Genomic DNA, 144,179 nt, shown 5'->3' on the forward strand with positions numbered 1-144,179 from the left:
GTCAGTGAGCGATGCCATCCGAGATGAAGATGCTTTCTTGCAGAAGAAGTATCCCTCTCTGGCTAATCGAAATGGAACCAAGTATCTGGCCAGGACTCTTAACAGGTGAGAATATTATTGTGCCCTCCATACTGCAGTTTAGTATAAGTATTACATAAGCACATCAGAAATGGTAGTAGCAACGACAGTAGTGACGTCTAACAACACTTGCCAGTAAAGGTTCTTCACTCTGATCAGCCAATAAATCACAAAGTGCAAACTACTTTATCTAATGGAACTTTGAGATCTCAGATATGGTGCCCATAGAATTACCACTAATAGAATGGAATTCTGTAATAGGATTTTCAAATAAAGGCAATCAAAAATCTATACGATTTTTAGTACAAGTTGCGGCAGGAAGACTCCTCCAGCACAGAAGCAGATAAAATGTCTAACTGGTCATCACTAAGGCCCTTACAGTGCATTCGGAAAATATTCAGAAACTTTGACTTTTTCCACATTTTGTTACGTTACAGCCTTATTCTAAAATGTATTAAAATGTTTTCCCCCTCATCAATCTACACACAATACCCCATAATGACGATTTTCTTTTTGCTAATTTATAAAAACAGATCACATTTACATACAGTAGGTTTTCAGACCCTTTACTCAGTACTTTGTTGAAGTACCTTTGGCAGCGATTACAGCCGCTGGTCTTCTTGGGTATGACGCTATAAGCTTGGTACACATGTATTTGGGAAGTTTCTCCCATTATTCTCTGCAGATCCTCTCAAGCTCTGTCAGGTTGAATGGGGAGCGTCGCTGCACAGCTATTTTCAGGTCTATCCAGAGATGTTCGAGCGGGTTCAAGTCCGGGCTCTGGCTGGGCCAGTGAAGGACATTCAGAGACTTGTCCCGAAGCCACTCCTGCATTTTCTTGGCTGTGTGCTTAGGGTCGTTGTCCTGTTGGATATTAACCTTCACCCCAGTCTGAGGTCCTGAGCGCTCTGGAGCAGGTTTTCATCAAAGATCTCTCTGTACTTTGCTCCGTTCATCTTTCTCTCGATCCTGACTAGTCTCCCAGTCCCTGCCGCTGAAAAACATCCCCACAGCATGATGCTGCCACCACCATGCTTCACCGTAGGGATGGTGCCAGGTTTCCTCCATACTTGACGCTTTGCATTCAGGCCAAAGAGTTCAATCTTGGTTTCATCAGACCAGAGAATCTCGTTGTCTGAGAGTCCATTAGGTGCCTTTTGGCAAACTCCAAGCATGCTGTCATGTGCCTTTTACTGAGGAGTGGCTTTCGTCTGGCCACTACCATAAAGGCCTGATTGGTGGAGTGCTGCAAAGATGATTGTCTTTCTGAAAGGTTCTCCCATCTCCACAGAGGAACTCTGGAGCTCTGTCAGAGTGATCATCAGGTTTTTGTTCACCTCCCTGACCAAGGTACTTCTCCCCCGATTGCTCAGTTTGGCCGGGGGCGGCCAGCTCTAGGAAGAGTCTTAGTGGTTCCAAACTTCTTCAATTTAAGAATGATGGAGGCCACTGCATTCTTGAGTACCTTCAATGTGGCAGAAAGTTTTTGGTACCCTTCCCCAGATCTGTGCCTCGATACAATCATGTCTCGGAGCTCTATGGACAATTCCTTCAACCTCATGGCTTGGTTTTTGCTCTGACATGCACTGTCAACTGTGGGACCTTATATAGACAAGTGTGTGCCTTTCCAAATCATGTCCAAACAATTGAATTTTCCACAGGTGGACTCATCTCAAGGATGATCAATGGAAACAGGATGCACCTGAGCTCAATTTCGAGTTACATAGCAAAGGGTCTGAATACGTAAATAAGTTGGAATTCTTTTTATTTTTTTTCAAAATTTAAAAAACGTTTTTCGCATTGTCATTACGGGGTATTGTGTGTAGATTGATGATGAGGAAAAAAACAATGTAATCCATTTTAGAACAAGGCTGTATGTAACGTAACAAAATGTGGAAAAAGTAAAGGAGTCTGAATACTTTCCGAATGCACTGTATATCCTAATCAGCTGACAACTGTTCTGTTAACAGCAGCCCAGAGACTTGTAGGAAATCAAAACAAAGGCCAGTGACTTTGTCAGCTACTACAGAATCACACAGTATACAATAATAATCACTGTGTCCTCGGTCCTTGTACCTCCAGTCTAGCGTCAATCACTATCAACAGATATGAGTTTAATCCGTAACATTCAGCATCGAATCTAGTGACCATCAACCCGAGTGTCACAAACGGAACACTGGAAATCATGTGTAATACAGAAAGGTAAATGTCACACTTAACTGAACATGAACTATATTCATCTTAAATATTCTCATTACAGTAACCTACTGTGTCTAATGAATCCTCAAGGTCTCAGATACTGTGCCCATAGAATTAGAACTATTAGATTGGAATACCCATTAAAGTGGCATTCAAATCAAATGATTCTATTTCTCCTGTCCCTGCTAGGTTACTGATGCACCACATCCGAGACTGTCTACCGGAGCTGAAGACACGTATCAACGTGCTGGCGGCCCAGTACCAGTCTCTGTTGAGCAGCTACGGCCAGCCCGTTGAGGACCAGAATGCCACCCTTCTGCAGCTCATAACCAAATTCGCTGCAGAGTACTGCCACACTATCGAGGGCACTGCCAAGTACATTGAGACGGCTGAGCTGTGAGTAGTAGTACCGTCTCTATTCCACAAGGTGGTGCCGATGTCTGGGCAAAATGCCTGTGAAAACCCAGATGCACTTTTTTATCTAGGCAAGTCAGTTAAGAACACATTCTTATTTTCAATGATGGCCTAGGAACAGTGGGTTAACAGCCTTTTTCAGGGGCAGAACGATAGATGTTTTACCTTGTCAGCTCAGGGATTCGATCTTGCAACCTTTCGGTTACTAGTCCAACGCTCTAACCACTAGGCTACCTGCCCCCCCTACACTTCATGTAGTAGTACCTGTATTACGAAATGTTTGAGATGAGTTTGAGTGTTGGCACTATTACTTTGATTCATAGTAGCACATGTTTGTCACAACATGTCAACTTTATCTATCCTCTTGTTTCGCAGATGCGGCGGTGCCAGAATCTGTTACATATTTCACGAGACTTTTGGGCGAACATTAGAGTCAGTGGATCCCCTAGGAGGACTCAACACCATAGACATCCTGACTGCAATCAGGAACGCCACTGTGAGTGGAAGTTCTGAGACCTTCTTCTTCTCTCCTTATAACAACAGTATTGGCCAAAGAGTGGGCATACCTTTGAACTGGGGAATGAATAAATAGTAATCGGTGTCTTTCGATCAATGCTACTTTGTCTGAACAACACAGGGTACATGTCTGTCTCTACTCTGATTTCTCTCTCGCTCTCTCCCTCTTTCATTCTCTCTCAAGGGCCCTCGTCCGTCTCTGTTTGTGCCCGAGGTGTCGTTTGAGCTGCTGGTGAAGAAGCAGGTGAAGAGACTGGAGGAGCCCAGCCTGCGCTGTGTGGAGCTGGTCCATGAGGAGCTGCAGAGGATCATCCAGCACTGCAGCAACTACAGCACACAGGTAGACACTGTGCGCGCACAGACACACACAGACACACACAGTCTTGTATAACTAACCTTGTGGGGACACAGAATTCAGTCCCATTCAAAATATTTTTTCCCCCTAATCTAACCATAACCTTAAACTTAGCCTAGGTTCTAACCCTAAACTTAATTCTCACCTTAACCCCCATATAAATAGCATTTAACCTTGTGGGGACCAACAAAATGTCCGCAGTTGGTCAACTTTTTGTTTGTTTACTATTCTTGTGGGGACTTCTAGTTAAACACATCCCCGCACACACACACACACACACCTGATACCTGTGTTTTCCATAGGAGTTGTTGAGATTTCCAAAGCTCCATGATGCCATAGTAGAAGTGGTCACCTCTCTGCTCAGGAAAAGGCTGCCTATCACCAATGAGATGGTAAATTTAGGTGCAAACGGTTTAATGTGCACGTGGGTTATTTGTATGCCAATTGCATCAGGTTATTGTATCACATCACATACAACTCTCTTACTCCAGGTGCATAATCTGGTGGCCATAGAGCTGGCCTACGTCAACACCAAACACCCTGACTTTGCTGATGCCTGTGGGGTCATGAACAACAACATAGAGGTGACAGCTCATGACCTTTTCTCTTGACATGAATTCTGCATAATAATAGTTGTGTGATGTAATAATAATATGATAATATACACTACTGGTCAAAAGTTTTAGAAAACCCTTGAATGAGTAGGTATTTCTTTATTTTTACTATTTTCTACACTGTAGAATAATAGTGAAGACATCAAAACTATGAAATAACACATATGGAATCATGTAGTAATCAAAAAAGTGTTAAACAAATCAAAATATATTTGAGATTCTTCAAATAGCCACCGTTTGCCTTGATGACAGCTTTGCACACTCTTGGCACACTCAACCAGCTTCATGATGTAGTCACCTGGAATGCATTTCAATTAACAGGTGTGCCTTGTTAAGTTGTGGAATTTCTTTCCTTAATGCGTTTGAGCCAATCAGTTGTGTTGTGACAAGGTGGGGGGGGGGGGGGGGGGGGGGGGTTATACAGAAGATAGCCCTATTTGGTAAAAGATCAAGTCCATATGATGGCAAGAACAGCACAAATAAGCAAACAGAAACAACAGTCCATTACTTTAAGACATGAAAGTTTCTTAAAGTGCAGTCGCAAAAACCATCAAGCGCTATGATGAAACTGGCTCTCATGAGGAACGCCACAGGAATGGAAGACGCAGAGTTACCTCTGCTGCAGAGGATAAGTTCATTTAGAGTTACCAGCCTCAGAAATTACAGCCCAAATAAATGCTTCACAGAGTTCAAGTAACAGACACATCTCAACATTAACTGTTCAGAGGAGACTATGTGAATCAGGCCATGGTCGAATTGCTGCAAAGAAACGACTACTAAAGGACACCAATAATAAGAAGAGACTTGCTTGGGCCAAGAAACACGAGCAATGGACATTAGACCGATGGAAATCTGTCCTTTGTTCAGGAATCCAACTTTGCGATTTTTGGTTCCAACCACCATGTCTTTGTGAGACGTGATGTGGTTCCCACCGTGAAGCATGGAGGAGGAGGTGTAGCCAACAAGTGCTCAGCATATGTGGGAACTCCTTCAAGACTGTTGGAAAAGCATTCCCTGTGAAGCTGGTTGAGAGAATGCCAAGACTGTGCAAAGTGTCATCAAGGCAATGGGTGGTTACTTTGAAGAATCTCAAATATAAAATATATTTTGATTTGTTTAACACTTTTTTGGTTACTACATGATTCCATATGTGCTATTTCATAGTTTTGATGTCTTCACTTTTATTCTACAATGTAAAAATAAAGAAAACCCTTGAAGGCGTAGGTGTTCTAGAACTTTTGACGGGTAGTGTATGTCATTTAGTAGACGCTTTTAGCCAAAGCGACTTACAGTCATGCGTGCATACATTTTACATATGGGTGGTACCGGGAATCAACTGACCAACAGAGGACATTGTGTGTTGTAAAAGTGATGTAACTTTCCTCCTTGCTGTCTATGTCCTGTAGGAGTCGAGGAGAAACAGAATGAGAGAACTGCCCGCTGCAGTCCCCAGGGATAAGGTAACTAACTATCCACCGTACTTTAAATCACTTCTATAATACTCTAAACAAAATGGATCCCATGCGCAATCTCTCCACCTCTCTTTAATTGCAATATAATGCCAATTGTCCCTGGTCTTTACCTCTCCTGACTTCACAAGTCCCTTCTCCATTCCTCCTCTCCTCTCTTCCTCTTAGTCAGTAGTTAATGGTCCAGTCGGCCAGCCTCCCAATCCTACCGAGCCCCCTGCCTCTGTGGACACGGAGGGTGCCAAGGTGGGGCATGGGTGTGGGCATGCTCCGTGCTTCCTGCTGTGCTCTGCTCTGCTCTGTGTACTTAGTCTGCTCCCCAGCACTCATGCCCTCTCTTAACAATGTCCTCTCTGCCTTCTCCGTCTCTGTGCGTTTGAGCTTGGCTCTGACTTAAATAGATTGGTTTGCGTTGTGGTTCTGCAACTTGTGGTACAAGTTGCTTTAAAAATGGCTTTACATCTGATTGTTTGTGTTGTGTGTAACCTCAGCCTCCCGGAGCAGGGCCCCAGGGGGACCAGGAAGGGACAGGGAACTGGAGAGGCATGCTGAAGAAAGGGGACGAGGGGGCCCCCGGCTCTGGCCCCGCCAGTCCCCATAAGGGCCTTGCCGTCAACCTGCTGGATGTGGTGAGCGAATAATAAAGTTATTCAATTTCAAAATGCTGTGTGGTGACCTTCAGTGATTGGCTGATGCTCTTCCCGCAGCCCGTTCCCGTTGCCAGGAAGTTGTCTTCTCGGGAGCAGCGTGACTGTGAGGTCATCGAGAGACTCATCAAGTCCTACTTTCTCATCGTCCGGAAAAACATCCAAGACAGGTGCATGTGTTTTCTGACACTGTCCCTCTCTTTTTGGGAAAGAGGATACCTAGTCAGTTGCACAACTGAATGCATTGAACCGAAATGTGTCTTCTGCATTTAACCCCACCCCAGAGAGGGGGCTGCCTTAATTGACATCCACAGTGCCCAGGGAGCAGTTGTTGTTTGGGGTTAACTGGCTTGCTCAAGGGCAGAGCGGCAGATTTTTTTACCTTGCCCAGCTCGGGGATTCGAACCAGCGACCTTTCGGTTACTGGCCCAATGCTCTTAACCTCTAGGCTGCCTGCCGCCGTTGTATTTCTGCGCAGTGTTGAAGTCTTGCTCTCATTAGGCCAACAGCTCAGGTTTCTCCCTCTTCTCTCTTTCTCCCTCCTCTGTCTTGTAGTGTGCCCAAGGCAGTGATGCACTTCCTGGTGAACCATGTGAAGGACAGTCTGCAGAGTGAGCTGGTGGGTCAGCTCTATAAGTCTGGTCTTCTCAACGACCTGCTCACTGAGTCTGAGGACATGGCCCAGAGACGCAAGGAGGCTGCAGACATGCTAGAGGTTGGTACCTTAACCATGAACAGAGAGGTTTGACATACACCCAAACATTGGTACAGGAAGTAGATCAAAAAAGCAACAACTTAAGGTACCACTTCAATATTATATTATTCACAACAAGCTTCATAGTCAAGTGTATCTCATTGTGTGTCTACAGGCTCTGCAGAAGGCCAGTCAGGTCATTGCTGAGATCAGAGAGACTCATCTGTGGTAAGGAGGAGAACTCCACTGAAGTCAATCTGTAATCTACTTATCATGTCCGGAAGACTTGGGATTTGCCAATGTGAAAATGCACTGTTGTGGTTCATGTAAGTGTGTTGATTGAAACATGGAACTGGTTCACAGCTATGTTAAGGCTAAATACATATCTTCGCTCACCTGTATAAGAAACTGATACCTCATTAAGGCATATCTGTACTGTGTAGTTATAACCAAGATAATATTATTATTATTATTTTTTTTATTTAAACTTTTATTTAACTAGGCAAGTCAGTTAAGAACAAATTCTTATTTACAATGGAGGCCTACCCCGGCCAGACCCGGACGACGCTGGGCCAATTGTGTGCCGCCCTATGGGACTCCCAATCACGGCCGGATGTGATGCATCCTGGATTCGAACCAGGTACTGCAGTGACGCCTCTTGCACTGTTTGAAGGCCAAACCTGTCCTATCGTCAGCTGTCTGAGTGTAACACAACAGGGAGAGATTTCTGGATTGTTCTTTCTCTAGCCTAAATCAAAGCTGAAACTCTAACCTCAGCTTCACACCCTAGCCTTCAACTGGAGAATATTTATCTGTGTAAATATTCTCCGGTTCACATACATTTGATACTGCCATCCCACATTGTTTATGAAAATGTATAACACTTCGAAATATACCGTAACCCTAAATATCTTTATTTATTAAATGTATTTAAGTTTAAGTAAGTTTTATGTTTACAATGTGCAGGCAATATGTGGTGCATCCCTTACGGACAAAAACACATGCATTTCACGTGATCTCGTGTGATTTTTATGTGAAGTTAATGTGATAACGTGACAACATATGAAGCAACGTGAAAACATGAAGCTACACGTGACAACAGTTGAGCACATGTGAAAACGTGTTAAATAAATGTGACATGGGGGATGCAAAATGTTAACTTGATACCATGAACATTTTTGCATGTGAAAGTGTCAAATGTCATTGAGAATATTTTTGCCTTAAAAAAAAGGCATAATTGACATTCAAATTAAACAGTTCCGGTTTGTTCCGGAGACGTCCGCCAAGAACGTTATTGTGTTTTCTTTGTTGAAGTTACTGTATTTTTACAGCTATGTGAAGGCGTTAACATTAAAGGACAGTATACTGCTCTATTTCTGATTTCTTGGGAATCAACCTCACCTGGGATTTGAACTCACAGCTTCTTGGTTGATAATTACCAGACGTTTGTGCTGCACCACCAGGTCTGTGGATCTAAGGGAGATTGATTATACATACACTGAGTATACTAAACATTCGGAACACCTTCCTAATATTGAGTTGGAGTTTGCCTTGTTGCCCTCAGAACAGCCTCAATTCATCGGGACATGAAATCTACAAGTTGTCAAGCGTTCCACAGTGATGCTGGCCCATGTTGACGCCAATGCTTCCCACAGTTGCGTCAAGTTGGCTGGATGTCCTTTGGGTGGTGGACCATTCTTGATACATGCAGGAAGCGGTTGAGTGTGGAAAAACCCAGCAGTGGTGCAGTTCTTGACACAAACCTGTCCGCCTGGCCCCTACTATCACACTGTTCAAAGGCACTTAAATATTTCGTCTTGCCCATTCACCCTCTGAATGGCACACATACACAATCCATGTCTCAATTGTCTTAAGGCTTAAAAATCCTTCTTTTACCTGTCTCCTCCCCTTCATCTACACCGATTGAAGTGGATTTAACAAGTGACATCAATAAGGGATCAAATCTTTCACCTGGATTCACCGGATCAGTCTATGTCATGGAAAGAGCAGGTGTTCATAATGTTTTGTATACTCAGTGTATATTGGCACCAACGATTTCTTGCACTTTGCCTAAAGTATATGGAGCAACTTGAAGGTGTTATTTCTATAAAATGACAGTATTCTGTTATTTTTTTATATATATATATACACTATCCTTCGGGGTCACTTAGAAATGATTTTGTTTTTGAAAGAAAAGCACATTTGTTGTCCATTAAAATAACATCAAATTGATCAGAAATACAGTGTAGATATTGTTAATGTTGTAAATGACTATTGTAGCTGGAAACGGCAGATTTTTTTCCTATGGAATATCTACATAGGTGTACAGAGGCCCATTATAAGCAACCATCACTCCTGTGTTCCAATGGCACGTTGTGTTAGCTAATCTAAGTTTATCATTTTAAAAGGCTAATTGATCATTAGAAAAACATTTTGAAATTATGTTAGCACAGCTGAAAACTGTTGTCCTGATTTAAAGAAGCAATAAAACTGGCCTTTAGGCTAGTTGAGTATCTGGAGCATCAGCATTTGTGGGTTCGATTACAGGCTCAAAATGGCCAGAAACAAAGACCTTTCTTCTGAAACTCGTCAGTCTATTCTTATTCTGAGAAATGAAGGCTATTCCATGTGAGAAATTGCCAAGAAGCTGAAGATCTCGTACGACGCTGTGTGCTACTCCCTTCACAGAACAGCGCAAACTGGCTCTAACCAGAATAGAAAGAGTGGGAGGCCCCGGTGCACAACTGAGCGAGAGGACAAGTACATTAGTGTCTAGTTTGAGAAACAGACGCCTCACAAGTCCTCAACTGGCAGCTTCATTAAATAGTACCCGCAAAACACCAGTCTCAACATCAACAGTGAAGAGTTGACTCCGGGATGCTGGGCTTCTAGGCAGGAATATTTACACACACTCTCGAAGAATAAGGGTATGGTTAGGGTACAGTGTTGTTACCTGGGGTACAAAAAACTCAAACGTAAACTTCACAGGTACACATATGACATTACATGGTACAATTCGGTACCTTGTAGGTATAATGGGATATTTTCCCACCCAATATTTTGAATAGAAGGTAGAATTCATTGTGGGGCTCATTTGCATATTTGGGGGCATGGTCAAATATATGTGTATTTGTGGCAACCATCAGTAGAAGTTTAAACGTTTGATGGTTTTGCCAATGGAAGTTGAGCACCTCCTTTGACATTGCAAACTTTGTAAGAGGATGTGTTGGTAATGAGCTGCACTGTAAAGAGGGTAGTGTGTATTTTCCAGTAACTTAAATGGCAGCTTGTTGCTGTGAATTTGTCATTTCTTAACTGAAAACCATTTGTCAGTAAGTTATTGTAAGGTTCACAATAACTAACTGGCAAAACATTGTCAGTAACCTACAGGCAACTTGCTGCCACTAGCAATACATGCTAGTAACCTATTGTGTCTTCACTGAATCTTCTGTTGACAACATGCACATCACTTGCTGATTGGCAGCATACTGTAACAGCAGCCTGTCAGAATATTGCAAGCATGGCTTTCAACTTGCTCTTTTTGGTCTCCCATGAGAAGCAATGTCGTCCGAGTTAATGTTTTCTGTTGTGTTCTGTTCATAAATACTAAGCTTGTACGCTGTTGGTTATCCAGTCTTATTAATGGCTAACATTAGTGCATGTGATGTCAAAGAGCCATACAATATTTCAATCTTAGCTAGTCACCATGTCATTGTAATACTCACTTTCCTACCAGACCGTCAGGTCAGTGAGTGTGACAGATTAGCTACAGTAAGTTACTGTGAATCTTACAATAACCCACTTACAGCTCATTGACAGTAAACTATTGAAAATGAAACTTTCTATGAACTAGCTGCCATTATGCTACTGGAAAGGCGCAGTAACCTCTTAACAGTAAAACTCTTGACTGTCAGCTGTTCTTACAAAGACTGCAGCACTGACCGTGTCAAAAGAGGGGCTCAACCATCATCAACATAACGAAAAACCACGATGAACCAGTTAAACTGGTACAACATTTCCACTGACGGTTGGCACAAATAGAACAACTGTCCCCAAATATGCTAATGAGCCCCTGCCAGCATATTGCATCACCTACATTTAAAACTGCAGTAATTATTGAATATATTGGGCACATTTTTTTTTTTTTTTTTTTACAAAAAAAAACATTTTACTAGATTATCCACACATGTACACTAAAAGGTACCGACCAGTACCATGTATACCTCTGAAGGTACCTTAAGTGTACCTTTGACCTTTTGTAAACCAGGGAACAACATTGTACCGTAACCGTAGTCTTATTTTTGAGTGTGTAGATATATGTTCTAGATAACAAATAAGTTACAAAGCACTGCAGACCAAAAGTTAGCAAGTACAAGCCCAAGAGCATTTATGCCCACTTAATGTTGTGTCCCTGAGCTATGCTACTTTTTTGTTGGTGTTGTCAGATAATCGCACAATTATTGACTTGATTCTGTGCAACTTTTTACAGTGCAGAAATGTATTCTTGCCAATAAATCAGTGGTTGATTTCTGTCATTGCCACAGACCAGGATATTCAGGTTGCTGGTATCCCCCTTAAGGAAATCCCACATGATTTCATATGTGAAATATCAGGTGAAAGCCTGTTTTTGGAACACTTCTCATGACATTTCAAATGTGAACACGTGTTTTTGGAACACTTCACATGACTTATCACATGTTACAACGTGTTTATGGAACATCATGTGAAATTTCACATTTGAAACAATTTGCAAACTTATTTTTGGAACATCACATGAGATCATGTTTTCAGATGTGCTTGCATGTTGTCATTTGTAGTTTCATGTTATCACATATTGTTTTACATGTTGTCACATTATCACATTAACTTCACATGTGATCTCGTGAAATTCATGTGGTTTTTCCATAAGGGTGAGGACCATATTAGGATGTTTGTAAGATGTTCTCAAGACATTTGTTTTACCAGTCGTCAGGGAATCACGTGATGGTCCCAAACCATCCCAAACTATTTATAAGTAAAGTCATGAAAAGGTATGGCGGTTTTAAAGTAAGTGGTTCGCTGTTCAGCTAAAATATGACCCGGGATTTGAGGTGTGATGATATTTCTGCTGCGCCACAAAGTCTGTAGTATTTCCCTACATATTCATTACCTATGCACTTAGCAAAAGAGTGCCATGTGCACTGCTCTTTTAGTTATCAGTTAATCAGAGTATTTTCACATCATTTATTTAATTGACACATTTCAAACATTTGAGGGTTTTCTGTATAGATATCTAATGTTGGTGTGGTATATTATTCTGCTTTAATGTTACTCCTGAATCACTATGATAAATATAATAGTTTTTCTTGTGTATTTTTTAACACAGCTGAGATTTACTTTTAAGTCCCAAAGTGTAGGAATACAGGTGAAATCAGATATTGACACAGACATGGTGGAGTAGCGGGAAGATCGGAATGGTGTTCAAATCCCAGGTAAGGACACAATAATAATTACTGTATAAATAACCATATACAATGTAATCATGTGTGTCAAATATGTAAGTTGAATACACTACGTTAAAAGCGCTGTGTGTATCATAACTCATTTTTGTTTTCACATGTGTAGTGTTCCAAAAACACGATGTCACATGTGAAACATCACATGTGAAGTGTTCCAAAAGCATGTTGTCAAGTGACATTTCTTATGCGACATCGTGATTTTCTACATGTGAAATCATGTGGTTTTTCTGTAAGGGATTGCACTGTGCAGGCAATATTATGTGTTATGTCGTACTGTAGTATTCTATGTGTGTTTAATAAATACATTTATTTTAATAATTTGTTGCTTTGTCTAATAATAATTGATTGGATTTATATAACGCTTTTTCCAGATGCTCAAAACGCTTTACGCTTTAAGTTATGAGCCAGAGATGGAGGGAGAGAAGGAAGCTAGATTTGAATTCACAACCTCAGGGAATTGAGACGAAAGCGTTAGCACTACTGGAGCCACAGTATTGTACATTATGTAATAATAATATATGCCAATTGGCAGACGCTTTTATCCAAAGCGACTTATAACAGTCGTCCGTGCATTTTCAAATGGGTAGCACCAGTCTCACCAGTTTTTTCACATACCTCAGACTTTTCATTAAAACTTTTCAGATTTTTCATTAAAATCTAACCAGACACTGAATCAAAAGCAAACATCTCTTTATTGTTTCTAGCTTCATGCAAACAGTGACCGTGATAACAGTACATTTCCATAGTAATTTGCATGTACACTGATAACAAGACCAACAACAAAACAATCCTCCGTCATCGTCTGGCGTCTCAGTCCTGAAGACTTCATCCTGCCAGGTCTCATTATCTCCTGACTGCCTTGGCCTTGCCTCTGCCTTTGGCACTGTGAAACCACACAGCGTAGACAGACCAGTCAAACACCTCTGTCACTCTTTCTATCTGACCAGTAGGTGGCGCTATTATATTGGTATACTTAGGAACAATACACGTAGTTATACTAAGAGCTGAAAGACATAAGCTCCTCAAGGACCTAAAAGGAATTCTATAAGCGATTACTATACTAATGTCAGTGAATACATAAGACCAACAAAATATTTTAAATATCGAGTACATGTATATTCAAAGGTTCTACCAGGAACATCTTCAACAAATCTATCCTAAACATTTTCTAGGATGTTTACAGCACCAAAGAGGAAGAGTAGTTTTGAAAGAATGAGTTAGAGATAGATAGATTGATGTATGAAAGAGGGGGGAGTGTGGGATGGGAATGGAAACAGAGACAGTTCTGTGAGAGTTGGCATGCATCGCAGGATGAAAGGGAACACAGAACTTTCACACACAGGACCGAGGGTTAGTGAAGGACGAGGATGAATGAATGACATGGCGATCGTGTCCTATCTTCAGCGGTCTTACCGTGATGTTCTCTTAGGGCCAAATCCTAACTCTCATTTTCTCTTAGTCATGCACTGATGTCAATGGGAAACTAAGTGGACATTTGACTGAATTGGAAGTTAGAATTTCACCCATAATGCACCATTTAAATGTATAATTTATTATAGGCTATCAATCTATCATTCCTCAAGCCTGACAGATGAGTTAGAAAGCTATAGCCAGCCAATACCTGTATGTAAAATTCAACTTACCATCAGAAACTAGTGGACAGGAGTCAACCCATTTTCCCAGAGGTCATTTTTTAGAGGCATTACAGTACGTATACTGTATGAACTGCAATACATACGACTTAACTAAGTTCCTTAACCTACAAAGACTATAATGTACTGTCAGTTTTGATGATGACACAATGTTCTGGGGCCAATAGTAGGCTGTTGATTAGGATCACGATCTTCCCAGACTATTGGGGTCTATTCTAGATGAATGGAGAGGGATGGATGGAATGGAAGGAGCCACTCTGAAGACTGGTCAACTTAGGATGCAGCACTACGATCCTAATGTTTTCTCCCAGGTTGGATCATATGCTCCGAGCTAGTTCTCTTCAAGCAGGATCATGTGACTTTAAAAGGCCTTGGGGTTAAGACCGTGAACAGTGAATGGATGAGGGACAATGGGTGTATCTCAATAGTCTAAAGTAGCTCCTTCTCCTTGTCTCCTTTCCTTCATCTGCACTGATGAAAAAAAGCAGGAAAGGTTGCTTTCACATACCCTGTGTCTTCAGATCAATACCGATTAATGAGAGGAGACGAAGAGAGGAAGCCACTTTAGACTTTTGAGACACACTCCATTGAATGTTCCCAACTGCAAATGTCTTGATAGTATTCCAAAACATGGCTTTATTTAATGTTTTCTTTTAATGAGGAGCATTAATTATCATTTGTTGGTTGTTTTAGGCCCCCCAGGCTCTTTTAAATAGAGAAGAAACTGACCAGTGTGGCTCTGGGTACTTACCTCTGGTGGTCCTGGACACGGGCCAGAAGCTGATTGATCTGTGAAGGGACACACAGTGGAGGCTGCCTAAGCACTGAGACAACACACTGACTGAAACCTGTAGGGAAACCTGGGATCCTGCAGTTTGGAGCCACGGCCTGGCTGCACCACCACCTGTCTGAGTGTGCGGAGTGCGTGGTTCACCTGTGGTCGAAAGCATTCACCTGTGGTCCACCACCTGACCTGACCCGGTCACCCGGTTGCGCTTCCCTGAGCCCCGAGTGTCAAATAAAAAACGCTCACTCTGACAACAACGACTGACAGCGGACTACACAACAGTGAGGTTGACGCCCCCACAGCCGATTACTCACAACTTCTGCTGCTCATTGATTCGGGTCTGGAGAACATTCATCTGGAAGCAAGTCAGAGTTTTAGACAGCTGCGCCCCTCGTAGGAAGTCCTCTTAGCCAGTAGGATTAACACTACCAGTTTCAGAGTAGGGGGATGTGGCTTGTTATGCATGTGTATGTTTAAACTGCTTTGTATTTCATGAGTGTAAGTTACTCTCTGTGAAATAGACTGCATTCACAGCATGTAAAAGGACACATGTAATGCTTTGGTATAGAGCACAGGCGGCCGGTGGCAGCTTAATTGGGGAGGACGGGCACATAGGAATGGCTGGAACGGAATAAATGGAATGGTATCAAACACATGGTTTCCATGTTGGATTCCATTCCTTTTACATGAACATTTTAGTCATTTAGCAGACCCTCTTATCCAGAGAGACGTAAACAGTTAGTGCATTAATTTTAAGATAGGTGAGACAACCCAATCACAGTACATTTTTCCTCAATTCACTCCCGTCATTTATTATGAGCCGTCCTCCCCTCACCAGCCCCTTGTGGTATGCAGTCATTGGATGACAGAGGAGATGATAAGGAGTTCAGAGGAGATGATATGGAGGTCAGGACACATGAAAAAGACCCATTTGAAGTAAAACATCACAATCTTGTAATCATCACCGTATTATACTGTCATGTCATTGGCACGACCAGTGATCTTGTTTTTACCCTGTGGATCACTATGCACAGTACAGCCATGGGTTTTGTCACCATAGCTTGGACCGGAGTGAGAACACTTACGTCGTATTTCTGCTTCTTCAGTCTCTCGCTGAGGTCGAACTTCTCCGCCTCCAGCTCCATCATCCACTGCCACAGCTCATTGGCCTTCTCCCTGCAGGACGACAACCAACGGGAAGCCAGCGTTCAGCCAGCGCATGAGGTTCTACTTGCGGTCTCTCCTTCACAGGAGACTTTCTAAGCAACTATGTGTATTTATCTGCATTTCATGTTTTCTTCGATGTGTAAACCTGTACAATAGATCATTTCAACAATGAAATAGAGCTTTCAGTGTGTGTCTGTGACGATACCCTATTCCCTAAAAAGTGCATAACTTTTGACCAGATGCCGGGTGCCATTTGAGACTCAGTCAAAGACCTGTGAGTATTTCGGGGTAATTAAACACGTCATACTTGAGTTTGTCCTCGTTGAGATGGTCGATGATCAGAGCCTTCCTTCTGTCAGCCAGGATCTTCTTCTTCTTTTCTCTCTCAGTCTGCTTCTTGGCTCCCTTCTTGCCCTCTTGCTGTGGAAGGACATCCCCGCAGCACAGCGAGAGGGCATGTAAGTGTCAAGATAACCACGAGGGGGCAGCAACTCTGATGCAAATGTCGTGATCATGAGAGAGAGCGAGTGCGTGCGGAGCTAGCGCTGACCTTCTGTTGGATGCCACCGTACGTGTGAGTCATGGTAGTGAGGGCCTTCTTCTTCTTGGCGTCATCATCGTGCTTCCTACGCTGTTCATCTTGCTCCCTCCTCTCTTTCTCTTCCTGCGTCGGGGAGTGAGCAACAGAAGGTTAAAGAAGAGGAGAAAACAACTTGGGCCGCAGTTGGCCTTGACATCACAATTGAAACATTACACAATGAGAGACTCACGGCTAGACGGGCCTGCCTCTCTTTCTCTTGCTCAGCACGAATCCTCTGCTGCTCTGCCCTCTCGGTACGACGCTTCTCCTGCACACACACACACACACACACACATACAGTTACAGTCCGTGACAGATAAGGTATCCAACCTGATTCCTCTGTGTACCTCAAGACTATGTTGGCACACTGAGCCTGGGCTTAAGCTATGGGAGCCAACCAGAATGTCAGGTCTGCAATGTCACTCATTACGTGTGCAGTTCACCAACACGCCCACGCAGTGTCTCAGCAGTGTGTGTGTGTGTATGAGCTCCAGCCGTGCTACAGTAGAGGACTTACGATCCTGTTGACGAGACTGATGAGCTCATCTTCATCTTTCTTCCTCTGGACAAAGTGAGACTCAATCAGAGAGGTCAGCTCAGCCATGTCCTTCTCTTGACGCTTCCTGTGCAGGTCCTATAAAAAAAATACAAAAATAAAAAAACACACACGCACACACACACACACACACACACACACACACACACACACACACACACACACACACACACACACACACACACACACACACACACACACACATAGTTTGTTGTGTACTCTTTTTGCTATATTCAGGTAATCTAGCTGGTAGGATTGCATCACTCACGTCAAAATCGACTTTACCATCTCCCTCTGGTAGCTTTGGAGGGGCAACGTTTGGCATAAAACTTCTGAAAAACACCAAAGATGATTCCATCAAATACTCTCCATTTAATTACTTTGATTCAGTGACACGGAAAACCACAAGAGAAAGTTGTTGGCCGAAATAGAATCAAACACTTACTTTGGTTTGGCTTTGGAATCTGTAAGTCACAACAGAAAAGGCTATTATATTATATTATATGATATATTATATGATATATTATATTATATTTCATTCAAAGTAGAAATAAGAAGTGATCAAATTCAATATATATTTTTTCTAAATCTGATTAGTAAAAATCTAAATGTTTTGAAATGTCTCTTAACCAAATTTAGAAAAATCCGAAGGTTTGAAGTGTTTTTTAAAACATAAATGGCTTTGAAAATGATTCAACAGACGTTTTTCAAAACTTCAAAACCTTTTAATACGAAATCTAATTGTGCCTTCAGTACGGTCTGTTGTTTTATAGCAAAAAATAATAAAACAAGAAATAACTTATTTTAGACTGAGACACATGACTCTAAAGAGTGATTTTCTGAAATTCTATCCAAAATACATACAGAGAACTTGACAACTACACCTTAAACTGGTTACAGAGAACAAGAATAGACCTAGAACTAGTTACATAGAACAAGAATAGATCTAGAACTAGTTACATAGAACAAGAATAGATCTAGAACTAGTTACATAGAACAAGAATAGACCTAGAACTAGTTACATAGAACAAGAATAGATCTAGAACTAGTTACATAGAACAAGAATAGATCTAGAACTAGTTACATAGAACAAGAATAGACCTAGAACTGGTTACAGAGAACAAGAATAGACCTAGAACTGGTTACAGAGAACAAGAATAGACCTAGAACTGGTTACAGAGAACAAGAATAGACCTAGAACTAGTTACATAGAACAAGAATAGATCTAGAACTAGTTACATAGAACAAGAATAGACCTAGAACTATAGTTACAAAGAACTAGACCACACTCACCTTGAGTCTCTCCACCGGCTGTTGGTGAAAAACATACAGAAAAAGAAGGGATGATTACACACAGAGCTTTCAACACAAGACTCATACATGTTCAGTACACTATGGTAACACATTGGATTATTACTGCAGGATATTTCAGTCATAGGCCTTATCTATTGAAACCTACTGTATGAAAGTGTGTATTACGCAACCAAAACCAATGCATTATCACATAGTGATGGCTCAATGTTCTGACAGGCAGCGGAATGGTATGAAACACAAAGTATTAGATACTAAGGAATACAAAAGAACATTCACAGCAGACCGTCACAGTCTATAGTTATAGGAGTACACTTCATGCATTCTGTACAAGACAACTACGTATAACAGGTACCTTCTTCTGCAGGCGTTTCTATGTGAGGGACATGAGAATGATTTGTTTAGTAGTCGATAGACTGAAATGTGGATCAGTGGAGTGTGAGAATATGACGTTGTGAAGCGCACGCTGTAAAGGTCTATTGATATTGAATCAGTACATATTAGTCAGTAATGGGGGTTAATCAGTACGATACGTTTGTTAGCTGGGTATGCTAAAGTGGCACAAATGATACCAGTGAAAGGTGTGCTATATAAGCAATAAGGCCCGAGGGGGTGTGGTATATGGCCAATATACCACAGCTAAGGACTGTTCTTATGCACAACGCAGCGCGGAGTGCCTGGACACAGGCCTTAGCCGTGGTATATTGGCAATATACCACAAACCCCCGAGGTGCCTTATTGCTTATATAGCACATCTTTCACTGGTACCATTTGAGACACTTTAGCATGAGAGCAGTAATAGAGCAGAGCAGTAATAAAAAAACATGTTTTGTCATACACATGGTATACATCTGATATACCACGGCTGTCAGCCAATCAGCATTCAGGGCTCGAACCACCCAGTTTATAATACAGTTTATAACATACATGCATCTGGGATATCAAATGCAGGTCAAACTAAGCGAATTCGAAGCCAAGAAAAGCTTTACTTTCTACTACTGCGGGGGGCGGCTCTGTTATAAAAGCATCATCAGACTGATTAGCAAAGATAGGAAAGCATGAAGCGAACAATAGAATATGAGATGATGCACTGTACGTATTTGTAAGATGAAGCCCAAAAAAAAGCTTTAGCTTCTACAACAGGTGGGGGGCTCTGTTGCTAGGACACATGAAGGAATCAATAAAGCAGGAAGCAAATAATTATGAAAATGAATGTGCAAAAATATTTTTGTTGCGGCTTTGACAGCACCTGTGGGCCAGATTAGCTGCAAGCTGTTGTCGTGCCTAGTTAATACATTACGTTACTATTGCAGATAGAAGGCTACAGTATAATCCATGCAGGGGAAAACTTTGTGATGTAGAGGTAAAAGATCAAAATTACCTTCTACTGCAGTGGGCTCTTTTGTAAGGATAAGCAAATGAGGAGTGGATCAGTTGAGTGTAAAAATATGAGGTAAAGAAAAAGTAATATATATTATAATTGATATAATAATAAAAATAACTCAGTCAGTGTTGTGAAAATAAGCATGCACTGTATGTTGCATTAATATAATGCCGATTGCTTATGTGTCTTAGATTACTTCACTGGCATTAAGGAACGTGTACTATTAGCACAAATGCACATCTATACTAGAAACTAAAGACCATGGTAAAGCAAAAACAGGTCTTTACCTTCTACGTCTGGCTCTGGCTCTGGTTCTGGTTCTACGGTGAAGATACAATGTTAGTATGCGAATAAAGCTTGAAGCAAAGAAGACAGAACCAAAACAAACATGTTCCACGACATAACGCCAAACTACTGTGGGGTAAAATAATAACACCGGTATACTTTTGCTCTCGACACTTAAGTCTAATAATGATACTGTAGCTAGGGTACATCTTAATATGCAGCAATGACATTTAATGTTAAACGCAAGAAAGCATTACCTGTTTCTACGTCTGGCGTGGGCTCTACGGTAACGGTAGGGAATGATTAGTAAGTGGATGAATGATTATTATTCACTAATAATAATAATGTGCAAAAACAAGAAGCATATCAAGCCATGACACGGTTTACCTACGACTGCACGGGGCAGGTTCTGTGGTAAAGTCATATCGTTGATTAGTGAATTTGCAATGAGTGAAGCAAATAACTTAAAAAGGGATAGTTCATCAATTTTACACATTTAGACCTACAGTAGATAAATCGCTTAACTATCACTTTGACAAAGATGATTACTTTTTTGGTACTAAGCCAATAATAATAATAATAATATATATGCACCTTCTACGGGTTCTGTGGCAGGTTCTGTTATAGCTAAAAGCATAGGATTGTTTAGTGTCAGCCACTGTTATGCTAAGGCTGAGTCAATTAGGCAGAGAGAAATACAGCCTTTGGTCTGATTATGAAGCAAATATTATTTTGCAGCTCTGCGAGGAGAGATATTATGTACGTTATACGTGACAGAATATCCGCGGGACAATTGCTTTCAACTTCATTGACTACAAAAACACTGCTCATACCACATGTTTGTTGTTGTTGTACAGTATATAACTTGTATGTGGGGTACAGTACATGTATATTAGCATGCAGAATCTGTACATATGAAGCGTTGAAAAGCATTACCTTCCTCTGCAGGAGCAGCATCTATTGTAAGGACATCAGACATCTGAATAAAGCTTAAAGTGCATTGTTTTGTTCATAATGAATACAGCCAAAATCATTAATGCAGCATTAACTACAGGAATACTGTATGCTATCTGAAATTAAGGTACCAGTGACTAGAGCCAAAATGTTACAGTGCATTCTAGAAACTAGTATGTATGACATAGGAATATAGAGTATTTCAACACTGAAGAAAACTGCATCTCTAGCTGTACAATATGCATATCTTGATAATACTATTATTTATGGAACTGTATACATGCAGTTCACAGCACACGGGACACTTTACCTTCCTCTGCTGGGACTTCAACCTCGACTGATGAGTGGACAGAAGATGAATTAGTGGTTCAATACAAGGCAATGAGTTGGTAGAAGCCCTAACCACTGACCTAGGGTCAGATATTGTTTAAGGACAATAATGATTATGGTTTAGAATTGGTGTATGGTGATCTGATCCTAGATCTGTAGTCAGGGCCATCAAACTGGTATGAAACACATTTTCATACCTAGTGATCAGATTGGATCAAATTGTTTGAATCTGATTCAGTATCAGTAGGATTTCCGTACAGTACATACAAACATTTCGTGCAACCTTTGTCAGAACATTGAAAACCATTCTAGAGTGAACAACACATTCTGTTTATGGAATGGAGAGTGCATGGTGTAACGTCTGTTTAGCTATTGGATGGAATATGGAGTCGGACACATGAAAAGGGTAGAAGTCTCATACACCTTGGATATCCATGTAAGCACACACCACAAAGACAGAAGGGTAGGAAACAAGTATACAAATGATATGCAAATTCCAAATGTTTACCTTGACAGACAAATGTAGACATAGCATTTGAAATGTGTAATTTAACGTATATTTTGATCAGGTACACGAAGCATGCTTTAAAAAAAATAAATCCATGAATAATTTGAGTTTAAACAGTAAAAGAATGGCCTATAACAGGCTTTGACAATGACACAAGAAGGACTTGCTACAGTATATCTAGCATGCACTCAATCAAACAACGTCTAAGTAACGCACGAAGCCATACACAGCTTTTACCTTCCTCTGTGGGGGTTTCTGCAACTGCGCAGACATGGGTTAAGTCAGCTCAGCAATATATTTGCAATACAGCTAATATAGTCAATCTTAGCAATATATGTGCATTTGAGTGTACAAAACATTAGGAACACCATCCTAATCATGAGCTGCACCTCTTTTTGCTCTCAGAACAGCCTCAATTCGTCAGGGCATGGACTCTACAAGGTGTCGAAAGCGTTCCACAGGGATGCTGGCTCATGTCGACTCCAATGCTTCCCACAGTTGTGTTAAGTTGGATGGATGTCCTTTGGGTGGTGGACCATTTTTGATACACATGGGAAACTGTTGAGCGTGAAAACCCAGCAGTATTGCGGTTCCTGACACACACAAACTGGTGCGCCTGGCTCTTAAAGGCACTTAAATCTTTTGTCTTGCCCATTCATCCTCTGAATGCCACACACACAATATATTTCTCAATTGTCCCAAGGCTTAAAAATCCGTCTTTAACCTGTCTCCTCCCCTTCATCTTCACTGATTGAAGAGGATTTAACAGGTGACATCAGTAAGGGAACGTAGGTTTCACCTAGATTCACCTGGTCAGTCTATGACATGGAAAGAGCAGGTATTCCCTAATGTTTTGTACACTCAGCTTAAAGTGGCTTGAAGCGTATTTCGTTTAGCCAAAAAAGTAATAAACAATTCTCAAAGTCTTACTGTACCTTCCTCCCTGAAAAGAAAACAAACAAAAAAACATGAGACATTTTGTTGGAAGACATTGTTTTGAAAAACATTTTCGTTACTAAATACACTGTAGTGTAGGCTACAGTTTCTGAGACGACAAAGATAAATATACCATACTTACTCATTTTCTTCATCTGCCATGTTTAGATCGGATTACCTGGACATGAGAGACAAGACTACTGATGTTTTCTGTTTCACACAAATAAGCACGAGGAGTGGGAATATAGTGGTGAAATGACTGGGGCATGGATGGATTGCAAAAACACGAGATACCGATTGAAACCTTTGAATCTTCCCTACCCACACAAAGCTGTGTCTAAAATGGCACCCTATTCCTGATATAGTGCACTACTTTTAACCAGGGCTCTAGTGCACTAGATAAGGAATAGGGACCATTTTAAACGCACTCAGGCCTACTGACGTTTTCATCTGCGGCACATAGAGATACACAGTACAGTGATATCTGACGTGTTTGAGTCGAGTGTCTGTATGTGGTGTTCTTTCACCACTGGGACTGGCTGCCCTGAGGCCCTCAGCTCTAAACAGCTCCAAGACTAATCCTCAGCCATTTCCTCTTGGCATGGAGGGCTTCTCCTCTCTGCTCTATGGGCAGGATAACCTGATGTCTGGATAACACACTAACCATTCCACTGGGACTGGGACAGCAATGGACACTTTGAGGGACACATTTGAGTATTTTTGCACCAGGCACTAAAATGCACTGTTACTTTCCAATACTTTATTTATAGATTTCCAGTTCAAGACAAACATATAACAGTAAATTAAACTGTTTTATTTTATTTTTATAACCACTGCCCTGCCATCCCAATCGTAGATCAGTGTACTATAAATGTGTTTACACTCTTCTAGAAATAGCAGGTGAACACTTTGCACAGGTGCTAAGGAATAGCACATACCTCCCAAATATGTACTGGCATTAATTAAACTCCAACGTATTATTTCAAGCCGATGGCCTTGTCATACCAGATACGGTGCATTTTAGGGACAACCTGAAGGCTATCATTACTTTACAGACAGGAACAGATTCATGAGGTTATATAGTTCTATATTTAACTAACAAATGTAAGAATGCTATCGTGTGGAGGAACTTTCCGTTGAAAGATAAATCATCAGATCATAAAACTAGAGTCACTCCGTTGATATACGGGAGGGGTTATTTTTAACAATAATAAAGCACAGTTCACCAGCAGGTGTTAGGTGCTATTCTAGACAATGAAGTTGGCTGAGCTTATTGAGCGCCTACATGCTTGTACTCACACACACACACACACACACACACACACACACACACACACACACACACACACACACACACACACACACACACACACACATTAAATCAATGAATAACATGCCAGTCAAGGCCAGCTATTTTAGACAACGGGTTGGCCAACCCTCTAGAGCTGTACATACAGCACCCATCAACTCCACAGCTTTTAGCAACACGAGTTACATGCCCAAGATGATCCCATTATGAAACCATCTATCAGAGGAGATGGGAGTCAATCTTAACATTGACCATATTTGCCATGAAGGATAAAACTGAAGCAAACCTAGAGGGCTGGATTAGAAAACCACTACTCCCCACCTCACCCATCCCTCCTTCCTTCCCTCCGCCCATCCTCTGACCTTACATGCCAGTTCATGACAAGTGAAGTGTATTTGGGACACACTCCTATACATAACATACATTTGGACGGAAGTAACTAGCCTAGAGTGCATTTCTTCTAAACAGACTTCAACTCAGTTGAGGCCATAGTGTCCCAGTCCGACCTCCGAATGGCTACAACAGAGAACTCTAGCTAAGAGAGATGTGAAGTAGAATATACACCATCTGTTTAAAGAGCTGTGTCTCAAAACGTATTAACTCAAATCCACCAAGAATTCACAGGCGATGAGACTCGTTTCCCCGTGGAATTAAATGCGTTTCGCTTTAATGTGCGCGGTCAGCATTGGGCCCTGGCTCGAGCGCTGGAATAAAATGGTTTGACAGTGGCAGGAATGTTGCGGGTGCCGCTTTCAGCATTAACCAGCATTAAGTCAAAGCCCAAAGCATGCTAACACCCAGTTCCCCCTACAGAAGACGAGCTTAGTGCCCACTGACTGTCTGTCTCTGTCCAGTCTGGGCCATGAGAAGCAAATCAAACAGACGCAAAGAAACAGAATCCATCAACTTTTCTCTCTGGCATTGCCTGAAATGTATTAGTTCAGCATTTCTTAATGCAAAAAAATATGATATGGTCCTTCTTGCCCAGAATCCATTTATTCCACATCCCCAGTGCCCAGATTGACATGGATTATAAAACAGGAGTCTAGCCCCAGAGCAGGCATTCATTCACACATGCATCCCAGTAAAGTGTCATTGTTACAGTCAAGTCAGGGGTCACAGTCAATAGCCTTACCTCCAAACCCCACGGGAAAGAGAAATGGACCGGTCTTATTCTTTCAGATCCAGAAACAGACAACTTCAATGAGACTCTAATGCTCACATAATGCAGCCCTGCCACCCATGTGACCACCTCTTATATCTGATTGGTTAGGGCAGTGAAGTCTATTGTTAGAGATAAAGGAAGCCTGATATATATCTCAACCATTAAAAGCAGGAACAAGGACTTAACCGTGGCTCATCTAATCGAGCTATAGTCATGTCATGTCATACTCACACAGGCTGTTAACATTCATTTGGTTCTGAGTTCCAAGATAGGTAGAGGTAAAGCTGTCTAAGCAGACAATGATATAGTGAGTTCCGTGTTAGAAAGAAAGAGAAAATAAATTTGACAAATTGGAACAATTTATATCTCTTTATTGCTGTTGTTGAGTCAACGGTACAAATATTTCATAACATTCATTCTGTAGGAAACTACCCACTACTATAACAAAGTTGTATCTGAAACGACAGATAGAGTGCCTTGCATAGTTAACTCTACACAATAAATGAGGGTGTTTGAAATCAAAATACAATTTCAAAATGGACAAAAAAAGCAAATGACCAAAATATGAAATAACAGCAATGTAAAATAATGTTAAGATATTTTGGTCAGACTCCATTGCTTGTCGTTCTAAGGAGTCATGGAATGTGATTGTCAAGGTTTACACAGAACAATCTTACAATGCCCCTGCTAACCTTTATTTAATACCCATATTATCAAAGCATGTCATGCAAAATGAATGAATGAAATGTGAAACATAGAACATCAATAATGAAACGGTTAAAAAAAGAAGGAAACAGCTGAAGTCAAACTGAGTTGGCAACGTGTAAGGTACAGTTTATTACACGCAAAAACAAGGCCTTGAGACTGTTGTATGTAAAGGATTTATGCTGTAAACACGATCTTACATACCATTATGGAACTTTTAGGAAAACTCAAACCCAGAACAAGCGTCAAGCGCAATTGTTGGCTGGAGTCAAAATCTGTCTTCCTTTGACTGACTCAATCCTCGTCAATATCGAAATGTGCACTTTCCGTTCTTTCAGAGTCCTATAGTTAGTACATCGGATTTGGGCTTAAATGGCAAGGCGACATACGGCTTAAACCGATGCCGTCTCAAGGTACAGGCATAGTGTATAAATGTGTATCTGGCATGCCATATTCAGACAAACTCACTGACAAAGCTGAGGTCCTTTACCTCCTAAATAGAATCCATTGGAGCATGTACGTGAATAAGCCCGGCGGCGTGCGCGTGCTTAGTGGTGTGGAATGTTGTGGATCAGAGAGTCTCTAAGATGAGGATGTAACTCTTAAGTACACCTGCTGCATTGTGGGTTGTTTGAAAGTTTAACAAAGTGAACTAGAGATTCAAACAGCAGGTACAAAAGCTACAAAGACAGCCAATGACAAAACACATAAAAAAACATAAATAAATTGAAACTAGCATAATAAACGTTATAATAGCCGTCTTGATATACAACTTTTCTTTAGTTGCTTGCACTGCCTTTCATTGCCTCTTGTCGGTTGGTAGTCACTCAATTTTAGAGTACAAAAGCGAAACAAATCTTGAGTATAAAGCTGTAATAGAAGTATTATACAGTATAATATTCATAACGACATGTACTTATGTGCTAACATATATTAACTCAGACCATTGTTGCACTATTGGTAAGACAAAAAAAGTGAAATAAGCCAAATCTACGGAGTCCGTATAATCTCTCTCCTGAACTGGTGAACATGAATAAAATAGCTATGTGTGAAGCTTTGCTTTAAATATAAATAAAAAAAGTGAGATGGACGACATGGACAGAGCATTGGTGGTAGATGTCTCTCTTTGGAACACGGATATGATTGTGGAACTGGAAACCTCATATAAAAACATTTCTCTACTATATCAAAACTACACATGTACTGAAGAGCGCATGGGAAATATATCTAATTTCAATTAAGTTTTTTTTTCTTCTGTAAGTTTTTGCTTATAACATATAAAACAAAATGACCCTATCATAAAACCTCCAAATTTCACAGCATATTCTTTTGTTTGTTTGTTGTGAAAGTAAGTCATAGTAAATCGTTGTGCAAAGGCACTACACTGTCATGGTACGAGATGGTGGCTGTTCGTTTCAGTACAGTGCTTATTAAATAGAATCTCCTGTTTCTCTCCATTCCTTGGGGTCCCTCAGTGTGGTGGTCATATTCTTTTGGTATAATACACATAGAAAAGGAAGAGTCTTGGATTGTCTTGGTCCCCACCAGCCATCAGAAGAAGCTCTTTGTATCATTCGTGTCCCATACCTGCTGAGGGACAGAGACAACTCGATAAGAGCTACAGTCAAAATCTAAGGGTTGAATACACTAACCTACAGTACCAGTCAAAAGTTTGGACACACCTACTCATTCCAGGATATTTCTTTATTTTTACTATTTTCTACATTGTAGAATAATAGTGAAGACATCAAAACTATGAAATAACACATATGGAATCATGTAGTAAGCAAAAAAGTGTTAAACAAATCAAAATATATTTTATATTTGAGATTCTTCAAAGTAGCCACCCTATGCCTTGACAGCTTTGCACACTCTTGGCATTCCCTCAACCAGGTTCATGAGGTAGTTACCTGGAATGCATTTCAATTAAAAGTACATTTGTGGAATTTATTTCCTTCTTAATGCGTTTGAGCCAATCAGTTGTGTTGTGACAAGGTAGGGGGGTATACAGAAGATAGCCCTATTTGGTAAAAGACCAAGTCCATATTATGGTAAGAACAGCTCAAATAAGCAAAGAAAAACAACAGTCCATTACTTTAAGACATGAAAGTCAGTCAATATGGAAAAGTTGCTTCAAGTGCAGTTGCAAAAACCATCAAGCGCTATGATGAAACTGGCTCTCATGAGGACCACCACAGGAAAGGAAGACCCAGAGTTACCTCTGCTGCAGAGGATAAGGTCATTCAGAGTTAACTGCACCTCAGATTGCAGCCCAAATAAATGCTTCACAGAGTTCAAGTAACAGACACATCTCAACATTAACTCTTCAGAGGAGACTGCGTGAATCCGGCCTTCACAGTCGAATTGCTGCAAAGAAACCACTACTAAAGTACACCAATAAGAAGAAGAAGAGACTTGCTTGGGCCAAGAAACACAAGCAATGGACATTAGACTGGTGGAAATCTGTCCTTTGGTCTGATGAATCCAAATTTGAGATTTTTGGTTCCAACCTACGTATCTTTGTGAGACGCAGAGTAGGTGAACAGATGATCTCCGCATGTGTGGTTCCCACCGTTAAGCACGGAGGAGGAGGTGTGATGGTGTGGGGGTGCTTTGCTGGTGACACTGTCAGTGATTTATTTAGAATTCAAGGCACACTTAACCAGCATGGCTACCACATAATTCTGCAGCGATAAGCCATCCCATCTGGTTTGCTCTTAGTGGGACTATCATTTGTTTTTCAAAAGGACAATGGCCCAACACACCTCCAGGCTGTGTAAGAGCTATTTGACCAAGAAGGAGAGTGATGGAGTGCTGCATCAGATGACCTGGCCTCCACAATCACCCGACCCCAACCCAATTGAGATGGTTTGGGATGAGTTGGACCACAGAGTGAAGGAAAAGCAGCCAACAAGTGCTCAGCATATATGGGAAATCCTTCAAGACTGTTGGAAAAGCATTCCAGGTGAAACTGGTTGAGAGAATGCCAAGCGTGTGCAAAGCTGTCATCAAGGCAAAGGGTGGCTACTTTGAAGAATCTCAAATATAAAATACTTTTTTGGTTACTACAGGATTCCATATGTGCTATTTCATAGTTGAATGAGTAGGTGTGTTCAAACTTTTAACTGGAACTATATGTATGATGGGTTAAACCCACACATCCAGATTTAGGATGTCTCACCTAAGGACAAAACCATTATGCCTTTACCCACAGTCAGTCAAATTTAGCCAGCTAAAGAGACCTCTGTCTTGGTTGCAATCTTGATCTGGTGTTAAGTCTTTGCAGTATGACTAGAGCCTTCCGTAAGAACAGTTAAGCAGGCGTATCTGCATGAGACTGGGGTTGTTGCATGCTGCTCAATGTGGTGTCAGATGCCTGTGAGGTCCCTGCCTGCCTACCTGTCTCTGCTGACATTTATATAACTGATGCATGTCATGTTGTCATTTGCCCTTCTCTCAGTGACAACAAAGAGGAGGGGGGGGGGGTGAATACAACGTGTGTGTGTGTGTGTCGAGAAACGTTGGATGTGTGCAGCTATTTCAAGTGTCTCTCTCTACTTTAACACATTTAGGATTAAAGTAGAGAGACAGATTGTCTTGGGTGGAGATTTTCAGAATGCACCAACTATGGAGCCACACCTTGCCCGAATTGTGAAGTGAGCTTGTTATATTGAGTTTGCCTCTGCTCTGCTAGCCCCTGACAAAATGAGGTGTATCGCGTGATAATCTTCCACCACATGAGCTAGTAATGTGTCAACCCAACAGCTGTTCATTTGTTCACAGCCTGGAAGGTCCGACCCCAACAATAGAATCCAGGTCGGGGTAAGGAGCGAATGGGTGAGGGGGGTTGATGCAGGGGAGTTGAGGATGGGGGGGGGGGGCGGGGGGTTGGAAAAACGACACATTACACAGACACGTCCGGCATCCCTGAAGGTCAAACAGTTCTCTCTACCGGGACAAAAGAGTTGTGGCGCGCGGGCCACTTTGGAAATAGAACACAATGCGAAAGTGGCATCTGAGAACGCCATCGCCAGAGAGCCAAACAGCAAACAGAGATGATTTACAGCTGACACCAGGTCCCAGGGGCGATGGTGTTACAGGGTGGGAGGGAAGGAGTTATGGGAGCTGGGGAAGGAAGCGAGGGAGTTATGGGTGCTGCTGGGCCACATGGCCGTCGGTGAATTACAACAGTCTCCTTTCCCTGTCTTTCTTCAGATGGAGCAGAACCCTTTAACCTCACTGACTCTGGGTGTGTGTTGTCAGTAGAGCACAGACTTATGAAGAACGTAGATACAAAGACATGCATAGGCCCAAACAAGATGGGCACAGATACACACACAGTCAGTCACCTTTGACCTCGGCCTAAGGCTTAAAACTATGTTGGTAATGGTAACAGAATGGACTCACCGTTGGCGACAGATTTATTCTCCCCTCTGCCAGTCACCTGAGAGAAGATAGGTGGAGAAATAAGTCAAGAGAGAAAGTCATCTGAGGTAGCAGTCACTTCAACAGTCCATTTAGTAAACACTGCCTGAGAGAAGCTGTGTGCACTGGAACCTTTCAATCTCAGGCCGTGGTTCGACCAAATGTACCTCTTCTACATTAATAAGGAAGGGTTGATGTTCATTTGAGTATGATTTCCATTATTTTTAGGGCCTTCGGTTGAGAGGTTTGAGACAGAGTGCAAATGCCACAGTAATGAACCAAGAAGCTTATTCCAGCCAAACGGGGGATTTGGGAAACAACATGAACAGGGTTCACATCCTGCCCAACACATCCAAACCCCTGCATCCACATCCACACTAAGCCTATCCAGTAAAGCCCGGTCGCGGTGGTTCGTGGACGTCGTCTCCCATAGTTCCCTGTGGTAACACTGTCCTGACTGTGTCCCAAATGGCATCCTATTCCCTATATGGTGCAATACTTTTGACCAGAGCCTTAAAAGGAGTGCACTATATTAGGGAATAGGTTGCCACTAATATCCCGCCCACTCCCATGAACTCATCCCAAGCCCATCAGGCTCCTACGTCCCCTATCCCCTCATACAGCTCTCCTGACATCACCACAATTTGTGGTTAGTTAATAACACAGCTCATAACCGCTAGCCCTCCACCTTCCCCTGTGCCACGCCTGGTTTACGTCAGCACTAACCAGCCGTCTAGTGCCCCTCCAGCTCTATGTGGCTCGCCACAGCATTGGACTGCACTGCTGGCAGGCTGCTGTACTCTGTCTGTGTGTTCCGCTATAGGGAGACAGCAGAGCAAGGCATGCCAGGGCCTATTTCACAAGCCTCTCTGCTCCAGGGGCCACATTTAGAGCCATTCCATAAATAAATATCATTATTGTGTCTTTTATCGGTGAAATATCATCCTAGTAAATAACGGAGGCCACTTGATGGGGTTGTGGCCAACACTGTGGTCGTTGGAGCGCCATGGGGTCCTGTATTGTGAGGGTCACAGTAGAGGTTGGAAATAGCTGTCCTTTCAACTGCCTGTTCAGGATGTGGTTAAAAGGAACCACACATACAGTAGCAAGGATTGGTTATATTATGTGTCTCTACAACAACATGAACTGAAATATACAGTAGAGTAGAAAGGACTATACAGGAAGCGTGGGTGCTGCTGTGTCAAGAGGGGCATAGAAATGAGAGGATGGAAAACAATATAGAACAGCCATTTTGTGAAAGGCACTAATTACCCATAGTATAGTATATTTAAGCAATAAGGCACGAGGGGGTGTGGTATATGGCCAATACACCATGGCTAAGGGCTGTTCTTAAGCAAGACACAACGCGGAGTGCCTGGACACAGCCCTTAGCCGTGGTATATTGTCCATATACCACCAACCCCCGAGTTGCCTTACTGCTATTATAAACTGGTTACCAACATAATTAGAGCAGTAAAAATAAACGTTTTGTCATACCCGTGTATACCCTTGATATACCACGGCTGTCATCCAATCAGCATTCAGGGCTCGAACCACCAAGTTTATATATTTCAATAGCACAATACATGGCTCTTAACATTGACTTCTATTTACAGTGCAGCTTTCCTGGTTCCAGATCTTCTTGTGCTGCCTTTCCAACGCCTATGGTCATTGCTACAAACAGATCTGGGACCAGGCCAGGGCGAATTATTACCAATAAAAGAGAAGAAGACCTGACATCATAGCAGACTGAGGTCATTCCAGTGATAATATTAGTGCAGTGAAGTTGACATCTTTAAAACATCTTTACCTCTCCAGGGTTTCCAGACTAGTTAACGGTGAAGTCAACTAGCTAAGAGAGCTCTTCTTCAGAGCTCTTCAAACAAAAACAAGACAAAGCAACAAGCCGTTGTTATCCCCCTAGCTGGAAAATGTACATCATATGATATTATTAACTAACAGACAAATACTACAGGTCCTCAAAACATTCCCCAGGTATACTTTTAAGTGTACTGCTGTTGTGTGACATGTGAATTTACTGTATATGTGTCCTAATTGAAACCCTACTCCCTACGTAACGCGCTACTTTAGACCAAGGCCCATAAGGCTGTAGTAAAAAAATAATATTAAAAAAATAAGTGCTCTGTGTAGGGAGTAGGGTACCACTTGGGACACAGATGTGTGATAAAGGATGGCGGTACAAATTCCAGTAATTTTAAGGATTTTTGCTAAGTTTTGACATTTCTGTAACTATTGAACAAAAATATAAACGCAACATGCAAGAATTTCAAATATTTTACAGAGTTACACTTCATGAGGAAATCAGTGAATTGAAATCAATTCATTAGGCTCTAATCTATGGATTTCACATGACTGGGAATACAGATATGCATCTGTTGGTCACAGATACCTCAGGATCTCGTCACGGTATTTCTGTGCATTCAAATTCCCATTCATAAAATGCAGTAGTGTTCGCCGTCCGTAGCTTTTTCCTGCCCATACCATAACCCCCCCGTCACCATGGGAACTCTGTTCACAACGTTGACATCAGCAATGCCACGATGCCATACATGTGGTCTGCGGTTGTGATGCCGGTTGGAAGTACTGCCAAATTCTCTAAAATGACATTGGTGGCGGCTTATGGTAGAGAAATTAACATTAAATTATCTAGTAACAGCTCTGGTGGGCATTCCTGCAGTCAGGATGCCAAATGCACCCTCTCTCAAAACGTAAGACATCTGTGGCATTGTGTTGTGTTACAAAACTGCACATTTTAGAGTGGCCTTTTATTGTCCCCAGCACAAGGGGCACCTGTGTAATGACAATGCTGTTTAATCAGCTTCTTGATATACCACATCTGTCAGGTGGATGGATTATCTCGGCAAAGGAGAAATGCAAACAAATTTGTGCACAAAATTTGAAAGAAATAAGCTTTTTGTTGCTATGGAAGATTTCTGGGATCTTTTATTTCAGCTCATGAAACATGGGACCAACACTTTACATGTTGTGTTTATATTTTTGTTCAGTGTACATTCTTCATGGCAGTAGCCATGGTCTAAACTCAGGTGTGTGTGTTTATGTATATGAACAAAGGGTTCCAAAAGAGTTCTTTGGCTGTCCCCATAGGAAACCCTTTGTGAAAAGGGTTTTACATGGAACCCAAAAAGGTTCTATCTGGAACCAAATAGGTTCTCCCTGGAATCAAAAAGGGTTCTTCAAAGGGTTATCCTATGGGGACCTATGGGAACCTTTTAGGTTCTAGATACACTCTTAGACAAAAAGGTACCATGTGTGTGTGTGTGTACTATGAAGAGTTCAGGTGGTTCAGGTTACCTTGGCTGGGGAGGAGCCCTTGTTTTCCCACAGACTTCTCTTGTTGGTCACATCTCCTGGCTTTAGGTCCTACAGAGAGAGAAAGGAGGGATGGAAAAAGGGAGAGAGAGAGAGGGGGGGCCTTCCATCAGTGTCTGTAGTCCTCGTCAACTCACATTCAAGACACACAATTCCAACAATGGCTGCAGTATTTTAGTTGAGGAAATAGAAGTACGTCAACAATTGGGTTGTAATACCTGAGGTGCTGAGAAAAGGGATGGGAGAAGAGGCAGAAAGAGAAGTCCAGCAGGAAAAAGAAAGGATGACAGAGAGAAGGACTACCTCAGAAAGGTGCTGAGCTATGAGAGGAAAGGAGAAACAGTCACTTCAGATTGAAGAATGGAAGAAGTTTCTAAAGGAAAGAAGACAGAAGAAAGAGCGAGTCAGTAAAGAATATTTCAGAAATGCAATTCTGTTATGATCCATTTAACCACAAGAGGGAGACACAGAGATGTTGCAGTCATTTCAAAACATCATTTGTCCGCAGGACAGAGAGGCAGACCAGACCAAACATCCCCAAAGAGCAAGTAATTCAGCCATATCAGAATCTATATCAGAGAGTGATCATGATTCATCAAGCAAGTCTTTTATGTCAATTATTTAAGTGAAAGTCACTTTTAATGTCCACGCAAAACTCACAGGGGTTCTTTGCTGGTTAAAAAGCTACACATCAAAGGTTGGCAGTAGGTATCATGTTACCGACCGTATAACCAGCCACACCAAGCCACTCACAATGCCCTGACCTTCTGCACTACTTCTTCTCAACACCACGTCACCATGGCAACAGCCCTCATGGTGTATCACTACGCCACCGTGATCTATGACTCCGACTGAGGATATGGCAGTGGCTACTGTATGTAAGTTTGCGTTCTAGTGTTGCCCTCACACTTTGCGCCTATTTGAAAACAGGTCTGGGTGCAGCATGAACGTCTTAAAATAAACCCGGTCTGAAGTTTAAAAATGGTCCAGGAGTGGACTACAGAGATTAAAGGACTGGGGTGCATCCAAAATGGCACCCCTATTCCATGCACTACTTTTGAACAGAGCCCTATGGAGTACTCTAAGTGCTTTCCATTGAGACTTAACCCAAACCAGTAGGCCGCCAGTGTTTAGATTTTTTTTAAACTTAACCTTTATTTAACTAGGCAAGTCAGTTAGGAACAATTTTTTTATTTTACAATGACGGCCTACCCCGGCCAAACCCTCCCCTAACCCGGACGGCGCTGGGACAATTGTGCGCCGCCCTACGGGACTCCCGATCACGGCCAGTTGTGATACAGCCCGGGATCAAACCAGGGTCTGTAGTGATGCTTCTAGCACTGAGATGCAGTGCCTTAGACCGCTGCGCCACTCGGGAGCCCCATAGTTTTGAAGTTTTATGGTAATGTCAGCTCTTGCATTATTGTGTTTCCATCAGTGTGACACGACATTTCAGTCATTTAGCAGACACTCTTATCCAGAGCAACTTATAGGAACAGTTAGGTTTAAGTGCCTTGTTCAAGGCAACATCAACAGATACTTTTTCGCCACACTTGTGGCGAGCAGAATCAACGACCTCTGCATCATTCAAGACTTTTGCTTTGTGAGAAGGTGTTAAAAGTTCACAGTTAACAATTGTTATATAAATGCCAGCTGAAAAGTACCGAGGGCCTTGGCTCCAAATTAGAGCAGGTCCCCCATAGCCATGGCTCAGTGAGACGCGGGGGCCGGCCCGCGTAGATGGAAACAGAAAAGTCGGAGCCTTTTGGGTAAAATACTGGGATAAATATGGCATATGGGCCCTGGTCAAAAGTAGTGCACTACATAGGGAATAGGGTGCCATTTGAGATGAAGCACTGGTATGTTGGAATGCATCCATGCAGCCCAGCATAGGAAGCAGCCTGTCTGACTAAAGCCCTAAGTCCTTCTGATAACCAGCATGTGATCCATGGTAGGAACCATGCCACATTTCATATTAAGCTAATACATACTCCGATAATATGTGATATGTACTTTTTACAACACAAATAAATGACTGCGGTTATGTGCTATGTGTTTTTCCCTTCATGACTTCATGGTTATAACTCAACAGCTCATCCACTTTGCTATTTTTCTTTTAATATGATTTATATTTCAAATTCACTCGGTGACGCTGGAATATTTCTCCCAACAGGGCACATCATCTTACTCCACTCCATTATTTGCAGGAAATTATTAATACAAGTACAAAAAATACATGGTAGCTAACAGCACTTCTCAAAACGATTAGAAAATACTGTATAAACTGAGTGTACAAAACATTAAGGGCACCTTCATCGGGGCATGGACTCTACAAGGTGTCGAAAGCGTTCCACATGGATGCTGGCCCATGTGTCAAGTTGGCTGGATGTCCTTTGAGTGTTGGACCATTCTTGAGACAGAGGAAACTGTTGAGGGTGAAAAACCCAGCATCGTTGCAGTTCTTGACACATTCAAACCAGTGCGCCTGGCACCTACCTACTACCATACCCCGTTCAAAGGCACTTAAATCTTTTGTCTTTCCCATTCACCTGAATGGCACACACACACAATCCACGTCTCAATTGTCTCAAGGCTTAAAATCTGATTGAAGTAGATTTAACAAGTGACATCAATAAGGGATTGTATCTTTCACCTGGATTCACCTGGTTAGTCTATGTCATGGAAAGAGCAGGCGTCCTTAATGTTTTTTACACTCAGGCTAGTTCACGGAAAGCCCTATCCATCATCATTAAATGAGCTTAAGTCTCTGGTCTGATGAATGTTTGCTTACACTACAGCTCAAGTGCAGGAGCAACACTGAGTTGGGGCCGCACATATAGTATGTTTCATAATGAGTGTCTGTTCGCTGTCTCCCTTGACAAAGACGTTGTTCATCTCAATAAAGGATAAATATAGGATTAGATAAAGAGGTGCAAAGAGGACAGACACACTGTACAGTAAGTGGTTGTCGTGGAGACGACCTACCGCGGGCCTTCCTCCCGGCGTTTTGCTCTCGGGGGTTTTATTCAGCCAGTCGTTGATGCGGCCCGCAACACCTATCTTCATCCCAGCTGCTTCCTGTGTGGAGAGGGGGAACAGAAAAAAAAGACATGGGCAAAGTTCAACTCCAGCAGAACGCCCTGGGCTGGTCGTCATCGAGGATGAACAGGAAGTGGCAGTGAAACGACCCCCCCCCCCCCTTTGCTCCCTACTTCCTCCCAAACCGCTCCCAAATGGAGTTCCAGATTCCCGGTCCCCACCTTGTACGTGCCCCCGCCGCCCCCGGGCGAGTTGAACACGCTGCCTTTCTCCCACATGCTCTTAATGTTGCGTATCCCATCTGTCACCATGGGCAGGTCCACGGCACCGGAGCGTGGGGACCGCATATCCTTGTTCTGTATAGGGAGAAGGGAATGAGGGACGATGTTAGTGTTGGATTCAGAGTGGGGAATGATCGGTGTTGGCAAAGGAGAGAAGAGAAATGTCTTATGTGTTTTTATATCTGGATTTCTTTTTGTGACTTGTTTAAAATGGCCGTGAGGAAGGAGCCATACAAATCAAATCAAATTGTATTTGTCACATGCGCCAAATACAACAGGTGTTGTGAAATTCTTACTTACAAGCCCTTAACCAACAATGCCGTTTTAAGAAAAATAAGTGTTAAGTAGAAAATAGGAAATAAAAAAAACAAATAATTAAAGAGCAGCAGTAAAATAACAGTAGCAAGGCTGTATACAGGGGGTACTGGTACAGAGTCAATCAATGTGAGGGGGCGAAGGTTAGTCGAGGTAATAGAGGTAAAAATAAACAGAGAGTAGCAGCAGAGTGGGGGGGGGGGGCAATGCAAATAGTCTGGGTAGCCATTTGATTAGCTGTTCAGGAGTCCTATGGCTTGGGGGTAGAAGTTGCTAAGAAGCCTTTTGGACCTAGACTTGGCACTCCGGTACCGCTTTCCGTGCGGTAGCAGAGAGAACAGTCTATGACTGGTGTGGCTGGAGTCTTTGACAATTTTTAGGGCCTTCCTCTGACACCGCCTCGTATAGAGGTCCTGGATGGCAGGAAGCTTGGCCCCAGTGACGTACTGGGCCGTGCGCACTTATCTCTGTAGTGTCTTGCTGTCGGAAGATGAGCAGCTGCCATACCAGGCAGTGATGCAACCAGTCAGGATACTCTCGATGGTGCAGCTGTATAACTTTTTGTGGATCTGATGACCCATTCCAAATCTTTTCAGTCTCCTGAGGGGGAATAGGCTTTGTGTGCCCTCTTCACAACTGTCTTGGTGTGTTTGTACCATGATAGTTTGTTGGTGATGTGGACACCAAGGAACTTGAAGCTCTCAACCTGCTCCACTACAGCCCCGTCGATGAGAATGGGGGCGTGCTCGGTCCTCCTTTTCCTGTAGTCCACAATCATCTCCTTTGTCTTGATCACGTTGAGGGACTGGTTGTTATTCTGGCACCACCCGGCCAGGTCTCTGACCTCCTCCCTATAGGCTGTCTCATCGTTGTCGGTGATCAGGCCTACCACTGTTGTGTCATCGGCAAACTTAATGATGGTGTTGGAGTCGTGCCTAGCCATGCAGTCATGAGTGAACAGGGAATACAGGAGGTTGCTGAGTATGCACCCCTGAGGGGCTCCGTGTTGAGGATCAGCGTGGCAGATGTGTTATTATCTACCCTTACCAACTCGGGGCGGCCTGTCAGGAAGTCCAGGATCCAGTTGCAGAGGGAGGTGTTTATTCCCAGGGTCCTTCGCTTAGTGATGAGCCTTGAGGGCTCTATGGTGTTGAACGCTGAGCTGTAGTCAATGAATAGCATTCTCACATAGGTGTTCCTTTTGTCTAGGTTGGAAAGGGCAGTGTGGAGTGCAATAGAGATTGCGTCATCTGTGGATCTGTTGGGGCGGTATGCAAATTGGAGTGGGTCTAGGGTTTCTGGGATAATGGTGTTGATGTGAGCCATTTACCAGCCTTTCAAAGCACTTCATGGCTACGGACGTGAGTGCTACGGGTCGGTAGTCATTTAGGCAGGTTACCTTAGTGTTCTTGGGCACAGGGACTATGGTGGTCTGCTTGAAACATGTTGGTATTACAGACTCAGACAGGGAAGACACTGTCAGTGAAGACACTTGCCAGTTGGTCAGCGCATACTCGCAGTACACGCCCTGGTAATCCTTCTGGCCCTGCGGCCTTATGAATGTTGACCTGTTTAAAGGTCTTACTCACATCGGCTATGGAGACCGTGATCACACAGATTCTCTCATGCATGTTTCAGTCTTACTTGCCTCGAAGCGAGCATAGAAGTAATTTAGCTTGTCTGGTAGGCTCGTGTCACTGGGCAGCATGCGGCTGTGCTTCCCTTTGTAGTCTGTCAATAGTTTGCAAGCCCTGCCACATCCGATGAGCGTCAGAGCCGGTGTAGTACGATTCGATCTTAGTCCCATATTGACGCTTTGCCAGTTTGATGGTTTGTCGGAGGGCATAGCGGGATTTCTTATAAGCGTGAGTCCCGTTCCTTGAAAGTGGCAGCTCTAACCTTTAGCTCAGTGCGGGTGTTGCCTGTAATCAATGGCTTCTGGTTGGGGTATGTACGTACAATCACTGTGGGGATGACGTCCTCGATGCACTTATTGATGAAGCCAATGACTGTTGTGGTGTACTCCTCAATGCCATCGGAAGAATCCCGGAACATATTCCAGTTTGTGACAGCGAAACAGTCCTGTAGCTTAGCATCTGCTTCATCTGACCACTTTCTTATTGACCGAGTCACAGGTGCTTCCTGCTTTAGTATTTGCTTGTAAGCAGGAATCGGGAGGATAGAATTATGGTCAAATTTGCCAAATGGAGGGCGAGGGAGAGCTTTGTACGCATCTCTGTGTATGGAGTAAAGGTGGTCTTGAGTTTTTTCCCCTCTGGTTGCACATTTAACATGCTGGTAGAAATGAGGTAAAATTGATTTAAGTTTCCCTGCATTAAAGTCCCTGGCCACTAGGAGCGCTGCCTCTGGATGAGCGTTTCCTGTTTGCTTATGGGCTTATACAGCTCATTGAGTGTGGTCTTAGTGCCAGCATCGGTTTGTGGTGGTAAATAGACAGCTACAAAGAATATAGATGATAACTCTCTTGGCTTATAAATCAAAATTAATGTAGTATAGTATCATTACTATTATCTAAAGCATGTGCTGTAGCTTTTAGATTCAGAGCAGTATTGATATATACTCTATGTTCTAGATATGATCATCAACAATGGTAACAGTTATACAATTCCAGTCAACACAAGATGTCTTTTCCATTTTTTTTCAACAAAAAAATATCATTTTCGTACATCTTTGCGACATTTTGTTCTCATAGGGCTCATTAGTAACAGTACTAGTCAAGTGATTTGTGTTGATGTGTAACCTCTGACCTGGGCAACAGAGGTGTACTGCTCCAGTCTGTTGTCAATCTTAGAGACGACAGGAGAGTGAGTCGTCTTCACCGTGCTGCTCAGAACATATAACAACAACAGAATTAGCCAAAGGGTCATTTTATTACTGAACTGTATGACTTCACACCGAAAGCACCAGATGTGAGTCAAACAATTAATGGAAACGACTGTTCACCTTTTCTGTGCCGACTTGCTCAGAAACTCTGCCCTTTCACCAATCTGTTGAAAGATCAGTGAACTTTGCATCAAACATTTATTAAATACACACAGCACTCCCACATCACACACACACCATTCAAACCCAACAGCACCCTCTCCCCCTTTCTCCTGTTCTACCTTTCCCTTTTTTTACCAGACCCATTGCATCCTTGTTTAGACTGGGCTTTTCCTAGCCCAGCGAGACACAATGTGACGGACTGTTCTGTTCTCCACAGCACTAGCTACAGCTACTGTCACCCGGCCAGGAAAAGCAGAGAGCAGAGCAGCACAGGGCTTTTTCAGGCCCTGCGCTGTGGGAACCTCGCTCTGACTGCTGTTTATGATATACAACAAAAGGGCTAAGGGGGGGGGGGGGATCCTGAAAAGAAAAAAAAGCCATCCATCCCCGCTCCCTCTAAAATAAAAATAAATAAAAAAGAAACCTGCTTGGTCTCTAGCTCGGCTCTGCTACCGAAATGTGGGTGTTCCTAAAATACTCCTCTCGACAGGAAATAACCCATTCTCAGGCTGCAGCAGCACCACCATTCCAACGCGGGTACACTAATCCTATTAACCTAATCGGTTTCCTGCATCCTCAGAGTTTTTGAAGGGAGCAGCTCTCTTTATCTAGCTAACTGTGTTGACTACCATCTGCAGCTTCCGGAACGTTGCATCCTAACGTAACTAATCTGGACTAGTGCAAGAGGATCCGAGTGTCTACTCATGTGTACCGCCACAGTACTGTGACTTGAACTACAGGAACAACACACTGGAGGAATCAACGGAAATAAATAGAACTACTGTTAAAACGGCTAGTGTGTAAGTCTGAAAAAAAGGTACACAACTCACTCCAATGCAAAACAATAACGTTAGCACAGACACTGGAATGAGTATAACCTCACAATAACGCAGCGCACACGCATTAGCTATGAGTAGAACAACGTTTGCCCATAGACACTGATCTAGGGTCTGGGTTTACGGTCCTCCCTCCTAATGGTTCAGGTTTAGATATGGGGAAGGGTAATCTGATCCTAGATCTGTAACCTATGGGCAACTTCTACCATCAGCTGTACCTACGGTGAACATGATGACAAAGTAAAGCTGCGGAGGGGAATGGAAGGATGTTAACATTTGCCAACAGACCAGACCACAAACAACAACAAATGGAATTAGATTATTACCTTAAAAAAAAAAAACACACTAACACACAAAGTTAGACTATTTCAGGGCAGGTTTCAGTGAGATGGATATTTGCTAAACTTGGAGTAATTAGATTTTCTCCACTGGCAGAAAAGTGAAAACCCCCATGGACACTCACTGCATGGGAGTTTATTTCAGCAACACTGGAGCGTTTATTCACATAAGTTGATAGAACACACTACTCCATAACAAATACTATCTTTAAAGTGATAAGTTGTGGCGTTTCCAGTTTCCATGCCTTTAACGCAGTAGCAAGACAACAGACAAACCCACACAGACAGAAGACAACAGAACTGAGACACTTATTGTCAACAACAATGACCCCATAACGTTCCCGGTAAAAACGGTCCTGTTACCTACAATGAGGTGAATTAGGATAAGGTAGAGATTATGCCACGAAAAAGACTAAGAAGTACAAGCTACTATATGGGAGGCAACTGTTACATCTGTCGTAGCTTTTGGACCCCTGCAGTGTACTTGCTAGATTTATGAAAGGGCTGAAAAGGTTAAAGCTATGTGATAGTTTTCGAACCTGGTCATAGACAGACATCATAGATGGAGGTGACAGAGGTCAAAGGTCGAAAGTTGTCGACTGACCTTGAGGGAGGATCCTCTGGGACTGAAGCATTTGAAGGGTTTGGCCTCTGCGTCGACGGTCTCCACCCCCATCTGCTGTCTCTTCTCGGCCGCCTCCGCCCTCCTCCTCTCTATCTCCTCCTTCATCCTCCTCTTCTCCTCCTGAGAGATGCGGAACACAGCAGAACTCTCAGTTATTAAACGGTCACACACGCATGCACGCACGACCAAGAATGTACGCACGCAAACAATAACTAAGCGCGGGTATACTCCTCTAACTTGAACGCACCACTTCTCTAGTGAAAATACTTCTTTACAGTTTATTTGACTGTATTACAGTCTGTTCTTATTGGTACTGTACAGTAGGTGCAGTAGGTAACACTATTTATATTGATGTCCAGGCTTCTATTTGATGTCCACCTATATCCAGGCTTCTATTTGATGTTCCCCTATATCCAGGCTTCTATTTGATGTTCACCTATATCCAGGCTTCTCCCACCCTGACACAAAACAGTCTCTTATGCACCACAACATGAGAGGACCCCATGTTCAAAGCCAAGCACAGCACAGAGACCTGTCGGGAAATGACAGAAGTTGTGTCTGAAACGGCATCCTATTCCCTATATAGTGCACTACTTTGGACCAGAGCCGTATCCGCAGAGCCCTGAACAAAATGAGTCCACTTCATACGGTGCCATTTCAGATGGAACCAGAGAAACCCTGTCAGCATAAGACAGAGTACAGTACAGTAGACTAGGTGATTGGACGGCGAATGGCGCGGTGTCAAGTGCAAGTATGTACACGCAAATTATGGACTGACTATCATAGCTTAGATATGTGAAGGTGAGGTCATATAGCAGGGGAAGAAGAATGATGGCCTGTAAAGGAATTATTATTGGGATTCAAATAGGAGTGCGCCGATAAGGATGCAGTATAGTAAGATCATGTCATGGTGAAGCAGGCAGGAATATGACGTATAGCTGTTATCTTCAACAGGTGTGATGACTAAATCAAGTGTACAGTCTTGAGATGAGGAGTAGAAGGAAGGGAGAGAGATAGAGGAAGGGGGAGAGAGAGTGCAGAAGAGTGAAGGAGAGAGGCAGAGAGAGAGGGGCAGAGAGAGAGAGAGAGAGAGGCAGAGAGGCAGAGAGAACCCCTACCTCCTCTCTGGCCTTTTTCTCGGCCTCCTCCTGTTTCTTCTGTCTCTCCTCCTCTTCTATGATCTTCCTCCTCTCCTCCCTCTTCTTCTTCAGCTCCTCCAGCTCCTGCTCAGCCTCCTGCTGCTTCTGTCTCATCCGCTCGAACTCCTCGCTCTCCGCATCGTCACGGCGGCGCTTCAGCTCCTCCAGCTTAAGCTCCGCCTCCAGGCGCGCCGTGTCGTCCTGCTCCTCCGCCCCCGCCTCCGGGGAACGCACGCTGCCGCGGCTACGGGACACGCACAGGAAGCCAGGTTAATGTCGTCACACAGGTAGAAAGACAGCCACACACGCAAGCCTACACAGACACTCTGGCGCTGTCTAAGGTCTAAGGTAAGTGTGTCTAAGGTTTCACTCCAGTGCTTCCCTCTGGGGAGCTAGGATTACATGACCTGTGTCAAATACAGCAGTTCTGCTCTAGAAACCAATCAGGCTACAGTGTGTTTGTGTGCGCTGGGATAAATATGCCTTTCAATTACATTACAGACACCTTGGGCAATACTCTCCCACCTCTCTCCTCTCCCTAGGTTTTGAATCAATGAATTATTATTATTTTTAAAAACTTTTATTTAACTAGGCAAGTCAGTTAAGAACAAATTCTTATTTACAATGACGGCCTACACCGGCCAAATCCGGACGAAGCTGGGACATATGTGCACCGCCCTATAGGACTCCCAATCACGGCCGGTTGTGATACAGCCTGGATTTGAACCAGGGTGTCTGTAGTGACGCCTCTAGCGCTGAGATGCAGTGCCTTAGACCGCTGAGCCACTCAGGAGCCCGAATGCCAAGACCACAGAATGCGTGTGCGTTTGTATGTGTGTGTACGCATGTGTTGCGTGTAGCATTATACCATTAGCGCACATAAGTCTCTGGCTCCTACCTCAGGGTCCTTTCAGTTTTTTTGTGTTTTTGAGGAGTCTCCTCGTGCAGACCTCCATTCTGCTTTTCATTCACCTGCAGGCACAGAACACACGCTGAGCACACTGAACTCTGGGAATGAAGGAATGCTTGTGTCTGTGCGTGGGTGCTTCTATGTGACATCACACCATTCCAACCAGACCAGTGACTCCACTCTGTGACCCTGGCTTTGTCCAAAATGACACCCGATTCCCCACTGGACTACTTTTGGCACAAGTCTCCAAAGTAGTGCACTATATAGGGTTTAGGGTGTCATTTGGGGACACACATCTGAAAGCAAAACAGGGGGTGGCGGAAAGTGAGTAGACATGACAACAGATGCAAAACACAGGTTTCAAACACAACCTCTTCCCCACAGAGACAAGCATGCAGCTGAACACACAGTGACCGTATTGTGACCACTCCGTGGATGGCATGGCATTAAACCACGTTAAAGATAACCACATGACCGTGACCTCAACCACACCTTATGAGATGTAGCTCTATTACCGTGGATGCAAGACCACACTTAGCATCTGGAGAACTTCAATGTCTGGAAAATATTAATTTAGGCTACACCGCTACTCTGATTGATTGACAAAGACACTATGCGCGGTCTTTAGAGTTACTATACGCTACGATTTCTGAGAATTATTTCGGAGACATTTGAGTTATCCAGAGATGTTCATGCTCCCATTTCACACCTCTATGTTAAAGTCTTACCACATCCAAGCCGTTCTGGATGGTTGACATCCCACAGTCTTCCTCAGTCTCATTGTTCAGTGTCACTGTTGTGCCCTCTACCTCTAACTGATCTGGTTCCTCTACCTCTTCCTCTACCTTATCACTTAATTCAGCATTTTCTTCAACCTCTGCCTCTGATTCCTCAACCTCATTTAAAACCACTGCTTGCTCTTCTGTATCTTCCTATGAGAAGGAATGGGAGTGTCATGTTTTATCAAAATCAGATAAGTAATCAGCAAACTCCAGCCACCATTCCAATCAATATATCCATGATCATACCTCATTTCGAGTTTTATCATCAATGGATTCCTATGGATAAATAAGGTACATTTTACAAATGAAAACATGCCGATGGAAAATAAAATGAAAATGGACAGAAATGTCCCTAAAAGAAGAATAGACTGACCTGTTCTCTCATATAGGACCGTCTCGGTTTCTCCTCTTCCTCCCCTTCTTCTCCCTGCTCAGCTTCTTCCTCCTCCGGAGCAGCCTCCCCCTCCTCCTCCTTTCGGCAGTTCCGCTCTTCCACCTCTTCTTCGTTGTCCTGGTAACGGCCCCTGCGGCCGACGGACCTCTCCTCCACAGTATTCTCCCCGCTGCCGTGGTTACCGTCATTGCCGAGGTTCTGACCCTTCTCTCGCTCCAGAGCTTCCATCAATCTCTTCTGCCTGCGCTCCTCTCGTTTGGCCATGCGCTCCAGCAGGGCCTGCTCATCATCGTCTCCTCCACCCGAGGAGGTCATAGAGGAGGAGGACACAGACACAGTCTCTGTCACACTGCGAGAGAGAGAGAGAGAGAGAGAGAGAGACATGCCACAGTCAATTACACAGCCAATCACTACCACACAGAGGGACAAAAACAGTTAACCACTGAATTCGCTATTGTGGTCACTGCTTCTGAAGTTAAACTACCACCACTCTGCTGGACATTCCCCAATATCTGGACACCACGAATATGGATTTCTACTCGGCTCACATGGACATCAACAACAGGGGAAATAGCATTTCAGCTCCATTGCCAGTTCACACGTCTAATCAGTTTACCTCACCGAGTCTTCTGGCTTCCTAGCTGGAGGTTGTTCTTTTATCCACAGGTTAGGTCCAACAGCGTAACTTAGGCCTACACGAAAGTCCATGGCTGCTTCTCTCTCCCAGAAACGTATCCAGTCCACGTTGCACTAGCGACTAGCTACCTCCTTTGCCCAGCCTCATAGCAAGCTGACAGGGCATCCATACGACACCGTACGTGGGTCTGCATCCAACCCGCCAACCACCTCACACATACCGACAGAGTTTAATACAGGCTGACGACACCGCTTGGCAAACGTTAGCACAGAACCAAACACAATCAACAACGGGCCGGGTTACGTCCGATCACAGGTCGAAACAATCCCGGACTTGTTCAATAACCACAGGATATGGCTGTGACCTCACAGAGGGAAACCATTCTCCACTAGAACAGTGCTTCTGTACTGGTGGAGAGCAGAATAGCCCACTACTTCCAGTGTCAACTGCTGTACTGACCTCAACTGGACATGGTATGGGGGCGGACAGCTGGGTGAGCTATTTATGACTGATTGGTAGACAAAAGAAGAGGGTCTCTGTTTAAACTATGTAAGTCTATGTCTGCGATACTCTACTGTAAGACTTGTGCTTCTTCAACACTTTAGAAAGGGTACTAGCCTACAGTATGATAGGGACCCACAGTGCACCTATTCCATTGAGAGAGTATACTATAAAAAAAGAACAGAAGAGGATAGGAAAGGATAGGACAGCTGACAGGAAACCTGGAGCTTCCGGGAACTTCCTCCAGGGATGGCCCGGAGCTGCATTCTAACAGTGGATGAGATCAGGGTTCCACACCAAGGTTGTTATAGTTTTGTTATTAGATTTAAGATTTTTATTTGAAATTCAGTTGTTTCAGTCAGTTTTCAGATCCACTTTACTAGTTTTTATTTAGTTCAAGTTTGATTTGACTTTTTTTCCTTTTTTTTTCTTCATGTCATTTATTTTCAGTTTTAGTTTAAGGGACAGAAAGAAGCCTATGACTGTACTACGTGTACACACATTATATTATATTAGGATTTTATTCGTTTGGTGTGTGATATTGGGGTTAGGTACATGTTCATTTCGGCATTGTAAAGAAAGCCGTTTGTAAACAATGGCAACACTGCCATGTTGATCTGAGCCTTGCTGTTAGAAAGCCACGTCAGTGTCCGACTTTCGGCGGTCGCAGATGCAACTCCCCCCGGCTTCCCTCCTTGACTTTCGTCTACTGTCGCTTTAGCCTTACCAGTCAAACGCGCCAAATATCTGCTGTGCTGCTCTTGGCAAACTGAACTTTTGATTTGATTTGATTCGTTTTGGAGTCAAAGATAATAGTTTCCGTTATTCAGTATAGTTTTTCAAACAGATTTGTTAATTATCTTATTTCAGTTTACTTAATAGTTTTTTGATGATTAGTTTTCGTTTCAGTTTACTATAACAACCGTGTCACACACACATCCATTAAACTGGGTTCAAACCACAATCTCCTACGCACCACAATACTGTTAGCCCCTGAGCTAAAGCCTAGACATTATGTTTGGGAGCTAACACAAGTCTTCAGGTCTTACCTATGGCTGTTGGTCATCACCACGCTGTCACCGGGCTCCTCGCCTCCCATCCCTCTCATCCTCTCCTGACGCGCCCTGCGTCTACGCTCCCTCGCAGCCTCCTCCTCATCCTCATTACTACCCTGGAAGGCCATCCTGAGGCAGGGAGAAAGAGAGAGGAGAGAGAGAGCCAAGTAAGTCATTGTTCTCCAGATAATTCTCCAGTTATTTACTGTGCAATACAAAAGACTCACAGTGTCTTTTACTTGACTCACTGTACTCACATTCTACCCTGTTCTGTTCTGCTCTGCTCTGCTCTGCTGAGCTCAGGCCACTGGTGCTGCTGCTGAGGTTTCACTTTTCACAGCCTGATGAAAACAGTGTCTGGAGATGTGGCTTGGCCAGCGATGAGAGGAGAGGACCCCGGCTGTAACGTGGCCGCTGGCCTACGCCTGCCTCAGCCCCGGCTCGGCCCAGTGGCGGGGTGGAGTGGTGGGGAGCTGTAGTGTGTGAAGGGCCGTAGTGTGTATAGTGTTTGTGTGTATGTGTGTATAGTGTGCGAGTGCGTTTTGCCTGTACTACGCTGGCCAGCCGAGAACTATACTAAGGCCAGATCACTGATCTCAACGCCCTGCAGTTTGACAGTCTGACAGGAAAGTCTCTAGCCCACAGATAGGTACCAGACCATTCTATTTAGATTCCTCTTCAACTTCATAAAACATTGGGAAAGCCTCTCCCCTAAAGGACTGAACCAACTTCCCCGCCTCTGTTTTGTTTGTGAGAAGAGCTCCATTCTGTCTGCCTCTGTGTGATCTTCAAAGTCCGTGTCAGGCATCGGCTAAGCTAAGCAAACACCATATGGCCGTTTGGCAGTGCGTATTGCATGTTACTGAAGCATGTGCAGTTAACATGTTAAGCGGAGTGGTTTTATGGGAGACTTTACAGCTTGCGAACAGCAAGCTCTCCTGCTGGGTCAACTGACTGAGGAATGTTGTTATAATTGAACACAGAACTCTGCTCACGCCCAAGCTAAACCTGGGGGGACAGTGACATCATGATACTGTATTCTCTCTCTCTCCATCTCATATATATATATATACACATACATACACACACACACACACACAGGGTGTTTCTCAGTATGCATACTACCATGCTCCGAGTTCGTTCACCAACGATAACGTAACCAACGATAATGTAATTTTGAGAAGCACTGTGCACTCCCCTAATACTGCATTACCTTTGACCAATACAGAAAAAGCAAGATATCATTTGTCAAGATAATCCATCCACCTGACAGGTGTGGCATATCAAGAAGCTGATTAAATTGCATGATCATTACACAGGTGCCACTTGTGCTGCGGACAATAAAAGGCCACTCTAAAATGTGTAGTTTTGTCACACAACACAATCTGTAATAAAGGCCCTTTGCGGGGGAAAACTCATTCTGATTGGCTGGTCCTGGCTCCACAGTGCGTTGTTGAGTCACTCATTGCTACGTTGTTTTACAAAACTGCACCTGGGGATATAGCCAGTCATCTATGTGCATAATGTTAAGGATGAAGAGTGATATAGACTGTTAGAATAGAGATTCTAGTCTGATGGGATTATAAATGTGTATCAAATTGTAGAGAGGTGCATACCATTAGCATACACACTCTCCCTGGCACTCAAACTTACATACACTCCCATGCACTGTAAGTGAGAGGGACCGAAGGAGAGAGAGAGAGAGAGAGTGTGGGTGTTACTCCCAAAAAAATGTCATCATTTTCTCTCACTTCAGTTTATAACCCAATCCGCCATTGATTTCAAGAAATGTGTCTTTGTTTTTTACCTGGTTGTGTATTTCATATTTTGGCTGAAGCTCGCATCGACGCATGCTTCAAAACGTGTACAAACAAAGTACGCATCTGAGAACTGCCCTCCGCGCTCATACTCAGACTGCTCCAATTTGCGGACTTGGAGCACGGAAGTATGTATGTTGAGAAACACACACACACACTCTCTTTCACTAGAATCTCTACTCTAACAGTCTATATCGCTCGTCACCCTTAACATTATGCAGATAGATGACTGGCTATATTACCAAGTGCAGTTTGTAGAAAACAGAGTAGCAAAGACTGACTCAACCTCTGGAGAATAGTATAGTCCCAGAAACAGCCTAAATGTCATGGGAAACTGAGACAACAGCGTCTAAAAATGGATCCGACCAGTCCTTAGTGGCACGGCGCAGTTAGAATCACAGGATCTCAGGGAAGACGATGCCTTATGAAAATCCGACAAACAGCTTCGTTAGCATTCTTGTCAATCAAACGCTTGGCGTTCTTGGCTCTAGACTGTTGCGCCAATGAAGGCCCCAATGCAATATCCTCATCCCTTATTGACCACCTACCACTTTAGTACGGTCTCTTCTCCCATCAGATAGAGAATATAGGGAGAGGTCTTATCCTATGTTCACGATAATACATCGTCCTATACAGTAGGAGCCTGAGAGTCCAGCCACAGCAATCACATTCTGGTAGGTCTCTCTCTCCCTCGCTCTCTCGAGCCATTATTAAAGGGTGGCCTTACTCGAGGAGTATTTACAGTGCAACTACGTTGACTGACAGTTAATAAAGTGCATTGCAACCTTTGGCTAGCCAGCTTCCCTTGCAATGACATGTATAACTTATGTCGGCCATTACATGAACATGTTGTCCTTGTGGAGTAAATTCTGCAGCTGGAGGATGAAGGGAATCGTTTTACTGCAAGTGTGTGGAATTTAACAGTAAACACTTCTGCATTTGTTTTAAATCCTAACAGAATTTGTTGCTGTTGTCCGTTTTTACAATGTGTACAATAAAGTTGATTTAAGCCTAATGTTGCATTCAGTTCCTGGCTACTTGAGTAAGTAGAAAATGTCCAGTCACACTAGGTTCAGTCACCAAACACATTAGGGGAAAATATTTCCAAATATTTCCTTTACGGCAAAATATCTCAGCAATGTCCGTGAAAACAACTTCGGAAAGCCCATGAGAAAATACTTCTTCACCTCTACTGGACTAAAACGGAGAGAGTGAGATAGAGAGATTGAAAGAGAGAGAGAGAGCACATAGGGAAGGGGGGGGGGGGTGTGATTTCCTGCCAGAACGGCTGGCCCATTCCCACGCTTCGCCCCGTCCTTCACTTTCTCCTCTAGGCCCAGAGAGAGAGAGCAACGCCATAGCCCCTATCCTGAAGTCTACAGACATTCTAGAGACCTCTATCTTGTTATCAGTGCTCCATAGAACTACATACCTTTTAACCTGCTCATCACCCACCTCTATAGCTGCTGCCCCTATTTCTGATCACCTGAGTAAGGACAAGTGCCTCCCATGGTGAGATTCCCGCTTGGGGCGTGGGTTCCTTTTGAGTTACAGCTTGACATTATGGCTCATGTCTAGACACATTCGTTCGGTTTATATACATTGTGGGGCAACAACAACAAAAAAACTCTCCCAAAAATGGAGTGGGTGGGTCACAGGAGCACCGAAATGAGAGGGAACCAGACTGCTCCTACTGTACTGTAGTCCACCCCAAACATTCAGAGCTGGGCAGAGGCCCTAACAGATACAGACACAAGCAGGCCCAGTGAGAGTTTATGGTGCAGGCCGCCGGTTGGGGAGGGCATGTTTGGAACGGTCCATTCACTGAGGATGGGTGTTATTTCCTGGCCTCTTCCTGGCCTCCCTGGAGATCTGGCCTGCACACAGATGTGGAGGAGATGGGGGCAAAATTGTAGCTTCGCTTCTCAAAGGGCAGCAGACTGACAAACACTGGCCCGCACAACTGTTTTGCATGTTACCTAGGCTATGAAATGTGATATAAATGAAGTAAACTGCATTGGGCTCTGTCACCAGAAAAAAAAGGCATGTGACATGACAGAACACATGACAGGGTTAACTTCTTATGGCTGAAGGGGCAGTATTGAGTAGCTTGGATGAAAGGTGCACAGAGGTGCCCAGAGTAAACGGCCTGCTCCTATGCCATAGTTGCTAATATATGCATATTATTAGTAGTATTGGATAGAAAACACTCTGAAGTTTCTAAAACGGTTTGAATTATGTCTGTGAGTATAACAGAACTTATATGGCAGGCAAAAACCTGAGAAGTTCCACTTCCTGTTTGGATATTTTCTGGGGGTGCCAAATTTTCAACCAAGCTCTCATTGAAAATACAGAGAGATATGTATGGGTTTTCACTTCCTACGGCTTCCACTAGATGTCAACAGTCAATAGAACTTTGTCTGATGACTCTAATGTGAAGGGGGGCCGAAGGAGACAGGAATGAGTAATCACTTCCATGAGGTGCCCACGCATTGAACTGGCGCGTTCACGTGAGAGGGAGCTCCGTTCCATCGGTCAATTGAAGTCGATGTAATTCTCCGGTTGGAACGTTATTCAAGATGTATGTTAACAACATTCTAAAGATTGATTCAGTACATCGTTTGACATGTTTCTACTGACTGTAACGGAACTTTTGGACATTTCGTCACGTTATAGTGGACGGGCTTTGAGACTTTGGTTAGGGAGTTTGGTAAACAATTTGAAAGTAGCTAATTGGACATAAATAACAGATTATCGAACAAATCAAGCATTTATTGTGGACCTGGGATTCCTAGGACTGCATTCTGATGAAGTTCATCAAAGGTAAGGAAACATTTATCATGTATTTTCTGGTTTCTGTTGAGTCCAACATGGCGGCTAATTTGGCTATTGTTCTGAGCTCCGTCTCAGATTATTGCAGGGTTTATTTTTATATATACATATATATTTTTTTAAACGTTTTTTTGAAATCTGACACAGTGGTTGCATTAAGTATATCTATAATTCCATGTGTATAACTTGTATTATCATCAACATTTATGATGAGTATTTCTGTTGAAACAATGTGGCTATGCAAAATAACTTGATGTTTTTGCAACTAGTGAATCTAACGCGCCAATGTAATCTCAGATTTTTTTATATAAATATGAACTTTATCAAACAAAACATGCATGTATTGTGTAACATGGTCTTATGAGTGTCATCTGATGAAGATAATCAAAGGTTAGTGATTAATTTTATCTCTATTTCTGCTTTTTCTGACTGCTATATTTCGCTGGAAAAATGGCTGTGCTTATTGTGGTTTTGTGGTGACCTAACATAATCGTTTGTAGTGCTTTCACTGAAAAGCATATTTGAAATCGGACACTTTGGTGGGATTAACAACAAGATTACCTTTAAAATGATATAAGAAACATGAATGTCTGAGGAATTTTAATTATAAGATCCCTGCATTATCACTGGCTGTTGTCATATCGACCCCGGTAGTGGGATTGCAGCCATAAGTTTTAAGGTTTGGGAACATTCCAACAAAATATAATTTTTTAAAGGGGACAAATAAAAACAGCACTCAAAACATTCCAGTGTGTGTGTCTGCGTTACATTGTCATAGCAAAGCCCTGGTCAGTCACAGAGGGCAGTATGTGAACTCCACTGTGCAGGCCACCAACCAGACAGCTTGAGATCCCAGCTGTATCATTGTATGTCATGTCACAGAGCGCAATACAAAAGGCCCAGTCAGGCAAACCCTGGGGACACAGCGACCAGAAACACAAACACTGGTTTCTATACCACATTCTTTAGGGGAGCAGTGTGGATGCCTTTACATTCATTTGATTGACTAATTCCATCAAACTTTCATTCCAATATGTACAGAGTAATAAACACACCCAGGAGAACTACACAGTAGATAGTGAAGCGGAGTTCACCTTGGCCTGGTAGTATCTGGCCTGCTGGTGATTAGGGCTGGAGCTTCACCTCTCTGTCAACAAGACAGATTGTTTTGTTCTAGACTGGGTCTGACACAATGCAGAGCCCCGAGTGCTGGGGAACTCCTAGGCCTCTCCCTCTACGCGCACGCACGCGCACACACACACACACACACACACACACACACACACACACACACACACACACACACACACACACACACACACACACACACACACACACACACACACACACACACACACACACACACACACACACACACACACACACACACACACACCTTGGCTCACTGGGCTAAAGGAGGCGAATGGAGCTTGTCAAGCCTTCACCACCTGATGACGGTCCAATCTGGCTGAACCCCTCCAGGACTTTCAGACCTCCAGATTGCATGTACACGGGCTATACAGTAACCCAAGCATGCATGCATACCAGTGGAGGCTGCTTAGGGGAGGACGGCTCATAATAATGGCTGAAACGGAGCAAATGGAATTTCATCAAAACACCTGGAGACCATGTGTTGGATACCATTCTACTCCAGTCATTACCACGAGCCGGTCCTCACCAATTAAGGTGCCACCAACCTTCTGTGATGCACACACACATTAGCCCAGCCATGTAGTCCTCCTCCAGGGCCTAGCGACTAGGAAACAGCTCCTTGTGATCTCTACTAGTAAACACTTATAATGTAAAAGTGTTTGGCAGCCCTGACTGCAGATCTTATTGTATAGACTGGAGTGCTCTCTCTCCTCTGTGTGTGTGTGTGTGTGTGTGTGCATATCTGTTTTCTTTTTACATCATATTTGGTGATGGTTGACTGGATTGGTCCAACAAGAGAACATGTGTTTTTGACTTATTAGATAAGGAGAGACATGGAAATATTGATTGTTACAGCATATTTGCAAAATATAGCGATTGAATCTTTTATCAATAACATGAGTGGGTTGAAAATCGTGCATGGTCCCGCCAACTGAAATGACTCCAACTAAATAAACAGACATGAACAAACTCCCACCATGCCTATAGCTTACTACTCTTACTCTCTCTCTCTCATACGGTCTGTATTTTCGACCAAATTCCATATTCTCCATATAATATAAACACTGTGGGATAATATAAATAATATAAAACACGGGTTTTATGACCTGTTGTGAAATATATAACGGCCGCATTAAGTTATCGTTCAATCAACTGGTGTAGAGCTGGAGCAATGAGGCGTAGGTACATGCCTAAAGGTACAACAATAGATGCCAACATTGCTACAGAGGTTTACATTTGTTGTACAACATAATCACACATCACAATTAAATGTATGAGATGATTATATTCACTGATTAGGTTGACTGGGAAGAAGTATTTTCTGTTTCTAGCCACATTACAGTATTTACAATTCAGGGGGACAGTGTCATAGATATGAAGTTTACATTATTTTTTTTTTAAACACACAAGAAAATGCTAGGTTAAATAGTGGACAGAACACATGTTGGGTTATTTTTTGCCCAGCCAGTTGGGTTTACGAACTATGATCTACCAGGTCAGATCAGAAGACTGGAGGTGTGGCTTAGTAGGGGTGTAACGTTTAGATAGTTCTGTTTGGCCACCCGTGAAAGTAAATGTCATTCCGGTTAATCTGTTCTGTTGTATTGTCAACACATTTTAAGGGTGAGCACTGACATTTTTGTATCTTGCCAAACATACACTAACATAGTGTATTGCCTTACAGACTTGTTCAGTAGCTCCGGTCTGCAGAGAGCTCTTATCATATCTTCAGTAAATGTCACTGCCATATCGCTCAGTAAGGGATTGGACCTCCAGAGATACACATTTGCATATCCTATTGCCCATGATGCATTTTCATGTTTTATGATGTGTGTGGCCAGGTTAAATGACTGTTGTTTGTAAGTACAATTGGGATAAGTGATGAAGCTACCCAGACAGGCTGGGCAAACTAAGCTCCTGGAGTTAAGTAGCCTACTGCAGGGTTCTCCAACCCTGTTCCTGGAGAGCTACCCTCCTGTAGGTTTTCACTCCAACCCCAGTTGTAACCAACATGATTCAGCTTTTCAACCTGGTATCCTGTATCCTTGCTCTGTAAAATGAGACATGGTTGAGGTGATCCACTTGAGATGAGCTCATTTGAAATGTCTGGGCTTCTTACAGTATGTAACTCATTTGACTTGAGGATGCACAGAGGCTTTTTATATGAGGTCAACAGTACATTCTACCACTGACACGATGAGAGACAAAGCAGAACTTATTGAGTCAGAGAGAGAGAGAGAGAACACAACACAGGTCATCAGATCAGTGGTAGATTACTGCCTGCATGAGGAGGAGGAAGCCAATATTTGCTGAGTGATGTTTTTAAAGCCCTGAGGAGAGTCCAAACTATTTAAGGGTTGGCTCTCTGGTTCCAACTTGGCATGGAGATCACAGGGACCTGTAACAACCTGAGCCCAGCTCAAAGCCCTTTAACTGACTTCAACTGGGCTCTGAAGAGCACTGAGGTCATATGATCACAGCACTCGCTGTGTCATCAACACCCCCTCTGGACAACACGTGTACCTGTGACTCCCTCTGGCTGCACACTTACCGTTATGACGTCATGTTCAGAGTGGTATGTTTAAGCAATAAGGCCCAAGGAGGTGTGGTATATGGCTAATATACCACAGTTTATGGCTGTTCTTATGCACGACCCAACGCGGAGTGCCTGGACACAGCCCTTAGCCGTGGAATATCGGCCATATATCACAAACCCCTGAGGTGCCTTATTGCTATTATAAATTGGTTACCAACGTAATTAGAACAGTAAAAATAAAATGTTTTGTCATACCCATAGTATACGGTCTGATATACCATGGCTGTCCGCCAATCAGCAATCAGGGCTCGAACCACCCAGTTTATACTGATAAACTCCAATGAGATAAGACAACAATAGCGTAAATATGTAAGTCTGTGTGTAGTTGTTGATGGACATGGAAGAGGTCTGAGGTTCAGAGGAGGATGAGTAGGAAGAGGAAGAAGGGATGTAGGAGGAGAGGGAAGAAGAGCGGGAGTAAAGGTTGGAGATGAGACAAGAGCAGGAGGAAGACGAAGAGAAGGAAAAGTAACGAGAGGAGACGGGAACAAGAGGAAGATGAGCAGGCCAGTCTTACCGCTCAGCCTCCAGGCGCATCTCCTCCCTCTTCTGCCTCCTGAGCTCTCGGCGCCGGTCAAAGTCGTCATCCATGGTTACGCCCTGCAGGATGACATCATCATCAACAGTGTTGTAGTTTACATAGCAGACCACCATAGTCTCTGTGCCCAAGAACACTAAGGTAACCTGCCTAAATGACTACCGACCCGTAGCCCTCACGTCCGTAGCCATGAAGTGCTTTGAAAGGCTGGTCATGGCTCACATTAACACCATTATCCCAGAAACCCTAGACCCACTCCAATTTGCATACCACAGATCCACAGATGATGCAATCTCTATTGCACTCCACACTGCCCTTTTCCACCAGGACAAAAGAAACACCTACGTGAGAATGCTATTCATTGACTACAGCTCAGCGTTCAACACCATAGTGCCCTCAAAGCTCATCACTAAGCTAAGGATCCTGGGACTAAACACCTCCCTCTGCAACTGGATCCTGGACTTTCTATCAGGCCGCCCCCAGGTGGTGAGGGTAGGTAGCAACACATCTGCCACGCTGATCCTCGACACTGGAGCCCCTCAGGGGTGCGTGCCTTGTCCCCTCCTGTACTCCCTGTTCACCCACGACTGCATGGCCAGGCACGACTCCAACACCATCATTAAGTTTGCAGACGACACAACAGTGGTAGGCCTGATCACCGACAAGACAGCCTATAGGGAGGAGGTCAGAGACCTGGCCGGGTGGTGCCAGAATAACAACCACTCCCTCAACGTAATCAAGACAAAGGAGATGATTGTGGACTACAGGAAAAGGAGGACCGAGCATGCCGCCATTCTCATCGACGGGGCTGTAGTGGGGCAGGTTGAGAGCTTCAAGTTCCTTGGTGTCCACATCACCAACAAACTATCATGGTCCAAACACACCAAGACAGTTGTGAAGAGGGCAAGACAAAACCTATTCCCCCTTAGGAGACTGAAAAGATTTGGCATGGGTCCTCAGATCCACAAAAAGATATACAGCTGCACCATCGAGAGCATCCTGACTGGTTGCATCACTGCCTGGTACGGCAATTCCTCGGCCTACGACCGCAAGGCACTGCAGAGGGTAGTGCATACGGCTCAGTACATCACTGGGGCTAAGCTGCCTGCCATCCAGGACCTCTACACCAGGAGGTGTCAGAGGAAGACCCTAAAAATGGTCAAAGACCCCAGCCACCCCATTCATAGACTGTTCTCTCTGCTACCGCATGGCAAGCGGTACCGGAGAGCCAAGTCTAGGACCAAAAGGCGTCTCAACAGCTTTTACCCCCAAGCCATAAGACTCCTGAACAGGTAATCAAATGGCTACAAGGACTATTTGCATTGTATCCCGCCACCCCCCACTCCTCTTTTACGCTGCTGCTACTCTCTATCATCTATGCATAGTCACGTTAACTATACATTCATGTGCATATTACCTCAAGTAGCCCAACTAACCGGTGCCCCCACACATTAGCTACCCGGACTATTTGAATTGTGTCCCGCCACCCGCCACCCCCCACCCGCCAACCCCTCTTTTACACTGCTGCTACTCTCTGTCATCTAAGCATAGTCACTTTAACTATACCTACATGTACATATTACCTCAATTAGCCCGACTAACCGGTGCCTCCGCACATTGACTCTGTACTGGTACCACCTGTATTTACTGTAGCCTCGCTACTGTTTCCACTGTCAGTTTAGTTTTTTAAATTTCTTTACTTATCTTTTGTTTACCTAAAAACCTATTTTTTACTTAAAAATTGCACTGTTGGTTAGGGCTTGTAAGTAAGCATTTCGCTGTAAGGTCTACACCTGTTGTATTCGGCGCACGTGACAAATAAACTTTGTTTATTTATAAACTCTCCACTTATCACCAACCTCTGTATCCTATGCTGGGTTATATTCATTAGGGCACGCAACAGAAAAACTAAAATAGGCGTTTCTTATTGGTAGGTAGTCCCTCCCTGTTTCATTTTGTTTTCTTCTGCTTGATGCGTAGTGAATACGACCCTGATGCCTTCCTGCACTCGACCTCGATACAGGGATGCACATTTGTGTGCCTACTACCATATTCACTAGCAATACTAGCCGTACAGCACTACGAAAACGCTGCTCTCTCTCCAAGCCAAACACACAGTCACATTTCACGATGAAAACAAAAAAACAAAAAGGAGAAAAGTGAAGGAATGAAGGAGGAGGAGAAAGGAGAAAGGAGAAGAAAGTGTGTGAGGAGGAAGAGATGTTCCGCGCAGGGTGTCGTTAACGCTATTCACTAAAAGAAATACCCTGGGTACGTGACCGAGGAGGAGCGGGACCACCAAGAAACTTAGCCTGTCATCATCAACCTACGCTCTTCTCTTACAATAACACAACTGTACACAACCACAATCTAGCCTACTGCTACAGCTACCAGTAAAGTGCATTGAGTGGAAAGGCTACAGTACTGTACCTTAGCAGTTGTGACGATTAGACTTTGAAATATACTGTATTCCCTCTTAAACCATTCCAGCCTCTCTCCCACTGCTTTATCCCAGCACGGCTACAACACAAAGAGTTCCTGCTGCACCGGCTTCAGCAGTCAACAGAAAGGGCAAACGCCTCTTCCTTTCGCCCTTCTACTCCTCCCCTCCCTCCCACTCTCCCTCCCTTCCTCCTTCTCCCTGTCTTTCCCTTCCTTCTTCTCCCTGTCTTTCCCTTCCTTAACTCTACGTCTCCCCCCACACACACCACCCCTTGTTCTCTCCTTCCCAAATCTCTACTACTTTTCCTGTTTTGTTTGTAGAGCTGTCAGTGGTTGGCTAGGATCAGATCTGGGATCAGTTTTAGAGAGGCAGGGTGGGTTCTTCAGGCTTGCTTCCTGAGTTGTGCTGTAGATCATGCTGTAGCCTCCCTGCTTTGTGCCCCTCTGCAGCCTCACATAGTGAGAGGACCAAAAAGGGTCTCCAACACGCACCCTTACAGGAAACACAGGGACAGGGGAGGTATGCTTTAAACAAAACCCATCACTCCAAGGGCTAGTCCCTCTGTCCCTTTCTTTCCCTCCCTCTCTTTCCCTCTCTCTCCTCTCACAGACCCCACCTCCTTCTCATTTTAACTAGAGGACTATCAGAGTCAAACTACGATGCCTGTGTGTTTTCGGGCCAGATTATTTCCAACACAGCAATAATTTGCTCTCTATGTTTAAATACACTTACGCCATTAGCAGGAGGAAGAAAATTGGCACTTGGATTTCGGCAATTCGTACCACTGTAATTAGACAAAATGAGAGCAATAACAAAAACACTAAAGCCATCCCCAGCGTTAGTTTAATCACATACTTCCTAAAAGCAGCACTGGGGCTGAGAGCGCACTATTAGTATGACTATGATTTGGGGAATATTTAAGAATAATGATAATAATTTGATATTATATTCAACAGGATTTTGAGTTTGCCTGTGAGAGATGTCAGTGTCGTACCTATTCCTTGAGGGGACCACCCATATTCCGTCAAAGCTAACATACACGGAGCAGAGCAGAAGAATGGAGAGAGAGAGAGAGAGAGAGAGAGAGAGAGAGAGAGAGAGAGAGAGAGAGAGAGAGAGAGAGAGAGGGAGCTTCCTGGAATTACATCTTTCTGACTTTCCCTCTGAGGGTTTCATAACAGAACCGATTTTAGCCTGCCTCTCCCTGTTCACTGTAAACTATGGTCTCTCTCTCCACTCACTAGCTCTCTCTCCGGTCCCTCTCTATCAACTGTAAATTAAGGGCTCTCTCTCTCCCTCTGAACTATGGTCTCTCTCTCTCTTCCATGCTCACTCTACTCTCTCGCCCACTGTAAACTCTCTCTCTCTCTCTCTCCCCACTGTTAACCGATTACTTTTTCTCTCATTCCCTCTCTGTCTGCCAGCTCCTGAGAGCTACAATGGCAATAATGAAACATTTACCAGTCAAATTAATGCTCTGCCGCAACTCTCTGGCTGACACTACCCAGCGCTTAAGGAACATTATATTAAAAGCCATGTTGATGTTATCCAGACAACGCTAGCTTTATTTCCCCCTATCATTTTAGGACAGGTTTGTGTTAACACCGCCCAAACAATGTGTCCTCTATTCACAAGGAGAGAGCTGGACGAAAATGTGGCACCATTTCATTCTTAGAGGCATTGCAATGTTAATATGCAGTGAAATGTTGATGCACTGTTTTGCTCTGTGAGTCCATAGAACATAGAGGCCTCTTCCCCCCCCCCATGAGCCATTACTGTGACTCACAACCAAATAACTTTGTCTTCACCACGTTAGCACAAACACGTTCATCTCAAGAGTATGCCTCGGAAACTATTTGAGGAATGCAGCATTTTACATTCCGATGTTAGCCTAGCGTCTTGAAAGGAGCTTTAAGTTACTCATTCACAAGCCATTTTAAAAACAACTCCAGAAGATTCTTCCAGAGGACGAAGCACTTTGAGTTGTTGAGAAGAAAAAAAAGTTGTCAAATGTAACGTTAACATTGGCAGGCCTGTCAGCAGATAACTTACAGCAGATAGCCCCTGACACTTCTTCGCCGGATAAACAGAAGAAAACGAGAGCGGGAGGGGAGAGGGAGTTCTACCGGGATACGACAGCAGCTTTAAGTCCATGTTATCCAAAGATTGCCTGAGTCCAAAACTGATTAAAATACACAATATTTGGACTGCCACCCACCGACTTGAGCGTGGGACTAAAATTAACTCCCGAGAAAAAGAGGCAGAACGAAAGAAAGACAAGACAGAATGAATGAAGAAAATATTGATGCCTACACAAATTTGGTCTACTTAGAATATATTCCAATATATCCTTAAACAGCACCAACATGCACAGTTTACTGTAGCGGGGACATGAAAGTAAACATGGTCATGCTATGGGACTCTGGCTAAGGCTTCTACTTTTGGCATCCCAAGGAATGCTCTGTTCTTTTCCCTTTAAGAGAAGAAAAGAAGAGAAGGGGATTGTGGGCCGGCTCCCACCCTCCCAGCTCCCTGGCTCTGCCTGTACCTGCAGGTAAAGAGCAGGCAGTGTGCACATTGCCATGGTGACCCAGGTGTGAGGGTTGGCCAGGTGTGGTTGGAGAAAGGGAGCTGGGAGATAGAGGTATCCCAGGTATCTGCCATGTCAGTGCTGGGCTGGCACAAGACCCAGGGATTGTGTGGCAGGAGCAGAGAGGGGGAGGGGAGAGAGAGGCTAGGGCCAGGGCCATCCTTCCCCTCCTCTCCCTCGCTGGGGCTTACTCATTAGGAGATGCTGGAGGAATGTGAGCTATGTGCTCTTTGCTCTGGCCCCTGTCTGGGCCTCTCAGGTGGGGTGGAGAGGTAGGCTCCTGTCACTCTTACTCACTGTCAGTCTATCCATAGGCTACTGTGAGAGCCTGGCATGGCCATGTACAATAAAGGTCTTCATCACAATCGTTGCCATTATAAATCCTCCTCATCAGCTTGATCATCACCATCTTGAGTTCACCATCCCCCTGATCATCATAGTGTAATATAATCTAACCAATCCATTAAATTCCTGACAATGGCATGCTTGGTCTGAGCGACAGATTCAGGCAGCAACAACACTATCCCTGATTCCCTGTCCTACGGTTGGAGACATGAATCATGTCTGGCTCTGGCACTGACAGACAGGGATGGGGAGGGAGGGAGGAAGGGGGGGGGGAAGGGTGAGCGAGAAGCTGCCCGAGGGAGGAAACGGGAGGCGCACTCTCACCTGGAGAGAGAGAGAGAGAGAGAATCTGAGCACCAGTCAGTCTGTCGGTCACTCCAGCCTCGGCCTGTTCCACGTTGAGGAGGAGGGGGGTCTTAAATCTGTGTGGAAAAAGGAGAAAGCTATTAATACTTCATTCCATGCCATTCCCCTCACAGGGTGCTATTCACTTAATGAGTTCCAATGAAACCTAGTGATCAAAGGGCTGTTTCTGTTTCGAGGCCCAGTTCTGTCAGTGAGTGTGGTGCGAGAGCCAAGACAGTGAAATCTACCATTCTAGACTATGACTTTGACATTCACCTGGGTCAGGTCACCCCAACCGAGCACCTCAACTCCGTCTGACTGGCTGACTCTGAGTCAGGGCTGTCGGTCTGTCAACGCTGTAGGTGTGTCACCTCCCGATCCCGGTGTGGTGTCATTTAGGTGGTGAGCCAAAATCATATTACACTGATCTCAGACCTGCTGGAGTAGAACCTATTGGTGTGATGTTTTATGGTGGACTCGGGTCTTAGTTCAGGTCTGTGTGTACTTGTATGTGTGTTGACTGTGTCTGTGTTACGGTGCAGTAGACCAGCTAATGGCCTGTACAGTAATGAGACTGTACATCGTCCCCTTCGAAGCTAAACTAAGCTCTGCACAGTGTAACAGTCAATCCTTGTCAGTCAGGTGACAGGCCAGGATTCCCCATTCCCACCCAGCAGTGTTTATACAGGAGCCATCAGGACTGTCTCACAGTCTGCACTCTGTCTACTCATACACAGAGTAGAGAAACAGAGCAGAGTTTAACTGTAGTTGATATCATGGTCTTTTATATGCAGACTGACTGACTGACTGCAGACTGACTGACTGACTAATGCTTTGCAGGTGCTCAAGGGGCAGTTTGAGTTTGAGCAAACGCCAAAAGGATACCTGTAGGGGTATGGGTATGTATCCAAATGTGGATAGCAATGCAGAGGGCAGAGAAATGTTCCATCTCTGAGAACATCTGGGAGTGTGTGTGTACGTGTCTGTCTTGGTCTGTGCGTGTCTCTGTGCGGCCAGCCAACATGCGTGTGTCCTGTCCATCGCCACCTGTAATGATGTGTTTGGAAGAGGTTGTCCTCCCTTGGTCCCGTTCAGCGTGATCTGCCTCTCTTCTCACACGTCGGGCCCCTGGCCCCGCCTCGGGTCCATTAACACATTTACTGCCTCTGGCCCAGCCCAGGCTGTGAACCACGCCAGGATGTGGCCACATAAATTCACTGGAGTTTTTGGCATGGTGGAGGCCATAATTTCTGACTCTCTTTCTCATTGCCTCTCTCTCCCTATCCCCCTCTCTCTCCCTCTTTCCCCCTCTCCTCGTCTGTCATGGTACAGACACTGCTGTTGGACCACAAAGGCATGATCAGACCAGCTGCTGACTACGTGCTCATCGTGAACACTGGGAGAATGTGAGGAGGAGGAGGAGTGTAATGGCTGTGTGCATGTGTGTGTGACTGCACATACTTCCTCCCCTACATACTGATGCTAAGGGAATGTCAGCCAACTCAGCTGACCTGAGGACAGATCTCATGGTGTCAGAGTAGAAGACTTTAGCTGGGACACATCTTTCTTTGGGCAGGATATGAGGTGGCCAAAAGCGTCTGAGCTCAGATTTGTTCGGCTCGATCTCAATACCATCTGCTTCATATGTTAGGGCTCTCTCCGCTCCGAAAGAAATTCATTCTGCGAGAGGTTTCGGTTAGCTCTAATACGGAAGAATTCGTCAAATTAAAGCACTATTCATGGAATAGTGGAGAGCTGAGAGCCCATTGGAAATGACAGTATAAGGACTGACTAAACTGGGTGAGTGACTGGGTAAGAATCTGCCTGCCATGCATCCTTGAATTCTTAAGACACACCATCATTAGTGACTTAGTCTGATGATCACACACGATCCCTCCCAAATCACCACAGATTGCTATTGTGCTGACTTTGGCTATAAGATTGAGAGGAGTGAGGGGAAAATATTGGGGCTAAAAAATAATAAAAAAAGGAGGTCTAAGACTTTGAGTCTCCACTTGGGGATGGAAAAGGAGACTCCTGCATGCATTCCCAGACAATGGTTCACAATTCCTGACACATCTCCTTGCCCAGTGATTCATATTCTGACTGACTGCTAGCTATAGCCTAAGGTTATCTGGAACAGCTCACAGCTGAGAATCCACCACTGAGACACACTGTAATCATCACAGGCACAAACTGATCCAACGTATATTACTGGATGTTGCTGTCCAATCAGTGTGGTGCTAGACAAGGTTCTTTCCCTGATATGCTTGACATCTCAGTTCCTAAACGTAGTGTGTGATGTAACATTTTCGTCAAATTACTCAGTTACATTTTGGAAAGGAAAAAAGCCTCCGAATGCCTTACATTTCATCATTCTGATAAGAGATTACAAGTTCTGCCCCATGATGGAACCTTGACACATGTCCCAATGCCAGTGTGATTAACTTGGGTTTTTTCAGCATGGCATGTTCTACTGGTGTTTTTAAATAGAACAGTCATTGCAATAATCTATTTTTACCCTTCTGGTTTGGTCCCACACATGGTTCTGGTCCCACACACATCTCCCCCCCAGAGACATCCCACACACATCTCCCCCCCAGAGAGGCCTTCCTATGTCAGCAAAGACAATACACCCATCACGCCATAGTTCATTCCCATCATCATGGGTTGAACCATCAACCCTAGCCCAAGACTCAGTCCAAATGAGATAACTGCCAACAGCTGAGAAGAGTGGACAAAGGAGGATGTCAGTAAAACATTATCTTGCTATAAACACTGTTTTAAGAGAGTCATTTGCATTAGGATGAGTTTATACAGTGAACCCTAAATGACATTGTGAAGCCGCAGCTGGGTTCACAACGACGAGCAACTTCAGTACATGAGATGAGGCCTTTTCCCCTGTCCTCGTTGTGTTTTAAACGGCTTGTGCTGTGCCTTAATGGTGCATTTTCAACGTCAGATTCACAATCAGCCCGTATCAGAGCAGCACGGCCCAAGGAGAACAAATCCCATACAAAATAGGCATGTTTTTTTTGTACACCATCAAAAGGCTACTGCTCACTGGCTGTACTCCATATGACCAAATATGGAAGAAAAAAAAGCTCCCTTTCCCGTAACATAACTGGGAGAGAGAAAAATGTTTCTAGCTAACATGCTGTGCAGTGAGATAGAGGCAGCTCACACACTCATAACATACTGACCACAAAAGAGCGGGGTTAAAAAGGGCCAGGGTTCAAATAGTATTGGGAATTGTTGAAGTACGCTGAGTGTTTGCTTGAAGTGTGCCTGGCGTGCCAGATGGGGTTTGCACTTTTGGGGCTAGTCCACAGTGGTTCCACTGCCCCGGGCAAGCTCAATCAAGCACAGTTAAAACTATTTGAAAGATTTAAAATACTATTTGAACCCAGGTTTGGTTAGGGCTGGCTGTATCTCTAAGCAACATGACGGATGAAGCCGTCTCTCTGGTGGCATCTCTGGGACAGTGCAAAGTAAACCCAGAATATTATTAGCCTGGCTTGCCCTAGGACAGGGGTGTCAAACTCATTCCACGGAGGGCCTTGTGTCTGCAGGTTTTTGGTCTTTCCTTTCAATAAAGCCCTAGACAACCAGGTGTGGGGAGTTCCTAACTAATTAGTGATGTTAATTCATCAATCAAGTACAAGGGTGGAGCGAAAACCCGCAGACACTCGGCCCTCCGTGGAATGAGTTTGACACCTGTGCCCTAGGACAAGAAGGACCACATTGTGTGCAACTCTTTATCTTTGTCTGGCTGGATCTCTATGGTACAAGCGTGTGTGAACCTGTGGTAAAGGCTGACTCCATTTTAAGCCAGTTGGGAGTTGAAAATACCTAACCTTTCTTTGTTCATTTTTAGAAAAATATACATTTTCCTCTTTCACGAAAGTGCTTGCATTCTGCACTCTAAAGCCGGAAGGGTTGTACCGTAGGTTACATTCCTCTTGGCTAAACAGTCTCAATCCGAGGGGTCTCAGCCCTGCGCTGCAGTTAGAAACCGTTTGTTTATCAGCCCCCAGACTATTTGGTCTCTGACAAAAAAATGCCTGCCACTGTCAATCAAAGAAGATAACCAAACGACTGGCCAAGAGGAAAAACACTCAACTCCACAGTAGAACAAAGCAATAAGGAGGCTCACTTAGCTTTTTTCTCTCGTATTTAGTCAACATGGAGTGGTTTTAACTTTCAGCATGTAACCTTTGAAATAATACATCAAGACCCTAGTCCAGATATCCAGAACGTCAACTCATCTCAATAAATATCTGCCTCCGCTCTTGACGCAGGTTAGCGTTTTTCATCATGAATATTGTTCTGGAGGCAGCTCTGTAGAGTGGTCACTAGCTGGCACAGCCACAAAGTCATACCATCTGATCTGAAACCTAACCATAACCTTAACCACACTGCTAACCTTGAATTAAGACAAAAAAATAAAATAATAAAAATCCAGAATTTTTACAATATAGCCAATTTTGACTTTGCAGCTGGCCTATCTAGCGGAAATAGCACAGTTCTGTCTCCAGGACAAGATTCATGACAATAAATGTCAACCTGCGCTCTTCACACAGGATATCAACAGCCTTTGTCTCGTGTAATTCCACTAGGACATACAGTACACTGTCTCCATACAGTACACTGTCTCCATACCAACCGACGTTGGTATAAAACCACTCTGCAGCAGTTTGACAGAAGGGGTTGGGGGGGTGTACTGAATGAATCCTATTTAGTGGACAGGAAACTCACTCGGTGAAAACACACTCACTCACGACCGGAGACTTTGACGAATGACTCTCTCACCCCACCTTTTCAGGAGAAAGGCTTCCTCTTCCGTCATCCTGTCTGCGTCCCAAATGTCACCCTATTACCTATATAGCGCACCTTCTTCCAAAGTAGTGCGCTATGTAGGGAATAGGGCGCCATTTTTGGGACACGCCCCGTTCGCGACAACCCGCCATCTTGACACCTGCCGTCTTTTAGTAGAAACGCCCTCCGAACGGGCCCTGAACCACTCCTCAACAGATCATTCATCTGAGGTGCACTGACCAGGGAGAGTAGCAGGGCTGGGGTGTTGACACCTACATGATGTGTTTTACTCAAAGCAAAGTACTACTGATGCCAGCACAACCAAAAGGTCTGGATCTGCTACTCTGGTATTGCTCTCTGTCTGCAGTTTGGGGGTCACTCGGGACGGCAGCACATCCTGTACCAAAATAGACCTGTGTGTCACTAGAGGCCCCATAGTAGGGGCCCTTACTCATGTATGGAGCATGATAACATAGTGAGTAACAGTCCCCACCAAACCGTCGATCCGAGGCATTCCTAGTCGATCGCCAAACATTTCTAGAAAAAAATAACGATAAAGCCAATCATTCCTACATTTTTCTGTCTCGCGCTGTTGGCAGTAGGTGGACTTGTTTCAGCTGCCCTGCATGCCGGGTAGGCGAAGTGTTCCCATTTTTACCATTTCATGTGTCTGAAGGTACAAACTCCGCGTGCCCAGAGAGCAAATCAAGCGCACCTATAGGCCTACCGCTAGCCAATCAGATTGCTCAGATCATGTGTCTGTCTGCAGCTTCCTTGAGCGTACAGCAAAGTAAGTTGATACTGTGATTTCAAAACATCGAAAACCATGACTAGAGAGAGACTGTCAACGAATACAGCAAAGAGCTTTCGTTTTTATGAGTGAGTTCATGTTTAAGTTCATACTCAGCAGCACTGTCAACACTTTTTATAAAAACACTGCTATATGCCATAAAATGCGCTTCTCCACTTGCGCTGCAACCAGCAATGCAGCTTCAATGAATGAGTAGCAAAGTGTATCTATAGGCTTGCGTTGTTATTATTATTATTAGCAGCTTGTGTCTTTTTTGAAATCAAGGAATATTTCACTTTCTCTGGTCATAGGAGTAACAACATGAATTGGTGCAGAAATAATGCAGTGTGACCCGAGTTTCGCCGCCAGCTGGAATACGGTCGCTCCTTTTTGGTCAGTCTTAGCTGAGGGACGAGCGCTGAGGGACGGTCCGACTGTGAGATGCTCTCCCTCCGCTGAGACTGACCCACAAAACCAGACACAATCAGTCCAGTAAAACAAAGAAAGCACATGATTTATACCCACTGAGCTGTGCCTCACAAGTAATACAACAAGATCATATACCTCGGGTTTTGAAATATACTTTGAAAATTGTCTGAGAAGAACAACATTGGCGGGGCAATTCAAGCGTAGCCTACATGCACTGATAACGTATTGGGCCTATAGCCTACTGCACAGACCTCGTTGCTACAGAACTGTTTGTAACGTTGCACGTTTTTTAAGGCCTACGTTTTTTAAGTCCAATTTTTAAAAGAATTCTGAGGCGTAGATCTCGGTCTTCATTATGACTCAGAAAGTGATCTTGACTCAGAAAAGTTTGGGGACCACAGGCCTATACAGTACATGTATAGCATGACAACGTCACAAGAGTTGTCTACAGTACGGGACCACAGAGGCTAGAATGTCCCCTGGTAAGCAGCTTATTATAGTTTGGGCCCCTATTCATATTCAATCTCCCATATGGTACATACATAGTGAATCACATAGTGAATCATATAGCTAGACAGGACAGGCACTTAGCCACCAGGCCTACAGACCAGTGTTCCTGCTGTAATCCCCTCTTGATTTGACAAGAACAAGGCATTTAAAACACAGCCTCTTTAAGGGTCCCGGGGGATCTGGGCTGAGCTGCCCAATTTTCTCCACATAATTATTATGACCCAGAGCAGTGGGGAATGGACTCAGACAGACACCGTATCTGTCACGGCACCTGGAACACATGTTCTGGAACATACAAATGTATTTCTCATAAAGCCCTGAGAAGTTCCTGATGTGTCTTGTAAAAGAAAAAAAAACAAGTATCGTACACCAAAAACATTTCTGACAAGATTCCCCTAAAAAAAACGTAATTATGTTTTGCGGAGATTGAGAGACCCTTCGATTGCCAGAGGAAAAAAATGTGGCTATACTTTCGAGAGAAAAAATGACTGGGAAAAAAAGATGCATGAAAACATCTGACTGATTTATGTGCCTGGTCTGTATCACAGTTGGAGAAATGCCTTCCTGTCATGCCTTACATGGAAACATACAAGCAGCACGAGCCGTAACGAAGCCATGGCGCAACCGCTTACACACCAGGAGAAGCTTGTGAGGCCTGCTCAGAACATGACACAGACACTGACAGATGTTTGTGTATCGCCTTTTTTTCTGTCTGTGTATACCCAGGGGGCCGTGTTGCCCCACAGAAAATTAGTACCATCACCACTGCCTCAGAGCATACATTTTCATCAATCCGATCCTTTAGCCACGCGCAAATCTGTAAATCAGGCTGCGGAATGTGCTTTCTGAAGCAGTGCGCAAGGATATTCAAGGCTATTATGTGACAAGGGATCTTTCAAAATAAGGGGCCTGTTGCATTCCTGGGAAGAGATAGGAGAAAGAGAGAGAGAGAGAGAGGGGTGGGAGATAGAGAGAGAGAAGATTAAGATTCTAGCTCTAGCACAATGACCTCACCCGAGGGCTATTACTCTGAGTGGACGGGAAAGGTGGAGAGGTCCAGCATTTAGGCTACTTCGAGACCCCCTTGGGGAAACATTTTGGTTTGTTTAGTGAACAAATCCGTAAAAAAAAAAAAAAACTGTCAGGATAACTGATTATAATGGAGGTCGTTGTGACGGAGTTTGGAGCTTTTAGCTGTGATGGCTGCCGGCGCTGTTGTTGTTTTGGAAATACGAGGAAGAGATAGAGGACGAGGTCTGTTGCTCTTTGCATCCAAGCGTCACTCAGCAGGCCTGAGCACATCTGTATGGGGGGGGGGGTCACTGCATTGGGGCTAAAGACAAGGTGTAACACGAAGAGATGTGTTCAGTAGCAGTACAGACTGATGAATGGGAGTGGAAGCCGTGACCAGAGATGAGGGCTAATTTATCAGTCAAGCTCCTCTCTTCTGTAAACTCCTATCTGTTGAGGTTCTCATTGCACTGCTAAAACCATGGTCTTAACTGTGATGTGATGGATGTAACGAAGCTGTCCTCTGGTCAAGTCTACTTCCCACCACCACAACCAAATCCCTCTGCGAGATATCCGCGAGTGAACTGGGCCATTCTAAACCATCCACTTCATTTTGAAGAGCCATATCAACAACACCACCATCTTAGACAGAAACCAGGAGTCTCCTATTCCAACCCTCTTGGTGTTCTAGAGATGCCTTGCTTACGACGCAATGTCTAGGTCTGTCTGTGTGTAATACATATGAACGCCTATACAGTGTGTTTGCCTCTAGTGTAAATATTGCTCTCCTTCAGACTCGGAGCCTGCAGCTAGCTCAGTGTAAGGAGAGTGTGATATAATTGGAATCGATAGTGGTAAGGTTCAGCTCCTCAAGACCATACATTCCTGTCTGAGGAGAGAGGAGACAACCCTTCTTGTGCCTCAGTGTTCTCCTATCCAGGAGGCTAGGCTACACCATAGGAGATCTCGTTTCTGTGTATATTTCTGCTGGATGCTATTATTAGCGCTGCAGAGGGCCAGCGGTCTGTCTGGGAGGGGTTGTAACTCTGTGTGGCCCCCCCGAGGCGATAGTGGGGGCCAGAAGCCATTGATCTCCATAAATCACAGGTATATATATCTTCTCCTAGTCCTGTCTGTCAATGGGCCCCATTCGCATGCAACTTCCACACGCAAACAAAACAAAATCTCAATAGATCTCAGTAGCATAGCCATTTTTGTCAGTGAAACTTCTTGAGCGTTGGCAGTTTGTTAAATTATGTCAACTCAGCGGTGCTTGTCTGTCAGGACAGAAGGCCGTTCCTTCTCTTCTTCTCCCCGTGGCTCTGACTTCTGACTCTGCTGCCAGGCATTCCAGGAAACACTAGAGCTCTAGGAGACATAACAAAGCACTCGCTCTGTCTCTTTCTCTTCCTCCTTCACTCTTTCGATCCCAGTCTCTCTCTCTCCCTTCTATCTTTCTTTCCCCTTCTGCCCCATCTCTCTGTTTCTCTCGCTCACTGTCTCCTCTCGCTCTCTCCCACTACTCTTTTTTATCTCTCTCTGTCTCGTCCAGTCTTGGAAGCCTCATGGTTAGTCTTCTCGTGAGTGCCTTAAGTATTTTTGTATAATGGCGCATTGCCTCAGTTATACAATTTCAGACTATAAAGTATTTTTACGTGACTACTAATGTTACATCACTGACACAACTCTAGGTAAGAACACTACTCCTCTCTTCAACATGAGGTGACTTTTACTGCCAAACGAAGGATAAAATTCAGCTTTATAGGTTAATGCATGCTATTTAAACCGTCTAATTCCTAAATCTATTAGAATAACACATCTCAGACAACCATGAAGTTGTAAATAATTAAGTAGTCGGTTCAGGAGAGTGCTCAGGTTCACTTTATAGGGGTTCGTTCAGTTTTAGCTAATGGCAAAACTGGAAATGAGATTACTCTGTAAACTTAAGTATAATGGGAACAAATCCGAAACACCCCCCCCAGTTTCTTGTCTGCCAGTAATCTGATCTGAAGGAAAACCATCTCCTTTTCGCATGACACCCATCCACCTGTGCCCCACACACACACACACACACACACACACACACACACACACACACACACACACACACACACACACACACACACACACACACACACACACACACACACACCTTATTCACTTCCAGTCTCTTCCCTCTGTTTATGTATTGAACCTGAGTGACTGGTATTTCATTTGGGATGGGCTCAAACCCTGGGCCCGGCAGGGTTGGTGTACTATTACTGGTCATTAACTTTAACCTGAACTAATGGCTGCTTATTATCCAAGGTGGTCCCCCACATGTCTGTCATAGTAAACGGGTGGCACAGAGCTTCAGGGCCCAGACCAGTCAGACATCCTCTCCTCTGTCCTAGAGAACCTGCCAACCCGGGGCAGACATAGACACAGGCCTCCCCCCTAAAAAGCCATCATTGTTCTACTTTTTCCTGTGTTTTGTTACTCAGCTGCTGGGTTCATTAAAGCAGGGCTTAAATGAGGCCTGCCAGCTTGTCACCCCCAGCCCCCCTCTCTCTTCTAACCCTCACCCCTAGTACCCAACCCTATCCATCCCGAATCTCCAACCCCATCAACCACACCCCCTTCTACCCTCCTCATCCAAACCCTCTACCCTACTCAACTACCTCACACCCATCCACCAAACCAACCTTTTAATCTACTCCCATCTCACCCAACGTCATACGCCCACACCCCTTCCATCGCCTCCACCACACTCCTCTCCCAAAACCTCCACCTCACCCAATCGCATGTGTTCAATCTATTCGACCCATCTCACTCAGACAGAGTTAGCCTTGTCTCGTCTTAGCTAGCTAGGAGAATGCTCCTCCTCGTGAAGACCCATCTGCATTTATCTGATGAGGAGAGCCATTAGCGCTAACGGGCCTGTAATTAAGAAGCGCTCACGCTCCATTAATGAGCACTTCGTTTAGTCTAACCGTGCATTGCGTAAATAAGCAGCGGAGCCTAGCAGATTTGCTCCATTGTCTTTGGGTAGCCTAGCATCACACTTGTTAGCGAGTTGCTTGTTAAGAGTTGTTGTTTTGTTGACATAGTGTCCTCATCTTGGCTTGTGTGGAATTGACTGACTGCCACTGCTTTTTGCATTTCAATTTGTTAGCCGGTTTTCTCGGTCTGTCAGACTATTGATGCTACAGATTGGGTCTTGTTCCATTAAATAATTAGGCCCACTCATCAATGTATCTTTAACTCAAGATGGCCGACCTGTTAGGTAGAAGGGTTGATTTTCAATAGTAATAAAACTACTTCACTATACTTGAATCAATGAATCAGCTATCTTCCTACAAGTGTACGCAGGAGAGTTGAAACCCAGCAAGAATCCGGCTAGCACCTCAACAGCCATTAGCACCAGACCCATTGCCCTAGACCTGGGCTGTTTAACAATAACATGACTGATGGTTTCTCCCAATCACCTTGAGCAGGTCTCTCATGAGGTCAGACATTCTCGTTTGCCAGCCTCTCTGCCTGCAGAGGAGCTCTGATTAAAACCCCTTTCAAAAGGCAGTGGCTACGTCCCAAGTGGCACCCCATTTCCTCTATAGTGCGATACTTTTGATCAGAGCCCTATGGGGCCCTGGTCCAAAGTAGTGCACTATTAAGGGAATAGGGCACCATTTAGGACTGAGACTGTCCACCTGCCAGCTTCATGTTACCCAACAGTGAAGTGAATTTATGAATTACCCGATACTGAAATGATTCCAAAACTAACAAATTCAAGCTGGGCTCGGGTCTCGCACAGTACTGTATATGGATGAGGGGGATACTTACATTCCCCTTTCTCTGAAGTGGGGGATAAGTCTTTGGCATTATTAGATGCCAGGAGAAAGAGAGAGAGAGAGAGAGAGAGAGAGAGAGAGAGAGAGAGAGAGAGAGAGAGAGAGAGAGAGAGAGAGAGAGAGAGAGAGAGAGAGAGAAAAACAACACACAGTAATGCGCGCACACACATACACACACAAAATAACTGCTATATTGGGAATGGATCCTCCATGTCAGCCATTTTCGATGATTTGATCTCCAGCTTTAATCAGATTTCATTGCCTTCCTCTGTATGGAGCAATGACATGTGAAGTGGAAAAGAAATGGAAGGGGAGATCTGCTCGCTGCTCCGCTCCTCTCGTTGCTTGTAATACATTCCTGAGCAACCCTCAGAGGCTTATATGTCAATGCCGGAATATGCTTCTGATTACAAGGGAGAGAGTACACTCAATAAATACACTCTTAAAACAATTACTACTGCTCCTAATACCAGCCAGAACACAGACCGGGCTGGCTAATTCAGGTGGATAACATTACTGGAGACAATTTGAAGGTCTGCACCTTTAAAACATAACATTTGGCTCCAACAGGAAAAAATGGCAGCCGTCATCGCTTCGGGATTGCTGCTGTGCTGTGCAAGGGAGCGTTGTCCAAAGCTGTAGCCCTGATCCAGACAGGTCAGAAGGATCCAACTCAGTCTAACTGTATTGATACCGTAGTTCCAAAAGTCACATCTTTTGAACTGAAGCAGCCCAATCAACATAATGAAGCGACAACGTTTGTTACACCATTTTTTTTTAAAGAGTAAACTACATACGGACTTAGATGATCTCCCAATAAAGTGTTACTCAAAGTAGAGTAGTGTTACAACTAGCGCAGCACATCAGCATCCTGCGTCATACCAGCCAGAGCCTAGACTTGTGTGACACACAGAGGAGTAATATCCTCATCTCTCGTGTGCTCCCACAGTACGGAGAGTCAGCAAGAAAGTGCAGCATCCTGCCTCCAGAACCCTACGCCTGCATAACTCGAGGTTTCACAGACACACAAATCATCCATCGATGTCAATCGGAGAACTCGATGCAAATCCTCCAGTTTCTCAAATTAAAAAAAGGTACCACTCTGCGTGTCTGAGCCTGAGGTAAATCCATTGGCTGTATATGAATGGTAAAATCCCCTTGTTACCTAAGAGCCTGATTCCTCCAGCTGCTCTATCCCATGAGAGCCAGCATTCATCATGAAATCACCACACTCCCCTTTGCTCTCACCACCTCCACCATCCATACAGTACCACACACGCACGCACACACAAATTATTATTATTAAGTAACTGGCTCCAACAAGAAAATGTAGGCAAAAATTCAGTAAACTTAAAATAATGTGTTTGCTAAAACTAGAAATGATTTTTTGGGCTGTGGAACTAGTTACACACACACACACTGCTTTTAACATACAACATTTCCGACACACATTGGCGTGTTCATTTATACAGTAATTAATATTCAACATTTCCTCACCTGGGATTTGAATTCACAACGACACAGTTCACAGCGTTCCGATCTTCCAGCTACGCCACCATGTTTGTGTCAATAACTGATTTCACCTGTATCGCTACACATTGGACTTAAAAGTAAACCTCAGATCTGTTAAAAGTACACTCAAGAAAAACTATTGTATTTATCATTGTGATTAAGGAATAACATTTAAAAAAAGAGTACTATGCCCCACCAACAACCTTACAGAAAAACCAAACATGGCTTAAATAAGTAAATCAAATCAAATAATGAGAGAATAGTCAGATTAACTGATAACACAGACATGGTGGAATAGCAGGACGCTCGTACTGCCATGAACCAAGAGATTGTGAGTTCACATTTTTTATTTAACCTTTATTTAACTAGGGCAAGTCAGTCAAATTCTTATTTACAATGAAGGCCTACCCCGGGCCAAACCTTAACCAGTGAGGTCATGTGTTTGGAGATGGAGAGAGAGTCTATGAATAGCGGCACAGGTATGAGGGAACACACGTGTGTGTGTGTGTGTGTGAGCGCCTGTGTCCCAGGTGAGGGCATGTTGAATACTAATTACTGTATAAATGAATGTGCATAACGTAATCATGTGTGTCAAATATGTAAGTTGAAAACATTGTAAAGTTAAAATCAGCCTTTTTTAGGTAATAATTTACAAAAACAATAATAATTTCTTGTTGAAAGAGTATATGAGACAAATTGAGCAAAGACATCATTTTAAGTTGACAGAACTTTTGCCTATGTTTTCTAATGTTGGGCCAACTAAAAATGTTAAGTTCAGGTAACACTTTGACCGAAAAGTTGAGCAAACAAAAAGGCTGTGGAACCAGTTATTTAATAATAATTAGTTGAAACAACTAGATTTGAGGGTGTTTTGTTTTTTTAAGTGCACACACACACATCTGTTCCCGCATACCTGTGTCGCTATTCATAGACTCTCTCTCCATCTCCAAACACATGACCTCACTGGTCCTCCACTCAATAGCATCTTTCACACAAACTGTTGGGATTTGCCTCACTATATTACCTATATGACCTGTAATTCCCACAGTAACCATACAATATGGGACGTTTAAAAAGGTGATGAACGATCAGCTTGATCAGCTATGTTTGTTTAGTTTTGGTGGCTGAGGAGAGAAGGAGGAATGTTAGCTGGCTGTAAAGGGGGGGGGGGGGGGGCGTGAAGAGACTAGTGCCGGTGGACTGGTCGAAGCGCTAGGCATGTCTGTGGTCCCTATGACTAGACGCCAAAGGAAAACACAGAGCAAATCAGCTCGCAGAGACATTTCCTGTGCTTGTTTTATCAGATGAGGAAAGAAGCCCAGGGGCAAAAGGCCTGCTCAACAATGTAACACACTTTCAGCCCCGTCGTCATTTTTGGAGCTGAACATAACACATCTTTAGAGGATGACATAAGTAGTAGTGTATGAGTCTCGGGGTAGTGAACTGAACTCACGCTCCCACGATCACCCCCAGCCTTGAGGTCTATACCTTGTGGTGAAAACATTTTTACTTTTACCTTATAAGACTTGGGTTGAGTAAGCCAAGGGATCCTGTACCATCGCCCATCTACTAAAACGAGAGTTTGTTGTGAGTTGGATGTGAAAATATCCTTATACAGATGGTGGAGTTCTGGAGGCCTCGCTGCCTGCCAACTGGCATTCGATGGGTAAATGTGCCAATTATCAACACAGTCTGCCATGCTACCAATTAGGGAATCTGGCCTTGAACGATAGCACTTCAAAGTCTAAGAAATGTGGGAGAGGTTTGATCTAAAAGGCCTTCTAATCTGAGCCACAGCAAAAAAAGAACGAGTGTCAGCGTTCTTCTTCGTCACCAGGGAGAAATCCAGACTCTTCGTTCCCCAGAAGAGTTCTACTACTGCCAGACTCTCCATACCAAGGACTGAGGAGACATACGAGCCTGGTTTGGCACGGGTTCTAAAGCAATGCAGAACCTTTCCATTGCAACCTGGCTGGGTAATGAAGAACAACAAACAGAATATAAAGTTGAATTACGGAGAGGATTTCATGCCATGAGAGGAAAGATTAAAAAGGAGAGTGAGGAATTTTTGATTTATATATTACTAACAAAACATCTGTAAGCCACTTATTGCATATTTGCTGGGTCCTAAATAAACTAAATCTAGAGTTTCAGTTTCAGCTGGCCGCTCTTACTTCACAAATTAGGAATGCCACATTTGACCCATTTTTTGATCGTCACCAGTTAAGAGTTAAGCAGATTCCTTTTCCCCCCTCAAATTTTCCAAATGTGCTCCAACTTTACCATATTATACAACTTACTGTGTGGTTCTGGATACAGTGCATTCAAATTACATGCTATCAAAGCAGAAAATAAATAACAGTGAGTATGCTGTGGCCAGAGTCCAGGGCAGAATCACTTGAGGTTTAGTTCCATGTCAATCATCCGCCACTTCAAATGAACTGAACACTCCACGGGAACAGTTGTCGAGAGGACACAAATTGGAGCTTTGTGCTCCAATTCGATTTCTCCCTTGGAGACATTGATGATGTGGACTCTTTTGATCAAAAATGAAGAAGAGACATCTTTGTTGTGTAACTGACAGCATATAAAAAGATGGCTCCTCGATCCCACAAATATATCTTGAGGCGGCAAATCTGCATAAAATCAACCCAAGTGGCAATAAACTGAACTAGGCAAAACATGCTTGACATACTTTAAGTTGTCCATAATAAGACAAACCAGAAAATAGGCTCTGGCGAACTCTAAGAACACTGTGTATGATTTGATTTACATGTCAACATGTAATAATTTTCAACTCCTTGCAGAACATTTGACAAACATAAATTGAATATATTACAATGGTAAAGAGGAAAAACGAACAAACGAATAGTTTGTGTTACACAATTTCCGATGCGAGTTCTCTTTTTCGTACTTCAGTTTAGTTGGCAGCTTCTCTCAGTCGTGGTAATAGTAACTGTAAGCTTGCAGGCTGCAACAGAGATATTAAGAACTTCTGGAACTGAATACTGCAGTGGATTAAAGCTCTGCCTCGCATCACAGAGGCACTGCAGAACTCTAGGTCTGCATTTACACAGGCAACCCAATTTTGATCTTTTTTTTCTCTAATTGGTCTTTTGGCCAATCAGATCAGCTCTGAAAATATCTGATATGAAAAGATTTGATGTGATTGGTCAAAATTGTGCTGCCTTTGTAAACGCAGCCAGAGAGACACACAGAAAAAAAACGGAGCTATTTCTCATGAATCCTAAGAGGACGCCACCTTTAAAAGACATTATGCTTCAACTAGCCTTCTCTCAAATACTAACTGTGTCTAACAAATAGCCTTTTCTCATAACCACAGTGTCTCCAGGCACTCCTTGAAAGAGAGAGGGCCCGGATTCACATCGTCCTCAATAACTTCATCAGCTTCTCAACCCTGAAGACAGTGGTATTGATTCCAGAGTAGAATGTGTGTTTTCACACCTGCGGGGACCTTGAACACAAGTAGCTCAGCTCAGTCAGAGAGCAATGAAAAGTTATCTAGTACATTTAAGGGGATCTACCATATTGTTTGTGAATCCAAAGGCTGCATTTAAGCCCTGCCCTTGGCCACAATCTATCGCATGCTCCAGGGTCAAGCCTATGTCCAAGTCCCATCCCAAAGGTCCAACCTTCGGCCAACTAGGCCTAAACTCCCTTCTCTGGTCCTTGAGGATGTATTCTCCTCCCTTCACCACTGGTCTGAAGCCATCTTTATGTCTTTTTGAGTCATGATTAAGGTTATGGAAGAACTGATCCTGAAACAGTCTGTAAATGAAGGGCAGAGAGAGCAGAGTAACTACAGCCTGTACTACACAGGGCACACCAGGCTCCGGAAACCCAGGGCAGTGTTCCCTACATCCTGCCCGGGCCCTAGCCCATGCCAAACCCTTGTTATCACTGTGCAGAATTACCTTCAGACCCCCCTTCCCTCTCTCTCCGCACAGCACAGCGCATTACCCAGGCTCTTTATACGCTAAAGAAAAGAAGACGAAAGAGGCAAAAAAAAGAGGCAGAAAGAGACGAAAAAACTAAGCCTGGCTGTTATGCATTCCAAAGGCTATTCCAATCGTCTGTCAGCAGGTTCAATCTGTTCCTTATAAGGCATTCCCCTCATATTTTCCAAACACCGCGGTGTTATCAGATACAGCTTCATGGACAATTACTGTGCTGTCTAGCTTGGAGAATTCTACAGCTCCATAGCCCCTTAACCCCCTTCTCTACCGTTCACTCACTTCACAGTAACTGCTTTGTAATCAACCGGAGATCAAACGGAAGGCTGAGATAAACTACGTTGAAATAAAAAGAGGTGGTTGGCTCAAGTGATGGTGGGATTCAAGTGATGGTGGGATTCAAGTGATGGTGGGATTCAAGTGATGGTGGGATTGCACAGGACATGATTCCTTCAAACTAGTTGGGTGGATTCATTTGGAGTTATTGCATCTCACTGCAATGGTTTACTGTCCCACAACGCGCTCAGATGAGAGAGAGACAAGGTTCTTGGAATACCAAACACTGTTTGGACAGTGTTGAATCAGTGAGTGGCCTCCTAAAGCCAGTTCTAACATCAGCGTTTCCTGTTGCTTCGATAAACTTAGATATCAAGTTGATTACTCAGATGAATCAGGGTTTAACTGGGCTCAACTGGTGCTGTGTAGCATCAGCTAGATCTACATAGGGATAAGGATTCTAGCCAACCCAATGCAGATGGTTAAGCCTACCCCTGATGTGGGCCAAGGCTGTCATTTAGACCTCCAGTGGAGAAGACCTGACCTGATGGATCCTTTGCTTTTATGACATCCCTTGGCTCAGGAAATTGCAGACAGCTAGTATTCATCTACAAGAGACAGTAAAATCCCACACCACAGCGCAAAGGCCATAGTTTACTGTTGGAGAATGTCCAGTGCTGGCAAAGGCTCCCCACAAATATTTTGGGATATATTTTGGGTAGACAGAAAATGAAAGGAAAATACTTTTAAGTGGAACATTCTTTATTTTGTGTACAGGAGGATGTTATTTTGTTTGTTTTTCATTGAGGCATTATCCAGTTAAAACTAATGCATTCATAACGTAATTACATAATTATTTATATAGGTGTAATTCATCCTAAAGTTAGTCCACTGGCAAATACCAATCAAAAGCATAATTAAATCATCACATGCCACATTACCTGAAATTGTCAATTAATATGCAGCCTATGTATTGTATATTATAATGGAGAGAGATCTGGCTCCCATCCCTCTCCATGAGTTTGGAGACTGCCTCATATTTGTCTGATAAGAATCTATGGCATGGGGCGGGTAGGGACTGAGGAGACATTCCAGAATTCAAATCCAGATCGGTAATAGGTTTTGTAAAGTGATTTTCCATATAATAAAACATATTATATTCGATAACAACCACATTTCATTGCCATGCACAAATAATCTACATGAACTCTTTAATTCTTTATAGTTTCAATTTCGTTTTTGAAAAAGTAATTAGGAATCTGCTGGTTGTGCAGTTTGCTGTAAAAATCGATCGTTTTAAAATGACATAATAAATTGCAGCATTGCATAGCCCCAAAAGAGCATTGCACAAGTTGTCAACATAAGCACTACGTTCGTGCGCGCTACACACATTTCACCAAGTTGGATAAACAACACAAACAATTTCGGAGGCGCGAAACTTACCTATTGAGTTCACAAAGTAAACTGTTGTTGATTCACCTGGTTAGCAAACAACCACGAAGCAGGCCAGTCAATGTAGAGAGATAGAATCGGCCTTCGGATCGGTCTGCTCCACAGTATTCAATAATAGGCTACTACAAAGCGTAAGCCCCTCCCTTCAAAACATAATCGCACACATCTCTCATAATGTTTACAGCTGGAGAGCCCTATGCATTGTCCGTAGTCTGGTCCAAGAGCTACCAAGCCTATGTATTTCAAAATTCACACTGGCCAAACTTGTCAGTGGGAAAAAATACACGATGTCAAAAGTCAAAAACTCAGTCCATCACTTCGTAAAAAAGTGAAGAAATAAATGCCGACATTGAAAGTAATAGCACAAAAAAATCGAAGCAGCCAAAACACACTTGCAGAATACCCTTTTTTTGGTTATCCTTCAAGGGGCCTCTGAAAGAAAATCCTCTGTCAGGAAAGATCATATGAAATGTTAATCTTGGCGAAAAAGGGGGCCGTTTGCTCAAACAAACACTTAGAGACTAGCGTAAAACCTATTTAGAAAGGACTCAAAATATCCCCCATTCTTCTGATACATGCTGGGATTAACCAGGTAATAAAGTGCGACTTTTTACACATTCGTGTATTGCAGGGCACCTTTAAAAATGTATAGACAACGTTTTTACTCATTCAGTTATGTAATAGCCTACATTTTTGTGTGATTAATTTTTTTTGTCAACAGATTTTTAGCAAAATTAAGTTGAAAAGCGTATTTTCCAGATGTTAACATCAGGTGCATTTTAGGTGCTAAATGAAAGGTGAAAATACATATTTTCTGGACATTGAAAATACTTCATTTCCAGATGTTCTCAGGGTAAGCACAAGAATACTTTTCCAAACCTCTTATTATAGGAAAGAGGAGCCAACTGAAGATTGCAACATAATGTCACGTGTACAGTGCATTCAGAAAGTGTCCAGACCCCTTGACTTTTTCCACATTTTGTTACATTACAGCAGAAAATGATTAAATTGTCCCCCCATATATCTACACACAATTCCCCATAATGACAAAGCAAAAACTGTTTTTTAGAAATGTTTGCTAATTTATAAATATAAAAAATGGTAATATCACATTTACATACGAGACCCTTTACTCAGTACTTTGTTGAAGCACCTTTGGCAGCGATTACAGCCGCAAGTCTTCTTGGGTATGACGCTATAAGCTTGGCACACCTGTATTTCTCCCGTTCTTCTCTGCAGATCCTCTCAAGCTCTGTCAGGTTGAGGGGTGGCAGGTAGCCTAGTGGTTAAAGTATTGAACTAGTAACCGGAAGGTTGCAAGATCAAATCCCCGAGCTGAAAAGGTAAAAATCTGTTCTCATTGAAAATAAGAATTTGTTCTTAACTGACTTCTCTAGTTAATTAAAGGGGGAAAAAAATACGTTTGGATGGTGAGTGTCACTGCACAGCTATTTTCAGGTCTCTCCAGAGATGTTTGACTGGGTTCTGGCTGGGCCTCTGTCCTGAAGCCACTCCATTCCTGTCTTGGCTGAGTGCTTAGGGTCGTTGTCCTTTGCCCCAGTATGAGGTCCTGAGCACTCTGGAGCAGGTTTTCATCAAGGATCTCTCTGTACTTCGTTCATCTTTCCCTCGACCCTGACTAGTCCCCTGCCGTTGAAAAACATCCCCACAGCATGATGCTGCCACCACCACGCTTCACCGTAGGGATGGTGGCAGGTTTCCTCCAGACGTGACGCTTGGCAGGCCAAAGAATTCAATTTTGGTTTCATCAGACCAGAGGATCTTGTTTCTCATGGTCTGAGAGTCTTAAGGTGCCTTTTGGCAAACTCCAAGTGGCCGCCCTGCCAAACTGAGCAGTTGGGGAGAAGGGCCTTGTTCAGGGGGGTGACCAAGCATCCAATGGTCACTCTGATCATGTGCCTTATACTGAGGAGTGGCTTTGATCTGGACACTACCATAAAGGCCTAATTGGTAGAGTGCTACAAAGATGGTTGTCCTTATGGAAGGTTCTTTCATCTCTACAGAGGAACTCTGGAGCGCTGTCAGAGTGACCATTGGATTCTTGGTCACCCCCCTGAACAAGGCCCTTCTCCTCAACTGCTCAGTTTGGCAGGGCGGCCAGCTCTAGGAAAAACCTTGGTGGTTCCAAACTTCTTCTATTTAAGAATGATGGAGGCCACTGTGTTCTTGGGGACCTTCAAAGCTGCAGAAATGTTTTAGTACCCATCCCCAGATCTGTGCCTCAATACAATCCTGTCTCGGAGGTCTACGGACAATTCCTTCGACCTCATGGCTTGGTTTTTGCTCTGACATGCATTGTCAACAGTGGGACCTTATATAGACAGGTTCCTTTTCAAATGTCCAATCAATTTAATATACCACAGGTGGATTACACTCAAGTTGTGGAAACATCTCAAGGATGATCAATCGAAACAGGATGCACCTGAGCTGAATTTTCGAGTTACATAGCAAAGGGTCTGAATACTTATGTAAATAAGGTATTTCTGTTTATGATTTTTAATAAATGTGCAAACATTTCTAAAAACCTGCTTTTCTTTGTCATTCTGGAATATTGTGCGTTGATTGCTGAAGATTTAAAAAAAACAAATATTTTTTAGAATAAGGCTGTAACGTACTGTAACAAAATGTGGAGAAAGTCAAGTAGTCTGATCACTTTCCAAATGCACTGTACTTATGTTCACTTTTCAAAAGCATTAAACTGGCAGTGATGCTCTCTTCACAATAATATAACCTACTAAATAAACCAACAGAACACTTCAAATCAAATCAAATTTTATTGGTCACATACACATGGTTAGCAGATGTTATTGGGAGTTTAGCGAAATTCTTGTGCTTCTAGTTCCGACAGTGCAGCAAGTAATCTAACAATTCCACAACAACTACCTAATACACACAATCTAAGTAAAGGAATGGAATAAGAACATACACATATAAATATATGGATGAGCAATGACCAAGCGACATAGGCAAGATGCATTAGATGGTATAAAATACAGTATATACATATGAGATGAGTAATGCAAGATATGTCAACGTTATTAAAGTGCCATTATTAGTGACGAGTGATCCATTTATTAAAGTGGCCAATGATTTCAAGTCTGAATGTAGGCAGCAGCCTCATTGTGTTAGTGAAGGCCGTTTAACAGTCTGATGGCCTTGAGATAGAAGCAATATTTCAGTCTCTCAGTCCCAGCTTTGATATACCTGGACTGACCTCGCCTTCTGGATGGTAGCGGGGTGAACAGGCAGTGGCTCGGGTGGTTGTTGTCCTTGATAATATTGTTGGCCTTCCTGTGACATCGGGAGCTGTAGGTGTTCTGGAGGGCAGGTATTTTGCTCCCGGTAATGCGTTGTGCCGACTACACCACCCTCTGGAAAGCGGAGGTTACGGGCGGTGATGCAGCCTGACAGGATGCTCTCAATTGTGCATCTGCAAAAGTTTGTGAGGGTTTTAGGTGACAAGACAAATTTCTTAAGCCTCCTGAGGTTGATGAGGTGCTGTTGCGCCTTCTTCACCACACTGTCTGTGTGGGTGAACCATTTCAGTTTGTCCGTGATGTGTACACAGAGGAACTTAAAACTTTCCATCTTCTCCACTGCTCTCCCGTTGATGTGGATAGGGGGGTGCTCCCTATGCTGTTTCCTGAAGTACACAATCATCTCCTTTGTTTTGTTGACATTGAGTGAGAGGTTGCTTTCCTGACACCACACTCCCGAGTGCCCTCACTGCCTCCGTATAGGCTGTCTCGTCATTGTTGGTAATCAAGCCTACTACTGTTGTGTTGTCTGCAAACTTGATGGTTGAGTTGGAAGCATGCATGGCCATGCAGTCATGGGTGAACAAGAAGTACAGGAGGGGGCTGAGCATGCACCCTTGTGGGGCCCCAGTGTTGAGGATCAGCGAAGTGGAGATGTTGTTTCCTATCTTCACCAACTGAGGGCGGCCCGTCAGGAAGTCCAGGACCCAAATGCACAGTGCGGGGTTGAGACCCAGGGCCTCAAGTGTAATGATGAGTTTGGAGGGTACAATGATCCTTGACTAGTCTCTCAAAGCATTTCAGGATGACAGAAGTGAGTGCTATGGGGCAATAGTCATTTAGTTCAGTTACCTTTGCCTTCTTGGGTACAGGAACAATGGTGGCCATCTTGAAGAATGTGGGGACAGCAGACTGGGATAGGGAGAGATTTAATATGTCCGTAAACCTACCAGCCAGCTGGTCTGCGCATGCTCTGAGGATGTGGCTAGGGATGCCGCCTGGGCCGGTAGCCTTGCGAGGGTTAACACGTTTAAATGTCTTACTCACGTTGGCCACGGAGAAGGAGAGCCCACAGTCCTTGGTAGCGGGCCGCGTCGGTGGCACTGTATTATCCTCAAACGGGCAAAGAAGATGTTTAGTTTGTCTGGAAGCAAGACGTCGGTGTCCGTGACATGGCTGGTTTTCTTTTTGTAGTCCGTGACTGTCTGTAGTCCCTGTCACACATGTCTCGTGTCTGAGCCATTGAATTGCGACTCCACTTTGTTTCTAAACTGACATTTTGCTTGTTTGATTGCCTTTCGGAGGAAATAACAACACTGTTTCTATTCAGCCATATACCCAGTCAACTTTCTATGATTAAATGCGGTGGTTTGTGCTTTCAGTTTTGCGCGAATGCCGCCATCTATCCACGGTTTCTGGTTAGGGTAGGTTTTAATAGTCACAGTGGGAACAACATCTCCTATGCACTTCCTTATAAACACTCACCGAATCAGCATATAAATCGTTATTATTCTCTAAGACATCCGGAACATGTCCCAGTCTGCGTGATCAAAACAATCTTGAAGGTCATACCAGCGTTGAATAGTCCTTGTCACGGGTACATCCTGTTTGAGTTTCTGTCTATAGGAAGGGAGGAGCAAAATGGAGCCGTGGTCAGGTTTGGCGAAGGGAGGGCGGGGAAGGGCCTTGTATGCATCGCGGAGGTTAGAGTAGCAGTGATCCAGAGTTTTGCCAGCACGCGTCCTACAATCAATATGCTAATAGAATTTAGCCTTGTTCTCAAATTTGCTTTGTTAAAATCCCCAGCTACAATAAATGCAGTCTCAGGATATATGGTTTCCAGTTTGCATAGAGTCCAGTGAAGTTCTTTGAGGGCCGTTGTTGTATCGGCTTGAGAGGGACATACATGGCTGTGACAATAACCGACGAGAATTCTCTTGGGAGATAATACGGTCGGCATTTGATTGTGAGAAATTTTAGGTCAGGTGAAAAACAGGGCTTGAGTTCCTATATGTTGTTATAATTGCACCATGAGTCGTTAATCATGAAACATACATCCCTGCCCTTCTTCTTCCCGGAGAGATGTTTATTTCTGTCGACGCGACGCACAAAGAATCCCGGTGGCTGTACTGATTCTGACAGCATATCCCGAGAGAGCCATGTGTCCGTAAAACAGAGTATGTTACAATCCCTGATGTCTCTCTGGAAAGCAACTCTTGCCCTAATTTCGCCTACCTTGTTATCTAGAGACTGGACATTAGTGAGTAATATACTCGGAAGTGGTGGGTGGTGTGCGCGCCTCCGAAGTCTGACCAGAAGGCCGTTCCGTCTACCTCTTCTGCGGCAACGTTGTTTTGGGTCAACCTCTGGATTCAGTTCCAATGCCCTGGGTGGTTTGGACAAAGGATCCGCCTCGGGTAAGTCGTATTCCTGGTCGTAGTGCTGGTAAATTGACATCGCTCTGATATCCAATAGTTCTTCCTGGCTGTATGTAATAACACTTAAGATTTTCTGGGCTAACAATGTAATAAATAATACATATAAAAACAAAATACTGCAAGGTTTCCTGAGGACTAGAAGCAGGCGGCCCTGTCTGTTGGCGCCATTTTACAATAACATCGTCAGTAACGGTTACAGAATGTTATTTTTTCTTGCTATGACTGTGATATGTTGTTGTTTATCTACCTTAGTTGAATGCACTGACTAAGTCGGTCTGGATAAGAGCGTCTGCTGACTGACCAAAATGTAAATGTAAAAACAAACAATTGCAAGCATGCTGGGAATTATTGTGATGAGTTCCGCCTCCAAACACGTAAACATTTGGTCAGTGCGGATCAGGGCCCTTAGTAATCAAGCGTCTCAGAATTACTCCTAGGTTATTGAGATAAAAGTATGGCTGTGACCTAATTTACTCAGCGCTCAGAGTATGACATAAAAGGTAGTTATCAAGCGTCTCTTTCCTACTTTCAGTGATGAGTTGATCTCAGAACGTTATGGTCACGGCATTCATCGGAAGAAGAAGAGGAATCGTCAGACCAAAATTCAGCGGTGTACGTGTTCATCTTTAATAGCTTAACTGACTGAACACTGAATACAAAATAACAAAAAGAATAGCCGAAACAGTTCTGCAAGGTGCAACCAACACTAAACAGAAAATAACCACCCACAACTAACAGTGGGAAAAACAGGATACCTAAGTATGGTTCTCAATCAGAGAAAACGAAAGACAGCTGTCCCTGATTAAGAACCATACCCGGCCAAAACATAGAAATACAAAACCTAGACATACAAACATAGAATGCCCACCCACATCACACCCTGACCAAACAAAAAATTTAAACATACAAAGAAATCTACGGTCAGGGCGTGACAGTTATTAAGTCATGAGAAGAAACCGTTGAGGGAAAGTGTGATGACGTTTTGTAGTTTTTCAAGTAGAAAAAGGGCACACTGCAGATTATACATTTCCGAAAACAAAACTGGATATGTTTAAGCAACATTAATCTCAAACCAATTACAGGCCTATCAACATAACGTCATGATGTTTGTTTTGTAGGCTATTCGATGTCTCGTTTGTGTTGTTATATTAAAATGTATTCGTCATAAAATATAATTATAGTAGGGTTGGCCAATTGTAAAAAGTTGAGTAAAGTTGAGTAAAGTTGCTACGTCAAGCACACTGTAAAGTAGACTATTTTGTTGTCTTATGGGTATTCTCTGCATTCAGGAGGTGACCCTCCACCTAAACCCCTCAGTGCCATAGCTGAATGTGTAACTATCTGTGTCGCTCAAATGTGACCAGCTTGTGCATTGGAGAGGGCCAAGCTGGTGCGCTTTTGAGGGTCAACGAGCAGGACAATAAGTAGGATTTCAGCTTCCTGTTTAATTTCAAACACTTTTATTCACATTCTATTTTGCTTAACAAACTATTTTTATTGGCCATAAGTATGCTAAACTGAAAACAATAATTATCTTGTTGCAGCGCATCTCTAGCTCCAGCGTCTGGCCCAGCATCTGAGGGGCCCTACATCTCGCTGTTGCTGCAGAGCACCCATCCACCAGCAGCTCCCCGGAAGGTCTGGTTCCAACAAACCACGAGGAGGACATTGCTCAGCTGGAACGGGAAAAGACACAATTAAAAATAAAAGTTTTGCGCTTGCAGGAAGAATATTACTCTCTTACAATAAAAAAGCTTAAGAAATAATATGGTGTGTTTATTTGTTCACAGTAATCTAGCCTATACTTAAATGTTAGCCCACTATGGCATGTCTGTATTGTGCTTTCCAACTCCTAAGGTTAAAGTTAAGCTGTAGCTAGATATTGTGTTTTGCAAGACTATTCTCCTGTGCTGACACAGCACCAAAACAATGTGTGGAGCACAGGAGGTCGGGGGGCACCTTAATTGGGTAGGACGGGCTTGTGGTAATGGCTGGAGTGGAATGAGTGGAATGGAATCCAATTAACAAAACACATGTTTGATGCCATTCCATTAACACCGTTCCAGCCATTATTGTGAGCCTTCCTCCCCTCTGCAGCCTCCACTGGTGTGGCGCGCCTACCTAAAGTGAAGGTTGGCAAAGTGCTGAAGGAAAAGAGTTCCCTCTCCACCTATGGCACCGGGGCGGGTATCATCATCGCAATCGTCTCCATCACTGTCATCATCACTGTCATTGTCAGCTTCTAGGTTTCCATCGTCGGGAAGTTAGAGGGATCAGCCGTGGTTTGAAGATGTCGTGCAATGTAGATGGGTTCGCTGACAACGTCACAAATGATGCGCACGCTTCAATGGGGCAGAAGTCTGTGAGATGTTGTGATTCTGGATGGCCAGATAGCTACCAACAATGACCATAAACTGCCATGTGGGGAATGACTTGTTTCAGCTAGTTTCATCTTGTTCTTGACACCATGTCTTGTTTTGAGGTGTTTAGACAGATTTTATGTCAATGCTAATATGGTTAGAATTCGCTAGCTACCTAGCTAACCAACAACTGTAACCATGTATTTGAGAAACAAGTGCTCATTGTACAAATGTATTTATGCTTTCAATAAACATTGAAGAGGAACATGTTCACATGTTGTCAACATGGGGTTGTCTGGGGTTGACTGTTTTACTGCTAAACAACCAACCAGTCTATTGCACAAGCCATTATTATGCGGCAGACCATCCTTGAGCTGTGACACACCTCCTCTTCTGATAAAAACATATTTACTTGTAATTTTATATACAGTTGAAGTCGGAAGTTTACATACACTTAGGTTGGAGTCATTAAAACTCGTTTTTCAACCACTCCAGAAATTTCTTGTTAATTCTTGTCAATACGGGGGCGCTGTTTTCACTTTGGAAAGAATCGTGCCCAAATGAAACGGCCTCGTACTCTGTTCTAGATCATACAATATGCATATTATTATTACTATTGGATAGAAAACACTCAAGTTTCTAAAACTGTTTGAATTATATCTGTGAGTAAAACAGAACTCATTTGGCAGCAAACTTCCATATAGGGAGTGAAAAATCTGAAAACGAGGCTCTGTTTCAGGGCCTGCCTATTCAACTGGCTTTCATTTATCGATATGCATGCACTTCATACGCCTTCCACTAGATGTCAACAGGCAGTGGAAGGTGGAATGGGGTGTCTAGCTTGATCTGAGGCCGAACAAGAGCTTTTGGAGTGACAGGTCCGGTTATTTTCTTTGTCTTCGACGGCGCGCGAGGGACCTCGACATTGTCTTCTGAAAAGCATTCGGTATACACGGCGAATATATCCGGCTCTGATTTTATTTGATACATATGATAATAACATCATAAAGTAGTTTTTTTCAACCGAGTTTTATCAGTTTATTCAACGTTTATTGGGACTTTTGGAGTTTTCCGTTCTTTGCGCCAAGAGAGGATGGGAATGTTAGCAACCTTGGCTAGCATTGTGGCGCAAATTCGACAGAAGAAATTGACATTCTAAAACCAAACAACGATTTATTCTGGACCAAGGACTCCTTGTACAACATTCTGATGGAAGCTCAGCAAAAGTAAGAAAACATTTATGATGTTATTTCGTAGTTCTGTGGAAAATGTTGACTCCTATTCTCCGCCGTGTTGGTGAGCACTGTCTCACAATAACGCAAGCTGTATGTTATGGTAAAGTAATTTTTTTAAATCTAACACAGCGGTTGCATTAAGAACCAGTGTATCTTTCATTTGCCATACAACAAGTATTTTTATGTAAAGTTTATGATGAGTTCTTTGGTCAGATTAGGTGAGTGTCCAAAATATCTCCGGAGATTCTGGTGAATCCTTGCTACGTATTCACAATGTATAACCAAGATTTGTAGGTATAAATATGCACATTTTCGAACAAAACATAAATGTATTGTATAACATGATGTTATAAGACTGTCATCTGATGAAGTTGTCCAAAGGTTAGTGATTCATTTTATATCTTTTGCTGGTTTTTGCGAAAGCTACCTTTGCGGTGAATAAATGCCGTTGTGTGTTTGGCTATTGTGGTAAGCTAATATAATTCTATATTGTGTTTTCGCTGTAAAACACTTAAAAAATCGGAAATATTGTCTGGATTCACAAGATGTTTATCTTTCATTTGCTGTACACCATGTATTTTTCATAAATGTTTTATGATGAGTAATTATGTATTTCACGTTGCTCTCTGTAATTATTCTGGCTGCTTTGGTGCTATTTTTGATGGTGGCTGCAATGTAAAACTATGATTTATACCTCAAATATGCACATTTTCGAACAAAACATAAATGTATTGTATAACATGTTATAAGACTGTCATCTGATGAAGTTATTTCTTGGTTAGTGACTAATTTTATCTCTATTTTGTCGGTTTTGTGAAAGCTACCTATGCGGTGGAAACATGGTGAAAATATGCGGTTGTGTGTTTGGCTATTGTGGTTAGCTAATAGAAATACATAGTGTTTTCGCTGTAAAACATTTTAAAAATCGGAAATGATGGCTGGATTCACAAGATGTTTATCTTTCATTTGCTGTATTGGACTTGTGATTTCATGAAAATTATATTATATGATATCCCTGTCCTGTTAGGCTAGGCTAGTCAGCTTTTTTGATGAGGAGGATCCCGGATCCGGGAGGGTGATGAAGTAGAGTTTTAACAAACTATAGTTTTGGCAAGTCGGTTAGGACATCTACTTTGACACAAGTAATTTTTCCAACAATTGTTTACAGACAGATTATTTCATTTTTAATTCACTGTATTACAATTCCAGTGGGTCAGAAGTTTACATACACTAAGTTGACTGTGCCTTTTAAACAGCTTGGAAAATTGAAGAAAATTATGTCATGGCTTTAGAAGCTTCTGATAGGATAATGTGAGTCAATTGGATGTATTTCAAGGCCTACCTTCAAACTCAGTTCGTCTTTGCTTGACATCATGGGAAAATCAAAAGAAATCAGCCAAGACCTCAGAAAACAATTGTAGACCTCCACAAGTCTGGTTCATCCTTGGGAGCAATTTCCAAATGCCTTAAGGTACCACGTTCATCTGTACAAACAATAGTACGCAAGTATAAACACCATGGGACCATACCGTTCAGGAAGTAGTGCGTCTACACATGACTCCAGAGTGCTCAATGAGAGTGGCCTCAACATGCTGTTTGAGCACAATGTTCTGTCTCCTAGAGATGAACGTACTTTGGTGTGAAAAGTGCAAATCAATCCCAGAACAACAACAAAGGACCTTGTGAAGATGCTGGACGAAACAGGTGCAAAAGTATCTATATCCACAGTAAAACGAGTCCTATATCGACATAACCCGAAAGGCAGCTCAGCAAGGAAGAAGCCACTGTTCCAAAACCGCCATTAAAAAAGACAGACTACTGTTTGCAACTGCACATGGGGACAAAGATCGTACTTTTTGGAGAAATGTCCTCTGGTCTGATGAAACAAAAATAGAACTGTTTGGCCATAATGACCACCGTTGTGTTTGGAGGAAAAAGGGGGAGGCTTGCAAGCCGAAGAACACCATCCCAACCTTGAAACATGGGGGTGCCAGCATCATGTTGTGGGGGTGCATTGCTGAAGGAGGGACTGGTGCACTTTACAAAATAGATGGCATCATGAGGAAGGGAAATTGTGTGGATATAATGAAGAAACATCTCAAGACATCAGTCAGGAAGTTAAAGCTTGGTCGCAAATGAGTCTTCCAAATGGACAATGACCCCAAGCATACTTCCAAAGTTGTGGCAAAATGGCTTAAGGACAATAAAGTCAAGGTATTGAAGTGGCCATCACAAAGCCCTGAATTCCATCCTATAGAAAATTTGTGGGCAGAACTGAAAAAGCGTGTGTGAGCAAGGAGGCCTACAAACCTGACTCAGTTACACCAGCTCTATCAGGAAGAATGGGCCAAAATTCACCCAATATATTGTGGAAAGCTTGTGGAAGGCTACCCGAAACGTTTGACCCAAGTTAAACAATTTAAAGGCAATGCTACCAAATACTAATTGAGTGTATGTAAACTTCTGACTCACTGGGAATGTGAGGAAAGAAATTAAATCTGAAATAAATCAATGTCTCTACAATTATTTTGACATTTCACATTCTTAACTAAAGTGGTGATCCTAACTGACCTAAGACCGGGAATTTTTACTAAGATTAAATGTCAAGAATTGTGAAAAACTGAGTTTAAACGTATTTGGCTAAGGTGTATGTAAACTTCCGACTTCAACTGTAGATTCATATTTTTAACATGCTGAGATAAAGTCCAATAAAAAAATGTTTTGGCCTAAAGTACATTACAAAAAATGTTAGGCCTATTGCCTCAGCTGTTTATAATTGAGCTGGGCGCAGGGAAGAGGTCGTATTAAAGGGGTCAGCAGCCATCTCCTCTGGGGGTACCCCTTGTCAACAAGCAGGTGACATCCAGGGGGAACAACATTGTGCTCAAACAGCATGTTGAGGCCACTCTCATTGAGCACTCTGGAGTCATGTGTAGACGCAGGCAAGTTGGCTACAACATCAAGCATCATATAGACTGCATTAGTAACCGCTTGGGTGTTAATACTGTGGTACCGCTTTCCATTGATGAACGTGTCCTCATCCATGTATGGGGCAATGATTTTGATGTGGGTACAGTCAATGACGTCAACAACTCAGGGAAAACCAGCGATATGTATGAAAGCAGCTTGTTTTTGAATAATCTGTCGTTGAGTGGTGGGAAAATCAATGAACCTTCGATTGATTTAAGGTGCCGTAAGTGCCATCAGGGTTTGACGGATTGCTCTGTAGTCTGTGATGGACGCAAATCATCGCTGTTACACTGTTGCATTTTTCCTGTTGCCATAGAAGTGTTAAGTGCCAATTACTTTGATCTCTGCCATGAGAGCACACGATCGTCCAGTAGGTGGAGAAATAGCATCATCGACAAGGTCAGTCACATAAAGTATACCATCCCTATCTAACCAGTATCTTTTGATTAAATTGCCATTCTTAAATGTTTTTAAAACATCCCTCCTCTCCCTAAATGTGTGCGCTTGCGGTCATCTCAATGCATCCATCTTCTGGCAACTCCTAGCCGGTTAGGACACCTCTCAAGCTCTCATAAATACACCCTGAGATATGAGTACTTTTATGTCACAGGAATGTAGATAACATGCTCTTACTCCTATGCGTAAAAGTACTGTAGAACCACATTTTGGGGCCATTTCCTACTCTGAGACGCTTGATAACTACGGGCTCAGATCGCAATCTGAACTAATATTAAACGTCTCTCCAACCCTGGTCTAAATGTTAGTGGATTGGTAAGGAGCCGCCACCCCATAATAAAACAATAGAGCCAGTGTTCAGCAGATTACTAGGAAATAGCAGAAGGGCATCTCTGCTCTTTTGTTCTCCTCTTAAAACAATGATATTATAGACAAAGGCTGCATTTAAGCAAATGAGGCCATTGAACCAGAAGAATACACATGCATAGTAATTCTCTATTGCACATGTTAAGTCATAATCCGTACACTTATGGTATAAGCAATACGTTGTGAGTGTGTGTGTGTGAGTGAGTGAGTGCCACTTTATGTGTGTGACAAAGTGTTTGTTATATTTTGTCATGTTCTGCATAAACCGAATTCCAATCAACCTTGCTCACATCAGATAAATCCATCAAACACAAAATATGAAAGGTCTGTTTGCTCTCTGCGTAAATCGAGATAAAGTCCCAGGTATTTAATGTCAAGGTAGATAATTCAGACCGGCACATTTCCCCTTCTCCTTTACTCACAAATCCCCAGCCCCAAAAATCGCCAACCTTCACTATGCTCATGCAAAACCACTCTCATGCATAATTTGATTGCTTAATTAAAATATCATGTAGCGAAGGTATGTTTATAGTTGTTATCATAACCCGGAGCTCTGCAGACTGTTGATGTTCACTCTATAATTACATCATGATCTCAGGTGTTTACCTCAGCAATACACTATGGTTTATGCTAGGCCAAATCTAATCAAATTACATTTTATTCGTCACGTTCGTCGTAAACAACAGGTGTAGACTAAAAGTGAAATGCTTACGGGCCTTTCCCAACAATGCAGAGAGAAAGAAAATAGAGAAATAATCGAAAAGTAAAACGCATAATAATAAAAGTAATGAGTAACGATAACGTGGCTATATACAAGGGGTACCAGTACCAAGTCGATGTGCAGGGGTACGAGGTAATTGAGGTAGATATGTACATATAACTAGGAATAAAGTGACAGATAATAAACAGTAGCAGCAGCCTATGTGATGATTCAAAAAAGTTTGCGCAAAAAGGGTCAATGCAGATAGTCTGGGTAGCTATTTAGTTAACTTTTTAACTAACCATTTAGCAGTCTTATGACTTGGGTGTAGAAGCCGTTCAGGGTCCTGTTGGTTCCCGGCAAGCGGTGCATCCGTACCGTTTGCAGTGCGGTAGCAGAGAGAACAGTCTATGACTTGGGTGGCTGGAGTTTTTGACCATTTTTAGGGCCTTCCTCTGACACCGCCTGGTACAGAGATCCTGGATGGCAGGAGCTCGGTCCCAGTGAAATATACCCCTTCCTTTCTAGGAAATAGATATCCAATGGCAGCTTCCCAATTAGTAGAGAAGTCAACAACAATCTGATGGAGATGGTAAAAAGCTTCAAGTTCCTAGGCGTGCACATCACCGACAACCTGAAATGGTCCATTCAGACAGACAGTGTAGTGAAGAAGGCGCAACAGCCCTCTTCAACCTCAGGAGGCTGAAGAAATTTGCCTTGGCCCCTGACATGTTGTCTACACTGGGCACACCAGACGCGATCAAGACATGCAGGTTGAAATATGAAAATGAACTCTGAACCAAATATATTAATTTGGGGACAGGTCGAAACACATGAAACATGGACATTTAGTTAGCTAGCTTGCTGTTGCTAGCTAATTTGTCCTGAGATATAAACATTGGGTTGTTATTTTACCTGAAATGTATACGTTTTTTTGTTGTTGTTGCTGGATCTTTGTAGAATATCGACCCATTTTGAGTCACAGAAAATCGTGTGTTCTCTACTCCAGAAATGTATCCACAGATAAAAGTGGAAACCTAGTTAGTTTCTAGTAATTTCTCTTCAGTCTTCTTCTTCTGTGGATTTTATATGGCGTAGGCAAAGAACTTTAAGATGCATTACAGCAATCAGCTGGACTGGAGTGTGGACTTTGTTCATCTTTCAATCACCCATGTGGGTATATGCTCCTAACCAATGAGGAGGTGGGAGACTGTTAAATATCAGACTGTCAGACTGTTAAATAGTCACCACTAGCCGGCCTCCCATCCGGTTACTCTACCCTGCACCTTAGAGACTGCTGCCCTATGTACATAGTAATTGAACACTGGTCACTTTAATAATGCCCCACTTTATATGTAAATACTGTATTCTAGTCAAGGCTTATCCTATACAACTACAGTACTGCTCTACACACCTTTCCTATTCACATACTGTCCAAACTGTATGTACACACCATCATACAATGCCTTCAGAAAGTATTTACACCCCTTGACTTTTTCCACATTTTGTTGTGTCACAGCCTGCATTTAAAATTGATTAAATTGAGATGTTGTCACTGGCCTAAACACAATACCCCATAATATCAAAGTGGAATTATGTTTTTAGAAATCTTTACAAATTAATTAAAAATGGAAAAAATAAATATTTTGAGTCAATAAGAATTCAACCCCTTTGTTAAGGCAAGCCTAAATAAGTACAGGAGTAAATATTTGCTTAACAAGTCAAAGAAGTTGCATGGACTCACTCTGTGTACAATAGTAGTGTTAAACATGATTTTTGAATGACTATCTCATCTTTGTACTTCACACATGCAATTATCTGTAAGGTCCCTCAGTTGAGCAGTGAATTTCAAACACAGATTCAACCACAAAGACCAGGGAGGATTTCCAATGCCTCAAAGAAGGGCTCCTATTGGTAGATGGGTAAAAATAAAAACAAGCAGAGATTGAATATCCCTTTGAGCATGGTGAAGTTATTAATTACACTTTGGATGGTGTATCAATACACCCAGTCACTACAAAGATACAGGTGTCCCTCCTAACTCAGTTGCCGGAGGAGAAGGAAAACGCTCAGGGAATTCACCATGAGGCTAATGGGGACGTTAAAACAGTTACAGAGTTTAATGGCTGTGATAGGAGAAAGCTGAGGATGGATCAACAACATTGTAGTTACTCCACAATACTAACCTAATTGACAGAGTGAGAAGAAGGAAGCTTGTACAGAATAAAAATATTCCAAAACATGCGTCCTGTTTGCAATAAGGCACTAAAGTAAAACTGGAAAAAATGTGGCAAAGAATAGAACTTCATGTCCTGAATACAAACCGTTATGTTTGGAGCATCACTGAGTACCAATCTTAATATTTTCAAGCATGGTGGTGGCTGCATCATGTTATGGGTATGCTTGTCATCGGCGCCAACGAGGGATATTAATATGATAAAAAGAAACGGAATAGAGCTAAGCACAGGCAAAATCCTAGAGGAAAACCTGGTTCAGTCTGCTTTCCAACAGACACTGGGAGACAAATTCACCTGTCAGCAGGACAATAACCAAAAACACAAGGGCAAATATACACTGGAGTTGCTTACCAAGATGACACTGAATGTTCCTGAGTGGCCTAGTTACAGTTTTGACTTAAATCGGCTTGAAAATCTATGGCAAGACTTGAACATGGCTGTCTAGCAATGATCAATAACCAGCTTGAAGAAGGCAGTTAACCCACTGTTCCTAGGCCGTCATTGAAAAAAAGAATTTGTTCATAACTGACTTGCCTAGTTAAATAAAGGTTAAATATTGACCTTTGATCTTCCTCGGACCATGGGCAAAGAAAAGATTAGTCTGAGAACGTCAGCTTCACGAATCTGTCTCCAGAGCAGCGATCCCAGTTTTAGTGAATTGTGGCAAGTGAATCCTAGTAAAAACACAATGTTGTTGTAAATACGCTGCTGTAAAGCTGTTTGACGCGAATGAAACATCATGGAAAGGTTGTTACAAAGTTGTAGTGGATTTGGTGTGCTTGGCCTCAACACAAGCACGGCAAGTGACAGCATAGCAGACGAACCAGAAACACTCTGTACTTGAAAAATGTGAGAGAAAAATGTGTCACATTTTCATTCATGAATGAACACTATTATTGAACCCGAAATTCAAAATGAAACTGACGAACGCATGACGGTAACATAACATCCATACATGTGCTTAATCTCCCAAATCCCCCACAGGTCTCGTGAAACCCAAGCCCCTTCTGTGGATACTCGTTTTTTAAGCTGCATGATGAATTCGTATATGGGACTGAACATATCCTCCATCCCCCTATGACCTCCTTCCATGGCCAATTTCCACTCTGCATTATGCCAAATGATTTATTATGATCAATTACATGTAGCGTGTTACGGGCCCACAGAGAGATTAGAAGGCCTAGCTGTGACCCACCTGGCTCAGGTTCCACCTCTTCCTACATGTCAAGGTGCACCAGAACACATCCCTGGGGGACACCGTCATCCCCAGCTATAAGGCTAAAGCACATACAGAGAATCTATCTTACTTACATCTTCAGCTCTATACCTAATGTAAACTTGAGCCTTCATGCCGAATTGGACAAATTGTGGCAGAGAATATAAAACGCTGAACATGGAACGTGGTTGAATAATGTTACTTGTTCCCATAAGCTACAGTGGAGTTTAATAATGAAACTGAAAAATTATGCCTCAATTGCCAATAAATTAGGGTGTTTTCATTTAGTCCACTTTAAAAGAACCAATCTCCGTCTTCTTTAAAGTGAATTCTGGGGTAAAGAAAAGCAAAATAACTCTGTACTCTTCGTATTCACACTACCCTTGCATTTTTATACATTTTATTTTAGGCAAGTCAGTTAAGAACAAATTCTTATTTTCTATGACGGCCTAGGAACAGTGGGTTAACTGCCTTGTTCAGGGTAGAACAACAGATGTTTACCTTGTCAGCTCAGGGATTCAATCTTGCAAACTTTCGGTACCTAGTCCAACATGCTAACCACTAGGCTACTAGGCTACCCCGTTTGAGTGAGTACTCAACTCTTTTGCCAGTTCACTTCACCTATTTTGTGGGCCGAGTCCTCTTTGCATTCATATTGCTATGTTTAGAAGGGAACTAAGATCTTTTTACAACATGCACTCTGGGTTTTTACAAAGTGCAGGACAAGCTATCCAATCAGAATGTGCTATGGATATACCTACTTACATTTTGGACGCTAATAGATTGCATTTAGTTCAAATATGAGACCTACTAATTGCAATCAGAAGATATTATTAACATGTAAATGTGATTGGTAACAGAAGAAAAGCAATACAATAACTGCAGAAGAAATAATACTGTTGTACAGCCAAGGTAGGCTACTTTAAGAGCTAGAATAGATTTTCTACGCTATGTTGTGACTCTCACCAAATATTGTCTTCTCACGCTATTCAAACCCCACAATCAATAAACAATTTATGAAACTCTCTTAGCCTATAGATCACACATTTTGCAAACAAATAATCTGAACCAAAAACTCATTTTGGAATATCTGTGCGTCCTTGACGATCGCTAATCAATATCCACAAACAGCACACGCTTTTTTTCCGCGAACCTGCACATCATCATCTCTCTTTTGTGGTACCAATGTAAGGGTTTATGGCAGGGGAAACGGTGTTGCAGTAGTCTAGCGTGTGGTGCGGGAATAATGAAACGCGAACCGGGGGAGCTTTGCATTCACATTGTCCTAAAAAAAGTAACCGGACCTCGGAATTCAAGCGAACCGAACTCAGACCACCTCTCGAGATAGTCTCAAGTTCGGTTCGCTTCGGGGCTCTTTTTATTGGGTCTAAGTTCCTTTGGAGTGTTCACACTGCACATTTTTTTTGTTGCGAACTGAGTTCACAAAAACTGACTGAAAGGGAACAAGTGTGAAAACACCCTTACTTAACTCGTGATGAAATGGCGTACATAATTTGCTGCACATTTTAAAGCAGCACATCCCCTTACAGTAACTGAGCCATCTCCATTCTGAGCAGGTGGGGAACCATCACCATGACAAGGCGGAGGCTTCAGAGACGTCTAACGCTGCATTCTTAAATCCCATAGCATAAAGACACTGTCAAGTGTGATGGGCCCTGGCACGTGCCCAACAGCCTATGCTCCATAGGAAGCCTAATAAAACATCCCACTAAGGCAGGAGGTGGACCACTCCTCCACACATCTGCTGAGTTTGTTCTCCCTCAGCATGTGGTTCAGGTCACTACTTTCAATGGGCCTTAAAGAGCATCTCCCCCACGGCCCTCCAGTGATCTTGCCATGCCGACTGATACCCATAAATGGAAGTCTGGGTACTTTCATTGGTTAGTTCTGAAAGAATGACTTCAACAACCTCCCTAGTGGGTAACCCTTGTTTATTGTCATTTAAGGAAATGTCACTAGTCTGATATAGAATGCATGCATTTTACAGGGCGACTGCTGAAAGGAAATATTACACTGTCGACGATTGCCAGACATGGAAGAGAGAGCAATGAACAACATACTTCTTTTATAGCAAAGTTGATTTCCCACACTTCAATGTAGCCGAGCCAATTATTGTATCTCACAAGCCTGGCCAAGCTGTCTACTGATGCTATATGAGCCAATCAAAGCTTTGCAGGCCACTGCATGTTGAGCAACTGATTTTAATACCAACCCTTTACATGTACTCAAAGTGGATCTTAAGCCTTGTTCCTTGATTGTTTCAGTGTAAATCACAGTGACATACAGGAAAGCAACAGACAACAAACCATTGAAATCATTCCTGCAGTCCAGTCACAGCAAGGTCACGTATAACATCGTGTGGGATGTTTAATATTACTACGGGGCCCGCATCTGCTTTCGTTCAAAACTGGGCCATCTGCTAATCATAAAACGTAAAAGCAACTTTATTAGAGGAGTATCTGCTACCTGAAGAATCACATTGTACTGTATTGTAAATATAAACAAAATTGATGTAGTGCCTCCGTTTCCAACAACACATTACAATACAGCATGTCGATCGTTTTAGAGCCTCTGTCAGACACTGCAAATGTTTACCCCGATCACATTTGCCTTGACCATTTTCCTATCAGCACAGGCAAACGTGTCTCACGCCAAAGAGAGCCGTGGAAAGGGTTAGGTCCTTTATCACAGAAAAACAATAACAACCCGTCACTGCCATATAAAAATGAATGCATATTTGCTGAAGCATGCTGCTTGACTTCCCTCACCCTTTGTGCCCCTATGGCAGGTTACACACCTATGTGTGCCTCTGTACCATCTGTATGATCTGCAGAGAGGATGCGTTATTCCATACTGCCCTTCCTTTCCTCTAGCCACCTCTTTCTCTGCCAAAACATTGCCTCCCCTCTCCAATACAGCACTATGGACTTAGACACTCTTATGACTGGTTTTATAGGTCATTTATAGCAGCATATTGGTCGCAGTATGGTACCCATTTTAGAAAGCTCTTATGTTTATGTCTGCTGAATTCAACCAGTTTCGGTCGCTTTAATGACTTCAAGGTGTAATTCACCTGAGCTACACAACTACTCAAACGTCTCCTTACTTTGCAAGGAGTCTTTGGCCCAGGGAGGACTGTGATCATCATGCTAATTGCTGACTTTGGCATTGATAACCAAAGGCCAGAGAGAGTGAGTGATACCTCCCAGGTATCATTTGTAAGCACAAGCCAGCCACAGGTCAACTTTTAAATGGAAGGGTAATGTTTTAACACACCCTAGTGGTGATAGGAATGAACTGAAAATGGCAACCTTGGTTAAACAGTCCAACTGCTTGTCTATAGCGTCACCCACAGGCTAAAAGGAGAACTGCTCTTGAAAAGCCAAAACTACACATTGAGTGGCTTATCCATGTTATAAACAGCATCTACGCTGTATGTGTATTTAATATTTGCATATTGCAATATGACAAAGGTAAACAACATGAAAGACGACTAACTTCATCATATTTTTTTTTAATCAGCAATATTGGCAGACACACAGATATTAACCCAAAACAGAATCATTGATGTTTTAATAACAAACTGGAATTGAATATTTACAAAATGAACTAATATGATGAGTATATTACGTTGTTCCACATTGTACTATTTTCTCTTTATAGGAATCTAAATCAAACACGACGTCGAAAAATAATTATCCAAAGTAGCCGACACTAAATCGTTTTTAACAAAAATATTGATTAGTTCCCACAGTCAAAATAGTTCCCATAGTCTTTAGTGTAAAATACCTCAAACTTGCTACTTTCGTCCGAAAACACACAATCTCACTGCAAAAATATATTTTCATGAAAATCCTACATATGAATTAGTAAACAATCAGGTAATGCAGCCACAGATCTCTACAGAGCCAGTGTATTTCAACTGTTTCAGCTATTGAAAAGCTTCTTCCTGCCCTCCATTCCAGACATGGACTCCACATTCTTACGCCAGTCACCCGGGTCCGCTTTCTGCGAAGAGAATGGACAGTAACCTTTATTTTACCGGGAAGGTCAATTAAGAAAAACATCTTATTTACAATGACGGCCTGGTTACCATGGTCACATACAGTATGGATGATCAAACACGACCCGGACACGGCAACAAGACCAGTGAACTCTGTATCTTGATCAGTATCATTTGAATCAAATCTTTACTAAATGTGTTGAATTATTTGGACTAAGTACCCATTGGTACCACATGTTTGTGTACTAAGTACCAAGGAAATACAATACCAGCTGAAACTGCGCTGTAAACTATAACATTACCTGACGCCATTGCATGACTTTTTATTCTAAACTTCCTAGTCTTACCTCCTCTTCCTTCTTGTCCTTCTTGACTGTCTTCAGGTTGGACTTAAAGTCTGACTTGGAGCTGAGTTTGGCCTCAGTCAAAGCCCCCAGCATAGCATCGGCAGACTTCTTGACCCTCTTGAGGTTAGGTCGCTTCCCCCCCTTCAGCTCGGTGATCTTTGCATTCAGGTCCGCGAGCTGAGATACAGAAAAAAGGTTCACTCTCCTGTACCCTTATCAGCCAAGCATGTTGCCATTTATGGTCTTGGCATTTCAATGAAAATCAAAATGCTTTTATTTGAAAAAGAATGCATTTTGTGGCACTTTTGGAACTTCCAGAATATTGAAGTCACCAATAGAAGTCAGTATAAAAATAGTTATCTTCAACGAAATACACTTTGAGGCACTTTCATAGATGTCAGGTAACTTCAGGTAACTGTCCTGAGTCTGACAGTGTAAACTCATTTAATTTACATTACAAAAAGCAAACCTCTTTCTCATTCTTGAGTACTTTGGCTTCGATATCGTATCGTGCCTCGTCCACTGTGTCACATTTCCTGTGCAGTTCCTTACAGAGCTCCTGTGAAGAAAAAAGACTCAGTCATCTATAAGCCACCAAGGACTGTTGAAAAAGTACTGTGGGAGGATGCATCAAACAGTCTACAAAAGCCACCTCTTTAAAATTCCATTCACTCATCAATGAGACAGGTAGAAGGGCGCTACAATTTGTATTTATTTTGACACGTCTAAACAAAAAAGGAGATGGTGTTCTTTACCAACAGCGTGCCAGGGAATAAATCCTGACAACGTAAGCTTGGATGGCTACTATCTGCGCACCAAATAGCACCTTATTTCCTACTACCTTTGACCAGAGCCAGAGATGGGCAAATATACTATCTTGCTACAATAAAAAAATACTCTAAAGACCAATGTATCAAAATAAAAGAGCAAATACTTCTGCAAAGTATTGTATTTAATCAAAATACAGTTATTTGAGGTATTTTCAAAATTCATCTGCAAGTACAATATTTGGGCCGACCAACCACTGCTCCCGCACATTGGCTAACTGGGCTACCTGCATTGTGTCCCGCCACCCACCACCCGCCAACCCCTCTTTTACACTACTGCTACTCTCTGTTCATCATATATGCATAGTCACTTTAACCATATCTACATATACATACTACCTCAATCAGCCTGACTAACCAGTGTCTGTATGTAGCCTCGCTACTTTTATAGCCTCGCTACTGTATATAGCACGTCTTTTTACTGTTGTTTTATTTCTTTACTTACCTATTGTTCACCTAATACCCTTTTTGCACTATTGGTTAGAGCCTGTAAGTAAGCATTTCACTGTAAGGTCTACTACACCTGTTGTATTCGGCGCACGTGACAAATAAACTTTGATTTGATTTGATATTTGGTTGTTTATTTACCTTAGTTGAATGCACTGACTGTAAGTTACTCTGGAGAAGAGTGTCTGCTAAATGAGCAAAATGTAAATGTTTATGTAAAAAGAAACAATCGCAAAGCACACTGGGTATTCGTTTTGGCCTTGTTTCGTGGGGAGGAGCTTATTAGAATAATTCCCTGCAAGTGTTCATTTTTACATTTACATCTTGGTCATTTACCAGACACCTTTATCACACCATAGTGCCATCAGACTTCTGATACCAATGCAGGGTGAAAGGGGGTAAACAAATTGTAAACTACTATAAAAAAATGGTATAGAAAAGTATTTTGTATTTTGCAAAATAAAAATACAGATCTCAAAAGTACTGTATCTTGTTACAAAATACATTGAATTGTAGTTCAGGCCAGTGAAATACAAATTGAAATACACATGTCAAAACATGTAACAGAAATACTGCTCATCTGTGTCCAGAGCCATATACACCCTGGACAATAGAAGTGCACTATATAGGTACTTGAACGTTGGGCCTTAGCGTTATGTAAGCGTACCTGAAGCTCTTGCACAGATAGGCCGGAGAGTTTCAGCGGTGGTACTCTCTCGTTCAAGGTGCTCTCCCTCTCTGTCACCTTGTTGCTTTGCTCCTGGACCAGCAAGACCCCAGCTTTCTTCAGTAGTTTTTGCTGTAAGGAAACATGACTGAACACCTTAATGATAACACAATACAATTCATAGTTTAAATGACGTACAAAATAGTCTGTTTTCAAGTGTTTTTGAACTTGTACTTATTATTGCAATTAGTTTTGGCGAACATGATTTTCTAGGCACTTGTATGTTGTTGTTGTTGTTGTTGTTGTTGTTGTTGTTGTTGTTGTTGTTGTGTGTACAGTTGTAGGATCTTCATTTGATAATTCTTTGGTGCTGAGAATTTTGTGATTTACGTAAATTCACTGAAAACCCACTCTAGCACACAGTTATATTAACAGTATTGCACTTTTCATCTAACCTAATTTTGGCAAGGTAATAGCCTAACCACCTATCAAGCAACATTATGGACTAAAGCAGGGGTGTCAAACTCATTTTGCCCGTATTCAGTCTCCAATGAGGTCCGGGGCGGCCTCACTAAAAATGTGTTATATTTTCACACCGTCAAAATGTGGAAAAAAATTGTCCTCTATCCATAGTTTTTTTATTGGATTTGTCCCCCCCCCCCCCCCCCCCCCCAAAACATATTTCCATGACATAGACTGACCAGGTGAATCCAGATTAAAGCTATGATCCCTTATTGATGTCACTTCAATCAGTGTAGATGAAGGGGAGAAGACAGGTTACATAAGGATTTTTAAGCCTTGAGACACTTGAGACATGGATTGTGTGTCATTCAGAGGGTGAATGGGCAAGACAAATATTTAAGTGCCTTTGAACGGGGTATGGTAGTAGGTGCCAGGTTTGAGTGTGTGAAGAAATGCAACGCTGCAGGGTTTTTCACGCTCAACAGTTTCTTGTGTGTATAAATAACGGTCCACCACCCAAAGGACATCCAGCCAACTGTGGGAAGCATTGGAGTTAACATGGGCCAGCATCCCTGTAGAACGCTTTTGACACCTTGTGGAGTCCATGCCCCGATGAGTTGAGGCTATTCTGTTCTGTATGCTCAGTGTATATAATATACACTACCGTTCAAAAGTTTGGGGTCACTTGGAAATGTTCTTATTTTTGAAAGAAAAGCACATGTTTTTGTCCATTAAAATAACATCAAATTGATCAGAAATACAGTGAAGACATTGTTAATGTTATAAATGGCTATTGTAGCTGGAAAAGGCATATTTCTTTGAGCCTGTAATCAAACACACAAACGCTGACGCGCCAGATACTCAACTAGTCTAAAGAAGGCCAGTTTTATTGCTTCTTTAATCAGAACAACAGTTTTTAGCTGTGCTAACATAATTGCAATAGGCTTTTCTAATGATCAATGAGCCTTTTAAAATGATCCATTTGGATTAGTTAACACAATGTGCCATTGGAACACAGGAGTGGTGGTTGCTGATAATGGGTCTCTGTACGCTTATGTAGATATTCCATTAAAAATCAGCCATTTCCAGCTACAATAGTCATTTACAACATTAACAATGTCTACAATGTATTTCGGATCAATTTGATGTTATTTTGATGGACAAAAAAGTAGCTTTTCTTTCAAAAACAAGGACATTTCTGAGTGAACCCAAACTTTTGAACGGTAGCGTATATTTTTTTTGTACTCAAACCGCTCGCTGGCCGGTTTGGACATCCTTGTGGGCCGGATCCAGATTGTTTACTGTGACAATATACTGTAGGTCAAATTAAGATCCTACATCTGAACATGTATACTAGTCATATGCAGCCTGCTAAACATACATACAGTATGCTATCAGTACTATGAATACATTTTCTTGTTCACTTCCATACAGAAAGAAACTCCCACCAGACCGACCTACCTTCAGCAGTAACCTGCGGGTTGCTGAGTACTTTGTCTTTTTCTGAAAGAGAGATGAGACATTCCAGGTATATTATAGGCTCATTACAGTCACTAATCATGTTAGCACATCTTCATATGTAGGTAGGCTTATTCATTACAGTCACTGATGATGTTAGCCTATAGTCATATGTGGTCTCTATTACAGCGGCGCTACAGAGCATACAACCGCCTGTCTCTATTGATTAGGATGAGCTGTGGTTCCTAATGTAATAGAATGTAATGCTCCGCCACCAAATCACCAGACTTCATTGGAGCACAGTCTTAGAGAGCAATGGGCTCATTTCTACTGTGTATGTGGCTCGGTATTGATACCAAATTAATCCATCCGTGTTGATACTGCGACGGTGGTCTTGGGATCATTTGGATGATCATCAGTTAGCCTGAGACAAATGGCCTGGCGACACGACAATTACTCAGTAATTGCTGATAGATTATAACGTCTAACATGTTAAGTCCCACAAGCTGTTGCCAAGATGTCAGTGTGGCTATTCATAAGCATGACATGCTAACTGCCTGCATAGCATATGTATACAGTACCAAAATGACCATTACAAAGGTTTGATTGTGCAAAACAAAGCAAAGTAATGAACAAAAGGGCATTTTTAAGATATGAGGTACAACAAAGGGTATGAGGGGGGGGGGGGGAATATGTCCAAAACTGACTTACCGGTCTGTTTCAACATATTGCAAACCAAACAAACAAACAAACAAATCGAAAGAAGGCATTATTTTCTGTCCCATATTGACAACATTGCCATAGTTGGGTGATTGATTGAAAGACACAGAGTGTGACAGTCACAGACTCACCCCTCAGACATGGCTGTTCTGGTTTATGAGTACTGCTGGGGAGCCAACATAGTTGTGGTCAGAGGTTTATTGGCAGAACATTCCCAACACTAGACATCATATGGAAAGTATCAGAGATGTAAGAGTCAATGTGTCGTACTAGGAACAATTATCACTTATGAAAATAATGTAATAGGTAACATCACACATGTATTAGACTTGTGATTAGTATGGGATACAGTAAAAAAAAAAAATATCACTCTTATCATAGAAGTTATTGGAAAAAACAGTTGTGATTATCTGGGTGATAATCAAGGTCCCCCACAAGGTCCTCATGTCCTGACTTAGATAAAAGAGGCTGACCTTGGCTCTCTTATTACCCAGAGAACAGGGGTTGACTGTCAGGGTTAACAGGGTCCTTGGATGGAATTGTCCGATGATAGAAAACGATGAAGGAGAAAAAGGTTTAAATACTCAAGATCTTTTTTTTATTTCCCCTTACATTTTCTCAGGATTTCTCCTCTCCCCTCAAGTGTGTGGTGCTATACCCTTGAGCCATTATCACCTTTGGTGCTAGCATGAGCTACTGTGCAAGGGGACATTTTGACCGACCAAGGGCATTGTTGCAGTATATGCTGCACCGGGCCACCAAATAACTGAGGTCCATTGAGTAAAAAGGCTGTCTGCTTTAATGTCACCATTGTGACATTACAAGGAAAGATCAAACTTGTGACCTTTCCGGTGGCATGCTGTTCTACTGGTAGAGAAGCCTTATTAGCCCCCAGTGTTAAAATAAACCCTCTTGGCTCCTTACACTAAAGTAGAGACACGCGTGTGAACGGACCCAGGCTCACACACACACACACACACACGCACGTCTCAGGTTGCCCTCTCCTGCCACTGAGTAACGGTGGGAGGGGACTCAAAATCAATGCTCCATTTTACAACCAAGCAGGTCAAACACCATTAAAATACAATTTTATAACAAGAATTACTCATTGTAAATATGCGCAAAGATATGAGGTGTGACTGGTTAAGCGTTAACACACTAGCCCCAATGAGGTAAACACAAACCATACACACTGCTGGCAACTACTGACACTTAATCTGTTTGTATCGTTAATTTACAGGAAATAATCCCTGAAAAGCGAACACATTTCCTATTTGAACAATGTCAACCCAAATTCTACTTTACATGGCAGATTGCTATCGACAACGGTCTTAACCAAAAAATAACATATACTTGAAACATTCAAAAGACCTATCTGCTTTAATTGCTCTCACATATTTCTCAGAATATTATTTGCCTTCTTAGACTGAGCCGAGACGATCGGATAACTTACCTTTAAAAGAGAAGCCAATCAGAGAGTGAACGTGTGGCAGTGATGTTGTGCAGGAAAAAGCGGTTTATGATTTATTTTGAATGATTGATTTATGGCTTCTGCTGCCTCATGTGAATGGCTCTCTAAAATAGGGCCCCTTAATACGCCTCCCTAACACACATTGGCTACATTATGATCATCATGTGTGTGTGTGTGTGTGTGTGTGTGTGTGTGTGTGTGTGTGGACCCTGCCCTTCCGTGTCCTCAACCCTTGAATCACTGCCCTGATATAGACATAAAGTGGCACAATGGCACTTTACTTTGATATGTAGAAGAGTTATATGAGGACGGCTCATAATAATGTCTGGAACAAAGTTTTAATGGGGATTGTACTATACTGTAGTTTTTACTGTAGTGTTACTCAGGACTGTACTATATTGTAGTATTTACTTTTCATTTGATTATGTTTTACATAGAAGTGGAGGCTTTCTCCTTCAGGAAAGATACTGGAGAAATACAAAAATAAAATTAAAGCTTTTAAACATTGTATGCATTCACATGTGGGCTCCTGAGTGGCACAGCGGTCTAAGACACTGCATCTCAGTGCAAGAGGTGTCACTACAGTCCCTGGTTTGAATCCAGGCTGTATCAGTTTGGCCGTGATTGGGAGTCCCATAGGGCGGTGCACAATTGGCCCAGTGTCGTCCGGGTTTGGCCGGGGTAGGCCGTCATTGTAAATAAGAATTTGTTTTAACTGACTTGCCTAGTTAAATGCCTAGTTAAATAAAGATTACACACACATTACATAGCGTTGGGTGGAATGTAGCGACAGAAGTCTATCAGAGTACTTGGGGGCGTGGCTTTCTTATTGTTCTTTTTGGCCACCCGTGAGAGTGAATTTCATCCTATGTGTTCTGTTCTGTTCAATTTTTTCTAATTTTGATGATTGAATGTTCTTTACCAGCACTGATTCTTAAATGATATCGGCGTCTAATTGATGTACAGTTGAAGTCGGAAGTTTACATACACCGTAGCCAAATATATTTAAACTCAGTTTTTCACAATTCCTGAAATTTTATCCTAGTCGAAATTTCCTGTCTTAAGTCAGTTAGGATCACCACTTTATTTTAAGAACATGAAATGTCAGAATAATAGTAGAGAGAATGATTTATTTCAGCTTTTATTTCTTTCATTACATTCCCAGTGGGTCAAATACTCAATTTGTATTTGGTAGCATTGCCGTTAAATTGTTTAACTTGGATCAAACGTTTTGGGCAGCCTTCCACAAGCTTCCCACAATAAGTTGGGTGAATTTTGGTGCATTCCTCCTGACAGAGCTGGTGTAACTGAGTGAGGTTTATAGGCCTCCATGCTCGCACACGCCTTTTCAGTTCTGCAAACAAATATTCTATAGGATTGAGGTCAGGACTTTGTGATGGACACTCCAATACCTTGACATTGTTGTCCTTACGGCATTTTGCCACAACTTTGGAAGTATGCTTTGGGTCATTGTCCATTTGGAAGCCCCATTTGCGCCCAAGCTTTAACTTCCTGACTGATGTCTTGAGATGTTGCTTCAATATATCCACATAATTTCCCTTCGTCATGATGCCATCTAGTTTGTGAAGTGCACCAGTCCCTCCTGCAGCAAAGCACCCCCACAACATGATGCTGCCACCCCCGTGGTTCACGTTTGGGATGGTGTTCTTTGGCTTGCAAGCCTCCCCCCTTTTCCTCCAAACACAACGATGGTCATCATGGCCATCAGACCAGAGTGTGCTCCAGTATTGAAGGTGCTGTTCAACCTGGTCTGCCAAATGCTCTTTGTTTCATCAGACCAGAGGACATTCCTCCAAAAAGTACAATCTTTGTCCCCATGTGCAGTTGCAAACCGTAGTTTGGCTTTTTTATGGCGGTTTTGGAGCAGTTGCTTCTTCCTTGCTGAGCGGCCTATCAGGTTATGTCGAATATAGGACTCATTTTACTGTGGATATAGATACTTTGGTACCTGTTTCCTCCAGCATCTTCACAAGGTCCTTTGCTGTTGTTCTGGGATTGATTTACACTTTTCGCACCAAAGTGCGTTCATCTCTAGGATACAGAAAGCGTCTATTTCCTGAGCGGTATGACGGATGCGTGGTCCCATGGTGTTTATACTTGCGTACTATTGTTTGTACAGATGGACGTGGTACCTTCAGGCATTTCGAAATTGCTCCTAAGGATGAACCAGACGTGTGGAGGTCTACAATTTTTTTCTGAAGTCTTGGCTGATTTCTTTTGATTTTCCCATGATGTCAAGCAAAGAGGAACTGAGATTGAAGGTAGGCCTTGAAATACATCCACAGGTACACCTCCAATTGACTCAAATGATGTCAATTAGCCTATCAGAAGCTTCTAAAGCCATGACATCATTTTCTGGAATTTTCCTAGCTGTTTAAAGGCACAGTCAACTTAGTGTATGTAAACTTCTGACCCACTGGAATTGTGACATAGTGAATTATAAGTGAAATAATCTGTCTGTAAACAATTGTTGGAAAAATGACTTGTGTCATGCACAAAGTAGATGTCCTAACCGACTTGCCAAAACTATAGTTTGTCTTCAAGAAATGTGTGGAGTGGTTGAAAAACGAGCTTTAATAACTCCAACCTAAGTGTATGGAAACTTCCGACTTCAACTGTACGTACTGTGATATTAAAGCCATCCATTGATTAGATCACCATTTGGTTACTGTATTGTAACCAGCTAATGTGAAAGTTTTATGTGAAGAAAGTGTTTATGAGTCATTATTTTATGTTATGGAACCAACTTAATATCTTGATTAAGTCATTCCAAAGTGAAAAATCTTCTTGGTACAACATGGAAAAATATTTGTTGTACATACAGTATAATTTAGTTTGTATTTATGTTATTTATTACGTTTAACCAAAGCAGAAAAGTAGGTTGAGTGTTGAAAGAACGTGTTTTTTTTCATTTGATAAAATCAAAATAATTTTTTACAATGTGTATAATACTCCCAAGATCAGTTTCAAAGACAACAAAGCCTTATGATGCTCTCATGGTCAGGTGCGGCAGCTATAAAAGCACATAATTGTTTAACTGAGCATTTTATGGAGCTGTCTGACACTATGATTCAGTGGAGCCATGCAGCCAGGGGCTCTGGCTTGTAAATGAGAACACATTGAGCTCAGTAGCGCAGGCCTAATTACAGGTGGATATTACTCTGGGTAATGTAATGGCCAACTGCGCCACTTACTTCAGTGTAGTGTAGTCTTGGGCCTGGTGGTAGGACGGATGGTACTCTCTAGGTAACTACTGTATCTCTCTATTTAGAGATCTGAGTCAAGTTAGTGGCGTCCAGCACACGTGAGAAAATCAGAGGGTGCAGGGACAGGCCATTTCTTGGCATATGACACAGAGAAATGTGTGGTGTGATATACACACCCACACATGCACACAGGTATGCAGCACTCACAAAACCCTCCCACCCATACACACATCGGGCACTATCCACACACACACAATGCCCACTGTTCCATGCTCTAAAATAGCTGGGGTTGATGTCACTGCTGCATAGTGATGCACACACAGTAACTCGATATGTCTCACGGTGCTGTTTTCCATGAGACTGAGTAAGCGTTCCAAATATCACCCTATTCCCTACATGGTACACTACTTTTCACCAGGGCCCATAGCTCTGGTCAAACGTTTTGCACTATGTTGGGAATAGAGTGCCATTTGGGATGAAGCCTAAATGTGCCCCAGTATTTAAGGTGCTGTTCAACCTGGTCTGCCACGTGCCCTTTGTCACACATCTAATTTTAGAGGTTAATCCGTCATAAACAGATAGCAAACACTTGGGTCTTAGGGCCTTAAACTTGAAGCAGGCAGGTGGGCAAGCAGGCAGGCATTATTAATTAATAATCCATTCAGCGAGGAATCAGAGCGATTTGAGGTGCTGTCACGTGTCCTTAGTGCCACAGTGGAGTCCTCAACACTATTTTCAATGGGCTGTATGTGTGTTACCATCACAATGACCTCCCTGCTGCATTTGTCGATTGAGAGAATGCTTGTCATTATACGGGATAACTCGCCTATTATGCCGTTTTCAAAACAACTGGGAACTCGGAAATATTCAACTTCAGTGTGTTCAAGACAACTGGGAACTCGGAAATATTCAACTTCAGTGTGTTCAAGACAACTGGGAACTCTGGAAAAAAATGAGCTGGGATGAGAAAAATATATTTTTAAACGGTCCTCCAACTCGGAATTCCAAGTCCATAACTCGATCCTCTTTCTAGAGCTCCGACTTCCCAACCTGAAGATCACCGATGTCATGTTTTTACCTCGTTTTTTTTCTTTCTCTCGTTCCCAGTTGTCTTGAACGCACTAACCGTTAACCGTGAGGATAATACGACAATATGAGTCCTCAGGAATGAACTGATGCCCACTGAGATTCTTGCATAATTTCTAGAGCAGGGGTGTCAAACTCATTCCATTAAAGGCTGAGTGTCTGCAGGTTTTTTGTTTTTTCCTTTCAATTAAGACCTCGACAACAACGTGAGGGGAGTTCCTTATTAATTAATAACCGCCATCAATCAAGTACAAGGGTGGAGCGAAAACCAGCGGGCACTCGGCCCTCCGTGGAATGAGTTTGACACGTGTTCTAGAGGAAGATGACAATATATAGCCTACACCATGGGTATGCAACTCTTACCCTACGAAGTCTGGAACCTGCTGGTTTTCTGTTCTACCTGTTAATTAATTGCACCCACCCGGTGTCTCAGGCCTAAGTCCCTGATAAGAGGGGAACAATGACAAAATGCAGAGAAACGTGCTTCGAGGTCCAGAGTCGAGTTTGACGGGCCCTACACCATGCATGCCGTGTTCAGTAGGGATACACGCTGCATACAGGATCTGATCATAAAAATGCATATTGAGAAACTATGAACTTTGTCCTATATCTGCTGAAGTACGACCAACCAAATAAAGGAGTGGGAGGAAATAATTACTTATTTTGAAAGAAGAGATCTATGCCTTCCAACAGATTTCATTCATCAATCCGAAAACTAAACAAAATACGACTCATTTTCCCTATTTGGTTTAGTAATGGTAGTTAATACCAGGGTGAAAGGAAATACTGCCCTACAGCCAATTGGTTTATGCAAATTAGCTGCAGTAATAATATAATTTAACAACCCTCCCCCCACTCAACTCCACTCTCCCTCTGCATACCTTAGACATGAGTAGTGTGGTTCTACTTTTAATTCGATTGGATTTACATAAAGAGTTTTCCATTAACAGGGTCCCCAACGAGCCTTCACAGATAGCGTCAACTACTCCCCAATGCCCACATTGCTAATAAAGCCTGGGGACGTCACTCCTCTGTCTGTCTGTATCCAGTTCAATCGCCATCATGGCTGCCTAGGCCTTTGGACAATGGACCCACTTACACTGAATCAAGTATTGCACTATTATCAACACACGACACATGATACAATGGATATTATTGTTGCTGTTATAGAAGGTATCCGAGGACGCAAGCAATTGAAGCTGTGGAACATGATTCATGAGATTCATGCATTAGGCCCAAATCAGTTACAGTTCTACTCGACACGATGGTACATGAATGGTTATGTCACTAGTTTCAAATTGCCATTACTTTGTAGTGTCAGATTTGAAACAAGGTGAGAAAGACAGAAGACCGAAGTTCCCATGTCAAGAATCCTGTTTATCATAACAAGTACACGCTATTAATCATCTTGTGGTCGATACAGGTCCTTCTTCATCATCTTCAAGTTCACTGAAGAGCTAAAGTTTATTCTCAGTCTACACCCCATCATATTACTATTTTGTGCTCAATCAATGTCTTGAAGTAAACAACCTTTATTTTGCCTTTAGTGTTTTCTCCACCCTCACTCTTCAGCGCTTCTGTTCAGTCACAGAGGGGGGCATATTGTTTAACACGGATGAAAGCTCTTGAGGCTGGATAGGGAGTTACTGCTCTGCAGGAAAAGAACCGAGAGACGCGGCTCGCTGCTATCTTTTGACATACTTTGTACAGAGTTGAAGTATTTTTTTTTCTGAACTGGGTCAATTTCAAACATACTCTCCTCCGCCTATCACGTCCTGTACAGCCCTGTATCAACATTGACGGTCTCTCAGACTGACCTAAAAACAACTCCTAAAGGACGCAATGATTCAAAGACACGAGGCCACGCTATCAAATATTTACCAAATCGCTGTACCAATCACCACACAAGGGGCATGTTTGGCATAAGGCTTTTGAAAAGCATCTGTGCACTGTGTCGGCTCCTCTCTAGTCTCCACTCCCTCCGAATAGGGGGAAATGTAGAAAAAGGGAAACTGTTTCCCATTCTTCTCATGGCCTGAATTCAGTTGAATGAATATTTAGGGCAGTATATAATTTTTTCTTTCAAAGTGGAGGGATGCAAGCTACAATTCATCCAATGTGGGGATCATGAGAGGCTATTTGCATTTAACAATAATAACTAATCTTGCCAACACATGCATGGGCAAACTCACCACACACCAATGACTTAAGCTTTAAAAACCCAATTCCACTACGCTGACAATTAAAGGTGCTTTTTTTGCTCTATGCATTTTAGAATGACTTTTACTCAGAATCCATTTGAAATGTTTCTCAAAAGCGAGAAGGGAAACATACAGCGTAAAGACTCCCTAGAGGCCTATTCAATAACAGCCAATGCCATTCATTGGTGTGCGAGTCAACAAACATGATATTCAGTAAATAGCAACAATGGATGACATTCAATGTAATGTTATGCTACACAGCAACTTATCCAGTGTTAAATTTAACACTGGGCCAGTGTCTATGTAATAACACTGTTAGTGTTAAATTAACACTGCTTAGCGCTGACTCTGTTACACTTGTCAGTGTCAAGGAATGAACACTTTAAGTGTTACACAATAACACCTCATATGGTATTTTGTAACACTAGGAAGTGTATTTACTTGACACCCATGGTGTCATGCAATAATGCCTTGTTGTATTTTTAACCATTACAAAGAGATCTTACACTTTTGACAACCATGTTGGATTAAGAACGTTTCTTGAATGGCACACGGTCTTAAGCAAGCATTTTCAAAACTTCAGAGCTGTCCACAAACATAACGAATCGATACCTGGCATAACCATAGACCACTTAAACTGGTGCACCACTTCTACTCGCGTTTGGCCAAAAACAACAAGTTGATAGCCACGCCCCCACTGAGCCATACTTTCGCCACCCATGACTGTATTTGTTAGTAACAGAGACGTGGTTGTTGAATTCATGCAACATTCAGAACCCTTGCCTTTTTCCACATGTCGTTATGTTACAGACTTATTCTAAAATGGATTAAAACATTTTTTTTTATCCTCATCAATCTACACACAATACCACATAACAACGAAGCAAAAACAGGTTGTTAGAAATGTTTGCACATTTCATTAAAAATAAAACACAGAAATATTACATTTACATAAGTATTCAGACTCTTTACGCAGTACTTTGTTGAGGCACCTTTGGCAGCGGTAACAGCTTTGAGTCTTCTTGGGTATGACGCTACAAGCTTAGCACACCTGCATTTGGATAGTTTCTCCCGTTCTTCTCTGCAGATCCTCTCAAGCTCTGTCAAGTTGGATGGGGAGCATTGCTGCACAGCTATTTTCAGGTCTCTCCAGAGATGTTTGATCGGGTTCAACTCCGGGCTCAGGCTGGGCCACTCAAGGACATTCAGAGACTTGTCCCGAAGCCACTCCTGCGTTGTCTTAGCTGTGTGCTTAGGGTCGCTGTCCTGTTGGAAGGTGAATCTTGTCCCCAGTCTGAGGTCCTGAGCGCTCTGGAGACAGTTTTCATCTAGGATCTCTCTGTACTTTGCTCCATTCATCTTTCTCTCGATCCTGACTAGCCTCCCAGTCCCTGCCGCTGAAAACATCCCCACAGCATGATGCTGTCACCACCACGCTTCACCGTAGGGATGGTGCCATATTTCCTCTAGACGTGACACTTAGCATTCAAGCCAAAGAGTTCAATCTTGGTTTCATCAGACTAGAGAATCTTGTTTCTCATGCTCTGAGTCTTTTAGGTGCCTTTTGGCAAACTTCAAGCGGGCTGTCATGTGCCTTTTACTAAGGAGTGGCTTCCGTCTGGCCAATCTACCATAAAGGCCTAATTGGTGGATTGATGCAGAGATGGTTGTCCTGCAAGTTTCTCCCATCTCCACAGAGGAACTCTGGAGCTCTGTCAGAGTGACCATCAGGTTCTTGGTATACTCCCTGACCAAGGCCCTTCACCCCAGGTTTCTCAGTTTGGCTTTGTGGCCAACTCTAGGAAGAATCTCGGTGGTTCCAAACTTCTTCCATTTAAGAATGATGGAGGCCACTTTGATCTTGGGGACCTTCAATGCTGCAGACATTTTTTGGTACCCTTCCCAAGATCTGTGCCTCGACACAATCCTGTCTCATCGCTCTACGGACAATTCCTTCAACCTCATGGCTTGGTTTTTGCTCTGACGTGCACTGTGGGACCTTATATAGACAGCCTTTTCAAATCATGTCCAATCAATTGAATTTACCACAGGTGGACTCCTATGAAGTTGTAAAAACAGCTCAAGGATGATCAATGGAAACAGGATGCACCTGAGCTGAATTTTGAGTCTCATAGCAAAGGGTCTGAATACTTATGTAAATAAGGTATTTCTGTTTTTTATACATTTGCAAACATTTCGAAAAACCTGTTTTTGCATAGTCGTTATGGGGTATTGTCTGTAGATTGATGAGGGAAATGTTTTATTTAATCCAATTTAGAATAAGGCTGTAACGTAACAAAATGTGTAAAAAGTCAAGGGGTCTGAATACTTTCCGAATGCACTGTATTTCATAATGCCTTACTTGGATGGACAAATTTTGCCCATACACAGTGATGTTAGGAACCTTGTGGATTATATGCCACATTACAGATGTGTAATTTCTATTGGAATCCAGCCAACAGTTGGACTTTTTAGTCAACCACAACCTGCATTCAGGATGATTGTCAGGGTTAGAAAAATTGTGAGGAGACTACCTAAACCATTTAAACTGGAACAACCATTTCAGTGCAATAAATCTAACTAACAGAATGGATTAGTTTAGAATAATGTATGCTATTTATCTTAGTGTGTCAGAAAATTAATCAATCAATCAATGAACATGCAAGAACACAGATATTAAAAACAATCCAACAAAAATTCTACCTGCAGTAGAGCATGCTGGGGAATCTGATAATGATGGGAGCGGCTTTGATGGGAACGTTTTACTCTCCCCAGATGTAACACTGGCCAATTAATTAATTCTCTCGCTCTCTCTCTCTCTACCCAAGCTGCTACTGATCTCTGACATGCATTACTCTCCTCGCCCACAAGGGAGAAGCTTTTCACGACTGATCACATACGGAGGGAGAAAATAGATGACGCAATGGTTCCAAATGAGAGGACTCGTAAACATGTCACATACAGTTGTTAAAGATGATAATAGAGAAGGTGGAGCGTGACACACTGCAGTCCGCTACACAATGAATCCAATTCCCACACGTACATTGAAAACGGGGAGTGGAGGCATCTCTGACGCACGGAGTGGAGAATTCTCCCTCATCCAGCTAGAAGACATAATGCAACGTTAAATCCTCCGTCCATTTGACAGCATATTAAACTTCTGTTGCCAACGTTAGCGGTGCTTATTTATTGTGTTGCTGTAGACAGTTCCAGATCACCGTCACTCTAACTCTGTCTATGGTAAATGTGGGGGTGTATTGTATTGACAGTCTTTACTGCAGGGTTGACTGGTGAGACAGGCTGTTGACGTAGGTGACTAGTAGGAGGTGACATGGTTGTATCCAGCATTTCTTCTGTTGACATTCTACCGTCAAATAAGGTTTGCACTACAACCTGTTGTCTGCTGCACAGCTCTCTGCTTCTCCGCAAAGGTTATATTTCTGAACGATTTGACATTTTATCCATAATGATTTACGACATGGCCCCTACATAAGGACCATATCACACATCCGTAAGAAATTCATACATGTTAATACTAGTTTATGTAAACAACTTCAGGTTGTCTAAGGACAGATAGCACACCAACACTTTTGATAACCTGCATCCTCTTAGGCCCTATTCTGCTTCTACCCTACCTCCCTACTCAACCTAACCACCTCTTCCCAGTTGACTGGGACTGGTTTAACTACCTGTGTGTTGGGCCGGCCCTCCTTGTCCCGGGCAGGCTCAGCAGCCCTGATAAGATCCCGTGTGTCCTGTCATTGGGATTGTTGGGGCATGAGACAGGTTACGGTAGGATGAGACAGGTTACGGTAGGATGAGACAGGTTACGGTAGGATGAGACAGGTTACGGTAGGATGAGACAGGTTACGGTAGGATGAGACAGGGTGGCGGCGGAGTGTTTCTGAGTGACGGATTGGGTCATGAGAAGTACACACATGTCTCAGATTGGTCTGTCGGTTGGATGACCTCCATTGACCCTTGTGTGGGTTGCTGCGCTGCAGGCTGGGCGGATGACTACACATACCGCAGATAAAGGAGGATGGGCCTGTAAGGCGCCGGGCTACTGGGGGATGGGATAGGGGGGGTAGGGGGAGGAAGAGAGGAGAAGTGGGGAAAGACAATAAACAGAGTGCCCAGTACAGTCTATCTACCATTAATGTCAGATCAGGCATCTTGAGAAATGGACAGGCAGGCTACATCAAGCAATTTATTCTCCTGACTCCTGTCAATCTCTCTGTCCGGGATGTGGATTGTAAACACATACAGGATATACAGTACACCACTTCCTCAACTCTCTGAATAAATAAATACAAATTGTAAGAATTAAGGTTTGCTTGAGCGATTGCAATATTGTAATGCCTCATAATCCAATGTGAAAGTAGGGCATTTTCTCCCGAGTTGCTTCATAAACCCCTCTGGACACAAATACTGAAAAATACAACAAGAAATTAGCTCAATGTTTCATTGGGGTTAGAAACAAAAGGTGTTAGCTAATTAGCTTATAACCTCGAACAAATTGCTTTCTGTCTGCACAGATTGTACAGATATAAAAATACTGCTATTGTTGAAATATAATGTTGGATAAAGCACGTAGTGCATATGAGGATACCTACAGTGAATCTTATCAGTCCAACCATACATATCCCATTAGCCCGCAAGAGGACTTTGAACTCATTAATTGATTTTTAATTGGCTAAAGCTAAGCGGCGGACACAGTCACCACAAGACAGCTTACAGGAGAAACCTTCAATGCCACAACCTCAGACTATCAGGCTATTGTCCTACGCACGCACGCACGCGCGCACACACACGCGCGCAAACACGCACACACACACACACACGCACATCAACCCCCTCGGTGTACAATTGAATTGTGTTCTAATTGAGAGGTAGCAGGCACATGTCTCTGTCTCTCACTCACAGCCGGCCAGCCGGGATGGGATAATTACAGGACTACATACAGCTCTTTCCATGGCCCATGATCCCTAGCCCGGGATCTCCTGGGCTTATCTGGGAGTCAGGAGGGCCCTTTCATTTGTCAGCTCTGCCCTGACAGAAGAGAAGAGAGCAGAGGAGAGGAGCTGTGGCATTAAACAAAGCTTTATTATGTGCCTCTGATATAGCCAGAAATAAAGGGCTGTCTGCTGCAGCAGATCACAGATGCTGGCTGCTTTATTTCCACATTTATTATGTAGGCCTGCCTGCCATCTTGATAAGGGTATCTCATAACCCGCGCTAGCTAACGCACCGCCCGCCTTATCCAAGAGAGCTCCACTCTGCACTGCTTTGCTCCGCACACTGGAGCTGAACAATTTTGCAAGGAAGTCCTCAGTGGCTCAATCTGAAGTTTAATTTCAAGTAAATTTGGATATATGAATCTCCCTGAATGCTAAACCACTGCATCTGGCAGAGAGGTGAAATGTGATTGGGTGTAACAGAAGCGGGTATAGCTAGTATCTGATACTCCCAGGCCTGCTTTCAGAAGAGCTAGCATTCTAAGTTGAAGAGACGCTTCTCCTGCATTTTGATACAATCTCCGAGGATAAACATGAATATAAATTAGCTGATGAATGGGGTGAGTCATTGCAAAGCGATTATCACTATACACTCCTAGAAATAGTGGTGACTCGAGGAACCATGGAGATCCTCATTGCTAGTCAATGGTTCATCTTTGCAACTTTGGATTAGTTGAGGGGTTCTTGGAGGAACCTTTCATGTTTTTAATGTAGCAAAGGGTTCCTGGAGGAACCCTGGACTGGAGGTGTGGCTTAGTAGCGGCGTGATTTAAGATATATCCTTTTTAAACCAGCCATGGGAGTAAATGTCAATGCTGCTCATCTGTTCTGTTGTAATTGTCATCACATTTTAAGGTTGAATATTGACGGTTTTGTCATTTCAATGAGGTTACAGAGTAACTCTAGTGCCAAAGTTGGACTAGTTACCACTTTATTACAATACTTAATCATTAACATTATATTAGAATATGAATAAATATAAAAAAATGTCACTATGTAGTGTATGAATTTTTTACATGATGAACAGGAATTAAAGTTGCAGGTGGCCAAAAATAACTATCTGAAAGCCATGCCTCCAATAAGCCACGCCTACGATCTTCTGTTAGGCTGCGACCTCTACAATATATTATGAAAAAGGTAAAACATCTAACCCCTCCCATCACAAAAGGTTCCGGTTTGAACCTTTACACAGGGATTCCTCAAAGACCCTTTCAGAGGGGTTCCTAGAGAAACCTTTGTGAACTGGAAAGGTTCCCCTGTGTGGCAATTTTTAGAACACCAAAAGGTTTTTCCAGGCTCCTTTTCTTCTAAGAATGTATCCATAAGAGACCATTTAGTCCTATGGTACACACGTTGGCGTGTATTTTTATGAAATAATTGTTTTGGTTGACAGTAAGCCAGGTATTTGATACATAATAAAACATTTAAATAATACGTTATTACAGTAACTTACTGTAAAAAAAGGTACAGTATGTACCCGTAAATACCAAAGAAACATTGGTTTAACATTACATTACAGTAATGTTAGAATTTACGGTAACATACTGTACCTTATTTTACAGTAACTTACTGGTTCCAGTAAGTTACCGTTAAAACAACAGAATTGTTTTACAGTGTAGGTCTAGTAGTAATTGGGAGTTGTCAAATTGGCTGGTGCTGGAACATCTTTTGTTCGTCTGTAGTAATTTATCGGGGTAGTTTCTATGCAGTGCAGATTGGATGTCACTAATGATGAATGGGAGCTGTAAATATCATGCGGCGGGTCCCCTTTCACAACATTGGATCCTACTATTACAACGGATAACACCACCTACGGATGCTCTTTACATTTCTACCATTATGCCTTTATACATAGACTTGTATGTACAGTTGAAGTCAGAAGTGTACTTACACCTTAGCCAAATAAATGTATACTCAGTTTTTCACATTTCCTGACATTTGATCCTAGTAAAAATTCCCTGTCTTAGGTCAGTTAGGATCACCACTTTATTTTAAGAATTTGAAATGTCAGAATAATAGTAGAGAGAATGATTTCTTTCAGCTTTTATTTCTTTCATCACATTCAGGTTGTCTAAGGACAGATGGTATTTGGTAGCATTGCCTTCAAATTGTTTAACTTGGTTCAAACGTTTCAGGTAGCCTTCCACAAGCTTCCCACAATAAGTTGGGTGAATTTTGGCCTATTCCTCCTGACAGAGCTGGTGTAACTGAGTCAGGTTTGTAGGCCTCCTTGCTCACACACGCTTTTTCAGTTCTGCCCACAAATTCTCCATGGTATTGAAGTCAGGGCTTTGTGATGGCCACTCCAATACCTTAACTTTGTTGTCCTTAAGCCATTTTGCCACAACTTTGGAATTATGCTTGGGGTCATTGTTCATTTGGAAGACCCATTTGCGACCAAGCTTTAACTTCCTGACTGATGTCTTGAGATGTTGCTTCAATATATCCACATAATTCTCCTCCCTCATGATGCCATCTGTTTTGTGAAGTGCACCAGTCCCTCCTGCAGCAAAGCACCCCCACAACATGATGCTGCCACCCCCGTTCTTCACGGTTGGGATGATGTTTTTCGCCTTGCAAGCTTCCCCCTTTTTCCTCCAAACATAATGATGGTCATATGGCCAAACAGTTCTATTTTTGTTTCATCAGACCAGAGGATATTTCTCCAAAAAGTACGATCTTTGTCCCCATGTGCAGTTGCAAACCGTAGTCTGGATTTTTTTTTATGGCGGTGTTGGAGCAGTGGCTCCTTCCTTGCTGAGTGGCCTTTCAGGTTATGCCAATATAGGACTCGTTTTACTGTGGATATAGATACTTTTGTACCTGTTTCCTCCAGCATCTCCACAAGGTCCTTTGCTGTTGTTTTGGGATTGATTTGCACTTTTGGCAGCAAAGTACGTTCATCTCTAGGAGACAGAACGCGTCTCCTTCCTGAGCGGTATGACGGCTGCGTGGTCCCATGGTGTTTATACTTGCGTACTATTGTTTGTACAGATGAACATGGTACCTTCAGGCATTTGGAAATTGCTCCCAAGGATGAACCAGACTTGTGGAGGTCTACAATTTTGGCTGATTTCTTTTGTTTTTCTCATGATGTCAAGCAAAGAGGCACTGAGTTTGAAGGTAGGCCTTGAATTAAACTCAGCAAAAAAATGTATTTCAATTTTTCAGGACCCTGTCATTCAAAGATAATTCGTAAAAATCCAAATAACTTCACAGATCTTCATTGTAAAGTGCTTCCCATGCTTTTTCAATGAACCATGAACAATTAATGAACATGCACCTTTAATGAATACACTAACAGCTTACAGATGGAAGGCAATTAAGGTCACAGGTATGAAAAACTAGGACACTAAAGAGGCCTTTCTACTGAGTCTGAAAAACACCAAAAGAAAGATGCCCAGGGTCTCTGTGTTTTATTGCAATGTCCGTACTGTGAGACACCTAAGACAGCCCTACAGGGAGACAGGATGGACAGCTGATCGTCCTCACAGTGGCAGACCACGTGTAACAACACTTGCACAGGATCGGTACATCCGAACATCACACCTGCGGGACAGGTACAGGTTGTGAACAACAACTGCCTGAGTTACACCAGGAACGCAAAATCCCTCCATCAGTGCTCAGACTGTTTGCAATAGGCTGAGAGAGGCTGGACTGAGGGCTTGTAGGCCTGTTGTAAGGCAGGTCCTCACCAGACATCACCGGCAACAACGTCGCCTATGGGCACAAACCCACCGTCGCTGGACCAGACAGGACTGGCAAAAAGGGCTCTTCACTGACGAGTCGCGGTTTTGTCTCACCAGGGGTGATGGTCGGATTCGCTTTTATCGTCGAAGGAATGAGCGTTACACCTGTACTCTGGAGCGGGATTGATTTGGAGGTGGAGGGTCCGTCATGGTCTGGGGCGGTGTGTCACAGCATCATCGGACTGAGTTTGCAAGCAATCTCAAAGCTATGCGTTACAGGGAAGACATCATCCTCCCTCATGTGGTACCCTTCCTGCAGGCTTATCCTGACATGACCCTCCAGCATGACAATGCCACCAGCCATACTGCTCATTCTGTGCACGATTTCCTGCAAGACAGGAATGTCAGTGTTCTGCCATGGCCAGCGAAGAGCCCTAATCTCAATCCCATTGAGCACGTCTGGGACCTGCTGGATTGGAGGGTGATGGGTAGGGCCATTCCCCCCAGAAATGTCCAGGAACTTGCAGGTGCCTTGGTGGAAGAGTGGGATAACATCTCACAGCAAGAACTGGCAAATCTGGTACAGTCCTTGAGGAGATGCACAGCAGTACTTAATGCAGCGTGTGACCACACCAGATACTGACTGTTACTTTTGATTTTGACCCCCCCCCCCCTTTGTTCAGGGACACATTAGTCAATTTCTGGTAGTCACATGTCTGTGGAACTTGTTCAGTTTATGTCTCAGTTGTTGAATGTTGTTATGTTCATGCAAACATTTACACATGTTAAGTTTGCTGAAAATAAATGCAGTTGACAGTGAGAGGACATTTGTTTTTTTGCTGAGTTTTCATCCACAGTTACACCTCCAAGTAACTCAAATGATGTCAATTAGCCTATCAGAAGCTTCTAATTTTCTGTAATTTTCCAATCTGTTTAAAGGCACAGTCAACTTAGTGTATGTAAACTTCTGACCCACTGGAATTGCGATATAGTGAATTATAAGTGAAATAATCTGTCTGTGAACAATTGTTGGAAAAGTGACTTGTGTCATGCACAAAGTAAATGTCCTAACCGACTTGCCAAAACTATAGTTTGTTAACAAGAAATTTGTGGAGTGGTTGAAAAACGAGTTCTAATGACTCCAAGCTAAGTTTATGTAAACTTCCGGCTTCAACTGTATATATACAGTACCAGTAAGGTTTGGACACACCTACTCATTCAAGAGTTTGTTTTGTATTTTTACTATTTTTTACATTGTAGAATAATAGTGAAGTCATCAAAACTATGAAATAACACATATGGAATCATGTAGTAACCAAAAAAGTGTTAAACAAATAAAAATATATTTTATATGTTAGATTCTTCAAAGTGGTCACCCTTTGCCTTGACGACAGCTTTGCAGTCTCTTGGCATTCTCTCAACCAGGTTCGTGAGGTAGTCACCTGGAATGCATTTCAATTAACAGGCGTGCCTTGTTAAAAGTTAATTTGTGGAATGTCTTTCCTTCTTTATCTATTTGAGCCAATCAGTTGTTTGTGACAACGTAGGGGTGGGAAACAGAAGATAGAAAATATTTTACATTTCAACTCTGTCATTATGTATTTCGACACATTATGGTAGGTGGAAACATGGAACATAAAAACACATCAAGTCAAATACACAGCTGAATTAACTGTGTCCCAGGTAGGTAGAATACTGCATTGCATTCAGATGCCTCCCAGCAGTATCTGTGCAAATGGAGGGATTTCAGCTCTGTCAAATAACTGGAGGTCAACATCATTTTACCACAGCCAATAGCGCCCATGGTGAGACTGTAGTGTAGCTGATTTTTCATTAATTTGGTTACCTGTGGAGGCAACCTTCCCTGAAGGGAAATAAATTCAGGCCACTTTCCCACTGGCTCAAATACTTAGTTCTTTTTTGGTAATATATTTGATCACATGGTACTTATTTCACTTTGGGGACTAGCGTGCCGTAGCCCATGCACTTACCAGCAATTCCAATGAACTCAAGACCCAGAACTGCGATAGTTTCTCTCTCTCCACACATAATGGTTTGACTTCACAGCTGAGCCATGGCACACGGCTGGCAGAAATGTGTTTGAGAAGCCTCAACTTTAACTCTTTATCTCAGAGATCAGTATATTTAGCACATTGACTTTTATCTTTTTCCCCCAGTGGGTTTTGAGCATTGCATTAATTCTGTTTTTTGGAGGTGAATGCATCATCTCAGCATTACACGCCAAGAATGATGGGAGATTCAAATGGATTTTGATACTGTGCAGTACTTTCTCCATCTGGCGTTCATCAATATGTTTCTAAGCGAAGAAATGAAAGGGAATGCTGGATCTGTTCAAGTGCCTCACATAACGGCGTCTGTCTAGATCAGTGATGGTGAGGTGTGACATAATACCATATTCTAATTCAACCAGCGAGAACATTCTGTCTCTCTGTCACTGGATATTAGAAAATGTCCGCTTGAAAATGGGTTGCTTGCAATCTCAGCGAATTGAGCCCACAGCAGCAACCGTATCGAGACAAACGCCACGCCGCAGTGCTGCAACCGCGAGGCACAGCTCCTCTCCAGCACAATGCAATTGAATTTGAGATAAGTATCGCTCAACAAAATCTCCAAGAATCCTCATTTTGGCAATATGGTCTACTGCGTCAACTTATGAAATACTTTAACAAGATATAGTAGAAGTGTACATTACGATCCCAAAGAAGATAGCGATACCAATTTAATAGACTGAACTTGAACCTGGGTTTCATGTGCTTCGTAAGGCCGTGTCAGCCTAGTCCTCTGAGCTATAGCCTGGGCATTCACTTGGGGAGCTAACACAAGTCTTAGGAAGCTAACACGCCTTAGGCAAGGTTACTCATTACACAAGCACGGCTCACTGAACTATAGCCTTTACATTGACACAAATGTGTACTTCTCTAAGGATCCTCCAATGAAAAGGTGCATATTTGTCAAGCCCCTGCTTGATTCACTTGATACAGTATAGGTTTTGCCAAGTTTTCTAACAGAAAACTGTCCCGCTAAATAGATTCTCCACTGATTAAATGCTTTCCTCAGACTGCCAACGTCCTTTGGGCCATTTCTCTGCACATTAAAAGCTTATTCAAATCATATTTTTCTTCTCATATAAACAAGACGAGCTTAGATCCTCAGCAGAAGTCATGATAAGTAGCTTTGCAAACATTTGCGTCCAGAAGCACATAAACTGTGGCCCTGAATAAACTAGTCTTGTTTGGGAAATTAATTTAGTCGAGGACATAAATGGATTAAGACTCACAAAACGACTTTTGAATAACATGTATGACATTTTTTCTCACAAATGTCTAACGTTGACAGACCTGAACTTTCTGTATTGAATGCAGACTCAGTGACAGTGGTTTCATTGGGCACTTTTGAAAATATTTGTTGTCTGAGTGAGGGAGTAGCTATAAATGACAAAGACTATGTATTTTGAAAGATGAGACTTTCAGGATTATAATAAATACCGCTTTGATGTCATTCAAGCAAGCCAAACACCCGTGAGTCCAAATGTGCGCTTCACATTTCCATATCACAAAACTCTTAATATAGAGTGTCAACGTTTATGATCACGATGTTTGATGTACAGTTACAAGATGACATGGCGTTATACCCTGGGTTGTTCTGAACAGAATGAGCCTATGTTTGATGTATTTTGAAGAATATTTGCCACGGTCCTTGCATCTAAATGCACTCATAACTCCATTCTATACGCACCAAAGTTATGATCTGCTTCTATGAATTGTCTCGTAAAAAAAGCCTAACACTGTAAGATCATGTTTTATAATTAAGCTAGTCATGTTGGCAATAGAACCAGTTTTCAAATTATGCCCGTCTGACCCAGATTGCGATTTATAATGGACTGTGTTTGGAATGCATAAACTACAACAGTAATTGTATAAAGGAGTTCCTAGTTCCTAAACGGCACAGCTATGAGACCTCAAAAAAGCACCTTAAAGTTGAAGAATCTTTTTTTAAGTCATAAAAGCGCGTTGCAATTACTTAGGAGCTGTGCACACTTTGGAGAGGTGTGTGGCCGTTTGGAAACACCAGTTGGACCTCTCCCTCAAACCATTGCCATTTTGTGGTCTTAAATTGTACCTACCCCAAATTTTCCCAGAATATTGGTATTATGTTACTGAATGTATCCAGAGTATTTTCAGATTTCGTTATCAACAAATGAGGCGGAAAGTACAGTAAATGTCAAATGCACATGAAATCAACAGTGTCATTTGGATTTGGATTCAGTCGTGTGACAGGTGAAGTGTTGTGTCCTCATCTTTAGTCTTATAATTATTCCCCTAATCTCCAAAGGGTTCCCTTTATTTTCTACAGTGGTTATATCCATTTAGGAGAATTCCCAAGAGTGTAAGGGGTTAACTGTAGGAGTTCGGGTTGCACATTTCAAAGAAGACACAGCACAACTCAACGGTTAACTTGTGAGACTCCATCCATTCCCTTAGGTGATGAAACCGGGTTAAACTATTAGAGCAAGGTCAGCCTGAATTCACCCAGACTTTGAGACAGAAATTATTTTAATGAGCAAGAGTTGTCTGCACTTCAGTCTCTAACAAGAACCACGGAATATTGAATTCCTAAACCCACACACTTGATTTTGGATTCTGCCTGCATCCGTTTAGCTAGCAGAGAGACAAACTGCAACAACAAAAAACAGCATGACAGTAAAATAAACAACCCCAGCATCCAGACCTTTAACATGTGTTTAAAGATTTATTATATGTACAGCTGCTCGTTCCCCGTGGACAAGTAAACTGCAAAAGACTGTCAATATCATCGCTTGTGTTGTTACATGTATTGTACGTTTGGCATCTGCAAAGTTTCAGCACCAAAGATTGTCTGTTGATTAGGAACAAAGGCAGATTTTGTGAACAATTATACAGCGCATTCGAAAAGTAAACAGACCCCTTGACTCTTTCCACATTTTGTTATGGTACAGCCTTATTCTAAAATGGATTAAATCTTTTTTTTCTCCTCATCAATCAACACAATACACTATAATGTATTTTTAGAAAGGTTTTTAGAAATGTTGGCAAATGTATAAAAAAACTACTGAAAAATAACATTCACATAAGTATTCAGACCCTTTACTCAGTACTTTGTTTTAAGCACCTTTGGCTTGCACAACTGTATTTTGGGAGTATCTCCCATTCTTCTCTGCAGATCCTCTCAAGCTCTGTCAGGTTGGATGGGGAGCATCGCGCTCCACAGCTATTTTCAGGTCTCTCCAGAGATGTTCGATCGGATTCAAGTCCGGGCTCTGGCTGGGCCACTCAAGGACATTCAGAGATTTGTCCCAAAGCCACCCCTGCGTTGTCTTGGCTGTGTGCTTAGAGTCATTGTCCTGTTAGAAGGTGAACCTTCGCCCCATTCTGAGGTCCTGAGCACTCTGGAGCCACTGTGTTCATGGGGACCTTCAAAGCTGCAGAAATGTGTCTCGACAAAATCCTGTCCAAGATCTCTATGGACAATTCCTTTGACCTCATGGCTTTGTAATTGCTCTGACATGCACTGTCAACTGTGAGACCTTATATAGACAGGTGTGTGCCTTTCCAAATCATGTCCAATCAATTGAATTTACCACAGGTGGACTTCAATGAAGTTGTAGAAACATCTCAAGGATGATCAATGGAAACAAGCTCAATTTCGAGTCTCATAGCAAAGGGTCTGAATACTTACGTAAATAAGATATTTTATTAATACATTTTTTATAAATTAGCTACAATTTTGAAAAACCTGTTTTCGCTTTATCGTTATAGGGTATTGTGTGTAGATTGATGAGGTTATTTAATCTTTATTTAATCCATTTTAGAATAAGGCTGTAACGTCACAAAATGTGGGAAAAGTGTAGGGGTCTGAATACTTGCAGAATGCACTGTAACTCGATTCAGAATGACTTTCTCTTGGGTTTAGCTGACAATGCAAGAGCTCAGCGTAGTTTATTCACATCACATTGTCAGGCATTATTCAGACGTATAAATTAACTGTGGCATTAGGATTTGTCTTAACTACCGTATGCATCCACAAGCACTGCCATACTGGTGTCTGTCTGGGTGGCGTTGCTTGGTTGGTGCTGCGGGCCATGCGTCATTTCACATTATGAATAATGACTTTTGTTGTCACCTTAACTCGCGGCCAGAGTCCATCCCTTAATCAAAGATGATTAGTTCAATTTACTTCCCCCTGGCAACACTAGAGAGGTCAAACCCACTGCAATTTCCCCCCGTCATCATCCTCATCTTGACCTTTCTATTTGGTTAAACTGTCTGCATTTGAGACAGGGCATCCAGCATGTGTTCCTCATTTAGGGGAGGAAGTTTGGGAAAGTGTTTGTTTGTCTGGTAAAAGCCAACGAAAACAACAGCAAAGTACTTTGCTTTGAGTACACTCACTCAATCTGCCGTTTGCACAGTAGTCAAGGCAAGAAGAAACACACAAAAAGGAGAGTGCCATGAATGCTGAGCGTGGAGCTCTGCTGATATCCCAGACACACAACATCTCTAACATCTAACACATGTTGGCAGGTGTGGAGTTTGGGGGTGCAGTGGTGAACACACTCATTTGTATGTTGTGCTGTTGAAATTGTGTATGTGTGTGTGTGTCATCTACACGTCATCCATGTGTTTGTGTGTGTTGTGTGTGTGTGTATTCGGGGGGCGGGGGAAACCGCCACCCCCTCAGGCTTCTCTTTGTGATATGTGACTGCAGAGCAGATAAACTGCACCATGAGTCAGATGTGACAGATTATGTTAAAACGGTCACAAATAACTTGTCTTTATGAAACTATAGCAAATTAAAAAAAATCTGATTCTATTATTTTCTCTTCTCTCTTCTCTCCTCCTCCTCCTCCTCCTCTTCAAATACAGCTGCCTCGTGAGGATTCAGGAGGTATGTGATAGGAATGACAATACTCAAGATGTTTGTGTGTTAGTGGTGCCCGGGTCAGCTGTTCGTTCACCCGCAACCACCCACAATTGCTAAGTAACCCATCCACAAATGCCCACTGTGACAAAGCCCGCACCTGATTTTAACCCGCAAATATAGAAAATGTGGTGTAGGCTAGAGTCAAAACAGCAGCAAAACAGGAGGTGCAGGATTTGTTTGTTGTTGCCTAATTCAGGTATAATTCTGATTTTAATTTTCAAGATTTTGGTAGGTTATTTGTCTGTCATCTTGTCTATAATTAGATACATGCAGCCTCTCTTCTGTCATTATATGTTGCCATAAAACTCTTCCACACCAGAGTAATGTCATAAATGATATAATGAATGCTTCAATCTAGTTGACAGTGGTACAATTCTCTCTGTCATCTCTGCTTCTTTCACAGAGAAGAGATGTTTAGGGACAGGAGAAAATGAAACAACTCAAGAACAAGAACAGCAACAAATGGAACGATTTTCTGTGCAGAATGTCCAAATGACATCAGTTTGACCGATTGTAAGGAAATAGAAAACTGTGACCTCATATGTTTCTGATAAGATTGCAGAACGGCTTGCATGCATATCCTATTTTATGTGGTTGAAATACTCTGAGTATTTATGACTCTGATAAAGATACTGTAGCACCTCCACAACAGATGTGCATTCGCATTCTCTCAAGGTGCTGAAATAAATAAATCATCTTTTTTTTACACCTGTTCCTGAGCCAAAATGTACAGGTGTATCATTTCACTGCAAGAAACGCTTAATTCTGCAGGAGCTAATATTAAGACTACGTGAGAGGTTATAAGTCAGTGTCCAGATTTCAGTCAGTGTCCAGATTTCAGTTTCATTTAAGCCATCTGAAAAGTAGGTTACAGTTCCCTTGTTGCGCCATAGGCCTCCTTGAAGTCCTCTTCTTTGTGGGGTATAGTGTCTCACAGTCGTCACACAATATAGACACTGCTATCATCCTCTTCAACCACTTCAAATCGTTCCCAAACATGACAATTCTGGCCCTCCCTTCTCCTTATTTTAAACTCCATTTCACAGCTTTTTTCTTACTGAAATAAACTCAGACATTGTCCTTTTTGCCTCAGTGTGTCCACTAACTTCTTGTGCCCACTCCCAAAAGCGTTTGGTGATTGGTGTGTAGGCTATTTGGCCCGCATTAAGTTGCATGCTGACCGAACCACCTGCCTTGCCTGTGCAAGCTGTTGCAAAATAAATGTACACTTACATGTTATTCAATACTTTCATCCAAACTGCTCGCGCACGTCAACAGGCGTCTGCATAGCCAGGCGTTGAAGTACAACTTGGGTCTATTTTAGACACTTGACATACTGCAAGTCCAGCCTCTCCTGTCTACTTATTGGTTTTTAGTAGCATACTAACCCACGTGGGTGATTGAAAGATGAACTACAGTAGGTAAACACTCCAGTCCAGTTAGTGGCTGTAATGCACCTTAAAGTTGGTTGCCAACCTCCATATACAATCCACAGAAGAAGAAGCAGAAGAAGAAGAAGGGGAGATTTATCAAAGAAAGCTAAGTTCCCCCTGCTATCTGTGGATTAATTGTTAGAGTAGAGAATACACGATTTAGTTATAAAATTCTACAGAGATCCAGCAAAACCCCCCCACTAAAATAATGTAAAATAACAACCCAATGTTTATCTCCCAGGACAATTTAGCTCGCAACAGCAAGTTAGCTAAATATCCAAGAATGTTTCATGTGTGTTTCAACCTGTCCTCAAATTAATATGGTTGGTTCAGTTGGTTTTAGTATTTTTTATACCCCCTTTTTCTCCCCAATTTCGATCTTGTCTAATCGCTGCAACTCCCCAACGGACACAGGAGGTGAAGGTCGAGTCATGTCTCCTCCGAAACATGACCCGCCAAACCACGCTTCTTAACACCCCTCCGCTTAACCAGCAAGCCTACCACACCAATGTGTTGGAGGAAACACTGCTCACCTGATGACCGGGGGTCAGCCTGCAGGTGACTGCGCAAGCACAAGGAGTCGCTAGAGTGCAATGAGCCAAGTAAGGCCCCCCTTACGGCCAAACCCTCCCCTAACCCGGAGGACGCTGGGCCAATTGTGCACCGCCCAATGGGACTCCCGATCACAGCCATGTGTGATACAGCCAGGGATTGAACACGGGTCTGTAGTGACACCTCTAGCACTGCGATGCAGTGGTGGAAAAAGTACCCAATTGCCATACTTGAGTAAAAGTAAAATTGAAAGTAACCCAGTAAATTACTACTTGAGTAAAAGTTTAAAATTATTTGGTTTTAAAATAAATCAAATGTTATTGGTTACATACACATGGTTAGCAGATGTTAATGCGAGTGTAGCAAAATGCTTGTGCTTCTAGTTCTGACAGTGCAGTAATATCTAACAAGTAATCTAACAATTTCCCAACTACCTAATACACACAAATGTAAAGGGATGGAATAAGAGTATGTACATATAATATGTGGATGAGCGATGACTGAGCGGTGTAAGCAAGTGGCAATAGATGATATAAAATACTGTATATACATATGAGATGAGTAATATAACATATGTAAACATTATTAAGGTGGTATTATTAAAGTGGACTAGTGATCCATTGTTACGCACGCCTCTATAAAAAGAGGGAACGCAACTCCCTGCTGCAACTCAACTCTCCGTGAAGCGAAAGAGGTATGGACTGTAGGTGCGAGTAAGGATGACAAAAGGCAGAATTGACCGCTTACTAGGATTTATTTCCTTACACGGTAATATGGGGAAAAGGGGCTGGACGGAACCAAAACAAAGAAAGTAAATATCAAAGCTCCCCCTCTCCTATCTAACCTGCCTACCCACTACTACCTATCTTAGCACCACCTGGTGCGCTAACCAAAATACACGGGGTGGTCCGCCCAGGTCTTACCTAGTGTGCCTAGACATTGAATATACTATGGGTATATGTATGCCCGCGGGCCTCTTGCCTAAGCACTCCCAAGTGCCTTCTCCTGCCCCCCTGGGAACAAATGAAACAGAACAACAAACAATTTCAATAATCAAAACAGTGCGTCCTATTGCACATAACAGACATAACCAATCAGCTCCCTTAGCAACAACTTACATAGTACATACCAAATCTCTTTGAGAAACAACCAACACTTTATCACAATCAAATTCTCCAGAAAAAATCTCTCTCTCTAATCTCTCCAAAATATTCAATCTTCTCTTCCTGAACAGAACACTGGCTTTTATATAGCTTCAGGAGTCTAATTGGATACAGCTGCATCTTGACGAGTGGGCGGGGTCAGCTCTCTAATCATCCATTAGCCATTGAGTCGACCAATCAGCTGGTTGGGGAGGCTTCCAGGAAGCCATCTCCTGAAACACACACACTCAAATACAACACAGAAACTGGGGAACGTAACATCCATTTATTAAAGTGGCCAATGATTTCGAGTCTGAATGTAGGCAGCAGCCTCTCTGTGTTAATGATGGCTGTTTAACAGTCTGATGGCCTTGAGAAAGAAGCTGTTTTTTAGTCTCTCGGTCCCAGCTTTGATACACCTGTGCTGACCTCGTCTTCTGGATGATAGCGGGGTGACGAGGCAGTGGCTCGGGTGGTTGTTGTCCTTGATGATCTTTTTAGCCTTCCTGTGACATTGGGTGCTGTAGGTGTCCTGAAGGGAAGGAAGTTTGCCCCGGTGATGCTTTGTGCAGACCGCACCACCCTCTGGAGATCCTTGCGGTTGTGGGCGATGCAGTTGCCATACCAGACGGTGATACAGCCCGACAGGATGCTCTCAATTGTGCATCTGTAAAAGTTTGTGAGGGTTTTAGGTGACAAGCCAAAATTCTTCAGCATCCTGAGGTTGATGAGATGCTGTTGCGACTTCTTCACCACACTGTCTGTGTGGGTGGACCATTTCAGTTTGTCTGTGTTGTGCACGCAGAGGAACTTAAAACTTTCCACCTTTCCACTCTCCACTGCTGTCCTGTCGATGTGGATGGCGGGGTGCTCCCTGTGCTGTTTCCTGAAGTCTACAATCATCCCCTTTGTTTTGTTGACGTTGAGGGAGAGGTTGTTTTCCTGACACCACACTCTGAGTGCCCTCATATCCGGCCTGTAGGTTGACTCGTCATTGTTGGTAATCAAACCCACTACTGTTGTGTCGTCTGCAAACTTGATGATTGAGTTGGAGGCGTGCATGGCCACGCAGTCATGGGTGAACAGGGATTACAGGAGGGGGCTGAGCACACACCCTTGTGGGGCCCCAGTGTTGAGGATCATCAAAGTGGAGAGGTTGTTTCCTACCTTCACCACCTGGGGGCGGCCCGTCAGAAAGTCCAGGACCGAATTGCACACGGCGGGGTTGAGACCCAGGACCTTAAGCTTAATGATGAGCTTGGAGGGTAATATAGTGTTGAATGCTGAGTTGTAGTGAATGAGCAGCATTCTTACATAGGTATTCCTTTTGTACAGATGGGATAGGGCAGTGTGCAGTGTGATGGCGATTGCATCGTCTGTGGACATTAAGGTGGTATGCAAACCGTTGGCAAACTACCTGCCCTCCAGGACACCTACACCACCCGATGTCACAGGAAGACCAAAAAGATTGTCAAGGACAACAACCACCCGAGCCACTGCCTGATTACCCCGCTATCATCCAGAAGGCGAGGTCAGTACAGGTGCATCAAAGCTGGGACCGAGAGACTGACAAACAGCTTCTATCTCAAGGCCACCAGACTGTTAAACAGCCATCACTAACACATTGAGTGGCAGTTGCCAACATACGGACTCAAATGTCTAGCCACTTTAATAATTAATAATTGGATGTAATAAATGCATCACTAGTCACTTTAAACAATGCCACTTTATATAATGGTTTCATACCCCACGTTACTCATCTCATATGTGTATTCTGTACTCTATACCACACGGCCATCGCTCATCCATATATTTATATGTACATATTCTTATTCATTCCTTAACACTTGTGTGTATAAGGTAGTCGTTGTTAGATTACTTGTTAGATATTATGCACTGTCGAAACTAGAAGCACAAACATTTCGCTACACTCGCATTAACATCTGTTAACCATGTGTTTGTGACCAATAAAATGTGATTTGATTTTAAATTGAAGCGGATCTAAGGTGGCAGGTAAGGTGGAGGTGATATGATCGTTGACTAGTCTCTAAAAGCACATCATGAAGACAGAAGTGAGTGCTACGGTGCGATAGTCATTTAGTTCAGTTACCTTTGCCTTCTTGGGTACAGGAACAATGGTGGCCATCTTGAGGCATGTGAGGACAGCAGACGGGGATAGGGAGCGATTGAATATGTCTGTAAACACACCAGGCAGCTGGTCTGCGCATGCTCTGAGGAGGCGGCTTGGGATGCCGTCTGGGCCGGCAGCCCTGCAAGGGTTAACACGTTTAAATGTCTTACTCATGTTGGCCACGAAGAAGGAGAGGGGGGCCCACAGTCCTTGGTAGCGGGCCATGTCGGTGGCACTGTATTATCCTCAAAGCGGGCAAAGAAGGTATGAGCGGGCAAATAAGGTATAAAGTATCAAAGGTATGAATAATTTGAAATTCCTAATATATTAAGGAAACGGCACTATTTTCTTCTTCTTATTTTTTTTACGGATAGCCAGGGGCACACTCCAACAGTCAGACATCATTTACAAACGATGCATTTGTGTTTCATGTGTCCACCAGATCAGAGGCAGTAGAGATGACCAGGGAGGTTCTGTTTATAAGTGTGTGAATTGGATCATTTTCTGTCCTGCTAAGAATTAAAAATGTAACAAGTACTTTTGGGTGTCAGGGAAAATGTAAGGAGTAAAAAGTACATTATTTTATTTCGGAATGTAGTAAAATAAAAGTTGTCCAAAATATATATAGTCAAGTAAATGACATACAGTATACCCCAAAAACCTACTAAGTAGTACTTTAAAGTATTTTTGACTCAAGTACTTTACACCACTGCTGTGATGCAGTGCCTTAGACCGCAGCGCCACTCAGGAGGCGCCCGATTTAAATATTTGAACATGAGTGTTGTGAACCCGTGTGGTGGGGATAGACAAAATCAGCATGTGCACGCTGGCACACGCGTCGAGACAGTTTGGTCAGCATGTTAGGCTGTAAAGCTATAGGCTTACTCACTAATGCCAGATAGGCTGAAAGAAATCAACAAGCTCTCACAGCCTCACATCAGAAGTAGACGTTCATCCATGTTTCTCAAATGTAAAATGTTGAAGTTATTCCAAACGTCTAATTTCGAAGTGTTTAAGGTTAAGATTAGGCATTAGCTCTGAATTGTTAAGGTTAGAGTTGTTTTCGCTTTATTCGACCAGACCGCCACCCACCCGCCTGATGTTGGAGAGAGGAAAGGAGGGAGGGAACTGGGAATTATGGAGGGAGGGAGGGAGGGAGGAGGGAGGGAGATTTAGATGGGAAAAGAACTTGGGAACATCCATGTTGCATTAAAGGTCATTTTTCAGGAGTTGGTATGTATGGAGTATAGAGCCACAAAATATCACAGAGCTGGCTGGGATGAAGAAGCACACACACACACACACACACACACACACACACACACACACACACACACACACACACACACACACACACACACACACACACACACACACACACACACACACACACACACACACACACACACACACACACACACACACACACACACACACACACACACACACACCTGCCCTTCAGCTCCCTTCAGCTCTGCCTGGCTGCTATCAAATATAAGCGTTATGAGACAGCAAAACGCATTAGCGCCTATTGAAAGTGTCCTTACTGCCAAGCTGAATCCCACAGGGTAAATGAGGAGCCCTGCCTCAATAACAGTTTGTGATCTAATTTGACGTATGACCACCTATTTTACAATTCCTATGGAAGGTAGTGTACCGCAGGGCACTACTCTAACTTTGCCTGCAGAAAACCTTCAAATACTGTATATACACACTAAAATGCATTCAGATTGGTATTTTCCACTTCCTGAAGTTATTGGACAGAGGGAGATGTGGATAAAACGGCATAAACGATAACATACATTTTTCCTTAAGGATATTCACGCTAGATACACTGTAAAAATACAGTAAATGTTCAGGTCTTGGAGAAGCGGTGGGAGTTGAATAGGCTAAAATGCTTTTAGCATCTCTTTTGAGTGCTGTGTTTGACCTCAGTGTTCTTTCTCTAATTAGCTGAGGGCTAACTCACTATGCTACATGCTGTGCGCTGCAGACGGACATGCTTCACATTAATCACTTCGAGCACGCAAACCCCTGAATTCTCATTCAATTCTAATATTATTTCAAGGCTTAGAGGACTGTCATGGGGTTGACATAGGTTCTTTCTCATAAATGAATTTTCCCGGAGAGATAATGCATCATGTGCTTTTTAAACACTTCATTAGCTCGGCTCTATTAGCACCCAGAAGATGACATTATATCAACGAGACAGTGAGTGCCGTAAATTCTATATTCCAACCAAGATTCTTTATTTGATCCAAGCCTTCTCCAGAGACAGAAGAGGATCTGCCTATTTGATTTGAGCCTCAACACACTGCTGTGAGGATGTCATCGACATGATTCAGAAAGAAGTGCCATACACTCCCAAATAGGTGAACTCATCAGAATACAGTCCCACTTATGATGATAAATGTCTAACAATTTACAGAACAGATTTAGCCATTTTTATAATAATTGTGTCACTGTAGTAGGTATGTCATCTGAGGTGCCAAAGAAGATCTGTGGTCTCAAAACTGGGCTGCAGTACAGCACTGAGTGGGTAGAGGGATGTCGTTAATGGCTCTGGTGTAGAGATACAGTACATTCCTCATTAAACTGTCCGGTGTGCCTGTAAATGACAAAGACAGGAAGTAGCATTTATCTGCAAGACAGACCAATATTGCGGTTTAGTCTTGTGCATGTAATGTGTTGTATTCCTTATCTCTGGAACTAGTTGCTCTCAAGGGTTAACATGACTGAGACTGTATCTTGCTAACTCTAGAAAAAGTTGTCAAAAGTCCAAAGAAATGTAACACAATTGTAGATTTCAGAAGTGGAGTGTTGCTGATCAACTCAGTTCATATCCTTACCTGACCTCAGAAAGAATAGATTAAGATTGTCAAACACAAACTGTGTTTTTATTTTTTACATCCTGCACAACTCCACACCTTATCGAGCAGAGTAAAGTGGACTGTTCGTGTGTTTAGCTCTTGCATTCCTTTCATTTTTCATTTGGAATTCAATCAGCCCTCCTTTTCCTCATCTCACCAAAAGGAAATTGCCAATGCTAATGAATGGCAGAGGATAATTATTCAGTTAGTGTTTAAGAGTAAAGTTAACCCTGTTTCATTTCTCAGATAAATTAAGAAATAGTGCAGGTTTGCGTACCCCATGGGTAAACGGCAGGTACATGACTCCAAGCAGATACTCAGTGGTGGAAAAAGTACCCAATTGTCGTACTTGAATAAAAGTAAAGACACCTAAATAGAAAATGACTCAAGTAAAATTGAAAGTCACCCAGTAAAATACTACTTGAGCAAAAGTCTGAAAGTATTTTGTTTTAAATATACGTAAGTATCAAAAGTAAAGGTAATTGCTCAAATGTACTTAAGTATTAAAATAAAAGTATACATCATTTCAAATTCCTTATATTAAGCAAACCAGATAGCAAAATGTTCCTGTAAAAAGTACATCATTTTCTTTAGGAATGTAAGTCAACGTTATGAACATAGTGCCCCATGGTGGCGGTGGGGTTATGGCATGGGCAGGCATAAGTTACGGACAACGAACACAATTGCATTTTATTGATGTCAATTTGAATATACAGATATACTGTTACATGATCATGAGGTCCATTGTCGTGCCATTCATCTGCCGCGGTCACCTCTTGTTTCATCACGAGAATGGACGGCCCAATGTTGCAAGGATCTGTACCCAATTCCTGGAAGCTGAAGATGTCCCAGTTCTTCCATGTCCTGCATACCCACCAGACATGTCACCCATTAAGCATGTTTGGGATGCTCTGGATCGACGTGTACGAAAGTGTGTTCCAGTTCCCGTCAATATCCAGCAACTTCACACAGCCATTGAAGAGGAGTGGGACAACATTCCACAGACCACAATCAACAGCCTGATCAACTCTATGCGAAGGAGATGTGTCGCGCTGCATGAGGCAAATGATGGTCACCAGATACTGACTGGTTTTCTGATCCACATCCCTACCTTTTTTAAAAGTTATCTATGACCAACAGATGCACCTTCGATGGCTACTGGCACGCTGGAGAAGTGTACTCTTTCAACTGTACCGAACAGATGACAGACAGCATGTACGGCATTGTGTGGGCATCGTGTGTATTCCCAGCCATGTGAAATCCATAGATTAGGGACTAATGCATTTATTTAAATTGACTGATTTCTTTACATGAACTAACTAAGTAAAATCTTTAAAATTGTTGCATGTTGCGTTTATATTTTTGTTCAGTGTAGTATGGAAAAGGGGACAGATAGTCTAGCTACTTCCTGCACTTTTAGCAACCTGGACATCTAGGTGTGTGGAATCTGTGCGCAATCAAGAGCCAGACCAAGGTGCCAACAGTCCAAGCGTCACGCCATCATATTAATGTTTCAAGATAAAAATGATAAAATCTTTCAATCGACTTCTCATCACCAAGATTTCAAAGCACACCATCTCCCATTGGAGCTGGGACACATTCCCATGGATCAACTCCAACCACCACCGGTCTCTCAGTGTTCAACTGTCGCTCTCCAAAAAGAATGCTACTTATTATGACAAAGGCTTTTCTTCTTCAATCTCTTCTTCAGTTTGCAGTGGAGACAGAAACTGGGATGACAGAAAAAAAATCCAGATATGGCGTTTACCCTCCAGCCAGACACCCAAATGAAGTGTAGTCCACATTCGCTCTCTCTCTCTCCTTCGTTCGCACAGACGAGTGATGACAGTTGGCAGTCATTGGCGCGTACTGCGATCAGGCACATTTCTTTCTTCTAAGCAGGCTAATCAGCTAATTAGCATCGAATATAGATTATGAGACAAGCCCATGATATGATAAAGCCATTGAGCCTGATATTTTTAACACGTTCTTTTTGGAAAGCGGCTGTAGCTAATGTGAGACCTGTAAGTGATATGGTCCTTGGATAACCTACAGCCGTGAGCTAATAGAATAATGCCATTAGTTTAATAATGCTATCTGCATGAAGTACACTAATGAGTCTATATTTACTTAAGCCGTATTATATACTGTATCTTGGTATTTACATGTAGGCTCTCCAGAAATCAGTGGCGCATGTCTTTGTATTACCCCTGCTGCAACCAAACTCTGTAACTGTCTGCATAAGCCAATGTCCCCAATAAAATCTGTAAAATCATTGAGTCATTCTTCATTCTGCACCTGTACATAGCCCATCTGTAAATAGCCCATCCAACTACCTCATCCCCATACTGTATTTATTTATCTTGCTCCTTTGCACCCCAGTATCTCTACTTGCACATTCATCTTCTGCACATCTATCACTCCAGTGTTTAATTGGTATATTGTAATTACTTCGCCACCATGGCCTATTTATTGCCTTACCTCCCTTATCTTACCTCATTTGCACACACTGTATATATACTTTTTCTACTGTATTATTGACTGTATGTTTGTTTATTCCATGTTTAACTCTGTGTTGTTGTATGTGTCGAACTGCTTTGCTTTATCATGGCCAGGTCTCAGTTTTAAATGAGAACTTGTTCTCAACTAGCCTACCTGGTTAAATAAAGGTGAAAAAAAATAATATATATCTTCAGATGTCATGAACACAGTGGTAGTCTAGGTAAGTATGTTGTCTTAATCTGGCACAGGGTGTATATCTCCTACTGCAGTAATGTCATTGCAAAGGGTTTCAATGTAACGGCGTTCCTCTCTCTCTTCATAAGAAGAGGAGGAGTAGTGATCGAGCCAAGGCGCAGCGGGTTGTGAATACATGATGAATTTTATTTATAAGACAAAACGAAACAAACTATACTTGAATAAACTAACAAAATAACAAAACGAAAATAGACAGACTTTAGTACGACGAACTGACATAACACACGCAGAACGAACGAACAAGTACTTACTACAAAAACGCACGAACAAACCGAAACAATCCCGTATGGTGTAACATCGACACAGACACAGGAGACAATCACCCACAAACAAACAGTGAGAACACCCTACCTAAATATGACTCTTAATTAGAGGAGAACGCAAAACACCTGCCTCTAATTAAGAGCCATACCAGGCAACCAAAACCAACATAGAAACAGATAACATAGACTGCCCACCCAAAACACATGCCCTGACCTAAACACATACAAAAACAACATAAAACAGGTCAGGACCGTTACAGAACCCCCCCCTCAAGGTGCGAACGCCGGGCGCACCAGCACAAAGTCCAGGGGAGGGTCTGGGTGGGCAGTTGACCACGGTGGTGGCTCCGGCTCTGGACGCTGTCCCCACACCACCATAGTCACTCCCCGTTTCTGTCTTCCCCTCCCAATGACCACCCTAAAACTCACATCCCCTAAATAAACGGCCAGCACCGGGACAAGGGGCAGCACCGGGACAAGGGGCAGCACCGGGACAAGGGGCAGCACCGGGACAAGGGGCAGCACCGGGACAAGGGGCAGCACCGGGACAAGGGGCAGCACCGGGACAAGGGGCAACACCGGGACAAGGGGCAGGTCCCGGCTGATATACTCTGGCAGATCCTGGCTGAGGGACTCTGGCAGGTCTATGCAGGCTGACGGCTCTCGACGCTCGTGGCAGGCTGACGGCTCTCGACGCTCGTGGCAGGCTGACGGCTCTCGACGCTCGTGGCAGGCTGACGGCTCTCGACGCTCGTGGCAGGCTGACGGCTCTCGACGCTCGTGGCAGGCTGACGGCTCTCGACGCTCGTGGCAGGCTGACGGCTCTCGACGCTCGTGGCAGGCTGACGGCTCTCGACGCTCGTGGCAGGCTGACGGCTCTCGACGCTCGTGGCAGGCTGACGGCTCTCGACGCTCGTGGCAGGCTGACGGCTCTCGACGCTCGTGGCAGGCTGACGGCTCTCGACGCTCGTGGCAGGCTGACGGCTCTCGACGCTCATGGCAGGCTGACGGCTCTCGACGCTCATGGCAGGCTGACGGCTCTCGACGCTCATGGCAGGCTGACGGCTCTCGACGCTCATGGCAGGCTGACGGCTCTCGACGCTCATGGCTCTCTGACGGCTCTGGCTGCTCATGGCTCGCTGGCGGCTCTGGCAGATCCTGTCTGGTTGGCGGCTCTGGCAGATCCTGTCTGGTTGGCGGCTCTGGCAGATCCTGTCTGGTTGGCGGCTCTGGCAGATCCTGTCTGGTTGGCGGCTCTGGCAGATCCTGTCTGGCGGGCGGCTCTAGCGGCTCCTGTCTGGCGGGCGGCTCTAGCGGCTCATGGCAGACGGGCGGCTTTGCAGGCTCATGGCAGACGGGCGGCTTTGCAGGCTCATGGCAGACGGGCGGCTTTGCAGGCTCATGGCAGACGGATGGCTCAGACGGCGCTGGGGAGACGGATGGCTCAGACGGCTCTGGGGAGACGGATGGCTCAGACGGCTCTGGGGAGACGGATGGCTCAGACGGCTCTGGGGAGACGGATGGCTCAGATGGTGCTGGGGAGACGGATGGCTCAGATGGCGCTGGGGAGACGGATGGCTCAGATGGCGCTGGGGAGACGGATGGCTCAGATGGCGCTGGGGAGACGGATGGCTCAGATGGCGCTGGGGAGGCGGATGGCTCTGGCCGGATACGGCGCACTGTAGACCTGGTGCGTGGTGCCGGAACTGGAGGCACCGGGCTAAGGATAAGCACCTTCCTACTAGTGCGGGGAGCAGGGACAGGGCACACTGTACTCTCAAAGCCCACTCTATACCTGATGCGAGGTACCGGCACTGGTGACACCGGGCTGAGGACAAGCACATCAGGATTAGTAGGGGGAGAAGATACAGTGTGTACAGGGCTCTGGAGACGCACAGGAGGCTTTGTGCGTGGTGCCGGAACTGGAGGCACCGAACTGGATACACGCACTACAGAGAGAGTGCGTGGAGGAGGAACAGGGCTCAGGAGACGCACTGGTAGCCTAGTGCGTAGTGTAGGCACTGTAGGTACTAGGCTGGGGCGGGGAGGTGGCGCCGGAAAGTGGAGGCGTACTGGCACTCTTGAGCATTGAGCCTGCCCAACCTTACCTGGTTGAATGCTCCCGGTCGCCCGACCAGTGCGG

General features: G+C 43.1%; 4 protein-coding genes across 14 annotated transcripts in view; 1 reads left to right on the forward strand and 3 right to left on the reverse strand.

Annotated features, from left to right (window-relative positions):
- The window catches only part of LOC129865351 (dynamin-1-like protein), an 11,188-nt gene extending 2,913 nt beyond the window's left edge, over positions 1-8,275 (forward strand). The window contains exons 8-19 of one of the 2 annotated variants that reach the window (XM_055938069.1): positions 1-105; positions 2,467-2,673; positions 3,067-3,187; positions 3,392-3,547; positions 3,865-3,954; positions 4,054-4,146; positions 5,583-5,636; positions 5,814-5,891; positions 6,137-6,274; positions 6,353-6,462; positions 6,848-7,007; positions 7,162-8,275. The exon at positions 1-105 is cut by the window's left edge and continues 27 nt beyond it. In XM_055938069.1, the coding sequence (XP_055794044.1) occupies positions 1-105; positions 2,467-2,673; positions 3,067-3,187; positions 3,392-3,547; positions 3,865-3,954; positions 4,054-4,146; positions 5,583-5,636; positions 5,814-5,891; positions 6,137-6,274; positions 6,353-6,462; positions 6,848-7,007; positions 7,162-7,218 (1,369 nt within the window). In that variant the 3' untranslated portion in view covers positions 7,219-8,275. The remainder of the gene's footprint in view (positions 106-2,466; positions 2,674-3,066; positions 3,188-3,391; positions 3,548-3,864; positions 3,955-4,053; positions 4,147-5,582; positions 5,637-5,813; positions 5,892-6,136; positions 6,275-6,352; positions 6,463-6,847; positions 7,008-7,161) is intronic. The other variant, XM_055938071.1, reaches the window with a different exon arrangement.
- Positions 8,276-13,157: 4,882 nt separating this feature from the next.
- On the reverse strand, positions 13,158-20,650 carry LOC129865352 (troponin T, cardiac muscle-like). Of its 2 annotated transcripts, none has more exons than XM_055938072.1 (13): positions 20,464-20,650; positions 20,209-20,241; positions 19,919-19,936; positions 18,520-18,537; positions 17,672-17,690; positions 17,495-17,558; positions 17,188-17,304; positions 16,861-16,938; positions 16,641-16,754; positions 16,398-16,510; positions 16,009-16,099; positions 15,238-15,278; positions 13,158-13,367 (listed from the first exon to the last, which is right to left on the reverse strand). In XM_055938072.1, exons 6-13 carry the CDS (start codon positions 17,549-17,551, stop codon positions 13,328-13,330), a joined length of 651 nt encoding a protein of 216 aa, XP_055794047.1. In that variant the 5' UTR covers positions 17,552-17,558; positions 17,672-17,690; positions 18,520-18,537; positions 19,919-19,936; positions 20,209-20,241; positions 20,464-20,650; the 3' UTR covers positions 13,158-13,327. The 2 variants fall into 2 exon arrangements, with proteins under 2 accessions (XP_055794047.1, XP_055794048.1); XM_055938073.1 differs by lacking the exon at positions 20,464-20,650 and adding an exon at positions 18,893-18,910.
- Positions 20,651-25,762: 5,112 nt separating this feature from the next.
- On the reverse strand, positions 25,763-81,427 carry cald1a (caldesmon 1a). 9 transcript variants are annotated; one of them, XR_008761353.1, is made up of 18 exons: positions 80,999-81,424; positions 62,385-62,482; positions 56,662-56,744; positions 47,742-47,876; positions 45,534-45,903; positions 45,407-45,436; positions 45,107-45,310; positions 44,367-44,440; positions 43,448-43,712; positions 42,309-42,449; positions 40,489-40,532; positions 40,293-40,368; positions 37,150-37,284; positions 36,875-36,967; positions 33,872-33,940; positions 32,349-32,414; positions 30,521-30,557; positions 25,763-27,700 (listed from the first exon to the last, which is right to left on the reverse strand). XR_008761353.1 is itself a non-coding variant. In XM_055938074.1 (17 exons), exons 3-17 carry the CDS (start codon positions 56,733-56,735, stop codon positions 27,684-27,686), a joined length of 1,764 nt encoding a protein of 587 aa, XP_055794049.1. In that variant the 5' UTR covers positions 56,736-56,744; positions 62,385-62,482; positions 80,999-81,423; the 3' UTR covers positions 25,763-27,683. The 9 variants fall into 9 exon arrangements, 6 of the variants coding, with proteins under 6 accessions (XP_055794049.1, XP_055794052.1, XP_055794053.1 ...); XM_055938074.1 differs by lacking the exon at positions 32,349-32,414 and having other exon boundaries at positions 80,999-81,423; XR_008761354.1 differs by lacking the exons at positions 25,763-27,700; positions 32,349-32,414 and adding an exon at positions 34,108-34,262 and having other exon boundaries at positions 30,539-30,557; positions 80,999-81,427.
- Positions 81,428-101,778: 20,351 nt separating this feature from the next.
- The window catches only part of LOC129865355 (troponin I, slow skeletal muscle-like), a 46,107-nt gene continuing 3,706 nt past the window's right edge, over positions 101,779-144,179 (reverse strand). Inside the window, exons 2-6 of the mRNA XM_055938080.1 lie at positions 106,499-106,540; positions 104,576-104,707; positions 103,104-103,193; positions 102,635-102,811; positions 101,779-102,292 (exon numbers count right to left, since the gene is read on the reverse strand). Of these exons, the coding sequence (XP_055794055.1) occupies positions 102,212-102,292; positions 102,635-102,811; positions 103,104-103,193; positions 104,576-104,707; positions 106,499-106,540 (522 nt within the window). The 3' untranslated portion in view covers positions 101,779-102,211. The remainder of the gene's footprint in view (positions 102,293-102,634; positions 102,812-103,103; positions 103,194-104,575; positions 104,708-106,498; positions 106,541-144,179) is intronic.

The sequence above is a fragment of the Salvelinus fontinalis genome, chromosome 11, assembly GCF_029448725.1.
Source record: "Salvelinus fontinalis isolate EN_2023a chromosome 11, ASM2944872v1, whole genome shotgun sequence".
NCBI classification, from domain to species: domain Eukaryota; kingdom Metazoa; phylum Chordata; class Actinopteri; order Salmoniformes; family Salmonidae; genus Salvelinus; species Salvelinus fontinalis.

What these genes read in the sequence shown, in the direction of transcription:
- LOC129865352 (XM_055938072.1), bottom strand. Translation starts at nt 17,551, where the DNA reads ATGCCAAACGTTGCCCCTCCAAAGCTACCAGAGGGAGATGGTAAAGTC. An exon ending in ACGGTGGCATCCAACAGAAG is followed by an intron (nt 16,511 to 16,640) that starts GTCAGCGCTAGC and finishes GTCCTTCCACAG; the next exon opens with CAAGAGGGCAAGAAGGGAGC. An exon ending in ATCAATGAGCAGCAGAAGTT is followed by an intron (nt 13,368 to 15,237) that starts GTGAGTAATCGG and finishes GTGGTTTCACAG; the next exon opens with TGCCAAAGGCAGAGGCAAGG.
- cald1a (XM_055938074.1), bottom strand. Translation starts at nt 56,735, where the DNA reads ATGGATGACGACTTTGACCGGCGCCGAGAGCTCAGGAGGCAGAAGAGG. An exon ending in GTGATGACCAACAGCCATAG is followed by an intron (nt 45,904 to 47,741) that starts GTAAGACCTGAA and finishes TCTCTCTCGCAG; the next exon opens with TGTGACAGAGACTGTGTCTG. An exon ending in TCCAGAACGGCTTGGATGTG is followed by an intron (nt 44,441 to 45,106) that starts GTAAGACTTTAA and finishes CTGTGCCTGCAG; the next exon opens with GTGAATGAAAAGCAGAATGG.